Source organism: Ahaetulla prasina, chromosome 6, assembly GCF_028640845.1.
Source record: "Ahaetulla prasina isolate Xishuangbanna chromosome 6, ASM2864084v1, whole genome shotgun sequence".
Classification (NCBI taxonomy): Eukaryota; Metazoa; Chordata; class Lepidosauria; order Squamata; family Colubridae; genus Ahaetulla; species Ahaetulla prasina.
The window spans coordinates 1,357,581-1,479,476 of record NC_080544.1 but is presented as its reverse complement, the minus strand read 5'-3'; the positions used below and the strand labels follow the sequence as shown (position 1 = coordinate 1,479,476).

Here is a 121,896-nt window from a genome sequence, read left to right as displayed (position 1 = left end):
TATAAAATAGAGATGTAGCTTGGATTGCAAAGCCACAGCTTTCCCTTGACTTTTCGACCCACACTTGCATGGGTCCCCTTGAGGAGGATTCCTTCCAGAGCAGGGGTCTCCAACCTTGGCAGCTTTAAGACTTGTGGACTTCAACTCCCAGAATTCCTGAGCCAGCTTTGCTGGCTCAGGAATTCTGGGAGTTGAAATCCACAAGTCTTAAAGCTGCCAAGGTTGGAGACCCCCTGTTCCAGAGGACCTTTTTCTGGGAGGACAACCAGTACAGATTGTAGCCTTTATTGTAGCTCCAATGAAGTCTGCCAGTGAGAGACACCAACCCCCCAAAAACAGAAATAAAAGAAAAAAGTCTGGATAGCAAGTGTGGAGACAACAGAAGAGCAGAGAGAGAAAAAACTAGGAAAAAAAAAATCACAAAACACAAAGACTTGCAAAAAAAGAAGCGGAACAACTCTGGCAAGAGAAAATGAAAATAGTCCCAATCGTAATAAGTGCCTTGGGTGCAATCCAAGGGTGAAATCCAGCAGGTTCTGACAGGTTCTGGAGAACCGGTAGTGGAAATTTTGAGTACTGGCAAATACCACCCCTGGCTGGCCCCAGAGTGGGGTGGGAATGGAGATTTTGCAGTATCCTTCCCCCAGGAGTGGGGAGAGAATGGAGATTTTGCAGTATCCTTCCCCCAGGAGTGGGGTGGGAATGGAGATTTTGCAGTATCCTTCCCCCAGGAGTGGGGAGAGAATGGAGATTTTGCAGTATCCTTCCCCCAGGAGTGGGGAGAGAATGGAGATTTTGCAGTATCCTTCCCCCAGGAGTGGGGAGAGAATGGAGATTTTGCAGTATCCTTTCCCCAGGAGTGGGGTGGGAATGGAGATTTTGCAGTATCCGTCCCCCAGGAGTGTGGTGGGAATGGAGATTTTGCAGTATCCTTCCCCTGCCATGCCCACTAAGCCACGCCCACCAAGCCATGCCCACAGAACCAGTAGTAAAAAATTTGAATTTCACCTCTGTTGCAATCCCAAAACATCTGGAGCACCACTTGAACACCTTCAGCATTGACAAATTCACCATCAGTCAACTGCCAAAAGGCAGCTTTACTCGGAACAGGGTACCATAAATCCTGTGCGGAAACTTGAACACCATCAAAGAAAAACAACTGCCGATCCTGAATCCCTTGCCAAGGACTCAGTAGGTGGAGAAGAATGCCAAACCCAATCTAAACATCTGGCCGAATGTGTGAGAACCCATCATAATAATATTAATGGATGAATGAAAGCAAATATATACATGTCCCGGGATAAGATTGGAAGATCCAATCTGGGTCGGTCACCAGGTCATCTTCCAAACTTTTGGACTTGTGCTGGAGCCCAGAACTTCTCTCTCACCAGAATGATCTGTCCCACCACATTCCAGTTGAAAGAAATTCCCTGAGGATGGTCTCCACTCCAGTATAAGTCTGAATGCTCAGATGACCAAACCTCTGGTCCAAATGACCGACTCAGATTGGATCCTGCAATATTAATTCCCACAGCAATAACCGTAACTTGCAGCAACTCCCACATATAACTACTGTAATAAGCTCTTCCACAAAATCTAGGTTGGTCCAGTCCAGAGGTCTGCAAACTTGGCTCTTTTAAGACTTGTGGACTTCAACTCCCAACCCAAAGAGCAGCACGTTTATGCACTGCATTCCACTTAATTGCAGGCTCATTTCAAGATATACTTAGTACTGTTCAGGAAAAAAAAACCTCACTGGAATTAATTGCCCAGTTTTTATAAACACCTTTGGGGGGAAAAAATCCCCATTTTTACTTAACATTTTAACCTCAAGCAAAAGATACAGGCAGACTTAGTTTCATAAATTGGATTTATACTTCCATCTGCTGGTGAAGGAAATCATTACATCTCCTCTCTTTTACCAACAAAAAATATTCCTTGGTGGATTTTTTTAAAAATAATTTTATTAACAATTGATAAATCAAGTACATTTTCTCAAAATAATACATACGGTAGGGATGGGCCAATGTCTATGTACTTTTAAATCCATCTTACTGGTAGTTAAAATGAAATTCACACCAAATTCTCAGCTGAAGTTATGGATTAGGATATTTTTTGCCTATTTTTTCTGTCTATTGCTGTTTTAATCCCTACAGGTCCACGTTCACCTATATAATCACTTCAATGAGGACATTTAAATTTTTGAGACACTCTGATAGAATTTATTTGCATTATCTGTTAACCAAGATGAATTAGCGAATTCTGCAACATTATGTGTATGTGTAAGCTTCATCCACAAATAGTTGCCTATAGTTATTCTTGTTAGGGGATAGGTTTGCTTCATTTGTTCTATTGAATGGATTTTTATTGGTCAACCAATATGACTAATAAAGCAATGGCTGAAATAATAGTTTAATATAGAGTTTTGGATTTTCATTTTCTTCTACTGTATAATTTTTTTTATAAAGTAGGATATATATATATATATATCCTATATGCTCAACCAAGCCCCCACCCAAACAGGACACACACCCGGCCAATCAGAGCACAAAAAAAACCCCATCCAATCGGAGCACAGCCAAGCTCCCACCCAATCAGTTCAAACCCCCACTAGCAGTTAAAAGGAAGAAACAGCTGCGATCACACATTGCTCCCAGAAGCACGAAGCTGAAACCTGAAGATGACGAATGAGACTTTGTCGAAACGTCGCCAAGACACTTCCAATTTTACGCGGGAGAAAACCCGAATAACCAAAGACCTACATACAAACACCCGCGAAAACCTCAGAAAACAAATATATATATATATATATATATGTATGTATGTATGTATGTATGTATGTATGTATGTATGTATGCATGTATGTATGTATGTATGTATATGTATGTGTGTGTGTGTGTGTGTGTTTTCTGAGGTTTTCGCGGGTGTATATATATATGTATGTATGTATAAAATAGAATACTACTATACAAAAAATTAAATTAAATTTTACAAAAAATAAATTGTTTTAACATGAGCATGAAAAGCAAAAACTTCCATTATATAGTATTCATTTTAGATTCAGAGTGGAAATGACTAATTAAAACAGCATTGGAAAACAAGTAACATAGGAACAAATACAGGACAGAATTGGCTGGGATTTTTTTCTATTTCTTTTTTTCTATGTACCATACTTGACACTATTAGTAACAAATAACAAGGATGGAAACGAGCTAGACACTCTGGGGTTTTTATGAGGAGAGGTCAAAAAGATCAAGATGGTGTCCATAGCAGTGGTGGATTGCTCCTGTTCTGTCCCCCTCGCCTCAGTCCGAGTGATGACTTAATTAGCCGGCACTATCAGCTCTGGCAGCAAACTAGCGAGCGTCTGCCAAGTGTCTCTGTTATCTCTCTTGATGAGTCAACCAGGAACAAACAGTACTTCAGCTATAGTTAAGCAGTTGATTTGCTTGCTACGAAGAGGTATTGCAGCCTTTGCTGCTTTTATATCCTGTGGGGTGTGGCTCCATGACTCAGCACTTCCTAGGCCTGCCCCATCCCTGCTTCTGTTGTTCCCGCCTCTCCTGTCTACGAAACCTAGGGTCCAACCAGGCCTGATTGCCATCAGCCGGGTCTGGAGGCGTGGCCTGGGGGGGGAAGAGTCAGGGGATGGAGGCCTCGTTATCTCCTCCACCTGAGCTGAGCCAGGGAAGCCGGTGCTCCAGAGGTAAGTCCTGATGGCTCTTCCCCCTCACTTTCCGAGTCACTTTCTGGCAGGGGGCCCGGCACGGGGGGTGCAGACACAACAGCTCCCGGTTCTGTCCAGTTCTATAGAACTGGTAGTAAAACCATCGGGAGGCTCCCCCCACCCACCCAGATGTCATCGAGGGGCTTCTGCGCATGTGCAGAAGCACGCATGTGCACGTGCTCCCATTGAGAACCGGTAGTAAAGGTAAGTAGAACCCACCCCTGGTCCATAGCCATATATTTGAGGTGCCTTTCCCTTTTTTTTACATGCATTACAGGGACAATGCATGCAATGTGTGGGTTGTAGCTGTCATTTAGAGCAGGGTTCTCGAACCTTGGCAACTTGAAGCCTGGAGGACTTCAACTCCCAGAATGCCCCAGCCACCAGGCTTAAAGTTGCCAAGGTTGGAGTCCCCTGATCTAGAGTTTCCAGCTTTCACTAGCAGAGCGTTGCAGGAGGCCATCGCAGGCAAAGACGGAGCTCAGGAGCCCATTTTCCCTGACACAAGTGACATCGAGCTGGGCACGCCCACCCCGGCCACACCCAGCCCGGTCCCCCAAAGTCAAACACAACCCTGATACAGCCCTCAATGAAATTGAGTTTGACACCCCTGTCCTAGACTAAAGTTCAAAGCTGTGACTACTCTTTCTACCCTGCTTTTTAAAAAGTCCAGCATTCTTTTCCACAGAATATCCGAGGGAATACCACGGCTTATATTGTTCTGATCTTTTTAGGTACCGAAAAATCACAACATCTGAATATCTTCGTGTCTATCAAATGCAAGTCTGCGGTGCTTTTCTTACCTGCTTCTCCCTTTACTACTGATGGTTGATTCTGAAAGGCAGAAGCTATTGTGGGGGGAAAAATACCCCTCTGGGTTCAGTTTCAAGTGGGGAGAAAGACAGTGGAAGCACGGAGGCAGATTGGAAAGATGGTTTATTGATGGACAGGACCACATGGGTTTGAGGTCCTGGGCAGTTGAACACATGGAGTGGAGAGTGAGGGTTATTTAAACTCTCTCTTGGGCCTTGCCCTTGAGCTTCCTGTTCCTGTGGCAAGAGCATGTATTCTATTGGCTGTAGTCAGACTCCCATGTGGAGTCATGCTTGGGCTGATGTAATGTCCCCAGGTGATTTTGCCCTGCTGTTAGATGGGTAGAAGACTAATCCTATTATGTCCTGAGGGGTCATGTCTTAATCCCATCACCCTGGAGCTGGAAGGACTTTTGTCTTGTAGACAGGTTGGCCCAGTCTTAATGTGCATCAAATATCTGCTGGCGGCAAGGAGCTGCAGGGAGCTGTTCTTTGTCTTTAAAAACATGTTTCTCCTTTTCTCATCCAGGGAAATATAATATTCTACCTTTTTAATATTTCCTAGAATATTTCGTTCGTCTAGGGGAGGGAAGGATGCTAACTTTCTACACTAGCCATCACTTTAGTATCTTGTTAATTCTAAGGCCGGTGGTTTTGCCTATTGTCATGAGTTTGGTCTTCTTTATATTTAACATTATTCCCATTTTTCACTCTGCTCCATGAGTTTTATTACATAAAAGGAAGCATTTCTCCCCTCCCAGTCTCAGTAAAAGGTTTTGCTGATTGAATCATTCCAAATGAAAGCATCAGTATTGCAGAATTCCTATATTTGCAGAGTTATTCAGTCCCCTTTCGCCATAGTGTCATCTCTCTTCTTTTCATTGTTTAATTTGATGTCCAAGGCTCGGAGTTGGCTGAGGAATCCGGTGTTTGGACAGATGCCTCTGTGAGAGTCCACTGATTTCAAGGCTTCCACAAGTGTCAGGTTTTCGTGGATTATCAAATACGCCAACACTAAAGTGGCCGAACGGCTTAGCCCCATAGCACAGTGGACAAAGACCTTGCCTGGAAAGACATAACAAAAACAACTTCAGCAGTGATGGGATTCAAATAATTTAAGAACCGGTTCTCTGCCCTAATGACTGGGTGGGTGGGTGTGGCCATGGTGGGCGTGGCCAGGGGGTGTGACAGGCAGCCCTAGGCCTCCTGAACCCCACTGGGAGCAAAAATGGGCCGTTTTCTTCTTCTTAAGATGTAGGATGTTCCGAGTAGCGCAGTTTTTTGCAGTTCCGCTGGTGTTATTGCAGGAAACTGCAATTTCTTGATGCGTTTTGTAAAATTCTTGGACATGGTGCCAAGTGCCCCAGTGATGACAACAACAACAATAACAACAACAATAATAATAATAATAATAATGTCATCAATAATAAAGTCACAATAATAATAAAGTCAATAATAAAGAAAAGTCATGGGAGCACAAAGTGGAAAAAGTTACCAAAAATGAGACGGTGAAGATCAGTGGGACTTTCGAATACAGATGGATCGTCATTTGGAATAAAACACGTTAGATATCACGGTTGTTGAGGGCCAAAGCGTACAGTATTGATATCGCTGTACCAGGAGACGCCAGAGTCAAAGAAAAAGAACTGGGAAAAAATTACGGAATATCGACCTGGCCATCAAAACCTACACAGCTATGGATGAAACATGTAACAGTGATACCAGTGGTGAAATCCAATTTTTTTTATGACCGGTTCTGTGGACGTGGCTTGGTGGGCATGGTGTGGCTTGGTGGGCGTGGCAGGGGAAGGATACTGCGAAATCTCCATTCCCACCCCACTCTGGGGCCAGCCAGAGGTGGTATTTGCTGGTTTTCCAAACTACTCAAAATTTTTCTCTACTGGTTCTCCAAACTGCTCAAAATTTCTGCTACTGGTTCTCCAGAACCTGTCAGAACTTGCTGGATTTCACCCCTGAGTGATACCCATTGTCATCAGGGCACTTGGTACCATGTCCAAGAATTTTGCAAAACGCTTCAAGAAATTGCAACTTCCTGCAATAACACTGGCGGAACTGCAAAAAAATGTGCTACTTGGAACATCGTACATCTTAAGAAGGTACTTGGTTGATATCTAGGATGCTGGCAGCAACCTGTATCAGCGATTAGCACCAGTCTTTGTGCTAATTAGCACCTGTATTTGTGACACATTTTTAAATGTTCAGTTGTCTGACTTTTTTTTTAATTTTTTTATTTGAATTTATATCCCGCCCTTCTCCGAAGACTCAGGGCGGCTTACATTGTGTTAAGCAATAGTCTTCATCCAATTTGTATATTATATACAAGGTCAACTTTTATTGCCCCCAACAATCTGGGTCCTCATTTTATCTACCTTATAAAGGATGGAAGGCTGAGTCAACCTTGGGCCTGGTGGGACTTGAACTTGCAGTAATTGCAAGCAGCTGTGTTAATAACAGACTGATTTTAGTCTGTTGAGCCACCAGAGGCCTTTCAGGTTTAATGAATAAAACAGATGATGATGATGATGATGATGATGATGATGATGATGATTGATTTAATCTTCAGTTCGATTCACAATCTGGGACTAAAAAAAACTTAGCACTTCAAGTCCTAGCCAAGGACCTAAAAGGTGTTAAGGAAGCATCTGACTATATCTAATACAGACTAATGCTGAATTTCTGCCTGAATATCTCGGGATATTCAGGTCTAATAAGTTCCAAATTTCCATGTATCTAAGCAACCCTTTGGGTATTGCTCAAGGGCCCCTGTTACTATAGGTACAACCATTGATTTCTTCCTCCACAATCGCTCAACTTCAACTTACAGATCGCAATATTTTGTTATTTTTTCTAGTTGTTTCTCTTCAATTCGGGCATCACCTGGTATTTTATTATTATTATCTCTTTTATTCATTAAACATGAAACTTAGTCAACTGAACATTTAAAAATCATCATCATCATCATCATTATCACTAGATATCAAGATTTGAGAATCGAATTGCAGAGACTCTGGCATAAACCAGTGCAGGTGGTTCCAGTGGTACTCGGCATACTGGGAGCTGTGCCTAAAGACCTAGGCAAGCACTTAAAAACGATTGGCGCTGACAAGATCACCATTGGTCAGCTGCAGAAGGCCACCTTACTGGGATCTGCTCGCATAATTCGCCGATACATCACGCGGTCCTAAACGCTTGGGACGTGTTCGACTAGTGATCTGTGATACGAAATCCAGCATAGTTATCTCGTTTGCTATGTATACTGTCATTTTGTGTAAATAATAATAATAATTATTACTACTACTACTACTATTACTACTACTACTACTATTCAAAGCACTGTTGAAGAGGCTCTTGGGAAGATTTGGAAAATCATTTTGAACTAATTCTGCATTGCTACCGAGAGTCAGCATGATTGTCTCCATGAAGTTCAGAAGCTGAAGTTCAGAAGCTGAACTCAACTTTAGATCATCTTGCTTTCCCAAGCTTCCAAGACACCCTCTTTTTCTTATTTACTTGGTGTAGAAAACTCCCAGCTTTAAGCATGAAGAATTAAACAAATCTCCTTTTACTTTATAACCAGTGGTGGGATTCAAATAATTTAGCAACCAGTTCTCTGCCCTAATGACCGGCTGGGTGGGCATGGCCAGAGTGTATGACAGGCAGCACTTGGTCTCCTGCATCTCCCTGGGAGCAAAAACGGGCTGCGGGGGGATGCACCCACCCCCGCATCCCATTTTGGGCCTAGTAGGCCTCCCTGCACCCCCTCGGAACGAAAACAAGCTGCGCGGGTGTGTGTGTGTGTGTGTCACACACACCCATGAACCGTTTTGGGCCTAGGAGGCCTCCCTGCACTTAACTGGGAGCCAAAATGGAGCACATGGAAGGGGTGGGCAGGAAGGGCCGGGGCCAGCCAGCAATTTAACTACCAGTTCACCCGAACTGGCCCAAACCGGCTGAATCCCACCACTGTTTATAACAGTGGTGAAATGTAAAATTTGTTACTACTGGTTCTGTGGGCGTGGCTTGGTGGGGGGGTAATGTGACTGTATGGGTGTGGCCAACTTTTTTTTTTTACTTTTAAAAGCATTTTTTCTACAACCTCTTCGGCCGAAGAGGTTGTAAAAAAGGCTTTTCAAAGGCTCTGATGATCCCAGCTGAGATTCCTGATTGTCAGAGGCTTTTGTTTTCTTTTAAAAGCATTTTTTTTGCCTTTAAAACAAAAAAAAAGCCTCTGACGATCAGGCAACTCAGCTGGATCGTCAAAGCCTTTTAAAAGCATTTTTTACAACCTCTTCGGCTGAAGAGGTTGTAGAAAAAATGCTTTTAAAAGGCTCTGACGATCCCAGCTGAGCCATGCGATCATCAGAGGCCTTTTTTTTTATTTTTAAAAGCATTTTTTCAGCCGAAGAAAAAATGCTTTCAAAAGTAAAAAAAAAACCCCTCTGATGATCACGTGGTTCAGCTGGGCATGGGGGTGGCAGGGATTTTTGCTACCGGTTCTCCGAACCACCTGCCACTATCGCTACCGGATCGGGAGATCCGGTCCGAACCGGGAGCATTTCACCGCTGGTTTATAACCATTGGTAATTATGGGCCAGAAGAGTCACCTCTGTCCAGCGAAGCTTTCCTGACCCAAAATAAGCAATAACTTTCAGCTTCCATAGCTGACACTGACAGCCCAGCCCCTTTTTTTGGGATGCCATTCCTCATTTTTAAAAAAATCTCCACTTACCTCCTACAGAATTTAAGGCCTTGTGTATGAAATCGGCAGCCTTGTGGAAGAAGACGCTTATGTCAAATGAATTGTCATCGAAAGCTTGCACTCCGTAGTACTGAATCGGCAGGTCTCGGTAATAACGTGCTCCAGTGTTGATGTTGTAGGGCCCGTCGGCTGCATTAAGGATATGAGTGATGCCAATGCGCTGAAGAATGGATTTACTTCTTGCTGCCCATCTGTCAAAAGACAATCAAGGCTTGTCAAAAGACAATCAAAAGAAGAGGAAGAATGGAGAGCTATCTTCGCCTCATTACATCGTCCCATCCCGCCTGGTCAGGCAGGGAGGGTATGCTGCGGAAGCCATCAATTAAAGAACTTTGACTGGCAGGATTCAGGAAGAGAGCCTTCTCTATCAATTGTTTCCATCCTTTGAAACAGTCTCCCTCCTTTCTCCCCTGGGGGGTGAGGTGCCCCCCACGTTCTCCTGGCCTTTCACAAAAAACTGAAGACCTGGGTCTGCTGACTCATTTGGGGCCCACAGAAAGCATGCTGCCATACTTAGTTTAGTTATTCTGAATGTTAAATGTTACTTTACTTTGTATGCAGAGATTCATACAAGTTTTTATGTCTGAGAGCCATGGTGGCGCAGTGGTTAGAATGCAATAATCCAGGTTACTTCTGCTGCCTGCCGGCTGCCTGCCTGCCTACCTGCCTGCCTGCCTGCAATTTGGCAGTTTGACTCTCACCAGGCTCAAGGTTGACTCAGCCTTCCATCCAGAGGTGGTATTCAGTTGGTTCGGACTGGTCAGGCGAACTGGTAGCAGAAATCACAGGTGGGCCCATTCACCCGCCCTGACTCTATGCTGTCCTATTTAGGCGCATTTTGAGGCTGGGCGCATGCACGGAAGGCACGCAGATGAGCAAAGTGCATGCGCGGAAGGCCGGGCGCATGCATGCACTCACATTTTTGGTGCTGGGTGAACTGGTTGGTAAATTATGTGAATCCCACCTCTGCTTCCATCCTTCCGAAGTCGGTAGAATGAGGACCCAGATCGTCGGGGGCAAGACGCTGTCTCTGTAAACTGTTTAGGGAGGGCTGTAAAACACTGTGAAGCGGTATATAAGTCTATGTGCTATTGCTATTATTTGAACACCAGAGTCACCTTGTGAGGGAGGTGGCTTTTAAGTCTAATATATAAAAATAAAATCAATAAATCACTTCTTGGTCACCATTCTGTTAAGCTACTGAAGTTCGCAGATGACACAACAGTGATTGGTCTCATTCGAGACAATGACAAATCCGCATATAGATGAGAGGTCGAATGACTAGCCTTGTGGTGCAACCAAAACAATCTGGAACTGAACACACTCAAAACCGTAGAAATGATGGGAGAAACCCTTCCTTACTTCCACCTCTCACAATACTAGACAACACAATATCAACAGTTGAAACCTTTAAATTTCTAGGTTCTATCATATCGCAAGATCTAAAATGGACAACTAACATCAAAAACATCATCAAAAAAGGACAACAAAGAATGTTCTTTCTGCGCCAACTCAGTAAGCTCAAACTGCCCAAGGAGCTGCTGATTCAGTTCTACAGAGGAATTATTGAGTCTGTCATCTGCACCTCTATAACTGTCTGGTTCAGTTCTGCAACCCAACAAGAAAAACACAGACTTCAGAGGATAATTAGAACTGCAGAAAAAATAATTGCTACCAACCTGCCTTCCATTGAGGACCTGTATACTGCATGAATCAAGAAGAGAGCCGTGAAAATATTTACAGATCCCTCACATCCAGGACATAAACTGTTTCAACTCCTACTCTCAAAACAATGCTATAGAGCACTGCACACCAGAACAACTAGACACAAGAACAGTTTTCCCCCCGAAGGCCATCACTCTGCTAAACAAATAATTCCTTCAACACTATCAAACTATTTACTAAATCTGCACTACTATTAATCTTCTCATCGTTCCCATCACCAATCTCCTTCCACTTATGACTGTATGACTGTAACTTTGTTGCTGGCAATCCTTATGATTTATATTGATATATTGACCATCAATTGTGTTGTAAATGTTGTACCTTAATGAACGTATCTTTTCTTTTATGTACACTGAGAGCATATGCACCAAGACAAATTCCTTGTGTGTCCAATCACACGCCAATAAAAAATTCTATTCCATTCTATTCTATATCATGCTGAAGCCCACAGAGGCTCCTAGCAACTGAATTTCAGCTACCTGCAACCCACTCGGTCCAGGAGTAATAGATCCATCCCCTCCCACTTGGTCACCTCCTTCCTGGTTAGCTATTGAAGCAAAAAAGAAACAAGCAGAAATTGTTTTTCTTCCTTTTAATGCTGGGACAAGGGCCTCCAGGAATTCTCCTAGTTTGTACAGGGGCTGTGATGTTTGTAAGCCCTGGGCAACTCTCTTGATCAAAGTAAAAAATGTTCGGCTGTGATCATGAAATATGGGTTGATTGACAGTGTTCCTTTCACCAGCCCCTGGGCCTGGAATTCTCTTCCATCACTGGTTCACAGACCAGATGTTCTAGACATCATTGCTGGTGGTTTGATTGGAATGGTTTGACAAGAGTCACGACGGCTCTGATTTTTAATTATCCTCCAGTGAACGTTTGTCTAATGATCCTTCAGTATGGATGATGAAAACAATTAGCTGGGCATGCAGAATGTAAGAGACTGGTAATGTGTTTTCAGACTAACAACCATAATTAAATGGAGAAGCTTTCAGGAGCTCACAAGATCTTACCTCTATGCATTTATTAAAATGTGCTAGTGAGGAGATGTACTACCAGGCTTCCTCTGATTTTTGGCCACCAAATGTTAGCACACTTCCTGTTGTGGCCTGCCAGCAGTCAGCAGAGCTGGCGGCAGATTCAGACAGTGAGGAGGTTGGGAAGGAACTTGGGCCAGTCCTGGAGTCTGGGGGAAGGCTTGGACGGGGGCTCTGAGTTAGAGGCAGAGAGGGGGCCATAGTCATTTGCTGCCTCCGGAGTCTGACATTAGCAAGGCAGAAGATCAGCGTGAGCCTGTTCCCAGTGTGCGCATGTGCAGAGCTGCCAGGAGACAGGAAAAATTAAGGAAACAGGGTCGACTTGGGAGTAAGGCTTGGAGATGATTGACCCCTCTCATAAGACATAAAAGAGAAGCGAACAGGACGTGAGCTTTTGCAGGAAGCAATTAGTTCATATGGCCGATTCAAGAGTTGAAACTTCTGTTTGTGACTCTGTGCCAAACTGGCCTTGCCCTGTGTCTGGAAATTAGCTCTTTGGCAGCGTTCCATGTGAGATAGTTCCACGTTGATAACCTTCCCCTGAAAGACTGTTTATCAAGTCATGCGGACTGTAAATGAAAGTAATTCACAGCCATATGAATTAAAGAGGTTTGCTAGGACTACGTTTGTGCTGTTTAATTTCTAAGAAAGCCTACATCAGAACACTTCCCTACAATATGTAGTTCTTTACGCTCCACCCATTCCAGGGTCTGTGCAGTTTCATTGCATACAGATGGTGACTCAGCCATTCATTTATTTTCCATGGAATTGAAGACTTTCAAGATTTTGCTGGAAAAAATGAATTTGGAGATCCTGAGGGCAACTAACCATGTTCTTTTTTTTTCTTTTTTAAAAAAAAACTATCTCTGCATTACATCTTAGATCAGTGTCTCTCAACCTTGGACACCCAGAATTTTGGGAGTTGAAGTCCACACAGGTACAAGTGGCCAAGGTAATTTTAAAAAAGTGAAAATAACATGCTGATGGTGATGACATCATCCATTCAGTCATGTCCGACTCTTGGCAATTCTCTGGGCCAGGTCTCTCCACATCTTCTGACCTTGCACTGCTTCTCTGTGTTGTTCTATGCTCTGGCTGGTGTCAGCTTTGAAAGTGAATAAGATGCACAAGACTTCTTTGTCACCCTCCTTTGACTATTTCACAGAAAGTTTCACAATCCCTAGCTATTAGAAACACAAAATGAGTGGAGTTCCTTGGTCTTTTTGATTAAACAAGTTGGTCAGATTCGGATGGTTTATAAATGTTGTTAAATAAATACAGACCCAAGAGGAAAATAAGCCCTAGCATGATTTTTCAGGATGCTCGTAATATAAGCCCTACCCTCAAAATAAGCCTCAGTTAAGATTATTAGCCAGGGGACCGCATTTAGTACCATATTTTACCAAAAATAAAGACCTAACCGGAAAATAATCCCTAATGCGTCTTTTGGAGCAAAAATTAATATAAGACCTGGTCTTATTTTCATGGAAACATGGGGTAAGTGAATTTTGAGTGGGCAAAACTGCTCACTCTATTTCATTTTATTGGGCTCCCTATGTTGGGTCATTCCCAGCCCTCCATGGGTGTTGTGTCTTGCCCGCACTCAGAGCAGTCGGGGCCTTCTTACCTGCTCCCGAACACTGAGGAATGTATGCCTCCCGGCCCCAGTCCTGGCTCCATGCTCACACAAACTGCAGAAGAAGGAGCATCTCCCGGCCCCAGCCCTGACTCCATGCCCAGGCAAACGGAGCAGCTAGACCCCTCCCCCTCCTCCACAGCATGTGAGCCTGAGGAGGGTTTATTCCCAACAGCTGCTGATTGGTGTGACCCTCGCATCAGAAGGCTGGATAGGCGGAGGCAACAGAAGGAAGGGAGGGGCAGGCCTTAATGAGTGCTGAGTCATGGAGCCACACCCCATGGCCTATATAAAGGAGCTACTTTCTGGCAGTCTCTGAGTCAGGCAAAAGTCGAACTTATCTTGCTGAAGTCACTTTCTGGTCTCCTGCCTGCTCTGAGGACTTTGCTAGGACTTTGGGCAGAGCTGCAGAGGCAAGCCTGATTCGGATTTCCCTGACCCGGCCGTCAGCGGAGGAGTGGGACACGACATCGGGATTCTCAGTGGTAAGAATCTCCCTCTCAGAAGGGTAGATAAATTATGGCAGAAATCTTCAGAGGGATTGGTCCCAAAAGGTCGAGATGTGATGTACAGAAAAACCAGAGCCTTGATTGTGTTGTCCCCACCACCATCTTGGCTTTTGTGCCTTGTGGACTCTCCTATTGTGGGTGGAAATATACCAATGAGCCCTGTTGAATCACTGGAGGTGAAGGCACTTTTGGGACACTTTTGAAAAAGGGAGTGATCAGTAGATAATGCTTCTAAGCAACCATCCCAGTGGGGTTGCTCCCGGTTCGGTCCGGTTCTATAGAACCAGTAGTAAAACTGGCGGGAGGCTCTGCCCACCTGCCACGTCATCGTGGGTGATCTGGGCATGTGCAGAAGCGCATGCACGCTCCCGTTGCAAACCGGTAGTAAAGGTAAGTAGAACCCACCCCTGAACCATCCTACTTACGCATCTCCAAGGTAGAGGTTTGGCCATACTTGGTCCACATGATTATCAGATCCTCCTCTTGCCCATACCAGTCTCTGCAGTTCGGACAGTGTTGGGGTCTCATAATTGTTTTTCCTCTCTGGACTGGGATTGTGGGAAGAACGGGTGCTTAGATTGGTCATGGCTGCTCTATACTTTTATTCACACGATGATTCCCCACTGACCTGTCTGGAAACAAAGGTTTTCCATTAATTATGATATTGTGCATATAACTAGTATTCTAAACCAGGGGTCTCCAACCTTGGTCCCTTTAAGACTTGTGGATTCAACTTCCAGAGTTCCTCAGCCAGCTTTGCTGGCTGGGAGTTGAAGTCCACAAGTTTTAAAAGGACCAAGGTTGGAGACCCTTGTTCTAAACTGTCCATTGGGTTTTCATGGCAAAAATACTGGAGTGAGTTGCCATTTCCTTCTCCAGTGGATCACGTTTTGTCAGAACTCTCTGCTATGACCTGTCTGTCTTGGGTGCTCCTACACGACATAGCTCATAGCTGCACTGAGGTACACAAGCCCCTTCATCACGACAAGGCAGTGATTCATGAAAGGGATAGTCAAGGCTATGGTTTTCCCATTTGCAATGTATGGCTGTGAAAGTTGGACCATCAGAAAGGCTGAGCAATAAAGAATTGAGGCCTTTGAACTAAGGTGCTGGAGAAGACTCCTGCGAGTCCCTTGGACTCCAAGGCTATCAAACCGGTAAGTCCTAGAGGAGATCAACCCTGACTGCTCTTTAGAAGGCCAGATTCTGAAGAGGAAGCTCAAATACTTTGGCCACCTAATGAAAAGGAAGGACTCACTGGAGAAGAGCCTAATGCTGGGAAAGATTGAGGGCAAAAGAAGAATGGGACGACAGAGAACAAGGTGGCTGGATGGAGTCACTGAAGCAGTAGGCATGAGCTTAAATGGACTCCAGAGGATGATAGAGGACAGGAAGGCCTGGAGGAATGTTGTCCATGGGTCGTGATGGGTCAGATACAACTTCGCAATTAACAACAACAACAACAGTGTTCTAAATTGCTCTTTTCTCCTCCTCCAAGGCTTCTTTGTTGGCCATTGAGGGAAAAAAGCGTCTTCTTCTTCCAGTTCAGCATGGAAACATGTAGCAGAACAAGTTAGCTGAGAATAAACGGTTGAGGAATGATTGGGGACTGAATACAAAGTGAGGGTCCAGGGTAGAAAGTCTTCAAGGAGATCTGAGAGAGAATGAATACGGAGCAAACCAGAAAACAAATATATGAAGAAAAAGATCCATGGTGAAAAACCAAGACAATTGTGATTGGACTGAATTGATGAGATCTTCAAAGACAGGGAGATGAGAAGCTTATAGGACCCAAAAACAGTGCAGTAGCAATAGCAATAGCACTTAGATTTATATACCGCTTCATAGTTCTTTTACAGCCCTCTCTAAGCAGTTTACAGAGTCAGCCTCTTGCCCCCAACAATCTGGGTCCTCATTTTACCAACCTTGGAAGGATGGAAGGCTGAGTCAACCGTGAGCCAGGTGACATTCAATCTGCCAAACTGCTGGCAGCCGGTGATCAGCAGAAGTAGCCTGCAGTACTGCACTCTAACCACTGCGCCACCACAGCTCAAGAGTGCAGGAAGCTGTTTATGGAGATGGTGGAAGCAAGGACTGTTTGCAAAGGCAGAAAGATATGGAGAGTGAGCCGTGTTGACATAAACACACACTTTTTTCTTTCTTTCCTGAAATCTCCTGTTTTTAAATTCTTTGCCTTATGATTTCATCCTCCTGTTTTTACATACGCTTGTGGAAAGTTAGCACCCACCCTTTCTTAGAAGAATGAAATATTTTGAGAAATATTAAAAAGGCAGAAGTGGAGAAACATGCTCTTAAAAAGAGAGAAAGCAGACTCAGTTTCCCTGCCCCCAGCATATATTTTGTGCCCATTAAGAAAGACTGGGCCAGCCTATCTACAAAACAAAAGACCTTCAGCTCCAGGGTGATGGGATTAAGAACAAGACATGATCCTTCAGGACATAATAGGATTAACCCACTACTAATTGGCAGAAGACAAAGAGCTCCCTACATTGCACAATCTCCTAAGGGTATTTCAGTCCTTGCATCACCCTCAACCAAACTTAACTCAGGCAAACACCTAGGATTTGCACTTTGCCTATAGAGCCAGATATGACCCCTAAACAACCCCTACAGGGCCCCTACATGGAGTCTGACAACAGCCAATAGAATACATGTTCTTGAACAGGAACAGGAAACTCAAGTACAAAGCCTAAGAGAAGGTATAAAACTCCCCCACCAACTCCAATGTGGTCAGCTGCCCAGAGCCACAAACCCATGTGGTTCTGCTTCATCATTAAACCATCTTTCCAATCAGCCTCCATGTTTCCAGTGTCTTTCTCCCAACTTGGAACTGAACCAGATGGATATTTCTTCCAACACGCTGGAAATGATTGATGGGCTAATAGCAGATTCCCACCTCACTCCCTGCACACGTTGCTCCCCCCTTTCCCATCTTTTTGGCATAATTTATAATTTTACTGCTATGTGATATATAGCAATATGCATGTAAGTGTGTGCGTGCAAACACAGACATATTCATACATACATACATACATAGTTTTATTGTTTTTAACCTTGTAAGCCACCCAGAGTCACCTTGTGGTGAGAATGCAAACAAATAAATTTAACAAATAGGCAAACAAACATGGGTGCACAACATTGCTTACGTCCTTGATTGCTGAGAAGCATGATGTAGCCCCCTGTGGAGCACATTGCAATAACTAAGAGAGGATGTAACTGAGGCATGGATGACCGTTCTCAAATGCAACCAGCTCAGGAAGTGATGCAATTGGTGCACCGGTGCAACTGCGTGAAATTGTATGTCCCCGCAACCTCTACATCAGAGGTGAATTTTACCACCGATTCGCCGTGCACCGAAAATGTGAGCGTGCGCACACACTCACTTCACTTGTGTGTGTGCCTTCCGTGCATGCACTATGCTCGTGCACGCAGCTTAGAAAACGTGGTTAACTAGGATAGCATAGCACCAGGGTGGGCGGGCCCAGGTTGCCACTACCGGTTTACCCAAACCGGTCCAAACTGGCTGAATATCACCATTGCTCTACATGACCTGGCGATCCAGGGAATCCAGGTGAGGTTGAAGGAGCATATATCCAAGTTGCAGGCCTGCTCTTTCAGTTCCCCAGATCCGGTTTCCTCTCGGTCCGCACTAGTTGGCTAAGATTTCAGTTTGCTTGCCTTCATCCAACCTGTTACTGACTTCAGGCAATGTTCAGAGATGCTTCCTTGGCCCTGAGTAGTACATAAGGAGCAATAGCTGACATGGTGCAGATAAAAACTACTTCCCAGGGGTCAGATCCATGTATCTGCCATTCTTTAGGGAAAGGGGGGATTTTTAATTACTTTCTTTATTTATTACTTTCTTCTCTATGTATCCTGCATCCTGCAATTTATTGATTTATAACTTTTAACCTGGTGCCTAAGCACCCTGGCATTTTTTGCACCTTTTTGGGGAGTGTAAGGCCATGTGGGTTGCATCGCTCGAAAGCCAGTAGAGGATGACCCTGAGAAAGTTCCCTTATCAGATTCTCAGAGCGGCCGATACAGTAACATCTTTGCACCTGCGGATTGGCTGAATCCACATGGGACTGTTGGAAGGGTTTTTGTTGTGGTCCGTCAGCAGCCTACGGAGCTGGCAACGGAGTCGGACAGCGATGAGGCTGAGGTGAGGCCAGGGCCTTTGGGAAGTGAGGTGCAGACTCCAGAGCCTTCAGAGACTGATGGTAGTGAGGCAGAGGAACAGGAGGAGCCTGTTCCTAATGCATGCATGAGAAGAGCTGCCAGAAGGCAAGAGCAGTTCAAGCAGAGAGGACAACTCAGGAGTAGGGCCAAGAGATGACTGGCCCCTCCCATAAGGCTTAAAACAGACCAGCACCGGCGTTTGAGCTTTGCCGGAAAACAACATTGTAGCTGGGTCTTCTGCTTCATCTTCTGCTTTGTCTACATCTTTGTTTTTGTGGCTTCTGGACATTTGCCAGGAAGAGCCTTTGGCAGTTTGCCTAATTGGACCAAGGTTTGCAAGATAACTGAGGAATTTGTGTTGGGAGGCATTTGTTTTAGTTTGAGGTGAACAACAGTGGGAATGAAGTAATTTCCAGCTGTTCGAATAAAGTTTGTTTTTCCACAGGCTGCGTTTATTACTACCTACAGTTAGAGTAAAGGTATTAGAAACCTGTTGTGCCCCAGGCCTACTTGGGCCTGGGGCACAACAGGTTTCTAATACCTTTACTCTAACTGTACGGCCTGTGGGCCCTGAGACTCTGCTTTCTTTTCGCCCTGCTATCACCCCTGTTCAATAAAAGGTTCCTTTTGAAATGCCAAGTTACATAACATAACATCAGAGTTGGAAGGGACCTTGGAGGCCTTCTAGTCCAACCCCCTGCCCAGGCAGGAAACCCTACACCATCTCAGTCAGATGGTTATCCAACATTTTCTTAAAAATTTCCAGTGTTGGAGCATTCACAACTTCTGAAGGCAAGTCGTTCCACTTATTAATTGTTCTAACTGTCAGGAAATTTCTCCTTAGTTCTAAGTTGCTTCTTTCCTTGATCAGTTTCCACCCATTGCTTCTTGTTCTACCCTCAGGTGCTCTGGAGAACAGCCCAACTCCCACTTCTCTGTGGCAGCCCCTGAGATATTGGAACACTGCTATCATGTCTCCCCTAGTCCTTCTTTTTGTTAAACTAGACATACCCAGTTCCTGCAACCGTTCTTCATATGTTTTATCCTCCAGTCCCTAATCATCTTTGTTGCTCTTCTCTGCACTCTTTCTAGAGTCTCAACATCTTTTTACATCGTGGCGACCAAAACTGGATGCAATATTCCAAGTGTGGCCTTACCAAGGCATTATAAAGTGGTACTAGCACTTCACGTGATCTTGATTCTATCCTCTGTTTATGCAGCCCAGAACTGTGTTGGCTTTTTAACAGCTGCTGCACACTGCTGGCTCATATCTAGATGGTTATCCACTAGGACTCCAAGATCCCTCTCACAGGTACTACTATTGAGCAAGGTACCACATATACGGTACTGGTGCATTTTGTTTTTGGCCTAAATGTAGAACCTTACTTTTTCACTGTTGAATTTCATTTTGTTAGATAGCGCCCAATGTTCAAGTCTGTCAAGATCTTTCTGTAACTTGAGCCTATCTTCTGGAGTGTTGGCTATTCCTGCCAGCTTGGTGTCATCTGCAAATTTGATGAGTTCCCCATCTATCCCTCGTCCAAGTCATTGATGAAGATGTTGAAGAGTACTGGGCCTAAAACAGAGCCTTGGGGTACTCCACTGCATACTTCCTCCATGTGGATGTAGTTCCGTTGAGGACTACACGTTGAGTGCGGTTGGTCAGCCAGTTACGAATCCATCTGGTGGTGGTGCTGTCTAACCCACATTTTCTACTTTATCTAGTAGTAGGTTATGGTCTACTTTATCAAATGCTTTACTGAAGTCCAAGTAAATTATATCAACAGCATTCCTCTGGTCTACTAATTTTGTCATTTTGTCAAAGAATGCGATAAGATTAGTCTGGCATGATCTGTTTTTGACAAACCCATGTTGGCTTTTGGTTATTACTTTGTTTGCTTCTAGGTGTTCGGTGATTCGTTGCTTGATTATCTTTTCCAGAATCTTCCCCGGTATTGAGGTCAGACTGATAGGTCTGTAGTTTCCTGGATCTGTTTTTTTTCCTTTTTTGAAGATGGGAACTACATCAGCTCTTTTCCAGTCCTCTGGCAGCTCCCCTGTGCTCCAGGATCTTTGAAAGATATAGTTCAGTGGTTCTGAGATCACGTCTGCCAGTTCCTTCAGAACCTTGGGGTGTAATCCATCCGGTCCTGGTGATTTGAACTCGTCTAGGGTAGACAGGTGTTCACTTACCATTTTCTTCCCTATTCCCTAAGTTTCAAGAGTCTTTACTTTCTTGAATAAGGGGGAGAGGCCGGGCCTTACACCAGGATACGTTTAGCTTCACAAGCATCGCACTGACCGCTTGGAACTCAGTAATGTCTTCTCTTCCCTTCTTATTTTTTTTAATAGAAAAAAACTTGTACTTGGACTTGTAAGGATATAAAGGCCTTTTGGATAAAAATTTGGTGGATTTTACAAAATGTTTTGAAAAAGAAGATAAAGTTCCTGCCGCAATTTTTTCTGTTGGGAATTATTACGGACTGTACAGTAATTGAGACTAAATTGATTTTAAATCTAATAACAGCAGCAAGATTACTAATAGGACAATACTGGAAGAAAAAAGAAGTACCTACAATAGAAGAATGGATATTGAAAGTTGCCAATTTGACTGAGATGGTGAAGATATCAGCCTTTTTGAAAGACAATACGCAAGAAAGATACTTAAAGGAATGGAAAAAATGGATTGACTATATTCAAAGTAGATATCAGACTGAGAGTTATCAGACTGTTTTTGAATGATTATGATGTATTATTTTTGATTGTTTTTGGGGGAAGTTAGGAATTGATGATTGTGGGGGTATAATTAAGTTGGGACGAAAATTTTTTAGCATATGTTTGTTTTATTTTTAACTATACCTTGTGCTCGTTCCGGGAAGTCGGGGCGAGGGGTTGTGAAGGGAGGGGGAGGGAGGGGGAGGAAGGGGAATTTTCTGTAAAACTTTTTGAATAAAAAGAAAAAAAAGAAAAAAAAGAAAATAGGAAGAGTCACTTCATATCGAACATCTTCACAGTGAAGATGGGCATCTATGTCTGGAAGGCTTCAGTCTATCTGAGATAAATCTCTGCAGTGGCAAACAGCTAGTTTTGCCCGAGGCCATTATCCCTGCTTTAAATACATCTGTGTCTTCTGACATAAAGGAAAACATCCGTATTTTTATCCCCACTCTAATATTAGATCATACCTCCAATTTATGATGTGCCAAATCACATCATAAATTGGAGGTCCTTGTCTCTCCTAAACATTCAGGAGGTTTTACTGTTTAAAATAACATTGGACCTTGGGAGTCTCTGGATTTGATGCATGCAACTGAATTTTCTCCCTGCATGAATTCCTTCGAGCTTACCAAAAACCAGGTTTTTGGGGAGCTGTTTTTCATTGCCTGGGAGGAAAACACTGGGACTTGTACGCTTCCTTTCAGCCAGACCTGGGTGCCCTGAGGTTCCTAGGCGGCTCCAAAGATTTATTTTTAGCCATGAGACCAGGGGTGAAATCTGGCAGGTTCTGATAGGTTCTGGAGAGCTGGTAGCGGAAATTTTGAGTAGTTCAGAGAACCGGCAAATGCCACCTCTGGCTGGTCCCAGAGTTTTTATTTTATTTTATTTGTTTACATTTATATCCCGCCCTTCTCTGAAGACTCAGGACGGCTTACAGTGTATAAGGCAATAATCTCATTCTATTTGTATTTTGTATTTTACAAAGTCAACTTATTGCCCCCCCAACAATCTGGGTCCTCATTTTACCTACCTTATAAAGGATGGAAGGCTGAGTCAACCTCGGGCCGGGCTTGAACTGCAGTAATTGCTACAGGCTTCTAACAGCCTGAGCTATTACGGCCTACGAGTGGGGTGGGAATGGGGATTTTGCAGTATCCTTCCCCTGGAGTGGAGTAGGAATAGAGATTTGGCAGTATCCTTCCCCTGCCATGCCCAGCAAGCCACACCATGCCCAGCAAGCCACGCCCACAGAACTGGTAGTAAAAAAATTTGGATTTCACCACCGCATGAGACATTAAGGTAGTCCTTGAATTATGACCACAATTGAGCTCTCAACATTTCTGTCGCTAAGCAAGATAGTTGTCATGGGAGTTTTTGTCCCATTTTACCACCGTTCTTGCCATGGTTGTTAAGTGAATCAGTGCAGTGGTTAAGTAAGTAACAGGGTTGTTAAGTAAATCTGGTTTCCCCTTTGACTTTGCTGTCCGAAGGTCGCAAAAGGGGATCATGTGACCCTGGGACACTGCAACCTGTCATAAGTAAGAACCAGTTGCCAAGTGTCTGTATTTCGATCACATGACCCCGGGGATGTTGCAATGGTCGCTAAGTGTGAAAAACGGTCATAAGTTACTTTTTTAGAATAGAATAGAATAGAATTTTTATTGGTCAAGTGTGATTGGACACACAAGGAATTTGTCTTGGTGCAAATTTTTTGTCTTTGTTTTTTGCAGTGTAACTTCAAAATGTATTCAAAATGTATATTCAAAATGTAATTTTTGCAGTGTAACTTCAAACGGACACTAAAGGAATGGTTGTAAATCAAGAACTACCTGTATTTTAGTAGGATGAAGACCAGAAGAAGCTACATAAGAAAAGACGTTCTTCAAATTACGCTTATTGTTAGGGGAGACATGGGTTCCAATACTTGAGGGGCTGCCACAGAGAAGAGGGGGTCAAGCTATTTTCCAAGGCACCTGATGGCCAGACAAGGAATAATGGATGAAAACTGAACAAGAAGAGATTCAACCTAGAAATAAGGAGAAATTTTCTGACAGTGAGAACAATCAACCCATGGAACAGAAGTTGCCTTCAGAAATTGTGGGAGCTTCATCACTGGAAGCTTTAAAGAAGAGACTGACAACCATCTGTCAAAAATGGTGTAGGGTCTCCTGCTCAGGCAGGGGGTTGGACTAGATGACCTACAAGGTCCCTTCCACTCTAATATTAGATCATACCTCCAATTTATGATGTGCCAAATCACATCATAAATTGGAGGTCCTTGTCTCTCCTAAACATTCAGGAGGTTTTACTGTTTAAAATAACATTGGACCTTGGGAGTCTCTGGATTTGATGCATGCAACTGAATTTTCTCCCTGCATGAATTCCTTCGAGCTTACCAAAAACCAGGTTTTTGGGGAGCTGTTTTTCATTGCCTGGGAGGAAAACACTGGGACTTGTACGCTTCCTTTCAGCCAGACCTGGGTGCCCTGAGGTTCCTAGGCGGCTCCAAAGATTTATTTTTAGCCATGAGACCAGGGGTGAAATCTGGCAGGTTCTGATAGGTTCTGGAGAGCTGGTAGCGGAAATTTTGAGTAGTTCAGAGAACCGGCAAATGCCACCTCTGGCTGGTCCCAGAGTTTTTATTTTATTTTATTTGTTTACATTTATATCCCGCCCTTCTCTGAAGACTCAGGACGGCTTACAGTGTATAAGGCAATAATCTCATTCTATTTGTATTTTGTATTTTACAAAGTCAACTTATTGCCCCCCCAACAATCTGGGTCCTCATTTTACCTACCTTATAAAGGATGGAAGGCTGAGTCAACCTCGGGCCGGGCTTGAACTGCAGTAATTGCTACAGGCTTCTAACAGCCTGAGCTATTACGGCCTACGAGTGGGGTGGGAATGGGGATTTTGCAGTATCCTTCCCCTGGAGTGGAGTAGGAATAGAGATTTGGCAGTATCCTTCCCCTGCCATGCCCAGCAAGCCACACCATGCCCAGCAAGCCACGCCCACAGAACTGGTAGTAAAAAAATTTGGATTTCACCACCGCATGAGACATTAAGGTAGTCCTTGAATTATGACCACAATTGAGCTCTCAACATTTCTGTCGCTAAGCAAGATAGTTGTCATGGGAGTTTTTGTCCCATTTTACCACCGTTCTTGCCATGGTTGTTAAGTGAATCAGTGCAGTGGTTAAGTAAGTAACAGGGTTGTTAAGTAAATCTGGTTTCCCCTTTGACTTTGCTGTCCGAAGGTCGCAAAAGGGGATCATGTGACCCTGGGACACTGCAACCTGTCATAAGTAAGAACCAGTTGCCAAGTGTCTGTATTTCGATCACATGACCCCGGGGATGTTGCAATGGTCGCTAAGTGTGAAAAACGGTCATAAGTTACTTTTTTAGAATAGAATAGAATAGAATTTTTATTGGTCAAGTGTGATTGGACACACAAGGAATTTGTCTTGGTGCAAATTTTTTGTCTTTGTTTTTTGCAGTGTAACTTCAAAATGTATTCAAAATGTATATTCAAAATGTAATTTTTGCAGTGTAACTTCAAACGGACACTAAAGGAATGGTTGTAAATCAAGAACTACCTGTATTTTAGTAGGATGAAGACCAGAAGAAGCTACATAAGAAAAGACGTTCTTCAAATTACGCTTATTGTTAGGGGAGACATGGGTTCCAATACTTGAGGGGCTGCCACAGAGAAGAGGGGGTCAAGCTATTTTCCAAGGCACCTGATGGCCAGACAAGGAATAATGGATGAAAACTGAACAAGAAGAGATTCAACCTAGAAATAAGGAGAAATTTTCTGACAGTGAGAACAATCAACCCATGGAACAGAAGTTGCCTTCAGAAATTGTGGGAGCTTCATCACTGGAAGCTTTAAAGAAGAGACTGACAACCATCTGTCAAAAATGGTGTAGGGTCTCCTGCTCAGGCAGGGGGTTGGACTAGATGACCTACAAGGTCCCTTCCAAGTCTGTTAATCTGTTAATTAAATCTGTTAATTACAAACAGAAAGATTGGTACCTGGTTGCAGTTGGTTTTTTCTCTTGTTGTCTTCTGCACAATTCTTGCAGGCTCTTGCCTCTTTCATCCGCAAGTAATAAAGCCTATTGCTTAATCCTTCTGGCTGGTTTCTTTTTTTAGTCACCGATAGCCAACCCTCTGCTGGTGCTGGATCAACACTGTTTCGACATGGTGTGTTTATAGATTAAGTTTCTGATACTTTTGGCTTGCGCCTGGCTTCCAGCCTGCTTCTTGGCCCCTGCATCCTGTAATCAAGGGTAGAAATATGAGAAAACCACTTTACAAATGACGGCAGAAGTAGCTTAAGATTCTTAAAAAATAAAACCTGGGAAAGGATTACAGTTGAGAGAGGATTGCAGATTTATACTTTCAGTGGGATAGGCCAACCTTGCAATATATTTTCCTCGCAATAGCAAAAGGACTGTTCTAAATTTGTATCCTATCCCGGGGCTGCATAAAATTTAAATCCAGCTCTTGCCTCCCGGGCTCCGCTTTCACTGGCAGAGGGCTGCAGGAGACCAGCGTGGCTGGAAACATGAGTGACGTTGAGTTGGCCACACCCCCTGGCCACCCCCCCCCCCCAGGTCAAACTGATGCGGCCCTCAATGAAATTGAGTTTGACATCCCTGCTCTATACCATTCTGGACACAGTCTCTTCTTCAGCTGACTGCTAGCTGCAGTTCGGCAGTTCAAATCTCAGCAGGCTCAAGGTTGACTCAGCCTTCCATCCTTCCGAGGTGGGTAAAATGAGGACCCAGATTGCTGGGGGCAAGAGGCTGACTCTGTAAACCGCTTAGAGAGGGCTGTAAAAGCACTATGAACCGGTATATAAGTCTAAGTGCTATTGCTAAAGACTTCCAATATTGGAGCACCCACAACTTCTGAAGCCAAGCAGTTCCATTGGTTAATTGTTCCCAATGTCAGCAAATTTCTCCTTAGTTCGTTAAGTTTCCATCCATTATTTCTTGTCTTCCCTTCAGGTGCTTTGGAGAATAGGTTGACCTTCTCTTCTTTGTGGAAGCTCCTCAAATATTGGGACCCTGTTCTTGTGTCACCCATCCTCCTCCTCTTTGTTAGATACTAGCCTCCTTGTTTCTGGATATCAGAGTTTCTTTCATGGGTATCCCTCCTTTGTGTGAATGAAGATCGTTATGGAGAAAAGCTGCTCATGGAGTGCTGGGAAGTGAAGTCTCAAGATTGCAGAAAGACACAAGCACAGAATTTAAGGGAAAATTTTTATAAGATGTTTTATAGATGGCACTTAGATCTCAAAAAATTATCATGTATGTATCCTAATATCCAAGCGAAATGTTGGAGGTGTGATTGTGATGACGCTACATATTTTCATATTTGGTGGACTTGCAAGAAAATTAAGGTCTTTTGGATAAGAATTTGGTGGATTATTCAAAATGTACTGAAGAAGAAGATAAAGTTCCTGCCACAATTTTTCCTTTTGGGAATTATAACGGATTGTACAGGGATTGAGACTAAATTGATTCTGAATTTAATAACAGCAGCAAGACTTGTTGATTGGACAATACTGGAAGAAAGAAGAGGTACCTACAATAGAAGAATGGATACTGAAAGTCATTAATTTGGCTGAGATGGCTAAAATCTCAGCGTTTTTAAAAGACAATACGCAGGAAAGATATTTAATTGAATGGAAAAAATGGATTGATTATCTACAAAACAGATATCAGATTAAGAAATATCAGATTGCCTTTGAATAATTAGAAAGTTATTTTATGTAATGGGGAGAGGGTTGGGAGATGAAAAGCTTTGGATGTGGTTATTTGGATTGGAAGGGAAAATTTTATTCTATGTTTGGTTTATGTATAACAATACCTTGTGATTGACCCGGGAAGCCGGGGGGGGGAGGGGGGGGGTGTTGGGGGAGGGAGGGGGGAAAAAGGGGGGAAAGATGTTTTTGTTTTTTAAAACTCTTTCAATTAAAAAAAAAAAAAGATTGCAGAAAGAAACCTGACTCCATTGGTCTCTCTGTCTCAGCTCACTAAGAACAGAAATGGATGAAGCAATTTGTAAGATAGCTCTCCAGGAGCTACTGTAAGATGCTCAAGGAGTTCCCACCATGCTGCACCAGAAGCTGGTGGCACACGAAGGTTCACTGCTCAGCAATCTGGCCCAAGGGTTGCTAATTTAATGGTGAGGATAGAGGCACTGATAGGTGTAGTGTAGTGAAGGTCTGGCAGTGATAGGTAGAGGTAGAGATCAAATTTATTTGATATTTGATTTAGATCAAATATGAATGATCCATGGAGATACAAAATCCCACAAGGGAGGAGTATGGAAAGCATGCTAAAAAGTCAACAAGAATTGAAACATTAAAACAGGCAACAGGTAATGGATAGAAATAAAATACCTACTAATATGTGTTTTAGAATAAAGATAGAAATTAGAAAGGGGGAAAATATTATGATGCATATTCTTATATAATATTTCAAAATTAGTATGTAGATGAAAAAATCAGAAGTTGAAAGATGATTGTATTATGGATACTTAAACAATATTATTACGGTTATTAGTATTGTGTATTAAAACATTGAATAATTAAATGAAGGATTATATGCAAGGTGGAGCAAATACCAATGGTAAAAACTATAATTGTAAAATTTATAATGTTATAATAATGATGTGAGTATGATTACTGTAATTAATAATACCGACACTATCACTACTATTTGGTATCAAAACTAACGATACCTAGGTGCCAAACTGTCCATGTATTCAATACCTATGTATATTTAAAAATTAAAACAAAAAAAGTAAGAGCAGCAATGGATGAAGCCATTTGTAAGTGTCTCTCTCCAGCAAATACAGTAAGATGCTCAAGGAATTCCCACCATGCTGCACCAGAAGCTGTTGGCACACAAAGGCTCACTGCTCAGCAGTCTAGTCCAAGTCACTAATCTAGCCACTATCCATGTTTGGGTAATAATGCTGCCATAAATCTTCCTCTCATTTGCTCTGTCCTCCCTGTCAGCGTTCAAAATTATTCTTTAAATTCTCCATAGCCTTGTAATATACTGAATGACAATAGATTGCTATCAGATTTGCTCTTGCAAAAAGCCAGCTGAGAATTGAGCTCTACAAATCCATTTTCACAACATTTAGGGTTTATAGCTGAGCAACTGCCTAACGAATTCCCGGCTGGGGCGAGAACTAAACCAGACCCCTACCCAGGGTGTCTCAACTTTGGCAACTTGAAGATGTGTGAACTTCCACTCCCAGAATTCCCCAGCAAGCATGGTGGGAGTGGAAGTCCACACATCTTCAAGTTGACAAACACTGCCCTTACCAGTCACACAATCCTGGCTGAAGAAGCCAAGCTGTTCCAGTTGAGTCCTGATCTGAGCGTCTGCTCAGCCCCCCCTCACCCCCACATCCAGGGGTGCTATTCAGCAGGTTCTGACAGGTTCTGGAGAACCAGTAGCGGAATTTTTGAGTAGTTTGGAGAACTGCAAATACCACTGCTGGCTGGCCCCCAGGAGTGGGGTGGCAATGGGGATTTTGCAGTATTCTTAACCTGCCATGCCCACCAAGCCACGTCCATAGAACCGGTAGTAAAAAAATTTGAATCCCACCACTGCCCCCCCCATGTGGCTTTGCCAATGAACACAACCATTCTTGGGGAAAACTGCTTTGGAAATCACAGCTTCCTTTGGGTTACATATCATTGTAGCTGATTGTGCTGAAGAATTAAGTTTTTCCACTTTGCAGGCAGAAGGGAAAAGTTTGTGGCAAGGGGAGGTGGGGGCAACCTTTGCTGGTTTTCTCAAGCAGCTATAATTCAAACTGCTCTAGAGCATAAGAAGACTGGATTTGCTCTCTATCAATTACTTCCTCGGGTTGCAATGTGACAAAAGATCAAGTTTTCTTTGTCTGCAGGACAGGCTGTAAACAAGCTGTCAACGTTCCGACTGATGAACCCAACCAAAGCAAGCACCGCCGAGAAGATCCACTCTCTTAATGCAAAACTTTATTGAGTACATCTTTTTGGCACAGATGAGGGCAAAACCAGATCTAGCTAATTCCCGTGCAAACCCACATAATTAAAATATGGGTTCTCCCTCCACCCATTAGAACAGGTCACATTGTCCAATTGAGTCTCATTGTATTGTTATGAGAAAAAGGCTTTGGCTTTGGCAAACACCTGCCGGGGTGTCCTTAGCTCTCACGGCTGTCTTCTTAATGTCTGAAGTGTACATTCCTTGGCCCCCTTCCCTCCCCTCTGGTTTGGCAAGCTGAGAAGCAATAATGGTTGCAACTGCAAAAGCGCACTTCAAAACTTGACACAACCATTGTGGACTGCCCTCTTTGAACACTAGGTGTTGCTCTGGAACAACACACAAAACCTGTGGAAATAATACTTTCCTCTGCTCCAAGTTATATTCCAAATTATGAATGTACGACAAGCAGCAGTGGATGGAAACTAACCAAGGAGGCAAGCAACTTAGAACTATGGAGAAATTTCCTAACAGTGAGAACAATTAACTGGTGGAATGGCTTGCCTTCAAAAGTTGTGGGTGCTTCATCACTGGAGGCTTTTAAGAAGAGACTAGACAGCCATTTGTCTGTAATTGTATAGGGTTACAAGTAAGGGGTTGGACTAGAAGATCTCCAAGGTCCCTTCCAATTCTGATGATGTTCTATGTTCTGTTCTATAATCCAAATGGCTGACTTTAGTTAAGTTTCTGGTTGTAATGCCTCTGGTTGCCATATGTAAATAGGATAGGGTGACCTGTAAACATTCACATAACAGAACAGAGGAGAATGGCCAGATAAGATGTTTAACCTGCGACAGGAAAGCTTTTAACGTGTTTGCTCTGATTCCTATTGTTTGAAATATGACCAGATCTTCAACCGGATCGGAATGGGAAAACCCAGATGATTGCTAGATTGTGGGAAAAAGGATTAGCATCTCATGATGATCTGGATTTTTGCAACCTCTGGATATTTCTATGATAAATTACCCATTGATTGATTACCGAACTATCCGAACACATAGACCAGGGGTGTCAAACTCGATTTCATTGAGGGCCACATCAGGGCTGTGTTTGACCTTGGGGGAGCAGGATGGGAGTGGCCAGGGTGGGTGTGGCCAGCTCAATGTCACTCGTGTTAGGAGTGCCTGTGGTGGCCCGAGCGTTCTGCAGTGAAATGGAGCTTGGGAGGGTCGTATGCCCTCCCGAGCTCCGTTTCCGCTGGTAGAGGGTTACAGGAGCTGTCTCAGGTGAAAACGGAGCTCGGGAGGGCAGAGGTGTGTGGGAGGGGGGCGTGGCCAGCTCTACATCACTCGTGTTGGGGGCGCCTGTGGTGTCCCGAGCACTCCGCCAGAGAAAACAGGCTCCCAAGCTCCGTTTTCAGCTGCGATGGCCTCCTGCAACCCTCTGCCAGCGAAAACAGCAGCCAGTCCTTCACTGTTTCCAGGGTGGCCCCGCGGGCCAGATTTAAGCACTCTGTGGCCGGGCTCCGGCTCCTGGGCCTTGAGTTTGACACCCCTGACATAGACTGAATGGAACGAGGGGTAGGTCTATTTGCTGCATTCCCGGTGTGTCAATCCAAATACCACCTCTAAACACCTTCTGTGGGGTGCTCTTGGAATTGGCACATTTTATTTCTCCTTGGAGACTTCATATTTCCTGCTGCTTGTTCAAGCCCGAACCTCCTGCGTGTGTTTGAATGCGAAGGCACCGTGGCAAATATTATCTAAGTTACTCCCATCTCTCTGGGGCTTTTGACCGACTGTTTTTCAGGACTTTTGTTTCTGATTATTGCCTTCTGGGTCAAATGTTGCCTTTTGAGTCATCCCCACCCAATTTTTTCTGAGTTTTCAAATGAGTCAGACTTTGAATCGCATGGAAACTATGTTTGCTTCTGAGGTCATGGCAGAGCTGGTGCAGCATGGGTGTGGTGGGCAGAGAACATGGCAGCAGAAAAGCTACAGAAACCATGTAGCCCAAACCTTATACAGGCAAGAGAAAAACTTAGCAATAGCTAATCTTCAAAATGGCTCGAAGATTTGTTTTCTATTTTATTTTACGCACAATTTTGATGCAATTAGTTTTAATCGAGGAGAAAATTGCCCCTAATTTAAGCAGATTGGCAGGAAAATCAATGCATTGATTACAGTTCTTATAACAGGTCAGCTGAGGTGCTTTCTGATTGACAGCTGCAATCCTCTACCTATTAAAATAAGTGTTCAGATAATGGGGGAGCTTTTGTTAAAGTTCAGAGCGGAGGGTCGCCTTCTCTTCAAACTTCTACCACCCCCTCCCAACTCTGGAATGGTATAGAAAAGGAGAGATTGAGCAGAAGCAGACCATGGTTAATCTTTGGAAGAAGAGTGGGACTTCAATTTCCCATTCCCATTCCTGCCTGTTTTTAAATCCGGGTACACCAGGGGTGTTAAACTTGATTTCATTGAGGGCCGCTTCAGGTTGTGTTTGACCTTGGGGGGGTGGGGGAGTGGCCAGGGTGGGTGTGGCCAGCTCGACATCACTCATATTAGGGGTGCCTGTGGCGGCCTGAGGGCTCTGCCAGCAAAAATGGAACTCGGGTGGGTCGCTCCGTTTTCACTGGCAGAGTGTTGCAGGAGGCTGTCGCAGCCAAAAACGGAGCTCAGGTGGGCCATGCGCAGCCCTCCCGAGCTCCATTTTTGCTGGCAGAGGCACCATGGACCGGTCCATCACTTTTTCCAGGGCAGCTTCGTGGGCCAGATCGAAGCACCCTACGGGCCTTGAGTTTGACACCCCTGGTGTACACTATATTTTATAACTTATCTGTTAACTCTGACAGGTTCTTATCCCACTTCTCCGAGCTAAAGACTTTTAGGACAATGTGGGACGCCTGGGGAGTGACCACAAGCCTCAGCCTATGACCTTGCTCCAATACCAAAGGCAAATTTAGGAAGACGGTGTTGGCAGGGGGGCAGAGATCGACCGCGAGGCGCCTCATGTGTGGGGTGCCGCAGGGGTTGATTCTCTCACCTCTCCTGTTCAACATCTATATGAAGCCGCTGGGTGAGATCATCAGTGGTTTTGGGGTGAGTTACCAACTGTACACTGATGATACGCAGCTGTACTTTTCCACCCCAGGCCACCCCAACGAAGCTGTTGAAGTGCTGTCCCGGGGTCTGGAAGCCGTGCGGGCCTGGATGGGGAGAAACAGGCTCAAGCTCAACCCCTCCAAGACGGAGTGGCTGTGGATGCCGGCATCCCGGTACAGTCAGCTGCAACTGCGGCTGACTGTTGAGGGCGAGTCATTGGCCCCGACGGAAAGGGTACGCAACTTAGATGTTCTCCTGGATGAGTGGTTGTCTTTTGAAGATCATTTGACGACTGTCTCCAGGACAGCTTTTTATCAGGTACACCTGATCCGCCAGTTGCGCCCCTTTCTTGACCGGGATTCCTTATGCACAGTCACTCATGCTCTTGTTACCTCTCGCCTGGACTACTGCAATGCTCTCTACATGGGGCTCCCCTTGAAGAGCACTCCGAGGCTCCAGTTGGTCCAGAATGCAGCTGCGCGGGTGATAGAGGGAGCCGTTCGTAGCTCCCATATAACACCACTCCTGCGCAAGCTGCACTGGCTGCCTGTGGTCTTCCGGGTGCACTTCAAGGTCTTGGTTACCACCTTTAAAGCGCTCCATGGCTTAGGACCGGGTTATTTACGGGACCGCCTACTGCCACCGTTTGCCTCCCACCGACCCGTGCGTTCTCACAGGGAGGGACTCCTCAGGGTGCCGTCAGCCAAACAATGTCGGCTGGTGGCCCCCAGGGGAAGGGCCTTCTCTGTGGCGGCTCCTACCCTCTGAAACGAACTTCCCCCAGGACTTCGACAACTTCCTGACCTTCGGACCTTCCGCCGCGAGCTGAAGACATATTTATTCTTCCGCGCAGGACTGGCATAGGATGTTTTAGAATTTTATTATTGGGTTTTAAATTTTAATGGGTTTATGATTTTAAATGTAGTTTTAAATCAGGGCCAAATTGAATTAGTTTTTTAATTATTAATTTTAGTTGTATTGTATTTATGTACTGGTTGTTTTACTTGGCTGTGAACCGCCCTGAGTCCTTCAGGAGAAGGGCGGTATAAAAATTAAATTATTATTATTATTATTATTATTATTATTATTATTATTATTATTATTATTATTATTATTATTATTATTATTATTATTATTATTATTATTATTATTATTATTATTATTAAGACCTCATCCCTTCTCAACTCCTCTTCCAAGAGCTGCCAACATAACATAAGGCATTTGTGTCCTAAGTAGAGAGTTATGTGACTAAATGGCAGCACCAGCACAGTGAACGAACATGTGAAGTGTTAGTACCGATTTATGCTGCACTGGTAAGACCACACTTACCACTGCATCCAGTTTTGGTCACCAGGTTAACCCCCCCCCCAAAAAAAATGTCAAGACTTTGGAAAGAGTGCAAAGAAGACCACCGAAGATGATTAGGGGACCTGAAGCTAAAGAGAACGATGAAGGGTTGTGGGAACTGGGTATGTCTAGTCTAATGAAGAAAAGGACCAGGAGTGACATGAATTTTCTAATATTTGAGGATATTAGAAATATCTCTGTCACAGAGAAGAAGGGGTCGACCTGTTCTACATGTGAGGAGGGCAAGACAAGAAGTAACAGCTGGAAGTTTATCAAAGAGAGATCCATTAAAATTAAAGAGAAAATTCCCGACAATTAGTGAGAACAATTAATCAGTGGAATGACTTGCCTTCAGAAGTTGTGAGTGCTCCATCACTGAAGGCTTTTAAGAAGAGACTGGACAGCCATTCGTCTGGAATGGTATAGGACCGCGATGGCAAACCTATGATATGCGTGCTACAGGTGGCACGTAGCGCCCTCTCTGTGGGCATGCGAACTGTCACCCCAGTTTAGCTCCGCCGCGCATGCGCCTCCCACCAGTCAAATAGACATCGGGTCTCTGCCATGCATGCGCATGGGGCGGGGCGCGTGCAAGGGGCTGTGCGCACATGCATGGGGTGATGGGCCGCAAGGGAGGCCGCATGCGCAAGCATGGGGGTGGGGCGCAAGTGTGGGGCGGTGTGTAAGGGCCGGGCACCTTCGCGCGTGCGTGCTTTGGCCACTCGGTCCACAAAAGGTTAGCTAACACTGGTATAGGATCTCCTGCTTGAGCAGGGGGCTGGACTAGAAGACCTCCAAGGTCCCTTCCAACTCTGTCATTTGGCGTTCTGTAAAGACATTGGATGGCCTGGCACTTGGAAACCGTCTTGTTTCAGCCACTGTGACTAGCTGGAACTTAACATATCCGGTTAGAAGTTTTTTAGCCGGGAATTTCCAGCAAATTCTGTCAGGAATTGTGTCCTAGGATATCTTGGGCTATCAGTGGCTTTTGTCTCCCATTCTTTGCCCTTGGCCTACTTAAGTTAGCCTCGGGGGTTTTCTGTTTTTCATGATTTCTGCTCCTATGAATTAAATGCAGGCTGACATGTGGAATTTGCACGTTCCTGCCAAAATTGTCTGCTGTGGAGGAGGAGCAGCCAGCAAAGGACACTCAATATTTCAAGTGGTGCTTAGTAGGGGAAAAAGGAACTGGGTGGCTGGGTCATGGCAGCAGATTCTGCTGGATCCCACATGAAACCAGAGTCTTCAGACACAATATATGGGGATTTTTTAAATGGCAAAGCAATATATTTACTGGGTCTCCTCCTCCTCCTCCCCCCCTCTCCTCCTCCTCCTCCTTTTCTCCTCCTCTTTCTTCCTCTCCTCCTTCTCCTCCTCCTCTTCCTCTCTTTCTCCTCCTCCTCCTCCTCCTCTTTCCCTTTCTCCTTCTCCTTCTCCTCTTCCTCCTCCTCCTCTCTTTCTCCTCCTCCTCCTCCTCCCTCTCCTCCTCCTCTCTTTCTCCTTTTCCTTTTCCTCCTTCTTCTCCTCCTCCTCCATCTCCTCTTCCTCCTTTTCCTTCTCCTCCTCCTCTTCTACTGGCAGCATGCTTGCATGCTCTCATCAGCTATTTTCTCCACAGATACAATTTCACTTTGGTGAATTGGAGTGGCCCAAAGTCACCCAGGGGGCTTCTGTGCCTAAGGAGGACTAGAAAAACTCACCGTCTCCTGGCTTCTAATCCAGCACCCAACTAAACTTGCGCTGGAAGTGATCAAGGAAATCTCTGACTAACATACACTGAAAAAGACGCACAGAGAATTTTAGCTCTTTGGGGGTTGCCTGTCTGGTCCACTGGGTTTGTGGCTATGGGCCTGAAGGGAGCATATATACTGAAATACTAGAATTAGGATTAGTAGAAAACTTGCTAATGATATTTGATGTCTTGTATACCTGATTGGTCTCTTGTTTGTATAACACTGACATATATATACTGTGCCCTTTTGTGGTTAGAACATAAATATGCCATCATGGATGGTTATTGAGGTCACACTGACTAAATTCCTGAATTGTTATTGAAACCTCATCCCAATGAAACCTCATCCCAATGAGAGTCTCTGGAAATTGTCAGAGTCCATCATTTGATCTCTCCCCACCCCACTCTGGTTGAGAACGTGTATGTCATCCTCCAGGAAATCAAGTGGTAATTAAGAACACAAAAGGGGGAAAAGACGACACTGCCTAGAGTTAGATTACATTCACTGACTTTTACTATGGGAGATGCACAAACCAGATTCCAGAATAGGCAGATGCCAGAGTTGAGGATTTATGACTTTTTAGGTATAAGAGAACATTGCTTCTGTCATGAATTCGTAGTTTTTCCCTGCATGTATCTTGTATGTGTTTGGAACAGCTAACCATTTAAGCTTGATCAAGATTAAATGCTATTTTACTCAAGCCTCTGTTTAAGTCTCTTGATTGGCAGTTATGAGCTTAGACATATTAATAAATGAACTTTACAGGCCCATCTTCTCCCTCAAGGTCTGAACCCTTTGTCAATGGGGAAATTATCTCCAGAGAGATGGGGTTTTTTTCCTCTGGTGACTTCTAGAATAGAAATGAAGCAGAGGTGGGTTTCAGCAGGTTATGACCAGTTCTGGAGAACCGGTAGCAGAAATTTTGAGTAGTTTGGAGAACCCGTAGTAAAAATGCTGATTGGCCCCACCCCACCATCTATTCTCTGCCTCCCAAGTCCCAGCTGATTGGGAAGAAATGGGGATTTTGCTGCAACCTTCCCCTGGACTGGGGTGGGAATGGAGATTTTACAGTATCCTTCCCCTGCCACGCCCACCAAGCCATGCCACACGCCCACAGAGCCGGTAGTAAAAAAATTTGAAACTCACCACTGAAGTGAAGTTAGCACAAGTGGCCTTCACTTACCCTTGGCAATTGGGAATAGCGACTGTGCCACTGTGCCGTGCAACAAAGTGCATCGCACCACCATGCTGACCGACAACATTAGATCTGGCTGAGGTTGTTAAGTGAATCACCCGTGGTCATTAAGCACGACATCACCTGAACATGACTTCCCACTGGTTTCCTCACTGAATTTTCAAATGGTGATCACACGACTGTGGGAACTGCAGCTTTCAGAACTGGTTGTAAATCTTTTTTTTTTTTAGCACCGTCGTAACTTTGAACGGTCCCTCAACAAGCAGTCACTCAATGAGGACTAACTATAATGAGAGATTTAGGCAGTCTAAAACAGGGGTCACCAACCTTGGTCCCTTTAAGACTTGTAGACTTCAACTCCCAGAGTTCCTCAGCCAGCAAAGCAGCAAAGTTGGCTGAGGAACTCTGGGAGTTGAAGTCCACAAGTCTTAAAGGGACCAAGGTTGGAGACCCCTGCTCTAAAACACATGGATCCCCTCCCTGACTTTGCCAGGAGGGTTGTCCTTGGACAAGGAACAGCCAGCTCTTCCTTCCTGGTATTGTCATCCTTCTGGAACAATGCCTCCTTCATTTACAATAAGACTTTGTGTGTGTGTGTGTGTGTGTGTGTGTGTGTGTATACACACGCAGGCTTGGAGTGGTGGTGGGCCTCTGCCCATTTTGGGCTGTGAGATCACCAGTTGCTGGTAAGTATCCTACAAATGATCCAATGGTTGGATTATCAGGTGAAAATACTATGAATCCTGCAGCTGCTTTTACATTGTGTGTGAGTCAGTTGTATTGTGTTGTGTTGTGTGTGTGTAAAGTGTGAAAGTTGGTTTTTGAGCTTTTTGTGGCTGTGTGAGGTTCCTGCTTGTTGCAGGGGCCATTTTGGTTGAAGTGCAGCTGCTTTTACATTGTATGTGAGTCAGTTGTGTTGTGTTGTGTGTGTGCGAACTATGAAAGTTGGTTTTTGGTACCTCTTATTGTTCTGTATACTTCGTTTATTATTTTTATTATTTATTGTTATTGGCCATGCCCACCCAGTCACATGACCGCCAAGCCACACTCAGTGTCACATGACCATCAAGACACGCCCACAAAATAAGCCACGCCCACAGAACCGGTAGTAAAAAAAATTAGAACCCACCCCTGGAATCCAGAGGTCTATGGAGATTCTCGGTCATCCAGGTCATGTTCCAAATCCATATATACAGTATGTTGCCTGCTTACAGCTCTTTGGAGTAATATTCGTCATAATCATAATAACTGTATTCTCTAATGGTAGTTTCATAATAACAGTGCTTTTCCTCATAACATTAATACATATTAATTAGTAATACTAATCAAAATGAATCAAAATGAATAAGTTACTTTCTTTGGGGTTTTTTTTTCCCCCTTGAAAATGTTTTGCTTCTCATCCAAGGAGCTTCTTCAGTTCTCAGCTGTCAACAGAATTGAAGAAGCTTCTTGGACAAGAAGCGAAATGTCTTCAAGGAGGAAAAAAAAACCCAAGAAAGTCCAGTTGCCTTTTGAGAATAAAGCACCTTTGGGATATGAATCCAGATGACTGCAGATCTTGGTGTTGGCAAAGGCCGTTGTGCCTTCAGGGGAGGGAGTAAAGGGAAGAGAAGCAGACCTGCTGTTGTTGAGATCATCCCTCCTCACCTGAATTCTTTCCCTCCAAAAGGAGAGGCCTGAGGTTTGACAGGTTGAAGCAGGCACAATCTTTATTTTAATTTTGGCTAAAAATCAAGAATCCGGTCACAGCTTCTCCAACTAGCAGATGTAATTGGAAGGCATGAGCTGCAGCTCGCTGGATCAGTCAAGCTGCATTCAAGATATGGAGCCGTGACCCTCAAAATGTTGCTACCAAAACAACATGTTTACTTATTCTTGTCAAGTAAGAACGGCTGGCTTTTAACCTATGGTATTACTTTTCCGAAACCTGTGTGTGCACGTCTCCTGAATGACAATAAGGAGCTCTCCAGGAAGGAAAAGTGGAAAACAAACCTTTCCAGACAAGAATGTATTGTTGTGTATGCTCCGAGGAAAGAAGACTTAAGTGGCGATAACACAAACAAATTGTTTTCATCCGCTTTTTCTGCTTGCTCTCTCTGGGAGGTCTTAAAAAACTGTTGAAGAGTACAAATGAAGTGCTACACATCTGAAGACTCCATAAGTGGGATCGAATGTTTCTTTTTCTTCTTAATCTTGCTAGCTTTATATGCAGTTTCCCTAAAAGATAAAATCCAGGAATATTTAATTTCCAGTGTCATGTATTCTTGATTACAAAGGGCTCAGCGAGTGTTGTGTCTGCTGCAGCCGCCGAGCCGGGCCTCCTGGCTGAGAGTGACTCAGAGAGTGAGGGGGAAGAGCCGACAGGGCTTCCCTCTGCGGGACCTTCCTCTCTGGCTCCGCTCCAGGTCCCAGAGGCAGGCCAGGTGGAGGAGGAGGAGCTGACACGGCCTCTTTCCCCTGACCCCTCCTCCTCCTCCCTGGCAGAGCTCCAAGAGCCAGCTGAGGAGAATCAATCGTGGCTAGATGCAAGGCAGTGACGCCGAGTGAAGCGTGCACAGCAAAAGGAAGGAAGGGGCCAGCCCAGGGAGTGCTGAGTCACGGAGCCACACCCCAAGGGTATAAAAGGGGTGGAGCTGCCATTGGGCTTCGTGACGGACAAAAACAGACTTTTGGGAGCTTTGGCTGTACTATTTTGTGATTAAGACTTTGGCTTATGTTTATTTCTGAACTGTAATTATGCTGGTCTGAGGAGAACTTGGCAGGCAATCGCAGGTTCGTTGCCAAAACTGTTGTCTGTCGTTGGAGTAAATTGTTGGCAACGATAGTCAGCTCGCGTGTCTTTTTGGTTGTGGTTGGGAGGGGACAGAACAGAGAGGGTATTCAGCCAGTTTGGACTGGTTCAGGTGAATGGTAGTGGAAATCGTGGGGGGGGTCCGCCCACCTGCCCACCTGCCCGCCTGCCCACCTACCCCAGGCAAGTTTTTCAGGCCGGGCACATGCGTGGAAGGCCAGGCGCATGTGCGAAAGGCAGGCACGTGTGTGAACCAGGTGCGTGAAGCAAGCATGTGCCTGCATGGTGAATCGGTAGTAACAAAATGTGAAACTCACCAGTGAAAAGGATCTAGAAATCTAGTAAGTAGTACAGAATCATAGAATCTGAGGGCCAGGGAAGAGACTTTGAAGGTCTCATTCCAGACAAATGACTGTCCAATCTTTTTTAAAAAATTTATTTATATCTAAATATTTTGAAAACAGTGTACTGTCCAGGCACTTCATTTTACTGAAAAACAACAGATATACTAGTAGCAATAATAATAATATCCATAGTAATTATAACAATAATCACAGTTATAGTAGCTTATTTATAATCATATTAATTATACTAGCATGCTTATAAGTCATAAATAACGTTCATCTTTTACATATACATAACAATCTTTCTTCTAACATCTACCTCTTATATCTAACCATTGATAAAACCTATCCCACATTGAATCATACTCTCTATCTCCTTTATCTTTTATTTTTAATGTCAATCTATCCATCTCTGCACAGTCCAATATTTTCCAAATTATGTTTTTGTCTGGTGGGGAGTTCTCATTTTTCCAATATTGTGCAAATACAATTCTCAGTGCGGTCAATAGAAAAGAAAAGAATAGAATAGAATAGAATAGAATAGAATAGAATAGAATAGAATAGAATAGAATAGAATTTTATTGGCCAAGTGTGATTGGACACACAGGGAATTTGTCTTGACATGAAGATGTCAAGACAATACATGAAGCATTTATATAATCCCTTTATCATAGCTTTCTGGTATTATACCTATAAAATACCTATTTTTGTTAAATGACTGTCCAACCTTGAAGACCTCCAGTGATGGTGCACCCCAGTGGTGGTATTCACCCGGTTCTATCCAGTTCAGGCGAACTGGTAGCGGCAGCTGTGGGAGGCTCTGGCAGCCCGCTCGGACACCAACACAACCCGTTTTTGAAGCTCTGCGCATGTGCGTACACTCATATTTGTGAATCAGTAGCTAAGGTAAGTGAATGCCATCCCTGGTGCACCCACAACTCCTGTAGGCAAGCTGTTCCATTGATTAATTATTGTCACCTTTGGGAAGTTTCTCCTTAGTTCCAAGCTGGATCTCCCTCTGATGAACTTCCACCTATTGCTTCTTGTCCTGCCCTCAGGTGCTTTGGAGAATAAGTTGACCCCAGGGTGAAATCTAAAAATTTTCCCTACCGGTTCTGTGGGCATGGCTTAATTGGTGGGCGTGGCTCGGTGGTCAGGTGAGTGAATGGTCATGGCCAATAATAATAAATAATAAAAATAATAAAGTTTACAAAACTTTGAGCGCACCGGTCTATCTTCTTTAAAAATAGAGGCACCAGTCTACTAATTGCCTTTTTTTGAGAGCGCACTGGTCTACCTTCTTTAAAAATAGAGGCACCGGTCTACTAATTGCCTTTTTTCGGGAGCGCACTGCTCTATCTTCTTTAAAAATAGAGGCACCGGTCTACTAGCCGTCTACAGTGCTGATCAGCTGTAGTGTGGCCCTTTGAAGCGCCACGACAGTCATTTAAGGCCGTTTGTAGCTATATCACCACCAAGAGCTTCAGAGACAGAGAAGAGGAACAGCGAGGTGTGGGCGGTGGGGGGGGAGAGGGATTTTTGCTACCAGTTCTCTGAACTACCTGCCCCCATCGCTACTGGATCGCATGATCCGGTCTGAAGCGGGAGCATTTCGCCCCTGGTTGACCCCCTCTTCTTTGTGACAGAAACTCTATATTTTTTTTGACTCTTACTTGTAATTGCAATTGCAAAACAATTGAGAAGGTGTTGGTCTTCCTCCTGCTCTGGCTGGATGCTCTTCAGAGGTACCTGAGGAGCTGTGGATCAGAAAGGTGGATCAGAGAAAAGCATTGCCCAGAGTCTTCTTGGGCTTTTTGATTTCTTGAAATAGAAACTTTGTAAATTCTGCTCGTGAAAAAAGATATGAAATGGTGATAAGATTGTAAGGATCTTTTTTTAAAAAATCTTATCAAAAGTCCTGTAGGAAGTTAACACCCACCCCTCTCCTAGGAAAATGAGATATTTTAGGAAATATTAAAAGGGCAGAATATTTCCTCTAAAAGGGAGGTAGAAACTCAGCCCCCCACCTTTGTCAATGGGCCATTAAGGCCTGGGCCAGTCTATTCTACATAACAAAGATCTACCTCCTTCACACGTAGTAGGAATTGCCCAAAGCCCTTTCATTACATTATCACCCAGCAAGAGTCAACCAAACCTGGGATTCAAAAGACAACCTAAAAAGTTACCCCTGCATGGCCCCATGGGAGTCTGACAACCAATCAAAATACAAGCTCAAATTCAAAGCTGAACAGAGCAGGGGTCTCCAACCTTGGTCCCTTGAAGACTTGTGGACTTCAACTCTGGGAGTTGAAGCCCACAAGTCTTCAAGGGACTAAGGCTGGAGACCCCTGGAAAAGAGGGTCTCTCTCTCTCTCCTCTCTCTCTCTCTCTCTCTCTCCCTCTCTCGCTCCCTCTCCCATGTGCTTTTTGCCGGTCCACCATTAAAAACCATCTTTCCAATCAGCCACCAAGTTTCCAGTGTCTTTCTCCCAGAAGGATATTTCTTCCAACAGCCCCCATTTCATCCTTTTCCTTCACATCATAAAAGTCGACACAGGGTTTTCTTGCAACGCAGTTCCAGGTCTAGATCTTGAAGCTGTTTTAGAAACCCCCGGTTTGGGGAAATTGCCCGACGCTGCAGGAGCATTTCAAGAGCATCATCCAAAGACAAGTTCTGATAAATCATCAAGTAAGCTAGAACCAAAGTTGGGGATCTGCTTCTGCCTAGAATGCAATGAACCAAGATTTTTCCTGCACAGGGGGGAAAAGGAAGAGAGAAGAAGGCAATATTAAAAAGAGGTATTTTGGTTTTGCTTCAGAGTGGTGCTGTGGCCTAGAGGTAGAGCTCTCGCCTCACAGTCAGGAGGCTGTGAGTTCAATCCTAGGTAGAGGCCGATATTTCTCTCTCTGGGCACACTGAGAATGTGTCTGCTGAATAAAACTCCGCACTGGAAACAGGAAGGGCATCCGGCCATTAAAACACTCTGCTAGCTCCATTCTATTGCCCAGATGCCACCCCTCAAGGGATTATGTGGGGTCATTAAATGAAGATGATGATGATTTTGGGTTTGCTTAAAGATAGCCTTTCCTTGTTATAAAATATATACAAGATATTCCAAGATATAAAAAAAGATGTTGAGGTTCTAGAAAAAGTACAAAGAAGAGCAACAAAAATGATTAGGGGACTGGAGGCTGAAATATACGAAGAACAGTTGCAGGAACCAGGTATGCCTACTTTAATGAGAAGTAGGACTAGGGGTGACATGATAGCAGTCTTCCAATATTGGAGGGGCTGCCCCAGAGAAGAAGTCAACCTATTCTCTAAAGCATCAGTAGGCAAGACAAAAAGCAACGGATGGAATCTAATCAAGGAGAGACGCAACTTAGAAATAAAGAGAAATTTCCTGACCATGAAGACAATTAATCAGAGGAATGGCTTGCCTTCAGAAGTTGTGAGTGCTCCATCACTGGAGATTTTTAAGAAAACACTGGACAGCCATTTGTCTGAAATGGTATAAGGCAGGGGTGTCAAACTCAAGGCCTGGGGGCTGGATCTGGCCTGTAAGGTGCTTAGATCTGTGGGGCTGCCCTGGAAACAGCAAAGGACCTGCCCATGGTGCCTCTGCAAGTGAAAATGGAGCTCTGGAGGGCTGCAGGAGGTTGTTGCAGTCAAAAACAGAGCTCGAGAACCCGTTTTCTCTGGCAGAGTGCCACCACAGGTGCCCCTGACACGAGTGATGTTGAGTTGGCCATGCCCCCCTGCCGCCCCCCCCCCAACCCCCGAGGTCAAACACAAATGCAGCCCTCAATGAAATTGAGTTTGACATCCCTGGTATAAGGTCTCCTGCTTGAGCAGGGGGTTGGACTGGAAGACCTCCAAGGTCTCCTCTGTTATTTGGTTATTCTGTTATGTTAGACTTCATAAGATACCAACAATTCCATCTGACATGGCTAATAACACCATCTTTGAAACCTTTTTTTTTTTCAGAATCTCAGTCCGGTAATTCTAAGAATTTTAGTGCTGAGCTGGAACTTTATGTGGACAATAGGTTTCTGGAGTTACAGAGAAAACATGGTCAGGGGTGAAATGCCACCGGTTTGGACCAATTTGGTTGAACCGTTAGCAATGGCGGCAGGTGGTTTGGAACACCAGTAGCACCAGTAGCAACGGTAGCACGAGGCTCCACCTACCTGCCTGGTCGTCATTACTTCCTGGTTTTAACCAGGAAGTAACCTGTTTTTTACCCTTTGCACATGCGCAGGAGGTTTGCGCCTATGCAGAAGGTCTGCACGTGCATGTGATGCGCGCAGCGCATGCACTTCCAAATTGGTAGGGAAGGTAAGTAGATTTTACCCCTGAACATGGTGCATTATTGCTTTAAATTCTGGATGCAGCCTAAGATTTCTACATGAAATAGAATAGAATAGAATAGAATTTTTTATTGGCCAAGTGTGATTGGACACACAAGGAATTTGTCCTGGTGCATATGCTCTCAATGTACATAAAAGAAAAGATACGTTCATCAAGGTACAACATTTGCAACACAAATGATGGTCAATATATCAATATAAATCATAAGGATTGCTGATAATAATGACTTCAGTCTTGGCTGTTTCTGGAAAGCACTGTTTCTCAACCTTGCTATGCTGGCTGGGGAATTCTGGGAGTTCAGGTCTACACATCTTCAAGCTGCTAAGCTTGAGAAACGTTGCTGTAAAGACTGAGACTCACCTTTTGGGGCTCTGAGTGCTTGGTGGATGTATTTTGAGGCCGGATGAAAATAGACACTTAGATCAAAATCTATGGAGTCTTCTGCTCGTATGCCATAGTAAGAGATTTCTGATCCATAGAAGGTCTGGTTTCCTTTGCTTCCCCAAGCACCGTGCGCTGCGTTCAGTATGTAGGTGATGCCATGTCGACTCAGCTCCTCCTTGTTGTGTGCTGTGACCCTGCACAGACACAGGTGTGCAAATTGGGAGGACAACGTGAGAGAGGATTAGGGTGCGAATGCCAAGACATCACCCGTTATTCAGGTTGCTTTTATATTTATAATTTTTATATTTTCCTTGGGATATCCAATAGTCTTTTCACACAGCAACAGGGGCAAAATCTTGATTTTATACAGATCCATTTTTCCTTCTTTCGACAAATATTTGTTCTTTCCAAAGGACCAGATACTGTTGATAACCTCTGCCTTGTATTTTGCATGCCTTTAAATTTCTCCATCTGCTTCCCCAACTTCAGCAAATGTATTACTGTACAGGATTAATATATTCACTCTTTTGCTCTATGTTTATTTTTGCAATTTATGCAGTATAAAAAATTGCAATAATTCATTCAATTTTCTCTGTCAAACATAGATATTTTGGTGTTAAATATTCCAATTCACAAATGGGAACATTACAAATTATTCTTAATCACTTTCTGAACCATTTGCAAAGATGTCATGCTGCTTAACTTCAATCTTGTGTCCCTCGTTTGCATTCGGTGATCAACCTGCAAAACTGTATTTGCAGAAAACATTCCATAATTCACTTATCACATGCTTTCTCTACATCTCCTCCCCAAGAAACCCATGTTCATGTATTTCTCAATGACCTAGCAAAAAGCCAAAATCAGATTTGCGCCTTCCTTTAACTGAACTGGTAGCTTTTTTTTAAACTACCAAGTTTGCCCGAACCGGTAGTTTTTATCACTACCGGTTAGCCCAAACTGGAGCAAACCGGTAGCATTTCACCTGATATAGACTTACGTCTTCAAAACAGAAATGTCCTAAACAAATAATCATTAATCTATTTGATTTTGGATCTCTAAATCAGAGGTCTCCAACCTTGGCAACTTTCAGCCTTGCAGACTTCAACTCCCAAAATTCTGGGAGTTGAAGTCCTCCAGGCTTAAAATTGCCAAGGTTGGAGACCCCTGCTCTAAATAATCCAATCACTTTTTCCTGCTATCTCTCATCTCATTCCCATCCATTCTTTCATGTCCCACAGTAGAATAATGTTTTTCCTGGGTTGCATTCATTCAGAGTATTTTTTTTTCACTCAAAACCCATCCCTGTTCCTTCCATTATCAGTGTTCCCTAGAGTGAAATGCAAGTGTCACCAGCTATTAAATCCCTATTTTTGTATGACAATCCATGACATTAGAGATGGCTCAATTAATATTTTCTGACAGTCATTTTGGTAACTAAGAGTACAGCTTCTCTTTCCTGCCTTTGTGAGCCCTTCATGGAGACCTATTCCCTTTTTGAGTTTTACAAGCAAACAAGATACACATCCTTCTTTTTCATTCTTAATATTTTTTACAATTTAATCTTCTCACACTTGCAATTTTCCATACTTCCAGATGGACTCAGTAATTGAGTCCTGTAATTGGAAGTAGGACGAACCTTGAGGAACAAGACGTAAAAGGTGCAACAAGGCAATGTCAGATAAAAAGAAATCTGAGTCCAAAGCAGAAATTCAATTTAAGAACACATCACGGACAAGTATAACATACAGAGCACTCAACAGAAGGTATACATTCAATTGAGTCCCATGACCTATTTTAGAGACAGTTGCAGCTGATGGAACATTATTGTCTCTGCTGATTTCTTGTCTGTCTATTAGCATTAGTAGTCTAAAGAGAAAGATTTTTTATTTTATTTTATTTTAATTGAAAGCTAATTCCAACTTCCCAACCTTCTCAATGAGAGCTAAACAATGGTGTACATCTATCCTTCAACAACAGGTTTTCTTCAGGCACTTAATATTTTTGCATTGCAAAACAGTTTCCTCTGTAAATAGTGTTTAGCCCAGTTAATCAAAACTTCCCTTAAAGATAATACTTACATGTTACCTATATAAATTTTGGGCCATACTTCGTCTAGTGCATGTGACTCCAACCTACAGTTGTCTATACGACTTTCCAATTCTTTCACGGATGGTATGTTGGATCTGATGGTGTCCATTTGCAAAGGGTGACGGTTGACCTCAGAAGCAAGTAAGTTGGCTATCAAGTGATTTTGCACAGTTTGTTCATCTCCTATCACTGCAGGACCTTGCTGTGTTGTGTGCCAGTTACTTTTTGACATCTGACAGTGGGAGGCAGGTGCTCGTCTTAAAATGTCTCACTGATCTCCCTGCACATTTTATGTATTTCTTGTTTTCTTTTTCCCGCACAGGCTCTTTTTTCCTCTTTTTTTATTAAGTCTCCCATTAGTATGCATCAATTCCCTGTGATCAAATATACAAAAATACAACATTCTGCAAACATTGTGAATTTTACCAGGCAAAAAGTGATTATCTGCAACTAAGCTAAAAGAATAATTTTGGTATGTATTGCACCAAGTGACTGAATGCCTGCAAGATATGTGTCATCCTTTAAAAATGTATATATTCCATTTCTTTATTTGTTCAGTTTTTTTCTTAGCTGAAGGTCCAAATTTCTTAATTGTTTCAGGAAACCTCGATTAGGGAAGATCCAGCGATGTTCTTTTACTGTCTGTATCGCTTTAACCAATGAGAAATGATGGTAAATCATAAGGTATGCCAGCACCAAAGAGGAGGACCTGCTTATCCCAAAGGCACAGTGGACAAAGATTTTGCCTGGAAATAAAAGCAATAAATTAGATTAACAGAGTTGGAAGGGACCTTGTAGGTCATCTAGTCCAACCCCCCCCCAAGCAGACCCTACACCATTTCTGACAGATGGCAGTCCAATCTCTTCTTAAAAACCTCCAGTGATGAAGCACCCACAACTTCTGAAGGCAAGCTCTTCCATGGGTTGATCGTTGTCACTGTCAGAAAGTTCTACCTAATTTCTAGGTTGAATCTCTCCTTGCTCAGTTTCCATCCATTATTCCTTGTCTGGCCTTCAGGTGCTTTGGAAAATAGCTCGACCCTTTTCTCTCTGTGGCAGCCCCCCAAATATTGGAAGATGGTTATCGTGTCTCCCCTGGTCTTTCTCTCTCACTAGACCAGCCATGCCCAGTTCTTGTAACCGTTCATCATATGTTTTAGCCTCCAGTCCCTTAATCATCCTGGTTGCTCTTCTCTGCACTCGGTGTTGGGTTCCAGAAATTTTGGCTGATGCAAAATGCAGTGGTGCAAGCAGTTATGTGTGTTTTTGGTAGAGCAGCCATAAAGTTCTCAAATCCAATTCAAGGTGTTGGTATTCACCTTTAAAGCCTTACAATGCGCAGGATCAGTTATTTGAGGGACTCCCCACCCTTGTGGCCAAATATATAAATATATATATATTTATAAAATATATATATATATAAAATCTTGAACAAATGTCCAAGCGAATGCCGTCAGAGCTTAATAACAGCTGCCATGTTTTCCATACCTCCGGGTGTAGTCAAAGCCTTGTGTATAAACTCCGCAGAAGAGTAAAAATATAGGCTTATATCAAAACTGGGAAGATCGTGAGCTGGTACGCCATGGTATTCAATCGTAGTGCCATAAAAGTCATGTGACTCTTGGCAATATAGAGTGCCGTGGGCTGCATTTAAAATGTGACTAATCCCCATTTTCCATAAGTCAAATCTGCTATGCGCTGTTACGCTGGAGAAAAGACACAGAGATAGATACTGTCAGGAAAAAGTACAGGTGATCTTCCACTTACAACAGTACATTTAGTAACCGTTCAAAGTTACCACAGCCCCGAAAAAAGTAACTTATGACCATTTTCCACAGTTACGACCTTTGCAGCCTCCCCATGGTCACGTGATCAAAATTCAGATGCTCAGCAACTGTTTCATACTTATGACCATTGCTGTGTCCCAAGGTCATGGGACAAGATCCCCTTTTGCCACCTTATAAAAGCAAAGTCAACGGGGAATCCAGGTTCACTTAACAACTTATCAACTGCAGTGATTCACTTAACAACTGAGGCAGGAAAGGTCATAAAATGGGACCAAGCTGTCTCATTTAACAACATAAATTTTTGGGCTCAATTGTGATTGTTATTTATTTAGGTCTTGTACCACCTGTATTTAGGTCTTTCTCCCCGCCCCTCCATAACATTTAAATAAATTCACCTTTCATAAGGGAAATGTTTCACAGGGAATAAAAGTCAAATTCAACACAGAAAAAGTGTTGACAAATTCTGTTCAAAATTCAAGGTGGCAGGGTGAAGGTGCAATTGAGGCTTTGCTTGACTCAAAGCAGACTTATCGTGGATACTGGAAGAGGTTAGTGTCTTTTGGCAATTGCTAATCTAATTTATCTGTTCAAAACATGATTTCATAAAACATTAGACTCCAGTAACACCCACAGTCATGACTTTTCAGATGGGGTCATGGCTTTTCAGATGGTGACATAACTATGCATAGCTACTACAGCAGTTAACCACATGTCCACATTAAGTAATCTTTGGACACAATTTATTTGGTTGCCATAATTATGTAGGAAAGGGGCTGAAATGCTCTCCTACAGATATACTTACTGATCTCCTAAGAAAAGATTAGGCCACACTTCGTCAGTGTGGTGGCAGGAAGGGCTCCCAGTATTCAGCAGCTGCTCTAAATCTTGAACACTGGGACTGTCTTCAGTCGAGGGTCCGAGATCTTTAGGGCCCAGTGAAACGCACTGGTCAGCCATGGTCATTTAAAGTAGCAGCTTGACAATCTGACACCTGAGAATGCAACCCAGGCTCGCTCCAGAGCAGATCACTTGTTATTTTGAAAATGGAGCAATGCCAGGAGCTGGACATCAACAAAGCATGTGCTTAGGTCTGCAGTCGAATCATCCCTAAAACTGCCATTCAATGACAGCTGTGGCAGAAGCATAAAGTCTAAGAGCTGGAAGAATAATTGTAGAGTCACATCCCTTCCGGCAGGAAAAAACAAGTCCATGACCTGCATTTTCTTGCCATTCAGCCACCTCCACTGATCCATTACAATGCCCCTTTGGCTTTGATCTTCCAAGGAAAAACTGGACAGCGCTCAACCAGATCTAAAGCAACCATGGCAGGTGCCAATATTGGAAATACAACTGGGGGCTGGTTGATAATACTGTGACTGTGGGAATGTCCCACAAACTTTACATTATATTGTGACAGAACGCCCCCTCAGGAGGTTCCCTGGATCCCTGCAAGAACTATGTCATCTTGAAGGCAGTGCTGTCCAATGGCTAAATGATTTAGATATCCGGCCATTGTAGTAACTGCTCATACATAATTTAATTGTATTCATCATTCATACTTTTAAACTAATTCACTGTTCTGGTGTTTTATCTATTTTTACACACTTTATATGCTATTTTGTGAATTTTATGCATTAATGCTGTATTTTGTTACGCCATATAAAATAAATAAATAAAAGCCTTCAACTTGATGCTCTCCAGAAGAGTTGCAACAATTGTAGTCTTGGAGCATTGGGAGAGTGGAAAAAGCTACTTCATTTGATTAAGACTGCTATGGAATGGCTACAATCTGGAACCAAAGCATCCTTTGGCGGAAAGGAGACCCCATGGTGTAATAAGTATATTACTGTTATGTTTACAAACAGTAAGTTTGATTCCACAGCAGCGTTTCTCAACCTCAGCCATTTTTAAGATATGTGGGATAAATATGAATCAGGAAATGGGTCTTATTTTGAGTCCCAGGCTGAAGGAAATCAACAACTGGCAGATGACCTGAATGAGTTTTACTGCAGGTTTGAAAGGAAACTAGAGCCACCTATCTCCACAACCCCCATCTCAGACACACCAACAACAGCCAAGCCTCCTACAACTGACCCCATCCCATTGGGTTCACAACCCCTAGTGATCGCAGAAAAGGAAGTGCAGGACCTATTTCACAGACAAAAGCCAGGAAAAGCTCCAGGTCCAGACAAGATAATAGAATAGAATAGAATAGAATAAACTGTTTCACCTCCTACCCTCAAAACAACGCTATAGAGCACTGCACACCAGAACAACTAGACACAAGAACAGTTTTTCCCCGAAGGCCATCACACTGCTAAAAAAATAATTCCCTCAACACTGTCAAACTATTTACTAAATCTGCACTACTATGAATCTTCTCATCGTTCCCATCACCCAAATCCTTCCACTTATGACTATATGACTGTAACTTTGTTACTGGTAATCCTTATGATTTGTATTGATATTGATTGTTTCCTGATTGCTTATTTGTAGCCTATGACTATCATTAAGTGTTGTAAATGTTGTACCTTGATGAAGGTATCTTTTTTTTTATGTACACTGAGAGCCTATGCACCAAGACAAATTCCTTGTGTGCCCAATCACACTTGGCCAATAAAAATTCTATTCAATTCTATTCTGAAAAATCTGTTGAAATGGTTTGTGTTTTGTTGACTTTGGCAGGTGTTTCAGATTTCTTCAAAACTCAGAAAAGGTTTTAAATGCCATCATTTCTACCTTAGCTTCCCCATCTTTTCCTTCTACCTTCAAGTTCAGGCCAGAGCTCCCATAACTATGTGCGTGCCGAGTGGTTTTACATACTGGTGGTACCGCTGGTGCTTCTGGTCCTATTTTTGAAATGAGCCATGGATTCAGATTTAGAAAGAGGCAGCCAACTGGGTTTGGAGTACTATTTTGAGAGCAAATGGTTTATGGGAAATTATGAACAAGTTAGTAAAACACATGTAACAGCCGTCTGTATTCAATTCTTAAGAAAACCAATCACTGCAATTCTGTCAGCAAAAAGTTACTGCCATTCATGGATGGAAATACTTTATAACAGGGGTCTCCAACCTTGGTCCCTTTAAGATTTGTGGACTTCAACTCCCAGAGTTCCTCAGCCAGCTTTGCTGGCTGAGGGACTCTGGGAGTTGAAGTCCACAAGTCTGAAAAGAGCCAAGCTTGCAGACCCCCTGCACTAGGCGGAGGAGGACGAACGGCGGCGCCCCAACAAGGCACCCCTTTGCCGCTGCCAGCCCCGCCACCCGTCGGAGCTGCAGGCGGCCAAGAGGGAGGGCGTCTTCGGAGGCAGCCGTCACTCGACTCGGGCCGAAAGGCCCGTTTGGCTCCGCGATGAGGTGGGGGTGGGGGCAGGAGGTGGGGGGGGCGAGGGATGTCGCGGGGGGAGCCTGACCCCCCCTCGCCTTCCTCCTCTGTCCTCCCCCCACGCCCGGGACGGCCCGTTACGCCGGCTTTGCGGCCTCCTCCTCGGCGCCTCGCTCCCCGAAGGCCGCTGACAGGGACTGGAGCCGCCTTCGATGCCACCCCCCCCCACCCTCAACCGCGGCCTGCTCCGCGCGCGAAGCCTCGCGTCGCTTAGCAACCGGGGGACAAAACACCCCGCCCCTTCCGCTCCGCCGCCCCCGCCCCTTCCGCCACGTTAAGGGGCGGGGAGGTTTGCATTGCCTCGCCCGCCCCCACCCCCACCCCACCCCCCGCCCTCCCGGCCGGCTGAAGGGACCCGCCGCTGTCGCCTGCCGGTCTGTCTGCGTGGGATGGGCGGCGAGAGAGCAGGGCCCTCGGCGCGGGCTCCGTCCGTTCACGCGTAAGCGGGGTGAGCAGGGTAGAGCTTGGCGGGGAGCCTCCTTGGTCAGGGGCGCTCTACCTGAGGGGTGGCGGTCGGGGCGTCCTGCCCGGGAGGAGCGCCGCTAACCGGGCTTGGGCTGTGCGGGAGAGGCCAGGCTTGGGATATGGGGGTGCGGCCTCGTCATCTTCCCCCCCCGGTGACTTTTGAGGGACACCTTCCCCCCCCCCAAAAAAAGAGCAGAGGCGACCCCGGTTCTTTTTCTCACGGGGTGGGGGGAGTCTGGGTGTGCCGATTAGATGCCCTCTAGATGGCCCAGAGGAGACCCCCTCCTCCGTCCCTAAGCGAGACAACATCTGGAGACCTCGGGGTGCCCCACTGGCAGAAGCTGAGCAGGGCGTGGGGTGCAATATGGGTCAGGGAGTCTTTTTTCAACCTTTTACACATCCAGTAGGATCAGGTGAACCTATTCCTTGCACCTGCCCCGGTGGGCATCCTCCCATTGCCCCCCCCCCAAGCTGAGTGAAATCTCCCCCTTCTCCTTGAGAAATGGAGATGACCCCAGTTTGGTCCCATGGCGCCAAAAGAGAAATCATACTTTCACCTTGACTTGTTATCTTTTTTTTTTTCACTCTTAAGGTTCCGACACTTTTGCCCTTTTTGGAATTGCCGTAAGCTGCCCTTTGATCAATGGCAAGGCAAGGTATATAACAGATGTTCACTAATTCCTGGTGAGATCAGCTATCCGTAAAAATGTACAGCTAGGGATCCAAAGTGATCTGGAACTTGTGGAAGTATTGGACAATTCACACGTTTAAGGGCGGTGGTGGAGGGGGATGAAGCTTATGATACAGAGTGTTTCTGTACATGGGGAGATCAGTGCAAACAGGGAGAGCGGCACAAAATTAACCCAACATCCAGCTAAACTTGATGATCAGCCTATTGTTCCACACAGGTTGTCGCTTTATAAAGGCGACAAAAGGAATCGGATTGAACTTGTTGGGCCTTTTGAGTAGCAACAGGTTGCAAACTTGATAACCTTAAAAGAACATTTGTTGCTTTCCACTCATCTTTCCTGCTCTTTTAAGTGAAAAGCTGCTGCAACTTGGCGGTGTGTTTCTCCAACCCAAATCGGAATCTGAAAGTTATGTGGTTTTGTTTTGTTTTTTAATTATTATTTTGACATCTAAAATGTGCTTTGGTTGAAGGCTCTTTAAAAAAAAATAGAGGAGTTGTGGGTTTGTGCAACGTTAGGAAATTTCACCATTTTTTTTTTCAAAGTCTAAAAAGAGCCAAGTAGTTTGTTCCTTGATTGTAGCGACGGGTTTCAAAACACTAATTTTATTTAAATAATTGTTAGAAGACTGACTCAAGTACCAGGTAAGAGGAGTCAATTTGCCCTAGAGAACTTTTGGTGGGTTCAGAAAGGCAATTATTAAAGGAAGTTTTGCAACATACACATTTTCTCATCATGCCAGGACTGTGGCTTCTCTAATAATCTAGACTAGAGAAATTTGTGTTCAGTCACGGAGTTTCAATTTGGATCTAAGTGTTTTGTGGCAGAATAATTGCCTAAGAAATATTGCTTTAAATGCTACAAAAAAAAAATTGTGTGTAAGATCTCCCTTTACACTTGGGGAAAAATAAAAGCCTATATTTTTTTTAAACGTCCTCTGGGTTTTATCTACTTTTCTTGGCCTTTACATCTCTCTCTTCATAATCTGATTTGAGGTTTTGGCTAGTATCACACAAAGTGTTGGTGATTCGTATCTTCTACCATGGCTTAATGAGCTCTGTAGATCCTATATCGCTTTGATATACTGTACTTAATGTTGCTCAATAAATATTTAGCGGTGATAATCGTTTTGGAATTGGCCAGGCAGTAAACCTGTGATTACTTGAAAAATCAATACATATTTACCTGTTACCTGTTACCTGTTCAGTTCACTCTGAATTATTTGTTGTTTGTCCTCCAGGTTTGCTAAATTGCAGATTCCTTGCCAGATTGTTAACAACTGGGGGAGGAAAGGGGCAGCTCACTTAGTATGGGTTTTATAAGCTGCATGGGTGAAAGTCCCCCATATTTGTTCTTACCCTGCTGTTCGAAATCATGAGATGCTCCCCCAAGTCAGCTTTTGAGGTAGCGTTTCAGGCATATAGGCTGTGGATCTCTGCTCCCTGTTGCTAGTAAATAGCTTTGGAGGATTATCATTTATGTTTATGGCTTCATAAGACTTGTACTAGTTTGTTTGCTTTGACTGTTGTATGAATTCTGTTGATTTCCATATGGCACAGTTGGAAGACATGGTTGATGGGGAAGGTAACGTTTAAACCAGTGGTGCAAAATCTCCATTCCCACCCCACTCCAGGGGAAGGATAATGCAAAATCTCCATTCCCTCCCCACTCCTGGGGGAAGGATATTGCAAAATCTCCATTCCCACCCCACTCTGGGGTCAGCCAGAGGTGGTAATTGCCGGTTCTCCGAACTACTCAAAATTTCTGCTACCGTTTCTCCAGAACCTGTCAGAACTTGCTGGATTCCATCCCTGATTTAAATTGTCTTTGGAGATTCTCAGTCATCCAGGTCACATTGTCCCAAAGGTGCTTTTTCAAGAGGCAACTTGACTTTCTGGTTTTTCTTTTGAAGATGTCTCGCTTCTCATCCGAGAGCTTCTTCAGCTCTGAGCTGGAAAAAAACCCCAGAAAGTCCAGCTGCCTCTTGAAAAAGCACCTTTGGGACAATATTTAAACTCTTTTTCCTTGCTAGAAGGAGAGGGCAGCTGCTATGGGATATTGTCTTTATTAAAATCACATTGCATTAATGTTTTGGTTGCAGATACAAGTAATCCTCAGTTTAAGAATGTTCCACTTAAGTTGTCAGCCTAGATATGAACCGGCAAACTATTACTAAAAATGGTGGATGGTGTTAATCTTCCACAAACAGATGAAGCGTTGGAGTTGTGCAATGCTTTCAGGAACAACCATAAAAACATGCATCTTGAGTCTCCCAAAGGTACTTCTCCAAAAGACAACTGGACTTTCTTGGGGTTTTTTTTCTTTGAAAACATTTCGCTTCTTGTCAAAGAAGCTTCTTCCATTCAGTTCAGGAACTGAAGAAGTTTCTTGGATGAGAAAGGAAACATTTTCAAAGGGAGAAAGTCCACTTGCCTTTTGGAAAAAGCATCTTTGGGACAATCAAGGTGCATGTTTTTAATAGATAGCCTTTTTTCAATGGTTCTGGATGTCAGGGTTCCAAGTAACACCCCAATGAAAGAAGTCTGAGTCTTGAGTTTCCTCAAAGTTCCATTTTATTAGCAATAGCAATAGCACTTAGACTTATATACTGCTTCCCAGTGCTTCCCAGCCCTCTCTAAGCGGTTTACAGAGTCAGCACATTGCCCCCAACAATCTGGCTCTTCATTTTACTGACCTCGGAAGGATGGAAGGCTAAGTCAACCTTGAGCCTAGTGAGACTCGATTTGCCAAACTGCTGGCAGCTGGCGATCAGCAGAAATAGCCTGCAGTACTGCACTCTTAAGCACTGCGCCACTGTGACTTAGAGTTGTCATATTTGCACATCTGGAATCTGAAAGCTTCCAGGTTTTCCACACCCAAAGGAGAGTTCAAGTCCCTGCCCAACATGTCCATCACATGGTCCAATCAGAGCACTGTCCCAACTGGAGATGCCTCCCACTTCTAGCCATCCAGGTGCAGGACACGATGTCCTTGATTTTCTGAGAAAGGAAAGTTATTATGACTATATAAATAAGTGACTATATATATATATATATATATATATATATATATATATATATATATATATATATGACTATATATATATGATATATATATAAGTGACTATATATATATGACTATATAAGTGTAAGGCCACACTTGGAATATTCCATTCAGTTTTTGTCGCCACGGTGTAAAAAAGATGTTGAGACTCTAGAAAGAGTGCAGAGAAGAGCAACAAAGATGATTAGGGGACTTGAGGCTAAAACATATGAAGAACGGTTGGAGGAACTGGGTATGTCTAGTTTAATGAGAAGAAGGACTAGGGGAGACATGATAGCAGTCTTCCAATATCTCAGGGGTTGCCACAAAGAAGAGGGAGTCAAACTATTCTCCAAAGCACCTGAGGGTAGAACAAGAAGCAATGGGTGAAAACTAGTCAAGGAAAGAAGCAACTTAGAACTAAGGAGGAATTCCCTGACAGTTAGAACAATCAATAAGTGGAACAACTTGTCTGCAGAAGTTGTAAATGCTCCAACCCTGGAAATTTTTAAGAAAATATTGGATAGCCATTTGTCTGAAGTGGTGTAGGGTTTCCTGCCTCGGCAGGGGGGTTGGACTAGAAGACCTCCAAGGTCCCTTCCAACTCTGTTATTATGTTATGTTATGTTATATATCACCCATGCTCCGTACAATCCCCCCTCCCAGTTTCCTATAGTAGGAAATGTGGCAGGCCTGAAGGCCCAATGCAAAAGACACTGGAAAGCATTGGGCCGATTCAGTGGTTCATTGGTTTAAGGAAAGAAAACGCCATCCAGCATTTTTAGTAATGGACAGTCCATTTGTAAGTACAAGTTGTGACTTGTGTACAAATTCGGGGTAAAGACAGAATTAGAAACGGAATTTGTTCTTAATCCAGGGATGCCTACTATTAATTTCTGTTCCTGTCTTGGACAATGCAATCCTTAGTAGCTTAAATTTAGATTAATGTTACAAAACTAATCCTATGTGCCATGTGCATCTATTCCATACTGTACAACTGTAAGATTACATGATGTAACTTTCACTGCAAGAAATAACTCGGCTTTCCTTGTTTTAGTATGAACACTTAAGCCATACAAACATTTCTCTACATGTAATATTCGGCCAGGAAAAATCCCTTTCTGATTTCATTGCTAATTTTAATTGTGTACCAAGTACAGCTAGTTCTCGACTTAACAGCAGCTTGTTTAGTGACCGTTCAAAGTTACGACGGCACTGAAAAAAGCACTGTTTTTCACACAACCATTGCAACATCTCCATGGATATGTGATCAAAATTCAGATACTTGCCAACTGACTTATATTTATGATGGTTGCCGTGTCCCTGTGGTCATGTGATCGTTCATAACCTGACAAGCAAAGTCAATGTGGCGGCCAGATTCACTTAACAGCCGTGTCACTAACTTACCCACTGCAGCTATTCACTTAACAACTGTGGCAAGAAAAGTCATAAAATGGGGCCACATTCACTTAACAAACGTTTTGTTTAGCAGCAGAAATTTTGGACTCGGTTATGGCCATAAATCGAGGACTACCTGTATATACTGCCTTGATTTAAAGGTATCTTTTATGAAGGTTGTAGATGTGAACACAATTTTGTTACCGCAGGTTTTGTGTGAAAGATGCTTTGAACTGTCACAAAGAGTTGAATACTGTCCTATTCTCAGGTTTAGGGGTATTTATTTAGAACAGAACTTAGAATATTTAGAAAACATCGTCACTATCTATTTCCCCATTGTCAACATTTAAACGGTGAGGATTTTTTATACCTAACTGCGTGTGTGTGTGTGTTGCTGTTTTTATATACAAGTATGCACATCCGCACATCCGCACATAATCCTTGACATACAAACGATAACGAGTTTATTGCCCATTATGATCTGTGTTGTGATTGTCACAGAATGGGTTAACCACGTGACCAATTTGATTTTGTAAGCTTGATTGCTGCAGTTGTTAAGCAGGCCAGGGGTATAGTTTTTCTGGAAATCTGAAGTAAGAGCCACTTTTCTGCAAAAACTTTATAAAATGCAGTCATGTGATTATGGGATATTGCAAACATCCATAAATCAATCAATCAGAATAGAGCTGGAAGGGACCTTGGAGGTCTTCTAGTCCAATATCTGCTCCAGCAGCAGACCCTATACCATTTTAGACAGGTGGCTGTCCAGTCTTTTCTTAAAAACTTCCAGTGATGGAGCACCTACAACTTCTGGTGGCAAGCTGTTCCACTGGTTAATTGTTCTCACTATCAGGAAATTATCTACTTATTTCTGGGTTGGATTTCTCTCTGATAAGTTTCCATCCATTGCTTCTTGCCTTGCCTTCTGGTGCTATGGAAAATCAGCTGACCCCCTCTTCTTTGTAGGCAGCCCCTCAAATACTGGAATTCTGCTATCAATGTCACCTCTGGTCCTTCTTTTCTCTAGACTGGCCGTACCCAGTTCCTTCAACCGTTCTTCATATGTTTTAGTCTCCAGGCTTGTAATCATCCTAGTAGTTGCTCTTCTTTGCACTTTTTCCAAAGTCTCAACATTTTTTTTTTGTAATGTGACCAAAACTATTATTCCAGGTGTGGTAATGCAGCCATGTTGCTGAGTACCTGAAGTTCGGTCACGGGACTGCGGAGGAGGCCCAACCATCGGAACTTTGAATCCGGGTTGTTAAGACCTCTTTGTAAATATACACATGTATATATGCATATATATACCTCTTTTGAGTCTATTTGGATCTTTCACCATGGATGGGTCACTATTTTTTTTCTCTCCCTTGAAAGACACAAAAGATTGAACTACTCCACTGATGGGACAGAACTTCTAAAATAAGGGTATTGTTGTGTCTGCGCCCCCCGAGCTGGGCCCCCTGCCAGAAAGTGACTCAGAAAGTGAGGGAGAAGGGCCATCAGGACTTACCTCTGGAGCACCAGCTTCCCTGGCTCAGCTCCAGGAGCCAGAGGCAGGCCAGGTGGAGGAGATAACGAGGCTTCCGTCCCCTGACTCTTTCCCCCCCACAGGCCATGCCTCCAGACCCGGCTGATGGCAATCAGGCCTGGCTGGACCCTAGGTTTCGTAGGCAGGAGAGGCGGGAACAACAGAAGCAGGGGTGGGGCAGGCCTAGGAAGTGCTGAGTCATGGAGCCACACCCCACAGGATATAAAAGCAGCAGGGCTGCTATACCACTTCGTGGCAAGCAAATCAACTGCTTAACTAGAGCTGAAGTACTGTTTGTTCCTGGCTGACTCATTGGCATCAAGAGAGATAACAGAGACACTTGGCAGATGCTCGCTAGTTTGCTGCCAGAGCTGATATTTGCCGGCTAATTAAGTCATCGCTCGGACTGAGGCAAGAGGGACAGAACAGGTATAACGTACCACATTTTTTGGTATATAAGTGGGTGGAAATGTCTGTGCATCTTATAGAGTGAATGTTGCTGAAGCCCCGCCCACCTGCCGGCCCCCACCCTTTGGCCTCTGCCTCCCGGCAATTTGCCTCCTTGCAGCAAACAGCTTGGTCAGTTACAGCACAACCTGATTTAGCACAAGCAGCTGATTGGCGGTTGGACTGGCCTTCCGGAATACCATCTATCAGCTGTTCCAGGCTGTGGGGATCGCCACCACCCATCACCACCACCGTCTCTGCACGCCCCATTTTTGGCCTCCGCGCATCACATTTTTGCCTGTTCCAGGCAGCGTGGATAAGTGGTGCCGGTGCTGATGGGCGGTGGTGATCCCCTCAGCCTGGAACAGCTGACAGGCGGTATTCCAGGAAACATCCAACCGCCAATCAGCTGCTTGTGCTAAATCAGGCTGTGCTGAAGCTGACCAGGCTGTTTGCAGTTTGCTGCAAGGAGGCAAATTGCTGGGAGGCAGAGGCAGAGGTTTTTTGTTTTTTTTCCTCCCCAAAAGCTAGGTGCGTCTTATAGTCTGGAGTGTCTTATGGTCTGAAAAATATGGTACCTCTTAATTTTTAATGTCTTGCTTAAAGAAACTTCCTTCAGGAGGACTACCATATCATGACTGGAAGATCCAGCTTTTTGCAGCCCTGAGAAAAATTGACTTCAACACTTCGACATGACACTTTTTCCCAAAAGTCTTCAGTGATTTTTTTTTTTCAGTGGGGAGGGTGTGTGTGAGGAGAAGTTATTTTGTTGGTCTTGGGGAAAACTCTGTTCCTTGGTGATAGTTCCTTGACTTTACTGAGTGTTGATTAAAGAGAAAGACACCTCAAGTGGATTGCCGTTGGGGCATATTTCCTAATTACGAGTAGCTGCAAGGTACCTTCAGCTGCTCCGAAGGTAGGAAGGAACCAGGACGGTTGTCTATGACTTCTCCTGAGGTTTCAGTAGAAGCTTCAGCCATCAGGAGCACAGTTTGAAGAGTGAGAAACTCTTATTCAGCTTCCCATAACCTTTGTCCAATCTGAATTCAGTGTCCCTCCTGGCCCACCTTTTCTACCCATACCAACTTCTTACTTCTAATGTAATGTCAACATCAGGTATGGCTTCCATTTCTGAAACCCTATTTCCTGCTGGATCTCCTTATTGTGAGAAAGAGTGTTGTTGCAAGCCAGTTGATCTTCTCCTTGGTTTCGATTAGATCTCTCTACCCAGTGCAATTCCATAACTTCCAGCGGTATTCTTAAGCCATTCTCAAGGTTGCCAAGTCTTGGGAAACTATGTGTGTGATATTCTCTCTAAATTATCTGGACCATATTATAGATAAGATAGACAGATGGATGGATAGAGAGATTTTTTTTTATTTGCATTTATATCCCGCCCTTCTCCGAAGACTCAGGGCGGCTTACACTGGGTCAAGCAATAGTCTTCATCCATTTGTATATTATATACAAAGTCAACTTATTGCCCCCAACAATCTGGCTCCTCATTTTATCTACCTTATAAGGATGGAAGGCTGAGTCAACCTTGGGCCTAGTGGGGCTTGAACCTGCAGTAATTGCAGGCAGCTGCTGTTGATAACAGACTGTTTTACCAGTCTGAGCCACAGAGGCCACAGAGATGGAGGGAGAGAGAGGGGGGAGGGGAGAGAGAGAGGGTTGGGGTTAAAAAGCAATGCTAAGCCACTTTTGTAAAGCTGCCAAGAAAATGGCCTAGAACCCATTATTAAAATTCAAGATGGACCTGAGATTATATTTACATTTAAGATAATGACACAGTGGAGAATATAAAATGTGGTTTGTTCATTTGATTTCTTTTTTTTTTTTTACTGAATGGGAATGTGCAAACCCCATCTTTAAGAATCTGGCTTGCATCTTTCCAAATCAAAGTCAACCCAACCATATTACGGCTTAACACGAAACCCAACATAATGGTACCACTTTGCTGTATTTATATCTTTTATGAACCTCTCCAAGGCAGGTGAGGTGACTCCTATGCCATTCATTACCTTTCCTTGCTCTGTCTTTTATATGTGCTACCCCGTATAGTACACGGATGAGTGACTCAACCTGCTCTTCGCTATTATCTCGCAGATTTCTGGTTGCAGAACTTGATTTACATGCCAGTTGTTAAACAGGATTGCAAGAGTGGCACAAATTCTAGGGAGTTTTGGGGAAGGAAAAATCCTTCTGGGTTGAACTGGTAAACAGTTTATTAAAAAAATAATAATCAGGCGACTGATTGAAGAGTTTTGTTCCCGCACTCGCAATCGTCATAAGAAAAAAACAAAACAAAAAACCTCCCAGCTAGAAAAACTTCCGAAAAAAACCTACGTACAATTTGAAAAAGGAGCCAACTTGTATCGTTATGGGAGTCAACATTTGGGCTTGTATGTGTCTGTGATGAGGAAAAAAAAAATTAGAACTTTTCCAGGGAAGCCTGCTGATTATTGTGTAGGCGGTACAGTTTTAATTGCTGACAAAGATGACAGGCACCAGATGCTGACGAAGCGTGTTTTCATGTTGAGAAGGGATGATTTTATTGCAATTCAAGGCCGCCTTGGAAATGCTACGTTGGTTCTGAAATAACGTGGAAAATTCATATTGCGGAGATAGGAGAACCCGGTCATGCTTTTAAAAATGGCAAGCAGCTTGCATTTGTGAGTACAGCTAGCCCTCAACTTAACAACATTTAGTGACGGTTCAAAGTTACAACAGCACTGAAAAAAAGTGACTTAGGATCATTTTATTATTTTTTTTATTATTATTATTTATTAGATTTCTATACCGCCCTTCTCCCGAAGGACTCAGGGCGGTGTACAGCCAAAATAAAAACAAACAATACAATATACAATTAAAACAAGAATTAAAAAACTTATTACACAATTGGCCTAAGACTTTAAAAACGTTTAAAATTCTAAAAACCCATTAAAATTCATAATATAAATTTAAAAACCAACAAAATTTAAGCCAGCCCCGCGCGAATAAATAAATGTGTTTTCAGTTCGCGGCGGAAGGTCCGAAGGTCAGATATTTGGCGCAAACCAGGGGGAAGTTCGTTTCAGAGGGTAGGAGCCCCCACAGAGAAGGATCTTCCCCTGGGGGCCGCCAGCCGACATTGTTTGGCGGACGGCACCCTGAGAAGTCCCTCTCTGTGTGAGCGTACGGGTCGGTGGGAGGCATGAGGTAACAATTTCTCACACGACCTATGCGGCATCCCCGCGGTCACGCGATTTACATACAAATGCTTGACCACTGGTTCATATTTATGACGGTTTCGGCCTCCCCAGGGGGTCACGTGATCCCTTTTTGCAACCACCTGACCAGCAAAGTCAACGCGGAAGGCAGATTCACTTAATGGTGTTAACTGATTTAACATCTGCAACAATTCATTTAACAAAGGTGGCAAGAAACGTCGTAAAACGGGGCAAAATTCACTTAACAAATTTCTCACTTCGCAACCTCAGTTTTGGGCTCGATTGCGGCTGTAAGTTGAGGACTACCTGTATTTAAAATGTCTCTTGTCTTTCCCCTCTGTTTCAGTGTTATATTCTTTTAAGGACCAAAATTTCCTGAGTCATAAGAGGAAAATGTATGCCTCGAAATGGGAGGCTTACTTGTCTTCCTGTACAGGTAGTCCTCGACTTAACAGCCATTCATTTAGCGACTGTTCAACGTTACGACGACACTGAAAGAAATGACTTATGACTGGTTTTCACACATACGACCATTGCATTGCATTGTCACATGATCAAAATTCAGACGCTTGGCAACTGACTCGGATTTATGACCCTTGCCGCATGCCTGGGGGGTCAAGTGATCCCCTTTTGCCACTTTCTGACAGGCAAAGTCAAGCTGGGGAAGCCAGATTCACTTAACAACCATGTAACTAACTTAACAAATGCAATGATTCACTTAACAGTTGGCCCCCAAAAAAGTCATAAAATGGAGCAAAACTCAACTGTCTTGCTGAACAGCAGAAATTTTGGACTCAATTGTGGTCATAAGCCGAGGACTAGCTGTACAGTATTTAGAGCAGGGATCTCCAACCTTGGCAAGCTTTGCTGGCTGGGGGGTTCTGGGAGTTGAAGTCCTCCAGGGTTAAAAGTTGCCAAGGTTGGAGATCCCTGATTTAGAGAGCATGTTTGAACAATAGGATAATCCTGGCACAGTCTAGGCCAGAGGTGTCAAACTTTATTTCATTGAGGGCCGCATCAGGGTTGTGTTTGACCCTGGGGGGCTGGGGTGGGTGTGGCCAGCTTGATGTCACTCATGCCAGGGGTGTCTGTGGCGGCCGGAGCGCTCTGCCAGCAAAAACAGACTCCTGAGCTGTGATGGCCTCCTGCAACCCTCTGCCAATGAAAATGGAGCTCAGGAGGGCCGCCCATGACCCGCTTGAGGTCCATTTTTAGCTGCAACCATCTGCCAGTGAAAACGGAGCCCTCCTGAGCTCCGTTTTTGCTGGCAGAGGCACCACGGGCTGGTCCTTCGCTGGTTCCAAGGAGGCCCCACAGGCCAGATCTAAGCACCCCGTGGGCCGGCTCCAGCTTCCGGGCCTTGAGTTTGACACCCGTGATCTAGGCCAGGGGTCTCCAACCTTGGCAACTTTAAGCCTGGAGGACTTCAACTCCCAGAATTCCTCAGCCAGCAAAGCTTTCTGGGAGTTGAAGCCCTCCAGGCTTAAAGTTGCCAAGGTTGGAGACCCCTGGTCTAGGCTGTGCAATGCTTAGGATTCGGTTCGAACTGAGGAATGAAATTAGCACATATTTGTAACTCCTTAAGGCCTTTAATTCGTGGTGGCTCAGTGTCTAAGACTCTGAGCTTGTCAATCGAAAGGTCGGCAGTTCAGCGGTTCAAATCCCTAGTGCCGCGTAACGGGGTGAGCTCCCGTGACTTGTCCCAGCTTCTGCCAACCTAGCAGTTCGAAAGCACGTAAAAAATGCAAGTAGAAAAATAGGGACCACCTTTGGTGGGAAGTTAACAGCGTTCTGTGCACTTTTGGCATTGAGTCATGCCGGCCACATGACCACGGAGACGTCTTCGGACAGCGCTGGCTCTTCGGCTTTGAAATGGAGATGAGCACCGCCCCCTAGAGTTGGGAATGACTAGCGCATATGTGTGAGGGGAACTTTACCTTTTTAAACCAACCTGACATTAAGGGATCCCACTGAAAGATAAGGGTGCTTTAAAGAGTTGAGACAAGTGATTTGCTTTATAATGCGGTGACCTCCCCTTTCGATGTTTCAATTAAATTAACATGAATGAAGTCAGGTAGGCAGGGAGTCTGGACAGGGACCAAGGGTTTTTTTTGTGCTAGGCTGTGACCCAGGGTTCTCTGGAGCAAAAGGGGAGGGTGGGGGGGGGATTGAATAGCATAGATCAGCACGCTTGCTTGATCCCAGGAAACTAGGATTCCAAGGAATCTGCTCACCAGCCTATTAACAGCCTGGATAAAACCAAGAAATTGAACTCTCTAGCATGTCTTGTTGTAGGGTTATTAACGCCATTAAAGAGCCCTGTGGCTTTCCACAGAAGGGCTTTGGGGCACTTAATAATTTACCTGAAGTAGGTATACAGACAAGAGGAACATAAATTAAAGAAATATACTGTTCGTTTGATTTTTTTTAATCCTCTGGAAAAATCCACAAAACTTTCTTCTTCCTTCTCTTTCTCCTTTGATCCTTCCACCTCTCCATTCTTTGAATCTACTGTGGACTTTCTCCAAGTACGGAGGGCCACTAATGACCTTTGATGTCTTCGTCAGTGCTTGATTAGCAATATTGCCGCCCTTATTAACGTGTTGCATATTGTTCAAATATTTTTTTCCTCCTTTTCTGGCAGCAGTGGTTGTGCCGCCATTCCTTTGGAGAATTTCTAACTGAAGTTTTAATTGAATTTTCTGGGAATCAAATTGGTGAATTAACCCTTCAGCAAACTATTTATGAGGACTTCTGGAGGAGAATAATTCCTTGGTGTGTCTCTTGTTTTCTTGTTTATCGTTCTTTTGGCTGCAAATCGGTTGAGGCATACAAATCGTAGTGGTTGCTGCTTTGTTTGGTGTAATGGGAATCTGATTCAACTGGTGATGTTACATGGGCATTGCCTAGAACAGGGCTGTCCAAACTTGGGAACTTTTAAGACTCGTGGACTTCAACTCCCAGAATTCCTCAGCCAACACAGCTTGACAATTTTGTGCCGAAGTCAGTCCCAAATTACATTTGAAAATGGTTATCTCGGCTTCTTTAAGTAGAACTGATTAGGAAGTTTAGGAAGGAGGAAGAGATTCGTGATTTTATATAGGAAAGTGAGATTTTAGAAATTCTAGATGTATATAAATATGTCTTAGTTGACTACCCCAGCGGCCCTCAACCTTTTGGAGAGAGGTTTCTCCGTGGACCGGAGGGGACTTGGTTTCGTGTGCTGTCTGCATCCCCTGGATGGGTCTTCGCTTGTTTGTGTGGCCCAGCTCCTCCAAAATGTTGGAGGAGTTGCTGGCATGCTGGCATGCTGCGGCATGCTGCGGCTCAGTGTCAGTCCAGGGACCGGGAGTTGGGAACCCCTGGACTACCCTTATGCGTGTTCTTGTTATAATGTTTTTCACATTACTCTTTCCTGGCAGGAAGAGAAAATGGAAGGCAACAGCTCCCTTTGCATACAGCGTTGGTCTACCAGACATGTGGCCAAGTGGCTGAAGCAAGAAGGCTTTTGTGAGTATGTGGACATTTTGTGTGATAAACACCGGCTGGATGGCATCACGCTCTTGACTCTGACGGAATATGACTTGCGGTCCCCTCCCTTGGAGATCAAGGTTTTGGGGGACATCAAGCGGCTGATGCTGTCCATACGGAAACTGCAGAAGCATCACGTGGACATTTTGGAGGAGCTGGGCTACAGCAGTGAGACCCCCATCGGGTCCCTGTCCCCCGTGATCGGCTGCGTCCAAGGCAGGGAATGGTTTTGCAATGGCGAAGTGCAGCGGGACTGCGATGACTGTGAACCTGTGTCGGAGTTGAGCGCTGAGCAGTATCAGTACACCAATGGGAAAGGCAAGCACTCTCCGAGGACGCTGAACCCTGAATATTGGAAGACGGCCTTGAGCTGCATATATGTCTTCATTGTGTTTGGCTTCACCTCCTTCGTCATGGTCATTGTGCACGAGCGGGTACCCGATATGCAGACCTACCCACCGCTACCAGACATATTCCTGGACAGGTAAGGACGCTGCTAAGGGTTAATGGAGCCCTTTTGGAGTAGAATTGAATGGTGGCATTATTTGTCCTCTTTTTCCAGGAAGCTGGTTGTATGCACAGACTTTTCTGTAAGTGTAGACATTACGGTGAATGAGTTACTTGTGTTCTCTTAAATGCAGGGTCTTGCAATTGAGAAGCCCATCTGGGAAGCTCTAGGTCCGTGAGTCTAGATGAAAAAGTTGCTGAATCAATTTATTTATGCATGAATACATGCATGCAGGCAAAAGGAGCTATTCTTTTTGGAGTACAGCTATTTTTTTGGGGGGAGTATAGCATCAGGAATTCTGAGAACACATCTTAAACCAGTGCTTCTCAATTATTTTCTGTCATGCCCCCCTAGGAAGAAGAAAACATTTTTCGCGCCCCCCGCGCGACTGTAAATAGTATCATGTTTGTTATGTTAGTATGTTTGCCGAGGTCAAACGTGCCCCCCTTTACGGAGCCTCGCGCCCCCCCGGGGGGGCCCGCCCCACTATTTGAGAAGCACTGTCTTAAACTAAGATGATCAAACGCCTGGAGACTAAAACATATGAAGAACAGTTGCAGGATTTGGGTTTGGCTAGTCTAGAGAAAAGAAGGATTAGGGGGGACATGATAGCAGTATTTCCAGTATTTGAGGGGCTGCCACAAGAAGAGGGGGTCAACTTATTTTGCAAAACACCAGAAGGCAGGACAAGAAACAATCAGTGGAAACTAATCAAGAAGAGAAGCAAACTGGAATTAAGGAGAAATTTTCTAACAGTGAGGACAATTAACCAGTGGAACAGCTGGCCTTCAGAAATTGTGAGTGCTCCATCAGTGCAAGTTTTTAAGAAAAGACTGGACAGCCACCTGCCTGAAATGGAACAGGGTCTCCTGTTTGAGCAGGGGTTGGATTAGAAGACCTCCAGCTCTATTCTAATTGATTGATTAAAGTTGTCAAGATTGAGAAGCAACTGGCTTAGCCCCGCCACATCATAATATGTGGAATTGGCTATGTAATTTCTATAACAACTTGTATCATAGCTTGGTTGTGGGATCGTTGACGCTCCCTGAGCTGGGTTGTTGTCCTGCAGCCTTTTCATTACCCACCTAGGTAACATCATCAGTGCTAGGATGTCTTGGTTACTGTTGACATTGAATCAGAAATCTGACTGCTGGATGCTGTTTGCTGAAGTCAGTTTGGGACTGACTTCAGCACACAATTGTCAAGATATCAATTGACTGCATATTGGAGGCCAGGGGTCTCCAAATCTGACAATTTTAAGGCTTGTGGCAACTTTAAGGCTGTCTATGACCCAGGTCTCTCTGACAGTGAGATGGGCAGCATATACATTCAATTAATAAATACATTCTAGTGGTGTGAACTGGATGTGTGCGAAGTATGGATTCTGGGGAAATTCAAACTAGATTTTAATTTGCCTGGAGCGAGGCAGATAAATCTAAATCACATTTGTTCCAATTCTGAGCCTTCAGTTAAATTCCACCCCCAAACCAAACAAATGTTTGTTGCAGATATCCAATACCATGGCTGGATGGGAGGAGTGGGGCAACCAACTGGTTTTGATGTCTTCTTGACCTGCTCTCTGATCAGAAAATCCTGTGCAATCAGATCATTCTTGGACAAATGGCCTGATTGTGAGAACCAATCCAGTCTGAGGCAGACCAGTTATTTACCGAACAAACTACGGTACCTCCAACTTCAATGTTACATCATCGAAGCTCTTTGGTGAGCCTGCCCCAGTGGTAAAGAATTTCCAAGCCCAGTGGAGAATTTTAAAATTGGGTGAGAATTCACCCACCCTGAATTCACTCCGTAATTCATAAGCCATGCAAATCTATTGAATAATCCTAAACACTATACAAAATATTGTACTTACCATATTTTTCGGACTATAAGATGCACTTTTTTGTCTCCCAAAAGGGGCCGAAAATGCCTGTGCGTCTAATAGACTGAATATTGTCTAAGCCCCGCCCACCCACCAGCCATTTTATGGCCTCTGCACACTCTGTTTTCGGGCCTTCTTTTGGCCCATTTTCAAAGCTTTTTTCAGCCCGTCTTGAGGCTTTTTTAGCCTGTTTTGGGGGCTTTTTTCAGCCCGTTTTTTAGACTTTTTTCGGCCTGTTTTTTCAGAAAAAATGGGCTGGAAAAAGCCTCAAAAATGGGACAATAAAACCCTAAAAATAGGCCAAAAAGCCTCAGAAACAGCCCCCCAAAAGCCTCGAAAATGGGCCAAAAAAAGCCTTGAAAACGGGCAGAAAAAAGAAAAGGGCCTAAAAAAGGCCCCCCCAAAAGGGAGAGCAAAATTTTTTGTTGTTGTTGTTTTCCTTCTTCTAAATTTAGGTGTGTCTTATAGTCAGGTGCCTCTTATAGTCCGAAAAATACGGTATTTGTATTTAATTTGGAAACCACCCATCTCACTCACAGTGTGGTATAGCCATGCGATCATCAATCACCAGTGGCAGTAGAACTGTAATGCCCTCAATAAAATTGATGCTGCCTCTTAATATTTAATGTATCCCAGGGAAGCGGACATAAACCCCAAATTTATCAAATCTATTCCGTCACAAAACAATTCAATCAGAGTTCAGTTTATTTTTTTAAAACATGAATAGTCACGAAAATAACAATTGTAAAGTTTGGTTGATGCCTGTCTAACCTACTCATCATCGTTGCATCGTTATGATTTTTTTAAAAACGAAAATATAATTTTCTGGTTCGGTTTCATCTGAGAACCGATTGTTCTATAGCTCCGTGGACAAAGGGCCATTTCTTAGTGTGTCCTTGTTGCAAATGATCAGGGCATTTTGGCGGCAGGAGTTGGCGCTGGCCAGATCCTTTTCCCTGCCATTCTCTGCTTTCATTCAGTGTCACTGGACACTGGGTTCATTCATGCAGAAGCCCCTAACTGAGTCACTTGTCAGTCTGAGCTAAAAGCAAACAAAGAATTTGCTTTGTGCCTGAGTGTTATCTTTGACCCAGGTCGTTGAATTTAGGCATTGTTTTAATTTTTGCTTCGCATTTAAGAATAAGAGAAAGATGACTTCTTGAATGCCAGATGTTATTCTAGGTTAAATGTATGACCTTCTGCGAGACCCTAACCAGCAGACAAGGCAGGAAATTACAGCAACTGGCCGTCTGAATGCCCCAACTCTTATGCCCTTTAGTAACCGAAGGACATGTGATTGATTGTTTGTTTGAATTGCTTCCCATCAGCTAAGGCCATGGTGTCCGCCCCATGAGTGGTTTCCAGAGAATGATTGCAAAAGACATAGAAGACAAGGCTGAATATCTGTTGACCACAGAAGAATCTGTGGTCATGATAATGCTTGAATAGATGAAGTCAGATAATGATCTTGGTTTAAGCCTTAAGATCAAAAGGATTTATTCAATTCTCTAATGTGTTCATTCTTGGGAAGAGTCAACTTTTCTAGAAGACTAAATGTCCTGGGGGCTTTTTTTCCCCCCCTTCAAAGAAACCTATCTAAGAAATGAATATTTTGGAATGCTTATAGCTGCCCAGTAACAAATGTTTGGAAAATTGTTTTATATAATTTTATTAAAAGTTTTTAAAAGGAAGATAAACGCTAATACAAACCAATGTAAAGCAAAAGAAGAAGAAGAAAGGAATAAAAAAGAAAGCTAAGAGTACAAGAAAGGAAATAAAGTAAAAGAAGAAGAGAAAAGAAAGAAAAAGATATAAAAAGTGACTTCCCATCTTCTTTACAGCAGTTATAAATACAATTATAAATTTACCTCTTTCTCTAGTTATAAAATGTCTCTCTTGTTTCTATAATTTATCCTGTTTCAATACCATAAATCATAAGTTCATTTTTTTCTGTTTTATGCAAAAAAAGTCCATAAGAGGTGTCCAACAACATTCCATGATTTTTTTTCCAATTGTTTTTCCGTCAGTCCCGAAAGACCCCGATTCTCAACTATATATTAATCTTTAAAATCCTCTGAATTGTGTACATATTTGAATTTAAAATTTTCTAGCTTTTTTACACATCCACCAAACATGACAAAGAGCCCCTTCTTATTATACAAATTTGAAGCATCTTCATATATTCTAGACCTGTGATGGCGAACCTATGGCACATGTGCCAGAAGTGGCACGCAAAGCCATCTCTCTGGGCACTCGAGCCATCACCCATTGCCCTTCCAGGTTCTGGCATGCTGGCTAGCTGGTCTTCATCTGCGCGGGAATACTGGAAACTGTAAGAGTAGCCGCCCAGTGTGCATGTGCGCACGTCAAGCAGCTGCTCTTCTGGTTTCCAGCACCCACATGCATACCAGCCAGCTGGTCTTCTGCATGCGTGCACCAGAAACTGGAATATCATCTTCCCGGCATGTACATGCATACCAGCCAGCTGGTCTTTGCGCGCATGCGCATTGGCCAACGGGTCTTTGCACGCACATGCGTCCCAGAAACTGGAAGATCAGGTAGCCAGTGCACATGTGCGCACCGGAAACCAGAAGAGCAGCCGCACAGTGTGTGCATGCGCACTGGGCGGCTGCTCTTCTGGTTTCTGGCACACATACGCACGTGTGCACACACTCCCGTTTCTACACTCGGTTTGCCAACACTGTTGTAGACAATTTCTCTGGGGACATACAGTATACCAACAATCCATCATTTTATAAAAATTCTCTTTAATATTATAACATGGTGTAAATATCAATCTTTTCAAGCATATATTTCCCATTGTTCCATTTATATCATTATAGCCAAGATTATTAGCCCACTTTATCATACTTTATTTCATTTTGTTTCATTTTCATTTGTTTGGCTTCAAATTGTAATAAAGGTTTATGCAGTTTAGCAATTACATGTTGTTCATTTGTACACAATTCTATGACAAACACCTTCCTACAATGTTCAGAACCGTAAACTCTTTACTTTAAATCTTTCTAATATTATAAGAAAACCACTGGGAACTATATTCCTTTGCAACCAGTTCTTTTCTTGATTTGATTTTGCATTCCATGTGAAAAAAATCTAGTTTCTCATCATAACTATGTTTGCCTATTATTTCTCGTCCAGAAAACGCTTATTGTGCTGAGAGCAACAATGATATTTTCAGGCACAGGCTGGATCTATTCCATATTCTCAGCATGTACATGCAGCATAGCAATTTTCAAATTCCACATTAACCTTGACTTTGTCATACCACAAGTATCCATGCCACCCAAATCTCAGGACATGCCCTTCCACAAGTCTCTTGTTTCTCAGCAACACCTACTCTTTCATCCAAAGACAACAGCAAAGCTGTAAAATACAATTTCAGATCAGGTAAACCCAGCCATCCTCTTTCCTTTGCACCCTCTAACGCCTTATATTTAACATGTTTTCCTCTCAAACCCCCCCCCCCTCCCCAAATTTAGATATATCCTTTGTTGTCAAAACAAGTATTGTCTGAAACAAAAACAGCATTCTAGGCAGGGCATTCATTTTTATTTTACAAATTCTCCCCAGCAGTGACAATTGTAGTTCCTCCCATCTTAACATGTCTTTTAAACTTCATTCCATGTCTTAACATAATTATTTTGAAATAAAGTACCAGTGTATAAGATGCACCAAGATTTCAAAGAGGTAAGCAAGAAAAAAAAAGTTTTTGCCCTCCCCAGCCCCCAGGAGCAATCTGCAGGCCTCCCAAAGCCTCTATGCACCCTGTTTTTGCGAAAAACGGGCCCATTTTTCGCAAAAATGGGACCGGCGGGGCTTTGGGAGGCCAAAAATGTATTCGGTATATAAGACGCACCAACATTTCCACCCTCTTTGGGAAGGGGGAGAGTGCGTCTTATACTCCGAAAAGTATGGTACATCTTTGTTGTAGGGATACCCAGCTATTTTACTTTCTTCTGAATTTTAAAATCTATTTTCATCATTTTTATTGTTAACGTTTTTGTTTTCTCTTTGTTGCTCTTAAAACCCAATGCACCAAATTCTTTTAGTTTTCCCATTCATGTTTCAATTCCCTTTAAAGGATCTTCCAAACACCAACATCAAATCAGCTGCAAAAGTCCACACTTGAAAGTTTCTTTCGATCCTTACGCCCAGAATTCTCTAACCTTGTCTCATATCTCTAATCAATATTTCAAGAACCAAAATAAACGAAAGGAAAGAGTGTGCATCCCTCTCTTTTTCCTTTTCGTATCTCATGAGGCTTTATTAGATGCCCATTAACCGCAATGTGTGCTTTCTGTGAAATATAAATTCATCCTGCATGTTTTGACCTAGGCTTCCTGAGTAGTCCCGAGTAGTCCCAAAAACCTGTATTATTTTAACAGCTGTGAATTCTGTTCATTCACAAATGAGTCCCAAATAGTTGTAAAGAGTCCTTCGGGATAAGGTTGATAATCACCCACCTTTATTTCCCTTGACACGCTGCCAAAGACCTAATTGGCAAAGCCACACGGAGTCCAGAATCAAACAGAGCTTCAGACTTAAAACTGCACAGAATTAACAACGTTGCTTCCTGCAAAGGCTCACGTGCCTTTGCTCCTCTTTTAAGTCTTATGGGAGGGGCCAATCGTCTCCAAGCCCTACTCCCAAGTCATCCCTTTTGTTTTAACTGTTCTTGCCTTCTGGCAGCTCTGCGCATGCACAGACTGGAAACAGGCTCTCCCTGTTCCTCTGCCTTGCTGAGGCTCTGGAGGCGCCAGAGGCAGCACATACCTCCCCGATGGCCTCCAACGCAGAGCCCTCGTCCAAGCCTTCCCCAGACTCCAGGACTGGCCCATGTTCCTCCCCAGCCTCCTCACTGTCCGACTCTGCTGCCGGCTCTGCAGGCTGCTGGTGGACCACAACACCTACCCATTTTATAAAGTTCCCTCCAAGGTCCACATTTTTCAGAATGGTGCTTTATCATTCTCCCCTCAAAAAAATGTAAAATGGGGAAGTGTTCATTGCACATAGTCTGCCCATCACCACGTGTAGATTCTTCCAGAATTTACTGAGACAGGCAGACACAGCACTGCTATAGTCATCTCTAAAATAGGCTTAAAAATCTCTCTTTTTTTTTATAGCAAAAGGGAGCACAAGGAATGCAAAACTTTCATTCTACCAGCTGTTTCTCAATTCACTTTCTGTGTTAACACATCAAGGAGAGAAATCGTAGGAAGGGAGGAGGTGTTTCCATTTAAAAACGTGGCTCTTTTTTGTCATATTTAAAAATTGAACCCTTCTAAGTCAAGATCTGCCGCAGACTCCCACCATTCTCATACTTAGTTTTGTTGCCTCAAGTTTTAGGCTTCATTAGTAGCATTTTTAAAAGGTGACATTTAGCCCTTTTAAGATGGTAGTTCAGGTCTCTGCTCCATTTCTAAGAAAACCGTGTTTTTCTTTTAGCCAAGGTCATTTTTGGTATGCGAGAACTGGCCTTTTCAGCAAACACAGTAGAAAGTGTATTCTGAAGGTTCTTGAATACATTTGCAACTTCAAGAAAGTTGCAAACCCAGCTGGGAAAAAACATTTATGTAACCCATAAATTTGTCACTTGTGGAATGTTATCTTGAACCAAAGTTTTCTATTGTTCAAACTTCACACGCAATCATTTATTTTATTGTTTGGTCATTTGCTTACTGATCTATTTACATATACTGAAGGTCTGCATCCTTCGTTTCCGTGCCCTGGAAAAAGATTTGCTCTCTGCCCCTTAATAAATGCTTTGCCTGAATAACTTGATAATTCATATTTTCAGGAAGACAGTATATTCATATTTTTGCAAAGAAGCCCCTTTGCAAAGGTAAAAACCTCTTAAATTCAGGGTTCAAGTTCAGCTCCAGGCCAAACTTGGGTTGCCGGAATTTGGAGGGAACAGTTTGATAATTTTTAAGCTTTTAAAAATATATTTTACCAAAAAAACAGAAGTCAAAATTTTGGTTCAGAACTGTGATTTTAAGATTATTCGAGAGTTAAGATTTTCCTATCCTTGGAAAATTATTTCACAGGAGGCATTTGCTTTCAGTTTCTGCAATGTTAAAAGGATATAATTACTGTATATTCATATCCTACTTTCAGCTAGATTTCAAGGATATAGTATATTAGCATCATATTAATTAAGCCTTCAGCTGGATTCCAGCCTACTGTTGTTCTCTGTCATTAGTTTGATTTAATCTTTAGTTCTTAAAATTATATTTTTTTTGTATCTTTGGTCTCTCCCAGGTGATTAGGTACAGACTTAGTCAGAATTCATTTTTGGTAATGCCTGATTCTTGGTCAGTGAAAGGGGAGCTGGCAGGAAGAAGGATCTGGCTAAGGCAGGCTTAAAACTTCTTCATATTTTGTATTCATATTTCTCCTTCCTAGAAGAAACAATGACTTTTGTCTGAATTTTAAGAGCCAGGAACAAGCATCATCCCCGATTACATAAGATTCAAAATTTAAATAAGATAATTAACATTCATTGGCAGTGCAAACTGTGCATGGTCGAGTGGGGTGACTTCGGTAATCACCAGCCCAGTGAAGATAACCAGCCAGAGCAGGAGAATTTATATATGGACTTCTTACTACATGACTTCTGAGAAGACACGGCAAGACCTAAGTTCTGGGAGTTGGACAAAAATGGAGAGCTCACTTCATGGCCAAGGAAGAAATAATTTGGGTCGACTTCAATCCTTCCAGAAAATATAGAGGGGGAAAAAGGAATCGTTGCTTGAAAGAAAGAGAAAAAGCCAGTACAGGAGAGGACCATCTTCTTCCTCCTTCTACTGAACTTCTTTTGGCCCCGGGTGGTGGAATGACTGGAGACCACTTGGATGCATAGTTGTAAAAAGAGATGGGCGAATATGCGCTGTGAAATTTACAAGAACATAAGAGATAGGTTCATCCATCCCATTTTATTTATTTAGTGTTTGGCAAATACATGGACTTGTAGTGGTTCAAATGTTAATGTCCAGTCCACCCAGCCATTCAAGGATAGGGTGGTCTATGTTGACAAAAGCAGACATTGGCTCTTGATGGACATTCAGACAGAATATGATATTTTGTCAAGGAACACCACAGTTACACTGCGGGGTAGAGACAAGACCCCACTTAAGCAATGAGTTCTGGCAGACACCATGTTGGGTATGGATCCTGTTCAGAGTTGACTAATGCTGGCGAGGAAGTGGCACCTTTTGTGTAGGGTCATCTACATAAATGCCTGTATCTGGGTGTTCAGCAGCCCATTTGGCTTTCCACTGTGTGTTGACATTAAAGTTGTTAGACAGCTGTTGAGTGACTGCCAGAGAGGGCTTCCTGGATTTAAGCCTGCCAAGAGGAAGAGGAAGATCAGCGTTCATAGCAAGAGGTGGATTTCTCATAATTTTGTTGTACTCCTTCACTAAGGCATCCCGCCTTCATAGGGCTGATGGTGCAATGTGGCTAAAGACAAAAAAAGCACCCCATTTTGTTTACCTATTGCCATGAATTTAGAGAGCCAGGAGTTCTACAAAGATGTCTGGCTGCCAACTGTTGTTAACTGCCAGTTCTTCAATGTAGTCTGGCTGCCAATTGTTGCTAGTCATTTGGTTCACACTTCCGTGCACCATGAGGAGGCAAACAAGCATCACATCACATCCATCCCACATCTCCAAAAACAAAGAGGATGAAAGAAGCAATAAATAAAATAAAATCATCCCTTTCTCGGGGTTGTCATGATAGTGTATGTTCCTACCCGGAAGACTTTCTCCAGCATATTTTTCAGTCTCTTGATGATGATGATGATGATGAAGGAGCAGGAGAAGGAGAAGGAGAAGGAGAAGAAGGAGAAGAATGGGACTTAGGAACCCATCCTGAACCTCAAGTGCTGAACCTTGAAGATGAATATAATAAAATCAATTGTGGTGGCCGTAGCGCTCAGTGATTTCCTAATTTGTGTGTAGGAGGTCAACTCAATTTCCATGATATATGCTAATTGGAATAACAAGTTCAAAGCATTTCTTCTTCAATCTAATCTCAGCATTACGTGTAATAGTAGATGGAAATGACCTTAGAAGGCTAGACAAAGAGATGCTGACGAGAGCGGTCAAGTAACACAATCCAAAGCTGAATAGCAGAGACCCGCCCTAATTTCTTAGGACTTGGAGAAAAATTTACTTAACACACTTGGAAGATTATGTCAATGTAGCTTTACAATAAATATAATTAGTGCATCTGGTCATGGTTCCTTATCAGGTCTGCTCTGCAAGGCCAACATCAAATGGTGATCCCTTGGTGAGAACTCAGGTAGACATATTTATGCTTCTCTGGACAATGTCCTTCTCAAAGTGCCCTGAATGGAGATATCCAGTGAGCAGCCTCAACCTGATACTTAAGAGCCTCCTGAAGTAGTTCCATCATGAATTTTGCCAAGAGCCCACTTAGGTCTTCCAAGCAAATCCTGCATCTGGAGGTCCCTGTTGACACAAAAGAAAGGAAACTCTTCATGTCCCAGACATGTACCTAAGGCTTGGAAGGATGGAGAGAGAGAGAGAGACTCTTGTGTCTAGGAGGCTCACTTTCATGATGCTGGCAGGATTTTTTGTTGTTACTTGCGAAATCTGTCCAACCCATTGTGATCCCATTGACAACATTCCTCCAGGCCTTCCTGTCCTCTACCATCCTCTGGAGTCCATTTAAGCTCACACCTACTGCTTCGGTGACTCCATCCAGCCACCTCGTTCTCTGCCGTCCCCTTCTTCTTTTGCCCTCAACGGTTCCCAGCATTCGGCTCTTCTCCAGTGAGTCCTTCCTTCTCATTAGGTAGCCAAAGTATTTGAGTTTCATCTTCAGGATCTGGCCTTCTAAAGAGCAGTCGGGGTTGATCTCCTCAAGGGACTCGCAGGAGTCTTCCCCAGCACCATAGTTCAAAGGCCTCAATTCTTTGGAGCTCAGCCTTTCTTATGGTCCAACTTTCACAGCCATACATTGCAACTGGGAAAGCCATCGCCTTGACTAGACGCACTTTTGTTGGCAGGTGATATCTCTTTAGTATGCTATCTAGATTTGCCATAGCTTTCCTCCCCAGGAGCAAGCATCTTTTAATTTCTTGGCTGCAGGATTAGAAATTATTAAGTTCAGGGTTCTACACTCAGCTACCATGGGCCTGCTTCCACACTAGACCAATCCACCACCTATTCCTCCCACTCCAAGATCAGATGGCCAGCAGTTCCCATATGTGCCTCCTGATGCCAAACAATGAACCCAATCATTGCATTGGTGACTAATGCCAATCAAGTGGGATTTTGGAATCAGGCAACCATAACGGACAGTTTATCAGAGTAGGAAACCCGTTTCTAAAAATAGGCACAAGAGGAACATGATTACTCCCATGTGTCAATACTCACTGTCCTTCAGCTGGTGCATTACATAAGCAGACAGCTGCCTTAGCCTGTGTTCTAGAGAGACACAGGGTATTACTCTGTTTGCTGTTCCCCCGATCGATTTAATTCATAAATTCGTACTGTAGCTGTTCAAACCGATCCGATGGATCCCATTAGCTTCTCACAGGGTGGATCAAAATCGATGATTTTTTAAAAAATTTTAAATCGGAATTTTTTTTTATTTAAATCGGATTTTTTATAATCAAATTTATTTTAATAAAATGCTTTTGGAGTAAAAAATCTATCTAAAGGTAGTTTCCTATTTAAATTACATTAATAATTTAGTTTATTCGGCGTGAAAATGGAGCTTCGTTATGTAGCATGAGGCTGTATATTCTGCAATATTGGGACTGTCGGTGAGTCAATAGTGAGTCAGAGGAGGAGTCACTGTGGAACAGAGATGACAGTTGCTCTTTAAAAATTATGATTTAAATCGAGTTGATTTTATAATCAAGGCTTTTTACTAGTGATTTAAATTGTGATTTAAACCGACTTTATTTTAAATCAAATCCCACCCTAGCTTCTCACTTGGAATCTGGACTATGCGTTGCCTCTGAAGACAAGATAATGGGTTCCCTACTTCATGGCCAAAATCAATTCCAGGCCCCCCAATTGGGCTCCCCAATTTCTCCCCAAACTCTTCCTGCAAAACAACAACAACAACACTCCTTGTACAATATAACTCGCCTGTTTGGAACCCTCACCACATCTCTGACATCAATACAATTGAACGTGTCCAGAAATATTTTACAAGAAGAGTTCTCCATTCCTCTGAAAACAATAAAATACCTTATCCCACCAGACTTGAAATCCTAGGCTTAGAAAACTTGGAACTCGCCTTCGACAAGACCTAAGTTTAACTCACAGAATCATCTATTGTAATGTCCTTCCTGTTAAAGACTACTTCAGCTTTAATTGCAATAATACTAGAGCAATCAATAGATTTAAACTTAATGTCAACCGCTTTAATCTAGATTGCAGAAAATATGACTTCTGTAACAGAATCATCAGTGCTTGGAATACTTTACCTGATTCTGTGGTCTCTTCTCATAATCCTAAAAGCTTTAACCAAAAACTTTCTACTATTGACCTCACCCTATTCCTAAGGGGACCATAAGGGGCGTGCATAAGCGCACAAACGTGCCTACTGTTCCTGTCCTATTGTTTTTCTTTTCTTCTTCCTATATATATATATATGCTTATACCTCCTTATATTTACTCATATATATGTTTATACACTATATAATCTTTTTGTATGATACCTACATATATTGTTGTGACAAAATAAATAAATAAATACATACATACATACATACATACATACATACATACATACATACATGACAAGAAAAGGCTCCCTTGTATTATTTCTAGTATTTGCAGCCGAACAATAGAAGGAAGCCTGCTGGTTGCATTTCCCAAGTTATTCAACTGTCACTCAGCTTGTGTCATTTCCCTTTTCAGTTAATAAATCAAAGTATTATTTTAATTGAAGGCACACTTTTGTTTGTCTGCCACATAACTGGTTCGCTCCCCTGCATTACATATTGTGGCTGCGTTAGTTTAAGCAGAGAGTAATCTTGTGTGGCTTCCTGCTGGAATTTTTTTTTTAAGACTAGTAAATGACACTCTTTGCAAACTACAAATAACACTCTTTGCAAACTCTTTGCAAGCTTTGTTTGAACACCAACCATAATATTCTACTTGGGAAATGCAGCCAGCAGCACAAGGATCTGCAATACAATCGGATACATGCATAGTTTTTGAGCAGTTTTAAGTCTTCCATTTATGCTGAAGTCAAAGACTTTGACACGGTTCACATTGTTTATTTATTTATTAAATTTATTTTCCGCCCATCTCACTGTCAGGCAACTCTGCGGGGGCTTATAACCTCATGAAACCAAAAAAAACAGAAATAATATAACTGGGGGAAAAAATTAACACTTTAAATCATGGGTCTCCAACCTTGGTCCCTTTAAGACTTGTGGACTTCCAACTCCTGGAGTCCCTCAGCCAGCAAAGCTCTAGGAGTTGATGTCCACAAGTCTTAAAGGGACCAAGGTTGTAGACCCCTGATTTAAATTAACAGAATTTAATTAAGTTAGAAATCGGAACGCAACAGGGTGGGGGTGGGATTTTCTTGTTGTTCCGATCTAGGCTTCACGAAAGTACAAAGCAAACTCCTTGTCCCAACAAAACCCCTTTTTATTAAGCTAATGTGAATTCCTTTCATTCACATCCAGCAAAGTCCCAGCAAACAACAGTCTTTACAGGGTGAATTTAAAACCACAGACCTTATCAGGCTTGGAGAGCTGCCAGACCAATATCTTCTGAATGCAAGGCTGCACAAGAAACTCCTTGGCAAGGAGTCTGAGAGTCACAAACAGATATTCACACTAATGAAATGAATTAATTGTCTCCTGCAAACTCCCTTCCCCTTTCATTCCTCTTTATTCCCTATGGGAGGGGCCATTCACCATCCACCTGTGCCTTTACTCCTGAGTTGGCCCTTGTTCCTTAATTGTTCCCTTCTCCTGGCAGTTCTGTGCATGCGCACCTCTGGAACAGGCTCCAGCTGTTCTTCAGTCCCACTTATCTGCGACTCCAAAGGATAAGTGTCGGATGGTCCTGGCCCCATCTCTGCCTCTGACGCAAAGCACTCATCAGAGCCTTCCCCTGACTCCGGGACTGGACCATGTTCCTTCCCAACCTCCTCACTGTCTGAGGCTGCCATCAGCTCCACTGGCCACTGGCAGGCCACAACACTTGTCCATTAACCACCTGCAGCATAGAACATCAGAGTTGGAAGGGACCTTGGAGGTCTTCTAGTCCAACCCCCTGCACAAGCAGGGGACCCTTTGCTATCTCAAACAAATGCCTGTCCAGTCTCTTCTTGAAAGCCTCTGTCGAGGCCCCAGACCAATCAGCAGACCCAGGCTCTGAGGCTGTTTTTGAAGGCCAGATCTCACCTCGTTGGACACAGTATTCCAGAGGGTGGAAGCCACGCTAGAAAAGGTCCTTCTCTTGTTCTCCACCCTGTGGAATTCCATGACCAAGGACCACGATCCGCAGCTGTGCCTCTTCTGCCAAAACGAGCAGGGCGGGCCAATCCCATTGGGGTGAGAGGGTTCCTCAAGCAGCCTAGACTCATGCCAAACAATAATGCTTTTTTTCTCTTCCCTTCTCACAGTGTCCCTAGAATCCCATGGGCTTTTGCCATGACTGAAGTATGTGGAGTGATCCTCTGCTACATCTGGTTGCTGGTTCTCCTCCTTCACAGGCACAGGTAGAGCTCTGAAACAGTCTGCTACTTCGATACGAAAGACTTTGTGGGGTTTCCTCCTCTCCACCATAATTCCAGAAAAACAGGGAACAGAACCTATGTAATGGCCAAAATTGTGGAAACCTTTTGGGAAAAGTGTATTTTTGAGGTTTGATGGCTAAAAACACCACTTTTGGGGGTGGAGGGGAGTTTCAAGATAATCAGATTCCACTGCTGGAATAGCCTGGGAATAGCCCAGACTTTAACCTAATTGAAAATCAATGGAGCCGATTAAAGAAACTTGTTAGTCAGAAGTAACCCAGCAATAAAACTGGAATAGAAGCAATCCTTCAATCTTGGTTTCCATGATAACAGCTGCAGAACTAAAAGACTTGGTTCACTCCATGGGAAGACATTGTAAGGCCCTCATTGCAACTAAGTATTAACTGATATGGTGATCATTTTTGTATATATCGTTTTTTCTATGGTGATGATTTTTGTATATCTCATTTTTTCCTGTGTGTTTCACTTTTCTTCTTTATATTGTAACTGCTATTCTAATAGCAAATCCTTCATAAAGGTTATTGTGTTATATTCTTGATTAAATTATCTTTCCATTGATATATAATTTTATGGTACTACTCCCCAAAAAAGTGGTGTTATTAGCTAGTTTTAGAAAATAGACTTTTCCCAAAAGGTTTCTACAATTTTGGCCATTGTTGTATTTTACTATTAACTGTCAACGCTAACAATTGTTTCCCACAAAGAAATCATCCAAAGAATGAGCATTCACAGATGCCTTAAGGCAGGGGTTCTTTAAACTTGGCTCTTTTTAAGACTTGTGGACTTCAACTCCCAGAGTTCCTCAGCCAACTGGCTGAGGAACTCTGGGAGTTGAAGTCCACAAATCTTAAAAGAGCCAAGTTTAAAGAACCCCTGCCTTAAGCATCCTCACAAAATTGACCTTGTGGGAGTCCAAACATTATGGATTGCTTGTCGTGCCACTCAAATCCAGGTAATCCTTGACTTACAACCACAACTGAGCCAACATTTCTGTGGCTAAGGGAGAGATTTGTAAAGTGAGTTTTGCCCCATTTTTATGACCTTTCCTTGCCATGTTCGTTAAGTGAATCACTGCAGTTCTTAAGATAGTAAGATGGTTCTTAAGTGAATCTGGCTTCCCCACTGACTTTGCTTATCAGACGGTCACAAAAAGGGAATCGCATGACCCAGGGATACTGCAACCATCATAAATATGAATCAGTTGCCAAGCATCTGAATTTGACGCATCATATGACCATGGGGATGCTGATGCGGTCGTAAGTTAACATTTTCAGCGCTTTTATAGCCATAGCATGTGGATTTATATATCAGTTCACAGTGCTTTACTGCCCTCTCTAAGAGGTTTACAGAGTCAGTTTGTTGACCCCAACAATCTGGGCCCTCATTTAGCGACCTCGGAAGGATGGACGGCTAAGTCAACCTTGAACCTGGTGAGAATTGAACTGCCGAACTGTTGGCAGCTGGCAATCAGCAGAAATAGCCTGCAGTACTGCATTCTAACTACTGTGCCACCACGGCTCCAACAGTCACTAAAGGAATTGTTGTAAGTCGAGGACTACCTGTAGAATTTTATTTTGGTACAAAAGAAATATGGCTTGCTTGTGGCACATGCACATGCGACAGGTTGAAGGCTTAGTAAAGTTACTATGAGTTTTTCAGCCAGAAGGAGCATCCGTATCATTGAAGATTCAAATGCAATTGATGTTGTGGACATTCCAAAATATTGTACTTGGATGGTTAAGAGGGCAAGATATCATTTAGGGTTGGGAGGGGTGTTGTATTGATAGTATGTTTAAGCCCTATAGTAGATGTCTTAAAGGTGGCTCTTACGGTGAGAGCCTTGTATTTCTTGGATGATTGGATGAACTTCACATACAGCTCATCTTAAATTTAGTAAAAAGAAAGTTAAATAGGGATCCACAGTTTTTGGTAACCAAGTCTGATTGCAATCAATTGCCTTTTGCTATGTCTGTATCCTTGCTCTGTGTTTACCTGTGAGATCAAGGATAATCTCTGCTGTTCTTCTAAATTTGGACCTGGACAATGCTAGAGATTTGTTGCTGGGAGCAATCTTGATTAGTTTGTGGAGTCACTGTTTTCTGATTTACATATAATTTGTAGGCTGGGGCTTAACAATTCAAAAATGCAAGCTAAGTGTGTGTAAAGAAAAGGGGAAATACTCAAGATAATTGAGCATATAGGCCAATAGATTGTCATGGTTTTTTTTGTCTCAAGGAACTGGTGAAGTTTCAAAAAGCATAATAGCACTAGCACTTCTTAAACCCATATTCTGCTTCACAGTGCTTTACAGCCGACTCTAAGCAGTTTACAGAGTCAGCCTCTTGCCCCCAACAATCTGGGTCCTCATTTTACCCACCTCAGAAGGATGGAAGGCTGAGCCTAGTGAGATTCGAACTGCCAAATTGCAGTAAGCAGAAGTAGCCTGCGGTACTGCACTCTAACCACTGCGCCACCACAGCTCTTAACAGGGATTTTTCTCATGTTTGTAAATCAAGTAAGAGTCCTTAAACCAAATATTTATTTTCATGGGATCCCCTTGCCACAGCCGAGGGCAGCCGCAGAGTTCTGAGGGAAGATGTGGCTGCTTTAAAGAGCTGCCAGGCAGGGGCTGCATATGTGTGCATTTACAATAGGCCTAGCAGTCAATTCAGAGAAATTGTGCACGTGTTACGACCTAGGCTTCACCAAATCACAAAACAGATTTCTTGTCCTGAAAAAAACCCTTTTTATTTGGCTAATGTGAATTCCTAGCATTCACATCCAGCAAAGTCTCGGCAAAAAGTCTTTCAAGGGTGAATTGCAACAACAGACCTTATTAGTCCTTGGATAATTGCCAGGTTGATAGCTTCCAGGCGCAATGCTGTATATGAAATACTTGGCAAGGAGTCTCTGTGTGGTACAAATGCTGATAAGCAAATCTTCACACTAATAAATGAACTAATTGTCTCCTGCAAACACCACTACCCTTTTGCTCCTATTTATTTCCTATGGGACCCCTTGTGCCTTTGCTCCCGAGTCAACGTCTGTTCCCTTCTCCTGACACCTATGTGCATGTGCACATTGGGAACATGCTCCAGCTGTTGTTCTGCCTCACTTATCTCCAACTCTGACGGTAGCTGATAACTGTCTGACAGCCCCAGCCCCATCTCTGCCTCCAACACAGAGCACTCATCAGAGCTTTCCCCAGACTCCAGGACTGGCCCATGTTCCTCCCCAACCTCCTCACTGTCCGGGTCTGCCACCAGCTCCGTTGGCTGCTGGCGGGCCACAAGAGAACTCAAATCTTGAATCCAAAGATGAGTTGTTAAATATGTTTCTAGAAGAGACTTTTCAGGTCCCTGATACCTCCACACAGCCATTGCATCCTTCACAAAGCAGACTTAGAGGGGATCCCTCCAGAACAACAAGAGATGATGAAGTTGGGGAGAAAAACAGTCATTCCATGAGCTTCGTAATTGTTGAAAGCAGCTCTTGTTCCTAGATCTATCCTTTTGCGACGACTATGCAGCCTGATGGGAACTGTGTTCTTGTTACGTTGTGTAACCATGTTTGTGACCTCACTGTCGGTGCCCGGACAACATTTGCAGTGTTCTGGAAAGGTAAGTCAATGAGTCTCCAAGATCTTGGACAAAGACTTTTGATGTCATCAGCACTTTGAATTTTTTTAGAGATAATATATCAGATTTGAGTTAGCCACAGATTCAGTCCTAGTATCTTGAGGACAGATAATGATGAACTCTTATGTTTACTGGCACAATATGGAAGCTTTTGAGTATCGGCAAAGTATTGTAAAACATGAGAATGATAATTGAAATATTGACAGGTGTATCGTACCTGTATAATGTACGTTTGGGGACTGTAAACTCTTTAAAATGGGACATACCAGTAAAGTATAAAACTTGTTTATGCAAACAGGAGGGCAATTGAAAGTATGGAAATCTAGGTTAACTGTCATTATATCTTATGCCAATACCTGAATCCCAAATTCAAGTAGTCCTCGACTTACGACTGCACTTGAGCCCAAAATTTCTGTTGCTACGTGAGATAGCTGTTAAGTGAGTTTTGCCCCATTTTATGAACTTCCTTGCCACCGTTGATAAGTGAATCACTGCAGCTGTTAAGTGAGGAACACGGATGTTAACCAAGTCTTAGCTTCCCTATAGACTTTGCTTGTCAGAAGGTCACCAAAGATGATCACGTGACACACACATCCCTCTGGGATACTGCAGCCGTCATAAATATGAGTCAGTTGCCAAGCATCTGAATTTTGATCATGGTTGTGTGAAAAACAGTCACAAGCAGGGGTGAAATGCTACTGGTTCGCACCGGTTTGGGCGAACCGGTAGTAATAAAAGCTACTGGTTTGTCCAAACCGGCAGTTAAAAAAAGCTACCAGTTCATCCGAACCATTATTTCTGACAATCCCCTGTGCCACGCAATTTATATTCACTAGGTAAAGGTAAAGGTAAAGGTTCTCCTTGCACATACGTGCTAGTTGTTGCTGACTCTAGGGGGCGGTGCTCATCTCTGTTTCAAAGCCAAAGAGCCAGCGCTGTCTGAAGACGTCTCCATGGTCATGTGACCGGCATGACTCAAAGCCAAAGGCGCATGGAACGCTGTTACCTTCCCACCAAAGGTGGTCCCTATTTTTTCTACTTGCATTTTTATGTGCTTTCGAAACTGCTAGGTTGGCAGAAGCTGGGACAAGTAACAGTAGCTCACCCCGCTACACGGCAGCACTAGGGATTCAAACCGCTGAGCTGCCGATCTTTCGATCAACAAGCTCAACCTCCTAGCCCCTGAGCCACCTGCTTTCTAGTGAATCTAAATCATGCGGCATAGCTGTTCCCTTCCTCACTGTTCTACTTACCTTGTCAAGCCTCCTTTTTCCACGCACAGCGTGCGTTTGGCGTGCAATTGCATAGGCAGCAAACCAGTGGCCAACCGCGGAGGATTTCACCACTGGTCACAAGTCACTTCTTTCAGTGTCGTCGTATCTTTGACCGGTCACTAAATGAACTGCTGTAAGTCGAGGACTACCTGTACATAAAGTATAGTTTAGCATGATAGAGCGTTCATTCAGGAACCCAAGTCTGCAAATTATTTTTAAGAGGTAAATGCTTGGTTGCATGCATCCCCTGTGGAAGAGAAGCCAATGCAAGATACCATATTTACTTTATGGGGGGGGGAGGCAATTGCAGCCTTTATCTAAAGTCTCACGTGTTCTCGATGTGTTCCTTTTCAATGTTGTGCATGCTTCTAATTCTAGTTATATGGCAATGTGTGGGCAAAACTTCAGCGAGCCTTTGCTATTTGGAGTGGATTTGGCATGACGTTAACAGGAGTACACACCTGTGGAGACTATATGTTCAGTGGCCATACTGTTGTCCTGACTATGCTGAATTTTTTTGTTACTGAATGTAAGTAGAGAATTGGGGGTGGGGGGGGGGTGGGGGAAACAAAACTGGAACAAAATTATTATCCATCTAGCTTGCCACAACTTCCGTTCTTCCTTTCTGGTGTGTGGTGCAACATTCCTTGCTCAGCAGATCTTGCAGAGACACTTGCTCAATTTCAACTCCCGACGAGAAGTCCTGTCGGATGGAGCTGTTGGGAGTTGTAGCTTGGCAGCTTCTGGAGCCCACCCGTCTTGGCCGCCTAATTGTGAAATAAACTTTTCAGTCCATGGGGCAGAGAAAAAAGAGGTTTCAGTTGGAGAAACCAGAAAAATCTAGTAGAGGCCATTAGTATTCGTGGTTGACCAATCAACACCCCCCCCCCCGCGCGTTTGGGATGAACTTAATTGCAGAAGAACTATCGATTAGATTAGCTTTATGGATTAGTCCAGGGGTCTCCAACCTTGGTCCCTTTAAGACTTGTGGACTTCAACTCCCAGAGTTCCTCAGCCAGCTTTGCTGGCTGAGGGACTCTGGGAGTTGAAGTCCACAAGTCTTAAAGGGACCAAGGTTGGAGACCCCTGGATTAGTCTATAGGCCAGTGATGGTGAACCTTTTAGACACCAAGTGCCCAAACTGTGTGCGTGCATGCCCAAACTGAAAGGTGTGTGAGCGCGCATGAATGTACACACATGCCATGTGCGCTCTGCACGGGCGTGCGCAGGTGCGAACATGCACCCGCTCATCAGAGGTGGGTTTCAGCAAGTTCTGACCAGGTCTGGAGAACCGGTAGTGGAAAATTAGTGGTCCTTGAGTGGAACCGGTACTGGTCCTTGAGTGGCTCAGACTGCTAAGACAGTCTGTTATTAACAGCAGCTGCTTGCAATTACTGCAGGTTCAAGTCCCACCAGGTCCAAGGTTGACTCAGCCTTCCATCCTTTATAAGGTAGGTAAAATGAGGACCCAGATTGTTGGGGGCAATAAGTTGACTTTGTATATAATATACAAATGGATGAAGACTATTGCTTGACATAGTGTAAGCCGCCCTGAGTCTTCGGAGAAGGGCGGGATATAAATACAAATAAAAAAAAAATAGAGTAGTTCGGAGAACCGGTAGCAAAAATTCTAACTGGCCCTGCCACCATCTATTCTCTGCCTCCTGAGTCCCAGCTGATTGGGAGGAAATGGGGATTTTGCAGTAACCTTCCCCTGGAGTGGGGTGGGAATGGAGATTTTACAGTATCCTTTCACTGCCACGCCTACCAAGCCAAGCCACGCCCACCAAGCCATGCCACACCCACAGAACCAGTAGTAAAAAAATTTGAAACCCACCACTGCCACTCATGTGCGGAGATGCACATGGGTTTGCGTGTGCACATGCTGGCCGGTGGGAGGTGGGGCATCCCAACACCGGCAGCGCAGCAAGAGGTAAGATCTTTTTCTTTCGTGAACTTCTGTTTCGTCATTTGCTCACGAAAGAAACGCCACGGAGATCTGACCTGGGGCGACGGCGCGCGTGCCAACAGAGAGGGCTCTGCGTGCCACCTCTGGCACGTGTGTCATATGTTCGTCATCATGGCTATAAAGATAAAGGTTCCCCTCGCACATATGTGCTAGTTGTTCCCGACTCTAGGGAGGCGGTGCTCATCTCCGTTTCAAAGCCGAAGAGTCAGCGCTGTCCGAAGACGTCTCCGTGGTCATGTGGCCGGCGTGACTCAACGCCAAAGGCGCACGGAACGCTCTTACCTTCTCACCAAAGGTGGTCCCTATTTTTTCTACTTGCATTTTTTACGTGTTTTCAAAACTGCTAGGTTGGCAGAACCTGGGACTAGTAACGGGAGCTCACCCCGTTACACAGCAGCACTAGGGATTCGAACCGCCGAGCTGCCGACCTTTCAATCGACAAGCTCAGCTGTCTTAGCCCCTGAGCCACTGTATCCCTTGTCATCATGGCTACAGGCCATATCAAAATACAAGGTTCAAACGTGCATTACCGATAACATCCCGTACAAACAATTTAAAATAAGAATAGGGTAAAATACAATAATTATGGGATAAAATGCAATAATTTAATACATAAATATGTAAAATAGAACAAAATAACATAAAATCTGTGTCACCCCTACAATCTACCCTAATCAGGCCAAACATGCTGATGTCAGTCGGACCATTTTAGTCAGAAACTCTGCTGTATTAAATTTTTTTTCAGTCTGGCCACCCATGAGTTGTGTTGTTTTAATATGGACCTCCCACTGGGCCAGAACTATTAAATGCTGCCAGGGTGGATAAAAATCAGTGATTTTTTTAAAAATTAAATTTAAAAAAATTTAAAAAATATTTAAATCGGATTTTTTTTATTTAAATCGGGTTTTTTTTATTTTTATCAAATTTATTTTAATAAGATGGTTTTGGAGTAAAAAAATGTATCTAAAGATAGTTTTCTATTTAAGATACATTAATAATTTAGTCAGCATGAAACGGAGCTTAGTTATGCAGCATGTGGCTGCTTATTCTGCAATATTTACATTTTTGGTAAACTCATTCAATGAATCCAAGCTCTGCAAGCTGAGAGCACATGCACTGCATTGATGCATTCACACAATTTCACAGTAGCCACGAGATAAATCACAAAACAAAGTTCAGGAATATTCCTCTATCCCATTGTTTTGCAAATCTATGTACATTACAAACTATGATTGTTTGAAGAGGAAATGCATCTCTACCACCAGGCTCTTAAGTGTGAGGAGGAAGGGCAAGCAGTAAAAATGAAAGTGAAACCTTCTAAGCAGCTTATAAATACAATATTAAAGAGCACCAGTCATTTCAGATCCATCATGGCAGTACTTGTTAGTGGGCATCCACTCACCTGCTGCCTGCCATGTGCATCACCTTGCTGTGTCATTGCCGCATCACCAGCCGTCCCATTAAAGTGACTGGGACTATGGGTGAGTCAACAGCGGGTCAGAGGAGGAGCCACTGCAGGACACAGATGACAGCTTGCTCTTTAAAAATTACGATTTAAATCGAGTTGATTTAAATCTAAGCCTTTTTACTAGTGATTTAAATGCTGCATGTTCCCGTAATGTGTGTCATTTTGTTTTAGAAATACAAATGAAAAGGATTTATTTATAATTTTGAAACATTTTCCTGACCCCAGCATTTGTGATCCACGTACTAATTCTGTGTTTAACCAGTCCCTTGCTTATAAGACATTTAATACAAGCATCATTGCAAAGGAGTTACGCCTGTGTAGAGTTAACTACTTTTGATGTTCTGGAAATTAAATTATAAACTACAGGCAAGCAAGATTTCCAGTCCTCAGACTTACAGTCTAAAGGGCAAAAAGAGAGAATGGAAGATAAATATAGTGCAGACATAGTTATTTTCAGGAGACAAGTTATTGCAAGGCCAGAGTCCATGACTGTTGAGCAGCATATTATTATTATTAGGCACTTCAAACCACTGGGGTCTGTGTTGCTCTTCCCCTTGCTGTTATTCCTGCTAAGAGAACAAGTTCCAATAATTTTTTTTTTAAAAAAAATCTTTTATGACAGCAACTGTTCTTGTCTTCCAGAGCAATTTCTGGTGCTTACCCCAAGCCTTCCTGCTTGCTTCTAGTTCACTGTCTTGTCCAGAACATGTTTAGAATGCAATTTATGAAAAATTCCCAAGTTACAGATGGTTGACTGCTGTGTTCCTTTGTAGATACCCCAAGAAGCTGGAACTTTTTGCACACGTTGTCTTGGGTGCTGAATCTGTTCGGGATCTTCTTCATTTTGGCTGCTCACGAACACTACTCCATCGATGTCTTCATTGCCTTCTACATCACTACGAGACTCTTTCTGTACTATCACACACTGGCAAACACAAGAGCCTATCAGCAAAGCCGGAGAGCCAGGATCTGGTTTCCCATGTTCTCCTTTTTTGAATGCAATGTCAACGGTACAGTCCCAAATGAATATTGCTGGCCCTTTTCAAAGCCAACCATATTGAAAAGGTTAATCGGCTAAAAAACACCTAGCTTAAGTCACATCTTATGAAGTACCTGCAACTAACCTTCTTCAAGAAACGCTAGGCAGGAAGGCTTGTTTTCACCCACAGCTTCTCCTCTGGCCTTGTTCATCCTCTCCTAGCTTACAAGGTTCAGAGGAGACACATTGCCATTTTTTAAAACAACAACAACAACAACAACAATGTTCAGGCAAAGTTGTTAAGCTGTAACCAAGTTCTGCATGGATGTGGTGAGGTGAAACGGCCAATTTAGCAAATCTTATAGCTTTCTTATTGGGAGGATCTTAAATTGATCTTGGCTGCAGGAATAACTTCAGATCCAGGTACTACCTGAGCGGCTTTGGGGCCTGTTTGCACATCATGGGTAACCATAAATAGCTGAGTATTGACTTTCTGGTTTGCACCCTTGTAGATGGCCCTTGACTTTGGGGTTGATTCTGCTCATGACTTATTAAGCCATTTTGAATGGTAGACACACGTTCGAAGGCAAGACTTAGAGTCCAGATGGAACTAATAGTAACAGTCTAAGAGCCGCTTACGTCCTGCAGTTGAACAGTATGTTTCAACATGAAAAAATGGTGAACAAGCGAGCGATGGAACGGCCTTGGTCAGATTGCTTGTGGAAAGCAATAATGCGTGCAAGTATGGCTCTGGTAGGGTGCATTTGTGCTTAACTATGTAATGCTTAAATGTGATGTGCACGCACGTATGTCGTACCTTGAACAAATATTAATACTGACAAAAAAGGTCAGAGTCGTTCAGTAATTGGCTCTCAATATTTATTTTATCAAATAAATGAGTTGGGGAACATTCACCCAGGGACATAAGTTTTCCAAAGCCTCCAGTATGAAAAATATACTGTGTATTAATAAAAGGGGCAAACTTAGCATTTCTGGTGAACGATGCTAAAACTCTGAACAGGCTTAACTGACTTTTGATAAACGAATTAATGCCGTTGTGTCCTCCAGAGGTCCCGAGTGTTTACATTTCATTAAACCGGTAAGAAATACATGAGAAATGAGGTTGATTGAGATTTTGTGCCACAACTCTTTCAAGTGCAGTATTAAACACTTATTTAAATCAGTGCATGCTTTTTACACATTGACGTTTAGGGTAGTAATCCTGTTAAATTAGGAGACAAGCTAATAAGTTGAATAAAGGCATGGGGGCATCTAATTGGAGTTTTGCTTGAAGCACATGGGTGATGCACTGAACTCTGGTTTGGGATAGATGCCCATTTCCTTCCCCTTCACTGGTAGTCTTCAAAAATATTCAACGCTGAAAAAGTTGAAATTTAATTAGCTATTTGAGAAACTTCTGAGATGCTTCTTGGTGGAGGTTAAGCGATGGAAGTTTGGTGGTTTCAGTCACTGTCACTTTTTTTGATGAATGGACCGATGGCCGAAAGTAAGAAAACAAGCAAAACACTTGGCACTTGGAGCTCCTGGCAACCCTCCTTATTTTTTCTCTCTCTCTCTGAAACCTACCTTTCACAAAAGTTATTCAGATTTGTTCTTGATCTTTTAAACCATCCACTCAGTTTAAAGCTGAGAGTCCCAATAGCCTAAAAATGGGGATATTTTTTTTTTGGTATTATCTGGTTATTTTAAATCTGGAATGCAAGGTTTGTCTTTTCCGTTGTACAAATTAATATGTCACTGTTTGAAGTTGTCTGCAGCTGGATGTCCATATAGGTTATTTGTAATCCGTTTTTAATTTAGATTTTTAAACTTGACAGTTTTGAAAGTTGTGGTCAAGTCAGTTATATAGTCTTAGTAACTTCATAGAGGGCAGTGAATTTCACTGACCCAAAATAGTCCATCTGTTCTTTTGGTTTTGAATACTTTTTCAACTAACCAAAACTGAATTTTCTGGTGGAGTTCAGATGACTCAACATAGCCTAGTTGCAATCTTTACCCAGTGCTTCCTCCTGATAGCTAAATTAGTCCAGTTTCACAAACAGAGAACTTTTTCCAGAGTTGTAAATTGGCAGGTAAGAGACAGCAAATGCATTTTTGATTTTGTGCTCTGAGAGATTAATTTCAGAGATTAATATTGGTAGGCATAAAAATGCAGGGGTTCACTTCAAATTTCAAGAAATCTTATCAAAAAAATATACTGAAATAATGTTAAGAGCACCTAAAAGATTATTAATCTATACCTTAGAAGTATTTTCACCCCAGAACATTGTAAATATTTCTAGCAATATTTAATATTGCCCCACTAATACAGTATTCATGTAAAGGTCTTCTTTGGTGTCATTTCAAGATGAAGTGAAACCAAATCCTTGAAGAGAATAGATTGCTTTCTTTTTCACAAATTCCAGAATGTTCCAGAGAATGCTTGAAACCAGATTCTTTCTATAAAACGATTTTCATGCACATTGGTCTTTAATTTGCATAAATCCATTGCATAAAGGAATTAGGCAGGGAGGTCATCTCCCAATATATTGAAATATAGCATGAGGTGTTGTTTTTTAAATTTAGAAATACGAAGCAGTTGTTTCTATCAGCTGAAGTGGCAGGTGTCTACGGTTGCAGCCCATGGGGTGAACAATAAAATGGGATAGTTTGTTGCATTTTGAAGGCAACGATATTTCACCTCTGGTTTGGCCTGTCAGGAAAAATTAAAATGATTTTTTTCTTCGCCCTGTTCGCAGCGACGTGACTTTCAGTGTTTACCTCATCTTTCCTCAATAGCAAACATACAAAATGAGTCTTCTTCGAAGCACGCGTTTTGTCGGCTGCTTAAAACAAATCTCAGTAAAATGCAACTGGGAATGCCAGATAGAAGCAGCCAGTCCCTCAGTTTACAGATGCCCTTGTTGAGGGAGCAGGGCTTTGTCCGTCAAAAGTATTCTCAAGTTTACAGGCCCAGGTCTGCAGTATTATATGGCTGGTGTGCCTGGAAACGAGGCAACAGAAGCGTTGATTTGGGAGCACAACGTACAGGAGCAAAACTGAATGACCCTCTGTAGAAGGAGTTTTGATGACCCTTCTCTAGCTGGGCAGGGCCATTTCAATCTTCATCAGCACCTTCCTTGATGGGACACTTTCCCATTGAGAGAAAACCGTACAGAGCAGGGGTCTCCCAACTTTAAGACTTGTGGACTTCAACTCCCAGAATTCGACTCTGGGAGTTGAAGCCCACAAGTCTTAAAACTGCCAAGGTTGGAGACCCCTGGTACAGAGAATCCGGCCTCTTCAAGTCTTAACTAATTTGTTGCTCCTAACCTGACCAACGGGCAACTTTGAGATAATTTCTCATTTTCCTTATAATTGTATATGCACTTTGGATTCTTACTAAAAAAAAATCAGCCGTTCTAGGAATTCGTAGCATATTATAGTCTGGAAACATCTCGTCTTAAAATTAATCCCACCTTGGTTCATTTTTGAGGTTGTGTTTCAAACTTATTTCCTCAAGTTGTTCCAAATTTTAACACATTTGGATTTCTCCTGTTTGAAACATCAGATTTGATTGTTAACTTAAGAGGAACAATATTTGTGACGTTGCCATTGGTTTCTTTTAATTTTTCAAGCAGGAGTCTATTTGCCTTTTTGTTCATACTCGAGAGTAGAAAAGTAGTAAGGTAAGACTGACAATTTCAAAATCTGGCACATGTTATTTTGTAAATTGGGAGTACCTCATGCATTTTAAATCAGGGGTCTCCAACCTTGGCAACTTTAAGCCTGGAGGACTTCAACTCCCAGAATCCCCCAGCCAGCAAAGCTGGCTGGGGGATTCTGGGAGTTGAAGTCCTCCAGGCTTAAAGTTGCCAAGGTTGGAGACCCCTGATTTAAATGATGTCAGTGGGCAGTATCTTTCTATTAGTCTAAGGCCCTGGTTGAGTAGTTAAAGTTTTCCTGCTGTTCTCTCCATCAGTTAAGAACTGTCATAGGTTCTGCTATTGTCCCAGCACTTGACAGATATTTAATTACATTAATATTTGCATATTCCCACTATGCAGTCACCAGTTTCTGTGAATTTTGGAGTATCTGTGTAGCCATTCTGGGATTCCCTTTCTTTCCGCTTCTTACGAGTAACCGAAGTAATGGTGGACGTCTGTCCTCATTGCCCGCCAAAGCAAATTGAGCAGGGGTGTCTTGCCATGAGTTATGAGGAAGAAAATGAGAGCGTTAAGAACCTGAAATGTATTTCTCAGGAGGAAATTTGCAAGTTATCTTGGCCCTACTCTCTGATTTATATTTGCTCTGATTTGCTAAGTTTGGACTAGGTTCCAAGTCCAACACAGGGTTATCACTTGACTATCTGACTAAAACCAAGCTTTCTCAGATCCAAACATGTCACTTCCATCATGGTGGAGGGCTCTCTTTCAGCCTCAAGTGGCCTCACTTGGCTTCAGGTTATCTGACCATAAAACAAGGAACTGTATACTTCTGCAGCTCGTTTCCTTAGTTAGATGCTAACTTAGTTAGTTACTGTTTTGCTGAACAAAACCAGAGCTAGGAAATAGTAACCGGGCTAAAGTTGTTGACTTAGATATATGGCACAGACATTTTGATTTCGATTCCCCCCCTCTCCCTAAAACACGGTAATGTTTGAAGACTTGAATATTCCTTTTATGTAATGGTTTGAAGCACAGATGTTGTGTTAAGTAAAAATGGGATTAGTTCCAACGTGAACATGGATTTAATTTATATTGTTTTGTATGTCTTGTGTTAAACTATTGAAGCATTCAATAAAATCTGAAGGTTAACTATGCACTTTCATCTCGGTCACTGTCTAATAAAAGCAAATAAAGTCTCTCTTTGTTCATCTTTGTTCTATTAGTCGACTTCACGGGCTCTAGCATAGCCCTTTCCAAGCCCACCACAACACAACAGGTTAAACGCTGTGAATATGTTGCTGCCTCCCTCCACGTCAGCTGATCAAAAATCCAAAGCAAAATTCAGTCTTTGCTGGAGTTGAGAGATTCTGCTATATCGGAAGGATAAATTCATCCCAACGCTTTCTCCTAAAGAACCAGGGGTAGCACCTAGTCTCAGAAAAGCTACATGTCAGGGTTCCAACGGATGCCCTAATTGAATCATGAGCCTTGAGACAAGCTTCAAAAGAAATCCAGTTATTTATTAGGAGCTTCATGTTGGCACATTCCAAGTGAAGTCAACTCTGACCCAATGTAGTTTACGCCACAATCATGACCCTGTTTACTCCCTCCCTCCAGGGTGTGTCATCAATCATGTTTGCCAACGGAGCCATTTTGTGGGTTGTAGAGATCATTCCCCTCCAGCCGCTGTGGGTAACCCTGGGAGACAGCCTTGAGAGAGATATGTCTGGAATGTGCTTCTGTTTTTAGCTGCCATGCTGCTTCGTCTGTTTCCCATCCCCCTTGCCTATGGCAACTCGAGAGCAGGCCAGAGATGCTTTGCAAGTTGACACAACATCTACAGTGACACCTGGCACAGGAATACCATTAGCCACCAGACTGCAGTAACTTCAAATGTGACAGCGTTGAGATGTTGTGGGAGGATTAGCGAGACTAAATGTCAGGCCCAGAGACGAGACAGCTAGAGCTAACCAAATCCAATCCTTTAATTGCTTATAGCTAATGGACAGAATCTTGCCAAACGAAAGCTGGGACTAGATGTATCCCGAGAGAATCTAGGGCAGGGGTGTCAAGCTCGATTTCGTTGAGGGCCACATCAGGGTTGTGTTTGACCTCCGGGGACCAGGGTGGGTGTGGCAGGGTGGGCATGGCCACCTCAACATCACTTGTGTCGGGGGCACCTGTGGTGGCCTGAGCGCTCTGCCAGCTACGACGGCCTCCTGCCCCCCTCCTGAGCTCTGTTTTCGCTGGCAGAGGCAGCGCGGTCTGGTCCTTCACTGTTTCCCTGTGAGCCAGATCTAAGCATCACGCAGACCGCATCCAGCCTGCGCGCCTTGAGTTTGACACCCCTTTCCTAGGGGGGTGGTTACCCAAAACCTGTTTCTACCTCTCCCATCCAGCTCGGGACTGAGCGGTGTCTTAATCCGGGCATCCTCTTGGGAGAGCTGTGGGTTGCCAAGTGTTCCCCCTTTCCTCTTACACAGCCCATCACATTAAGTTCACATTTCATGCTTTGCAACATACAAAAGTGGATTCCCAGGACTTTGCTTTGGATCCTGTCATCAAGGAACTCCAACTGATGGGATCCAGGAGGAGGCACTTCTCTGCTGTTGCTCCTGCCCGGTGGAATATCCTCCCCCCCCCTGTGGTTTCCCCCCACCCTCCTATCTTTCCTCAAGGGCCTGGAGGCCTGGCTCTGCCCTTTGACTTGGGGAAAGTACCTTGCTGGAGGTAGTTGCTGGGCTAATTACCTGACACACACCCCACCCCCGCCTTCCCTCTGTTTCCTGCTCCACCCTCCACTCGTCTTTTTAATTCCACTTCCATTGTTTATTGTTTTATTCCTTTGCTATTGCTATGTTTACATTTTTTTAAAATAATTTTCCCCTCACCCTGTTTTATTGTTGTAAGCCGTCCATAGTAGCCCCACAGAAGTGGGTGGCAGATAAATTTAACAAATAAGTAATAAACAAATTGAAGGAGAATCATTAAGGTAGTCTTCAACGTACGTCTGCAATTGAGCCCAAAATGTCTGTTGCTAAGCAAGACGTTAAGTGACTTTTGTCCTCTTTTACGCCCTGTCTTGCCATAGTTCTTAAGCCAATCACTGCCGTTGTTAAGTTAGTAATACCGTTGTTAAGTGAATCTGGATTCCTCGTTGACTTTGCCTGTTAGGAGGTCGCAAAAGGGAATCACTTGTCCCCGGGACAACGCAACTGTCATAAAAATGAGCCAATAGCCAAGTGTCTGAATTTTAATTACATCACTGTGGGGATGCTGCAACAGTCAGAATAGAATAGAATAGAATAGAATAGAATAGAATAGAATAGAATAGAATAGAATAGAATAGAATAGAGTAGAGTAGAGTAGAGTAGAGTAGAATAGAATAGAATAGAATAGAATAGAATAGAATAGAATAGAATAGAATTTTTTATTGGCCAAGTGTGATTGGACACACAAGGAATTTGTCTTTGGTGCATAAGCTCTCAGTGTACATAAAAAGACAAGATACACTTGTCAAGAATCACAAGGCACAACACCCAATGACAGTCATACGGTACAATAAGCAAAAAATGCGTTTGGGAAAAAACTGTCCTTGGTCTAGTTGTTCTAGTGTGGAGTGTTCTATAGCGTTGTTTTGAGGGTAGGAGTTGAAACAGTTTATGTCCAGGATGCGAGGGATCTGCAAATATTTTCACGGCTCTCTTCTTGATTCGTGCAGTATACAGGTCCTCAATGGAAGGCAAGTTGGTAGCAATTATTTTTTCTGCAGTTCTAATTATCCTCTGAAGTCTGGGTTTTTCTTGTTGGGTTGCAGAACCGAATCAGACAGTTATAGAGGTGCAAATGACAGACTCAATAATTCCTCTGTAGAACTGAATCAGCAGCTCCTTGGGCAGTTCGAGCTTTCTGAGTTGGCGCAGATAGAACATTCTTTGTTGTGCTTTTTTGATGACGTTTTTGATGTTAGCTGTCCATTTGAGATCTTGCGATATGATAGAACCTAGAAATTTGAAGGTCTCTACTGTTGATACTGTGTTGTCCAGTATTGTGAGAGGTGGAAGTATGGGAGGGTTTCTCCTAATGTGAAAAAAATGTGAAAAAACAGTCATAAGTCATTTTTTCCAGTGCTGCTGTATCTTTATTTTATTTATTTATTTTGTCACAACAGTATATATAAGCATAAGCATGAAAGTAACTATATAATATATAAGCATAAATATAAGCATAAGCATGTAATAACTATATTAATTTGATATAATGAAAGGAAACAATAGGGCAGGAATGGTAGGCATGTTTGTGCTCTTATGCACGCCCCTTACAGTCCTCTTAGGAATGGGGTGAGGTCAACAGTAGACAGTTTTTGGTTAAAGCTTTGGGGATTTTGAGAAGAGACCACAGAGTCAGGTAGTGTGTTCCAAGCATTAACAACTCTGTTGCAGAACGGTCACTAAATGAACCATTGTAAGTTGAGGACTACCTGTCCATCTAGTGGTGTCATTTTTTTAACAGCCCAAAAGTAGTTTATAATTGCTTGCTTTCTCTCCTGTACCATCTTTTAATTTTTCACCAACTGCTTATTCAGCTCTGACTCAGCTTTGTCTTTTTGAGATCAGATGTCTGCTGCCCTCTGCTGATGAACTTGCTTAATTAAGCTTTCCGTCATTCTAAAAAACAGTATTTGTCTTTTAAGCATGCATTTGGATATCAACAGATTCCTTAGTCCCACAATTGCCTCTGAATGCTAGTTTGAACTTGTTCAGTAACTGCTATGCTGTATCTGATTTGGTTGCCAGAAATCATAAGAGATCACCCTATTAAATGAGGATGAATACAGTATTAAATTACTTCCTAAATGCTTAAGCCTCCAATAAGTAACATCACATCAATACTATGCTTATTTAAATGTAACTACGATACTAACTGGATTTAGATTCTCCAACAATGATCCCGCCTGTGATCTACTTGCAGCTAAGAAATCCACGTAAAGTATAAAATGAACAAGAGTAGTAACTGTGAGAGGGATCTTGGAGTCCTAGTGGACAGCCATTTAGATATGAGCCAGCAGTGTGCAGCAGCTGCCAAAAAAGCCAACACAGTTCTGGGCTGCATAAATAGAGGGATAGAATCAAGATCACGTGAAGTGTTAGTGCCACTTTATAATGCCTTGGTAAGGCCACACTTGGAATATTGCGTTCAGTTTTGGTTGCCACGATGTAAAAAAGATGTTGAGACTCTAGAAAGAGTGCAGAGCAGAGCAACAAAGATGATTAGAGGACTTGAGGCTAAAACATATGAAGAACGGTTGCAAGAACTCGGTATGCCTAGCTTAATGAAAAGAAGGACTAGGGGAGACATGATAGCAGTGTTCCAATATCTCAGGGGTTGCCACAAAGAAGAGGGAGTCAAACTATTCTCCAAAGCACCTGTGGGTAGAACAAGAAGCAATGGGTGGAAACTAATCAAGGAGAGATGCAACTTAGAACTAAGGAGAAATTTCCTGACAGTTAGAACAATTAATCAGTGGAACAACTTGCCTGCAGAAGTTGTAAATGCTCCAACACTGGAAATTTTTAAGAAAATGTTGGATAGCCATTTGTCTGAAATGGTGTAGGGTTTCCTGCCTGGGCAGGGGGTTGGGCTAGAAGACCTCCAAGGTCCCTTCCAACTCTGTTATTATTATTATAAGATCGAAAGGTTTGGTATTTCAGATATTAATTAAAACCAGTTGAGCATCACAATCTGTTCTGACTGCCTTAGTAATCTCACCATTCTCCAAATTCAGCTTTCTTGGATGAGCAGTTACGCTACACTGACTTTCTCTTTGGAGCAATATTAAAAGGTATATGGAGGGGACTAGCCCACAGGGGTTATTCTCACTTTTCTCTTAGATTTTGGGTGAACTTCAAGGACTGTTGGCCATACATTTGTCAATATATAAATAGGGGTATTTCTCTTTGGATTCATTGTCTCAGTAAGACAACGTATGGACGCACTGGAGTGGCTTAGAAGGAACCAGATTCAGCTGAATTGTGCAGGCTTTTTTTAAAAAAAATTTTTTTTCATTTTCCCCCAGTAGAAATTCAAAGACATCGTGGCTTGCCTCAGTTGTTTCGGTTTCCACCCCGCCCTTTGTTTCTCTGCATGACTTCACTGCCTTTTCTATCCTAAGGCATTTAAGAAGAAACTTCCTTTTACCGACTCTAAGCTATTATTAGGCTACCAAGCCATGGTTTGTTAAGGCCAGAATTATTGGGTTCACTCAGAAGTGCTAATATCCTTATTCCATCTCCTCTTCCTCCTCCTCCATCTCCTTCTCTCTGGCTCAGGGGCTAGGATGTTGAGCTTGTCGATCGAAAGGTCAGCAGCTCAGCGGTTCAAATCCCTAGTGCTGCCGTGTAATGGGGTGAGCTCCTGTTACTTGTCCCAGCTTCTGCCAACCTAGCAGTTCGAAAGCACATAAAAAATGCAAGTAGAAAAAATAGGGACCACCTTTGGTGGGAAGGTAACAGTGTTCCGTGTGCCTTTGGCGTTGAGTCATGCCAGCCACATGACCACGGAGACGTCTTCGGACAGCGCTGGCTTTTCGGCTTTGAAACGGAGATGAGCACCGCCCCCTAGAGTCGGCAACGACTAGCACATATGTGCAAGGGGAACCTTTACCTTTACCTGTAGTACATCACTGTCTTCGTAAGGTTTTGTGTTGTTGTTGTTTTTTGAGGTGGGGCACACCCAACAGATGTATTATTCTCAGAATCTTCACATGAATTAACTCACAGGGAATCGGATAATTAGATCTCTGGATCCAGCATGGATCTCTTGTGTGTTGAGACTTCAAGGACAGGAGAGACAATCACCACGTAAATCACTATGTCCTCCTTTTACTTTGGCAAGGAGTTTTCGTTTTTTCCGAAAGCAATTCCACGGATCTGACTCATCTTCCTTCAGCCAGAAATCACATGCGTAGTGAAGGCGAGTGGAAATTCCTGCCTGCTGGAGGAAACAAACAAAACTTTAATCCCAGCTCTGAATTGCATTTGCCTGCTTGGAAGCAAATTGCAGAGTTTTCTCCTGAAGGAACAGATAAATACTTCACGGAATTATCTTTTTGCCATTAATTCAGCAAATACCTATTATCAGCCACAACACTGTGCACCATTCCATCGATTTATTAATATCTGTATAACTAGTTGTTGATTTGCATTTTTAAAAAAACATTTTTTTAAAAAAAAAGAAACTTGTCTTCCTGTTAACGGCACATGTGCCCTTTAATAACATACTGTATTAGCAACAAAGGATGAGGCAAGAGGATTTTGCTAGCCTGAATTAGACCTATAGTAATAATAATAATAATAAAAAGAAAAGATAAAACTTGCAAAAAAAGCAGTTACTTTGTTGTGCTATACAAGTGCCAGGTCCAAAAACAAGAATGACATGTGGCAAGTCTTCCAAGCAGAATAACAATAACAGAATTGGAAGGGACCTGAGAGGTCTTCTAGTCCAACCCTCTGCTCAGGCAGGAGATCCTATACCAGTGATGGCGAACCTTTTCGGCACTGAGTATCCAAACCGCAACATGCATGCGTGCATCTGTGTGTGTGTGTGTGTGTGTTTGTGTGTGTGTGTGCTGGAAACCCAAAGACTGGCTGGCTGCGTGCCAGAAACCTGAAGCCCAGCTGGCCAGCAAGCACATGCCCGTGCTGGCCAGATGGGCTTCGGGTTTCTGGCACGCGCATGCACACCGACCAGCTGGACTTCGTACATGCCAGAGCACCAGAAACCCAAAGACCAGATGGCTAGCATGCACATGCCTAGTTTTTGGCTGTTTTGAGGGCTGTTTTCCAGGCCATTTTCTGGTTGTTTTTGGGCCAGAAACGGCCAGAAAATGGCCAGAAAAACGGCTTGTTTTTTGGCCGTTTTTCAGGCTGTTTTCTGGTGCTCCGGCGCCTGCGAAGACCAGCTTGCTGGTGCGCATGTGCGCACCGGAAACCAGAAGAGCAGCTGGCAATGACGCATGTGCCCACATAGAGGCCTGTGTGCCACCTCTGGCCCATGTGCCATAGGTTCACCATCATGGCCCTATACCACTTCAGACAAATGGTTATCCAATCTCTTCTGAAAAACTTCCAGTGTTGGAGCACCCACAACTTCTAAAGGCAAACCGTTCCACTGGCTAATTATTTTCACTGTCAGGGAATTTCTCCTTATTTCTGGCTCGTATTTAAATGATTGTCCACTAGGGCTCCAAGATCCCTCTCATAATTACTACTGTTGAACTGAGTGCTTAGTTGTTTCACACCTATAGAGAAAATCTTGCCAGACAGAGGACTCTATTAATAATAATAATAATAATAATAATAATAATAATAATAATAATAATAATAATAATAATAATAATAATAATAATAATAATAATAATGTTTTAATTTGTATACCGCCCTTCTCCCGAAGGACTCAGGGCGGTGAACAGGCAAATAAAATACAAACAAACATCCTCAATAATTAAAACAACCCTTAAAAAACTGATTCAAATATGCCAGAAAATTTAAAATGACATTACACCCCATAAAATTACAAAATTTAAAACCCATCAACAATTCAATTAAAATTTAAAATTAAAATCAGGCCAGTCCAGCCATATGAAATAAATAGGTTTTAAGTTCGCGGCGAAAGGTCCTAAAGTCAGGTAGTTGTCGAAGCCCGAGGGGAAGTTCGTTCCACAAGGTAGAAGCCCCCACAGAGAAGGCCCTCCCCCTGGGGGCCGCCAGTCGACACTGTTTGGCTGACGGCACCCTGAGGAGTCCCTCTCCGTGGGAACGCACCGGAGACTGGGAGATAGAGGCCGGCAGTAGACGGTCCCGTAGGTAGCCCGGTCCTAAGCCTATTGTCTGCATCTACTATGTACTTTGTGAACTGTTAGGGAGGGAATGACTTCACCTTCTTTCTCTCGCACATAATACCCGGATAGAATAGAATAGAATTTTTTATTGGCCAAGTGTGATTGAACACACAAGAAATTTGTCTTGGTGCATATGCTCTCAGTGTACATAAAAGATACGTTCATCAAGAATTCTAAGGTACAACACTTAATGGTAGTCATAGGGTACAAATAAGCAATCGGGAAACAATATCAATATAAATTGTAAGGATACAAGCAACAAAGTTACAGTCATACAGTTGTAAGTGGAAGGAGATGGGTGATGGGAACGATGAGACAATTAATAGTAGTCCAGATTTAGTAACTAGTTTGACAGTGTTGAAGGAATTATTTGTTTAGCAGAGAGATGGCGTTTGGGAAAAAACTGTCCTTGTGTCTAGTTGTTCTGGTATGCAATGCTCTGTAGCATCGTGTTGAGGGTAGGAGTTGAAACAGTTTATGTCCAGGATGTGAGAGGTCTGTAAATATTTTCGCAGCCCTCTTTTTGACTCGTGCAGTATACAGGTCTTCAATGGAAGGCAGGTTGGTAGCAATTGTTTTTTCTGCAGTTGAGTTGCCTTTTGTGCTCCTCTGCGAATGGGCTTCCAGAGCCACTGACTGAAAGTAACTCTTCAAGATGGCAGATGTGACTTTTGCTTAACTCTGGCTGGAGACTGTATGAAGAAAATCCCAGATTCAAAGCATGCACCTTCCCAGGTATATATCCTTATTCCTACCTGCATGAGAGTTCGGTCAACTCACAGTTTCTCATGCTCAGTATATTGCGTTTTTATCCTCTCCCTGCCTTCTACTCTCACTGTAACCCAAGGGAGTAGCCTTGACAAGTTCTCCAGAGCCTCACCTATAAATGATGTCATGCTTGAAAGAGAACCATAGCTTGTAAAGCCTTATTTAAACCTTTATGCATTATAGGGTGTGTGGTTTTCTTGTGTGTGTGGGAGGTTACAACTATAACTGACATTTGCAAGATGTTAGAGCAACGGATCGAGTATAGAGCTTGGCCTAGCCATTTGCTTTGTAAAGCCCAGGTTAGAACGATCTTTTTCTACATCATCGACAGATTATCATTTGCTCCAAATTATTCTAAATGTCAAGACTGGTCCTTCATCCAAATTGACAAGCTCCTGGTATTTGCTTTCAAGTAGGCCTCCTAGCAATGGTAGCCTGATGTGTTACATACTTACTTTCCAGTGATCCTTACTACCTGTAGCATTCATTTGGGATACTCTCAGCTATGTAAATTGAGAATTTCAGCCTGCGAATTATAAAGCCCATTTGAGGGTGACTGATAATCCTAAAGCAAAAGTTATAAATGTATAAAACCAAACCTTGTCTCTTGATTAAATACAAGTGACCAAATTTGCTTACTTTGAAGTAAGTCCTCTGGCATTCAACTGGTTTTACTTCCAAAAAGTGAATTTATTTATTTGATTTAGGTACTGTCCAAATCCCAAGTGATTCCGGATTGAGCAAATGTAACTCTAGTTATATTGCCTTAGAGCAGGGGTCTCCAACCTCAGCAACTTTAAGACTTGTGAACTCCAACACCCAGAATTCCTCACCCAGCAAAACTGGCTGAGGAATTCTGGGAGGTTTTTTTTTTATTTGCATTTATATCCCGCCCTTCTCCGAAGACTCAGGGCAGCTTACACTATGTTAGCAATAGTCTTCATCCTATTTGTATATTTATATACAAAGTCAACTTATTGCCCCCAACAATCTGGGTCCTCATTTTACCTACCTTATAAAGGATGGAAGGCCTAGTGGGACTAGAACCTACAGTAATTGCAAACAGCTGTGTTAATAACAGACTGTCTTACCAATCTGAGCCACAGAGGCCCACAGAGTTGGAGTCCACAAGTCTTAAAGTTGCCAAGGTTGGAGACCCCTGCCTTAGAGTTAAGATTACAGCTTCTTTATATAATTTCAGGGAGTTTAGGGACTATCTATGTTCCTGCCACTGATTTGTAAATTGCAGGAAAGGGTGGGGGCTCTTTAACCTTTAGTCCATTAATAGCAGCCTCTTAAATCCCTCTTTAAGACAAAGCATTTAAAGAATGTCTCCTTCGTTAGATAGAAGCAGCAAAAACAGCCTTTGACCTGCATACTATTGTTTATTGTTTTAGTAAAAGGAGTGACTTCTATCTTGTCAGCTGAGGTTTTAAAAAGTGCAAACTCCCCTGATGCTTATGGAGCCGAACATGGAAACAGAGGTAGAAAAGAAGAAAAAGAAGAAAAAGAAAGGAAGCAAACGCTCACACAAAAGCAAATACATATGTGAGTATCACCTTGGTTTCTTTTTAATAACAGAATATTTCCTTCTTATTTTTACTGTATGGGGTTGGTTTGAGAGGGAGTTGCTAAAACGTTGGTCTTGATGTTGGTTAGAATATTAAGATTCACTCTACATTCTTCTCCACTTGATGTGAACTGCTGTAGAAAATCAAATGTTGCACACAACAACCCTGGTCTTCCTGTTCAAAGGTTATTTATCAAAAGAGGTGGATTGTCTTCTTGAAATGGGTTGCTAATTCACTGAAATCCTTTCCCAATGTGTCTTAGAGTTTGCTTATGAACAACCCTCAGTAGGCTTTTTATACGAGTCCAATTAGATTTCTGTATATTTCAGAACACTGTTATTACACAGTTCAGAGGAATGGACAGAATAAACTGCACAACCAAGGCTGCTATCCTGAAACCATCATTCTTAATTTGGAGTGACTCAGCATATGCCATTACTATATAGCAGTGGTAGTCAACCTGGTCCCTACCGCCCACTAGTGGGCATTCCAGCTTTTATGGTGGGTGGCAGGGGTTTTGTCCGATACTGAAGCACTTTCCTTTTTTAAAATTTAGTTGACTTTTTTTTAAAAATTCATAGCATTATTTAAAAACATTTTCATTAGGTTTTCATAAAATTCCCCGTGACAGTTTAAATTTCTGAAATATACTATTTGTATCACCCGCGGATACGTTTAGTTCACATTACGTTAAGTGAAACTAAATGGTGCTATAGTGCGACCGCAAACAAAAGAGCCTCATCCCAGAATAGCTTGCGCATCTCCCTCCACACCACCCAGCTGTAACAGACAAGCAGAGCTGGTAGCCGGCACACACCCCCCAAACCCAATCCACGATGTGCGAGAGGCATGCACAGATGATGATACACTTTATAAATCACCATTACTGTGGAACCGGTGGGCGGTCAGAAAATTTTACTACTAACAGAGATATAAAAGTGGGCGATAGGTATAAAAAGGTTGACTACCCCTGCTATATAGACATGAGTAGGACGTAGCCGTGTTTCTCCAAAAATAAGACTGGGTCTTATATTTATTTTCACTCCAAAAGAACTCATTTGGGCTTATTTTCTGGTTAGGTCTTATTTTGGGGGAAATATGGTACTAAATGCATTTGGCTGGCTGACAAACTTAACTGGGGCTTATTTTTCAGATAGGGCTTATATTACAAGCATCATGAAAAATCATGCTAGGGTGTATTTTCCACGTAGGTCTTCTTTTCAGGGGTGGGGTGGGGGGAAACTGGGTAGATATATATCCAGGCGTTAAATGATTTCTGGCTGAGAGTTGCTGTAATTTAAATACTAAAAATTAGTCAAGACTAAGTGGTAGCCTAGCCATCATAAAACCAAAGAGTGTTTCAACTATAGGCAATTACCTGCCTCGTTTAGTAAGGTAGGCAACTAAGCAACTAGGATGATTAAGGGTCTGGAGAATAAAATATATGAAGAAGGTGTTCTGAGCTAGGCTTCCTTAGAAAGCATGAAGCAAAGTCTTAATTCTGGCCAAACCTCTTTTATTTCAATGACTGTGAATTACTATCATTCACAAGTCAACAAGGCTTTGGCAAACAGTCCTTCAGAGCAGGGGTCTCCAACCTTGGTCCCTTTAAGACTTGTGGACTTCAACTCCCAGCTTTGTTGGCTGAGGGACACTGGGAGTTGAAGTCCACAAATCTTAAAGGGACCAAGGTTGGAGACCCCTGCTTCAGAGGAATGTTTATCAACACCCACCGTATCTCACTTGGAATGCTGCCAGAGAACCAATTTCCAAACGCAGGGCAAGGCCAAACTTGGCACAGATTCTATTAGAATCACGTAGAGAACTTTCCAATCTTGAATCGACCAAATGAGCAAATTGTTTCCTGCAAAAGCCCACATCCTGTTCGCTCGCCTTTTATGTTCTATAGGAGGGGCCATCTCCAAGGTGTGGCCTTACTCCCGAGTCGACACTTTCTTAATTGTTCTTGTCTTCTGGCAGCTCTGCACAGGCTGTTCCTCTGCCTTGCTGCTGTATATCTCTCTCGCTGCCTCCGAGCTTTTCCCAGCCTCCAGGACTGGCCCAAGTTCCTCCCCAACCTCCTCACTGTCCAACTCTGCTGCCAGCTCCGTTGCAGGATTAGGGTTCGGCAAGTCTAGAGAAACCAGTGGAACGAATTGCCATCAGACATTGTGGGTGCTCTGTCATTGGAGGTTTTAAAGAAGAGACTAGACAGCCACTTGTCTGAAATGGTATAGGGTTTCCTGCTTGAGCAGAGGGTTGGATTAGAAGACCGCCAAGATTTATTCTGACTGATTGATTGATAACTATCCAAATTTTCCTTTCCCCATAATCATCTTCTCATTTTCCATTGTTCCTCCTTTTTCTTACATGATCTGTTCTTTGATATGTATATCCACTGAATCTTTTCCATACCTTCTAACCTGGTTAGAATCTATCCACCTTGCCAAGATACAGTCGTTCAAATCCCTCTTTTAACACATTTTAACACATGAAGGAAACACAAGTTGTTTCCTTCCAACCCAGCTAACAGTTCTACCACCTAACAGGAAAAGATGTTCCATAATAGATTGACTTGCAATTAGTCTTTGAATCAGAATAGAGCTGGAAGGAACCTTGGAGATCTTCTAGTCCAACCCCCAGCTCAAGCAAGTGATACTATTTCAGGCAAGTGACTGTCCAGTCTCTTCTTAAAAACCTCCAATGATGAAGCACCCACAGCATCTGAAAGCAACCCATTCCACTGGTTAATTGTTCTCCATTAGGATATTTCTTCTTAATTCCTGGTTACTACGTTCCTTGATTAGTTTCCATCCATTGTTTCTTGCCTTGCCTTTAGATGCTTTGGAAAATAGGTTGACCCCCGTTTTTGTGTGGCAGCCCCTCAAATAATATATCAACCCTAGTCCTTCTTTCACCTAAACTGGCCATACCCAATTCCTGCAACTGTTCTTCATATGTTTTAATCTCTAGGCTTTTAATCATCCTCGTTGCTCTTCTCTGTACTTTTTCCAAGGTCTTAACATTGCGGTGGCTCAGGGGCTAGGACGTTGAGCTTGTCGATCGAAAGGTCAGCAGCTCGGCGGTTCGAATCCCTAGTGCTGCCGTATAACAGGGTGAGCTCCCGTTACTTGTCCCAGCTTCTGCCAACCTAGCAATTTCGAAAGCATGTAAAAATGCAAGTAGAAAAAATAGGGACCACCTTTGGTGGGATGGTAACAGTGTTCCGTGCGCCTTTGGCGTTGAGTTCATGCTGGCCACATGACCATGGAGACGTCTTCGGACAGCGCTGGCTCTTCAGCTTTGAAATGGAGATGAGCACCACCCCCGAGAGTCGGCAATGACTAGCACATATGTGCGAGGGAAACTTTTACCTTTACCTTTAACATCTTTGAGTCTTGGTAGTGGTGTCATCTACATCAAGAGAAAAGGAGTCTGCTTGGACTTGGTGAGGCAGTCTCAGCTTCTTGTCCCTCTGAAGCATCACCCCACACTTTTAGCTGGAGACCCGATTACTTCTAAATGATGCAGCAACTTCTCCAAAGTAGCTTTCAGCCCTGCTACTCTAAGATTCCAACCTTTGTCATGATGCTGGTAAAGGTAAAGGTAAAGATTCCCCTCGCACATACGTGCTAGTTGTTGCCAACTCTAGGGGCGGTGCTCATCTCCGTTTCAAAGCCGAAAAGCCAGCGCTGTCCGAAGACGTCTCCGTGGTCATGTGGCCGGCATGACTCAACGCCAAAGGCGCACGGAACGCTGTTACCTTCCCACCAAAGGTGGTCCCTATTTTTTCTACTTGCATTTTTAAGTGCTTTTGAAACTGCTAGGTTGGCAGAAGCTGGGACAAGTAATGGGACCTCACCCCGTTACACTGCAGCACTAGGGATTCGAACCGCCGAGCTGCCGACCTTTCAATCGACAAGCTCAACGTCCTAGCCCCTGAGCCACCGAGTCCCTATGATGCTGGTGTTTTACACCAAAAGGAAACCAAAGCAAACATATGCTTTGTCCAGCAATTTTTTGATCTCAAATGTTCTCATTGCATTTCCGCATGATTTCACTTCCACCATTCTCTTGTCGTAACACATTAGCGCAATGTCTATGCATGTTTTCATAGTAAGGACTCTTCTACCATATTTTGTCTTACTTTAGCAGCATAAATATGCCTTACTTCTTCAAAAGGACACTTCTGTGGGGGGGAAAAACCCCTCTTCTTTGCCCATAAAAAATACCTGGTTTTTCTCTTCTCATAGTTTTCCATGTACACTACTTCATCGATCTCTTCATAAAGGAATGTTATCCTATATCCAGGAGTGTCTATTTGCATCCCCATATTTGTTACAGTGCAAATCCTCTATAACTGTTGTGGTCCACCAGTGACCTGTGGAGTTGGCAACAGAGTCGGACAGTGAGGAGGTTGGGGAGGAACATGGGCCAGTCCTGGAGTCTGGGGAAGGCTCAGATGAGGGCTCTGCATTGGAGGCAGAGAGGGGTCCAGGGCCAGCTGGTAGTTATGTGCTGCCTCCAGAATCTGACATCATCGAGGCACAAGAACAGTGTGAACCTGTTCCCAGTGCGCGCATGCTCAGAGTTACCAGAAAGCAAGAACAGTTAAGAAAAAAAAAGGGCAACTCAGGAGTAAAGCTTGGAGTTGATTGGCCCCTCCCATAAGACATAAAATAGAAGCAAATGGACGTGAGCCTTTGCAGGAAGTTCATATAGTTGGTTCAAGCTCTGAGAAGTCCCGTTTGTGCTGTGTTTGACTTTGCAAAACTAATTGGGAATTAGGTCTCTGGCAGTATTTCAAGGGAGATAAAGGTGGGTGCTTATCAACATTACCCTGAAAGACTTGTCAACTCGAGCAGACCTCTGTCGGAATCTGCACAGAAGGTGAATCATTATGGGCTGTGAATGACCATAATTCACAGCCATCTCAGTAAAAGAGGTTTTTTTGGGACTAAAATTGTGATTTATGCTTTCTCCGGAAGCCTAGGTCAGAACAATAGCAGTGTTTGTCAACCTCGGACACTTTAAGAGAGTAGACTTCAACTCCCAGAATTCTGGGAATAAAAAGTCCACTCGTCTTAAAGTGACCAAGGTTGAGAAGCATTGTAAATCTAAACCAGGGGTGTCAAACTCAAGGCCTGCAGGCTGGATCTAGTCTGTGGGGTGCTTAGATCTGGCCCATGGGGCCACCCTGGAAACAACAAAGGACCAGCCCATGATGTCTCTGCCAGCAAAAATGGAGCTCCGTTTTTGCTGGCAGGGGGCTTCAGAAGGCTGTTGTGGCCAAAACCAGGGCCCGGGAGGGTTGTGCCTGGCCCCCAGAACTCCATTTTTTCTAGCAGAGGGCTAGCAAAACAAACTAAAAACAAAAGGAGAAATGTTTCCCTTTTTGCATTTATTTGGGCATGCAAGAAGGGACAGGAAAGGAGAAAGGGAAAGACAAAGAAAAGAAGTGTTGTACCTTATGATTCTTGATGAATGTATCTTTTCTTTTATGTACTCCGAGAGCGTATGCACCAAAACAAATTCCTTGTGTGTCCAATCACACTTGGCCAATAAAGAATTCAATTCTGTTCTGTTCTGTTCTATTCTTCTAATGCAAAAATGAAGTTCAAAAAATTATTGAGCCTTATCTAGTTTATCTATCTTGAATTTTTTCTCCTGCCAGATCAGAATACCATTGGAACATGACATTCATTTAGTTGTGATGTCAGGAATTGATAAATTTCTTCTTTGGTCTCTCACTCGTCTCGGGATTTGTTTAAGGGTTATTATTTCCTTTTCTTTATATATTGATTCTTCCCTGATCTTTTTAAATATTTCGTCTTTTATAGGTTTTTTTGTATATGAATTTAACATGTACTTCTTTTGGCAGCTTGTGCCTGCGTGCATAATTTGTGTGTACGCTGTACACTTTGTCAATGTCTCTCCTTATGTCTTGTTTGTCTCTTTGTACTGCCTTTGCTAAGATTTCTGACATAATCTCCCCTAAGTCATAGTCTTTATTTTCTGTAATGTTTTGAAATCTCAGGTAAAAGGATGCTTTCTTCATCTCCAGAAATACTATTGATTCTTCTAAGTCTCTGCTAGTTGTCATATATTTTTGTTCCAATGTTTCTATTTTCTTACCCGTTTGTTCCATTTTTGACTCTACTGTTTGGATCCTTTGTTTTTGAAGATGTTTTGTTGAATTTTTCCTATTTCATCATCCATTTTTTAAATATCTTCTTTCATTTCTCCCATGTTAAATTTAAGGTCTCTTCGTGATTGTTTGCAATAGCTTCCTGTGTTTTAGTCATTGCCTCTTGTATCACCAGTAACGTGATCTGGATGCTTTGTATTTTTGATGTTGAGTCTGCTTTATTTGTTCCAAGCATTTCTATTGAACATTGATGTACTGGTGAAGATGTAGTAAATGTGGGGTTTGGGGCTATTTTGTTACTTATTTTGGTTACCGTTGTTGTGCTTGTCATTTTTCCTATCTAAAGTAATTTTTTCCAAAATATAATATGTTAGTTCTGGAGATATTAAACATATTAGCTATAAAGATGTTTCTTTTTTTCCCTTCAAATCTCCTCATTATATAGTTTTTAAGATTAATCCATACATTAGTATTAATTTCCTAAATATAGATATAAATATTACTGCGAGTATAGCTGTAGATCTGCAAGTCTAAAGAGTAAAAATTTTACTATATTTCTTAAATCCTTATTTTTTATATTCTAGTTACTTAAGACTATGTATACCTTTACTTATAAAGATGCAAAAGAAAAAAGAAATTTATACACATTACAATAATATAAATATAGATGTATGTCTAATTATAAATATATTATTATATGAATATATCTTACTGTGAGTGTAAACTTATTTTAAATAGATATATACATATATAAATACATTTATATTTCTTATCTTTTCATTGCTTATAGCTAATCTAGGTTACTCAGAATTAATTTTCAAATATCAACATTCAAGTATATATCAATAATTACTTAACCATGCAAAACTTTTTAGACTTATTATTTATTCCACAATTTTATCTTGTTTACTTTCAGTTGAACATTTATTTCATCTCTCACAATTGAATTTGTTTCTTGAAGTTTTTATATTCCATAAAGTGAAGTCTCTTGTATTTTTTTTTATTAAATCTGTGTAATATTCACTCAGTCTTGCATCATTCTTTGTAGGTTCCCCCCCCCTTTTTTTTTTATCCTGTCTGTCCTTTTGCCTCCTCTTCGGTTCTCTCCAACTGTAAAGTTTTTATCAGTCTCCAAAAATATCCAAAATATCCAATTTCAACAGTCTTAATTAGCAATCACCAATCCTGTTCTTTTCCGCTTCTATTCCTTCTAGACAGCCATTAAATCCACCACGAATCACTGCTCAAATTCCATAGTTAACTATATCAAACCTTTTCAATCCTTAAAGTCCTCTGTAAGTTTCACAGTACTATTAACAATAAAGAGATAGATGTATAGAGTTTATAGTCACCAATTCACTCAATCACAAAGATGTATCCAACTGGAGTTTCTTTCCTCTTTTATCTGTTACTTCTTTTTGTGCTGTCACTGCTTGTCAGTTTATTTCATTCGCTCAGTTGTTGCATTTACTTGGCAGTATTCCTGCCTCTAGTTTTAGAAACTCAGTATTTCAGCTCCACCATTCGACAATATAGTTGTACCTCTTTTTTGGGTTTTTCTCTCCTACCGATTGCAGTTATGTCGTTTTCTCGATCTTCACTTCCTACTCCTCAGCTGCCAGCGCTTCGGGCCAGCCAAAGTGGCTGGTTTCTTCCCTGTTGGAATCAAGAGATTTTTCCTGAATCTTCGGGGGAATTGCCTTTCCCCCTGAGGTCCTCGAAGATCCCCCTTTTTTCTATCAATCTCTCCAGGATTGATAGTGCCTATTTTAGGCTTCCTGGATGGGAAATTCAGGCTTCAGGAACGGAGCCCCATTCCCTCACTCCATTCACGCTGATGTCATTGCCGGAAGTCCCAAGGTAAATTGTTTCAACTTCTATCCTCGAAACGCTATAGGGCACACTGCACACCAGAACAACTAGACACAAGGACAGTGTTTTTCCCAAATGCCATCACTCTGCTAAACAACCAATTCCCACAATACTGTCAAACTAGTAAGGCTGTATTACTATTCTTCTCATCTTTCCTATTATCTATCTCCTCCCACTATGACTATAACCATGTTGCTTGTATCTTTACAATTTATATTGTTTTATTGTTTCCTAGTATGATTTGATTACTTATTAGTATCCTATATCGCTAAGTGTTGTATCTTATGATTCTTGATGAATACATTTTATTTTTTCTTTACGTACAATGAGAGCATATGCACCAAAGACAAATTCCCTGTGTGTCCAATCACACTTGGCCAATAAAGAATTCTATATGTATATATAAATGTATTGTCTGCTATGCCACCTCAGCTTTTTTTAAATTTGTATTTATATCCCGCCCTTCTCTGAATACTCAGGGCGGCTTACACTATGTCAAGCAATAGTCTTCATCCATTTGTATATTATATACAAAGTCAACTTATTGCCCCCAACAATCTGGGTCCTCATTTTACCTACCTTATAAAGGATGGAAGGCTGAGTCAACCTTGGGCCTAGTGGGGCTTGAACCTACAGGAATTGCAAGCAGCTGCTGTTAATAACAGACTGTCTTACCAGTCTGAGCCACAGAGGCCCCTTTGCTTTGATTACCCATTTTCCTATTTTTGCAATTATGCAATCCATTGTGGTATATATCTGCTTTTCGTTGTCAGTGAAGGGGATGAAGTACCGATTCCCAGCAGGCAGGGATCATTATCCTTATTGTACTATACAAACTGTTGTGCATCGGCTCCAAGAGACAGACTGACAGGCTCCGGCAGGTTTAGAATACAGGTATCCCATGGCGGGATTGCAGTTTCTTGTTGCTGTGGGATATGGTCATGAAACATGATGTCAATATTTAGCAGGGAAGGTAATAAGACAGGCATGACAAACTTGATTTCACTGAGGGCCTCATCAGGGTTGTATTTAACCTTGGGGGTGGGTAGGTGGGGGGGCATGGCCAGAGTGGGCGTGGCCAGCTCAACATCATGTGTATCGGGGTGCCTGTGGCCCGAGTGCTCTGCCAGTGAAAACAGACTCCCAAGCTCCATTTCCGCCTGTGACAGCCTCCTGCAACCCTCTGCTAGTGAAAATGGAGCTCAGTGGGCCCGCATGGACCCTCCCAAGCTCCGTTTTTACTGGCAGAAGCACCGTGGCCTGTTCCTTTGCTGTTTCCAGGGTGGCCCTGTGGGCCAAATCTAAGCATCCTGCGGGCTGGATCCGGCCCCCGGGCCTTGAGTTTGACACCCATTATAAGGGCAATCATGTGGCCAGAGGGCATTGCAACTGTGGTTAGCGTAAGCCAGCTGCCAAGCACCCAACCTCAGTGCCATCGTAACTCAATAGTTGCTGAACGACAACTTGCACTCCAAGCAGTGTAGTGACACACTGTTTATCTTCCCCTTGGTGTAGCGGGTGTGTTTCAGCCATATGATATACAAGGATATTTCCAACTCTACCACTAGGTTGGGGTTTGTAAGTTCCTTTGTTTCAGGCCCCAAACCAAGAATGACCCACGGCAATTCTTCCAAGTGGAGTTCTGTATTGTTTCGCAGCTACAGACTAAATTTTGCCATGCTGAGAACACCATTATCTGCATTGCCATACATTCTGTAAACTATTAGGTAGGGGTTGTCTTCCCCCTCTTTCTCTCACATAATATCTGGGCTGGGTTAATCCTATGGAATATAGCCCTTCTTCCCTGGGGTTCCACCTGGCTACATTCCATCACTCTTTTGAGAGCCTGTCAATGGTGGGACTCAGCCGGTTTAGGCGAACTGGTTGTTAAATTGCTGGCTGGCCCTGCCAGCACCCCGCCCCTTTCAGGAGACCCCATGCACCCCATTTTGGCTCCCAGGCAGTGGTGGGATTCAAGTAATTTAACAACCGGTTCTCTGCCCTAATGATTTCTTCCAAAAATCAGTTTACCAAACTGTTCAGAAAGTTAACAACCGGTTCTCCTGAAGTGGTGCGAACTGGCTGAATCCCATCATTGCTCCCAGGTTAAGTGCAGGGAGGCCTCCTAGGGCCAGAACGCCTCCCTCACAGCCCATTTTCATTCCTAGGAGGCTTCAGGAAGACCAACTAGGACAGGAGTCTCCAACCTTGGTCCCTTTAAGACTTGTGGACTTCAACTCCCAGAGTTCCTCAGCCAGCTTTGCTGGCTGAGGGACTCTGGGAGTTGAAGTCCACAAGTCTTAAAGGGACCAAGGTTGGAGATCCCTGAACTAAGACCAAAGCTACTGGGGAGGGCAGTACATTGTCTCACTCTGTGGCCCGTTTTTGGTCCCAGGGGGGGTGCAGGAGGCCGAGTGCTGCCTGTCACACCCCCTGGCCACACCCATCATGGCCACGCCCACCCACCCATTAGGGCAGAGAATCGATTGTTAAATTATTTGAATTCCACCACGGCTGTCATTGCATATGGATGAATGCAATGATTCCGCAAAATATTGCATTCCTGTGACACTCTTCACCCTGAAGTATAGGTTAAAGCCATTTGTGGCTGCTTTGCATAACCTAAGTTTCTCTGCAGATCTGCAGAAATGACGCCTATCTCTTGGGTTCTCTTGTTTTTAACACTGGGGGGGGGGCAGGGGTGAAATACTCCTGGTTTGGATTGGATCATGCGATCTGGTAGCGATGGGGGCAGGTAGTTCGGAGAACTGGTAGCAAAAATCCCTGCCCCACCACCCATGCCTCACTGTTCCTCTTCTCTGTCCCTGAAGCTCTCGGTGGTGATATAGCTGCAAACGGTCTTAAATGACTGCCACAGTGCTTCAAGGGGCCGCACTACAGCTGATCAGCGCTGTAGGCGGCTAGTAGACCGGTACCTCTATTTTTATAGAAGGTAGACTGGTGCCTCCCAACAAAAGGCAATTGGTAGACCGGTGCCTCTATTTTTAAAGAAGGTGGACTGGTGCGCTCCCAGGTTTTGTATACTTTATTATTTTTATTATTATTGGCCATGCCCAGTCAGTCACCTGACCACCAAGCCACGCCCACCAATTAAGCCACGCCCACAGAACCGGTAGGGAAAATTTTTAGATTTCACCCCTGCTGGGGGTTGGTAGAATACCTCACAGTTCCTTGTCCAATTCTTTCCACTTTGGTTTTACCAAGAACATTTTGCCTTTTGCTCGCTTCTCATGTCCGTGTCCCCTGTTGCTGTTCACGTGGCTTTTGGCCCAGGGTGCCTGTGAACCAGGCTGTTGCCCAGCATTCCCTTGCTGACCCCTGAGGGTGTGTCCAGCTTGCAAATATGCCAGTCTTTTCCCGTATACCTTTTGCACTGCAATGACTTCCTTCTGCAACGGTGTTCCTCCATTAGCTTGCCTTCCACAGACTCGAAGGCCGATCCAGATTCTTGGTCTTTCCTGGAGGCAACGGCATCCACAGGGAGTGGCAAAATCTGCAAATGCATGTGCATCATTGTTTGAAGCCACAGCCTGTTTGTACAAGCAAAAGCCTCCGATACATGTATAAAAACAGGAGGGAGGCTTTGTTTGCAAGACAATGCCTCTTATCTTGCAGATTTTGACACTCTCCAATACCTGATAGAAGGCATATCAGTCTCTAGTAGGGTATCTAACAGCTGCATGGCTAATTCGTTTCACTCTCATGCTTCTGGGGGACTTTGCATTTTTTCCAGCACTGAATGGACACACCTGCATTTTTTTGTGAATTTTTTTTTGTTTTTTGCAACCTCATCTCACGCAAGCCCTAAGGGCAATATTACAGGGCTCTGGCTGTATAAACCTGCCTTTTTAACCGTCCTTTCCTTTCGTGCATTTCACTGCAACTGCAAGAACAAATATTCAGAATCATTAAATAGAATAGAATAGAATAGAATTTTTATTGGCCAAGTGTGATTGGACACACAAGGAATTTGTCTTGGTGCATATGCTCTCAGTGTACATAAAAGAAAAGATACGTTCATCAAGGTTAAATAAATAACATAAATAACAGGATGCCTGCCGCGCAGTAATGAAATCCAGGCTCATTTAGGAAAAGAGGAAAAAACAAAAAACCAAACCCACACACGCCACAAAGCGTTTAGCAAATCGCACGACCCCGCACCACCTGTTCCCCCCTCGACCAGCGCATGCGCATCGGCTCCCGACTCGCCCAGGCCACTTTCTTTTCCCCCCCCTCCCTTCCCGCTTTCTTTCCTCAGAGCCCCGCCCTCTTCCTGGCTTCCCAGCCCGGGGCTGTCTAAACCAGCGCCTGTCTAAACGAGGCGGCTCCCTCCGCTCGCTTTCTGCCTTTCCCGCTCCGGCTGAGTGGCCTCTCGACTTCTTCCCCCTTTCAATAAGCTCACGTCTCCCCGGAAAGGGCGGCGAGGCAAACCGGGCGGCGCGGGAAGAGGGACGTTTTATCCGGCGGGACACGGGGCAGCCCCTTCCCGTCGTTTTTTTGCGGGAGGGTCTTGGCCTGCGGCTGGCGAGCGCGCGGCGTCTCCTTCACTTCGCCCTCCAGCGCGGCCTTCGAGTGGAAGCGGCAGCGGTGCGCGCGCGCCTGGCTGAGAGAGAGAGAGAGAGAGAGAGAGAGAGGCTCCCTCCTCGCCCTTTCCCTGCCCAGACAGGTGAGGAGGCCGGCAGGGACGCCGGGCCTCGCCGTTGCTACGGTAACGGCGCGGGGACGGAGAGGGGGGGCCTTCTCGCGGGGCTCGTGACATTTCGCGGCGCGGCGGCGGCGGCTCCCCCCCGAAGACTCTCCGGCCCCTCCTGAAAAAAAACAACAACAACAACAGCCCTGCGGAGTGGGCCAGGCCGCCCTCCCCCCGCCGTACTTCCACGCCCTGGGGTGGGTGGCGTGTGAGGGGCGGGTGGGGAACCGCCCGGAACTTGACACCCCTCCCCGGGATGGCCGGCTTCGAACGCCTCCGCCTGGCCGGAGGAGGCCGCCTCACAAAGCCCTGGGGGGTGGGAGGGAGTGGGAGACCGGGGGAGACCCTCCGAGAAACGAACCGCGTGGTCCTGGGGTGGGGGGTGGGGAAAGGGGGGAGGGTGAGGCGGTTCCTTCGGGCGTTGCCTTGCGGGGCTTCCTCGTGGCTCTCCCCCCCCCGCGGGTGTGTGGTGGGGGGACGGGGCTGGGGGGCTTCCGCCTCTATTTTGGGTGGGTGGGGAGCACGGCAGGCCATATCGCTGATCGTTTGGGATACTTGGCCGCCTCTATTCCCCTGCCCGGCTTGCCTGGGCTTCGCTATCAAACTCATCCTCTTTAGTATTAGTATATATATTTCTATATGTGTATATATAATATATACATCTCCCGTTTCCCCCCAAATAAGGCATCATCCCCTGATAATAAGCCCAATCGGCCTTTTGAGCGCATGGCAAGAAGGCCAAGCGCTTATTTCAGGGTTCAAAAAAAATATAAGACAGGGACACGTATAAGGACCGTGCATAAGAGCACCAACGTGCCTACCGTTCCTGTCCTAATCTTCCCTTGATTGTATCCAATTTCCTATAGTTATTACATACTTATGCTTATATATATATGCTTATATATTGTATAGTTATTTCATGCTTATGCTTATATATATGCCTGTTCACCGCCCTGAGTCCTTCGGGAGAAGGGCGGTATACAAATTAAATAATTATTATTATTATTATTATTATTATTATTATTATTATTATTATTATTATTATTATTATTATATATGCTGTTGTGACAAACAAACAAAAAGTATTTTCAGGAAATGTATGTGTATATATGTGTGTGTGTGTGTATGTGTGTGTATACACACACATATACATACATACATACATATATTAATATATATATATATCCATATACGTTACTAACCTATATATTTATATTTCTATGTACACACACACCAATATATATACTAATATTAATGAGGATGAGTTTAATTGCAAAGCCCAGGCACATATGTGTGTGTGTATGTGTATGTATATGTGTGTTTTTGGGGTTTTTTTTGCATTTATATCCCGCCCTTCTCCGAAGACTCAGGGCGGCTTACACTATGTCAAGCAATGTGTGTGTGTGTGTGTAATCTATTTATTTCTTTTAGAAAATTTACATTGCCGTCCTGCTCGCACAACAGAAGGCCTCAAGGAGGCCTTCAAGGATATAAAAAGCACAATATGAAAAAAATAGAAAAGAAAAGAAAAATAATAACCCTGCTGACAACACACATTCATGCTAGCCATTTTAATGGGCATCCCACTCCCTTATCTATTATCTATTATATTTATTTATATAGATATTTATATTTATTTATTATATATTATTATTTAAGGGTTGCCAGCCAACAAGTTGGGGAGGATTTTGCCCCCTCTTCGCCTAAGTGAATCATTGCAGTTGAGAAGCTAGTATGACAGTTGTTAAGGGAATCTGCCTTTCCCATTGATTTTGCTTGCCAAAAAGGTCACAAAAGAAGGTCACGTGACCTTGGGACACAGCAAGGGTCATAAGTAACCAGTTGCCATGCGTCTGAATTTTGATCACATGGCCATAGGGATGCTGCAAAAGTAAGTGTGAAAAAATGGTCATAAGTCACTTTTTTCAGTGCCGTTGTCACTTTGAACGGTCACTAAGTGAACTGTGATAAATCGAGGACTACTTGTATATACATGAAGCTAAGACAGCCTCTTGGTTTCTATACAGGGCTGAGGCAGTTTCCTCAAACAGAGGGGTGCTTGGTTTATGAAAAGAGTTACACAAATATTTTCAATTGTGACAATGAAAGTTTTTTTTTTAAAAAAAACAATGCAACTGTTGAAATGATCTGTAAGAGAGACTAACCTTAACTTTGATGTAATCTCCCCCTTCCCCATTTTGTAGATACTGTAAATTGGACTAAATAGCTATGAATTTTAACCAACCATGTCAGCGCCCACCAAGACGTAAGTAGGGAAAGAGTTATCTGAAGGATATTGAAGTAACCATTTTAACTAATCATTTTATAGCTATATTGAGGTTTGGAGGGAAGACTAATATCTAATAGAGGGATAATTCTTAATTCAATTTAGTTACTCAAAACAAATTAGACCCATCTTAAATGAGTAGTTTAAAGGAATTTTCTGTAATGTCTGTTCCTCAGTATGATCTATTTTAATATTTAAAGTTGTAGATGTTTGCAAACTTTTCTAACAATTCTTTATGAGCACTTTCAGATGAGGTGGAGATGTTAAAAAGAACTTTAGGGAAAGGTGGAACATAATTATGCAATTTAACTAATTTAAGTTTTGATTACATTTCCTAGCCTTTGGGCTTAGATTTGAGGTTTCTAAATGGGTTTTCTCTTAATATTCTGTTTCTAGAAGTAATACATATTCAAAATAGAGAAGTACAGCTGCTTCTCTAATTCCTTTGTAATTATTTAATTGGGCAGATTGTGCTTTTTTGCTTGCAAATATACATTTTTATAAACCAGTGAACAATTCTGAAACTTGAAAAATTTCAGGATGGTGATAGAAAGGCAAAGAGAAAAGAAAATACTTTTTCATTTGTGCTGGTCAGGAGTTACTCTTAAGGTTATTGAACCCATTGCTTAGTCTCTATCTCCTAAGAAACAAAAGTAGAATATGAAAATGCATTCCATTTAAATGCGGAAATAGAACCAATATTTTTATAGTACTTGCTAGAAAATATAAATATTGCTAGGTGGATGTTTAGGTTGAATTGTTATGTCACCAAATGTTTTGTACGGCTATATGTTGATTTGGAAATAGTTCAGAAAGATGCTTTGGAAAGTGCAGGAACATAAATATTATACCTGTCTGCCATTCATTAAAAGGTGTGTTTTTTCTGGGACTGAATGGCTGCTTTCCACTATTACACAATTCTTGAAGAAGATATGGCTACTTTAAAAAGTTGTGGGCAGGAGCTATATTCCCAGTCCAAGGTGCTTCAAAGCACTTTTGGAATTTAAACTGAAAGTCTTTGAATTTAGGTTGGTTTTAGGCCCTTGGAACTGGAGAACATTTCTTTTAAAACTATTTTATGTCCTTGGAATTTGGAGGATGATTTGTTCTAAACTTGTATCAGTAGGATTCTTGATGCTGTTTGAACTTGGTTGATTTCTTGTGCATTTCATTACCCAACTAGGTAACATAATCAGTGATAGCTCTCACTGATGATGTTACCTAGTTGGGTAATGAAATGGTCAAGAAATCAACCAAGCTGAGAGAGCACTAAGGACCCCATAGTTCAACCCTGAGCTGCAAATATTCTCTTCTATTGAAACATGCATGGGTCAAAACATTAATTGAATTTTAAACTCTTTGTTGAATGGAAAATATGCTGATTTGTGTGTAATCTTATTAATTGCTCAATAGAAAGTAATTGGTTTGATTTTAAGTTATTGTGCTTAAAAATAAATGATGTCCATAAAATCAAGTGGGGAAG

At 43.1% G+C, this 121,896-nt stretch overlaps 5 protein-coding genes and 1 long non-coding RNA gene across 16 annotated transcripts in view; 2 read left to right on the top strand and 4 right to left on the bottom strand.

The window, feature by feature from the left end:
* Nucleotides 1-2,843: 2,843 nt before the first annotated feature.
* Nucleotides 2,844-25,657, bottom strand: LOC131200993 (dual specificity protein phosphatase 13-like). 3 transcript variants are annotated; one of them, XM_058188466.1, is made up of 5 exons: nucleotides 25,567-25,657; nucleotides 25,180-25,424; nucleotides 14,649-14,851; nucleotides 9,290-9,510; nucleotides 2,844-5,604 (listed from the first exon to the last, which is right to left on the bottom strand). In XM_058188466.1, the coding sequence occupies exons 3-5, from the start codon at nucleotides 14,807-14,809 to the stop codon at nucleotides 5,381-5,383; spliced, it is 606 nt and encodes a 201-aa protein (XP_058044449.1). In that variant the 5' UTR covers nucleotides 14,810-14,851; nucleotides 25,180-25,424; nucleotides 25,567-25,657; the 3' UTR covers nucleotides 2,844-5,380. The 3 variants fall into 3 exon arrangements, with proteins under 3 accessions (XP_058044449.1, XP_058044447.1, XP_058044450.1); XM_058188464.1 differs by having other exon boundaries at nucleotides 14,649-14,855; nucleotides 25,567-25,656; XM_058188467.1 differs by lacking the exons at nucleotides 25,180-25,424; nucleotides 25,567-25,657 and adding an exon at nucleotides 10,238-10,356 and having other exon boundaries at nucleotides 14,649-14,815.
* Nucleotides 25,658-39,786: 14,129 nt separating this feature from the next.
* On the bottom strand, nucleotides 39,787-46,747 carry LOC131200989 (dual specificity protein phosphatase 13-like). 2 transcript variants are annotated; one of them, XM_058188458.1, is made up of 3 exons: nucleotides 46,490-46,747; nucleotides 44,388-44,605; nucleotides 39,787-42,406 (listed from the first exon to the last, which is right to left on the bottom strand). In XM_058188458.1, the coding sequence occupies exons 1-3, from the start codon at nucleotides 46,729-46,731 to the stop codon at nucleotides 42,195-42,197; spliced, it is 672 nt and encodes a 223-aa protein (XP_058044441.1). In that variant the 5' UTR covers nucleotides 46,732-46,747; the 3' UTR covers nucleotides 39,787-42,194. The 2 variants fall into 2 exon arrangements, with proteins under 2 accessions (XP_058044441.1, XP_058044442.1); XM_058188459.1 differs by having other exon boundaries at nucleotides 46,497-46,657.
* Nucleotides 46,748-47,032: 285 nt separating this feature from the next.
* Nucleotides 47,033-51,364, bottom strand: DUSP13A (dual specificity phosphatase 13A). The gene is made up of 3 exons (XM_058188457.1): nucleotides 49,089-51,364; nucleotides 47,988-48,205; nucleotides 47,033-47,245 (listed from the first exon to the last, which is right to left on the bottom strand). Exons 1-3 carry the CDS (start codon nucleotides 49,247-49,249, stop codon nucleotides 47,046-47,048), a joined length of 579 nt encoding a protein of 192 aa, XP_058044440.1. The 5' UTR covers nucleotides 49,250-51,364; the 3' UTR covers nucleotides 47,033-47,045.
* Nucleotides 51,365-51,985: 621 nt separating this feature from the next.
* Nucleotides 51,986-93,881, top strand: SAMD8 (sterile alpha motif domain containing 8). Of its 3 annotated transcripts, XM_058188386.1 has the most exons (7): nucleotides 52,043-52,112; nucleotides 52,731-52,794; nucleotides 65,877-66,469; nucleotides 81,027-81,122; nucleotides 84,664-84,781; nucleotides 86,452-86,602; nucleotides 90,284-93,881. In XM_058188386.1, the coding sequence occupies exons 1-7, from the start codon at nucleotides 52,063-52,065 to the stop codon at nucleotides 90,586-90,588; spliced, it is 1,377 nt and encodes a 458-aa protein (XP_058044369.1). In that variant the 5' UTR covers nucleotides 52,043-52,062; the 3' UTR covers nucleotides 90,589-93,881. The 3 variants fall into 3 exon arrangements, with proteins under 3 accessions (XP_058044370.1, XP_058044371.1, XP_058044369.1); XM_058188387.1 differs by lacking the exon at nucleotides 52,731-52,794 and having other exon boundaries at nucleotides 51,986-52,112; XM_058188388.1 differs by lacking the exon at nucleotides 52,731-52,794 and having other exon boundaries at nucleotides 51,993-52,121.
* A 22,564-nt stretch (nucleotides 93,882-116,445) lies between these two features.
* LOC131200656 (uncharacterized) lies at nucleotides 116,446-117,978 on the bottom strand. The gene is made up of 2 exons (XR_009155678.1): nucleotides 117,839-117,978; nucleotides 116,446-116,929 (listed from the first exon to the last, which is right to left on the bottom strand). It is a non-coding gene; the product is annotated as an uncharacterized LOC131200656 (long non-coding RNA).
* VDAC2 (voltage dependent anion channel 2) overlaps nucleotides 117,772-121,896 on the top strand; it is a 16,957-nt gene continuing 12,832 nt past the window's right edge. Inside the window, exons 1-2 of one of the 6 annotated variants that reach the window (XM_058187756.1) lie at nucleotides 117,772-118,102; nucleotides 120,331-120,392. In XM_058187756.1, coding sequence (XP_058043739.1) covers nucleotides 120,356-120,392 — 37 coding nt within the window. In that variant the 5' untranslated portion in view covers nucleotides 117,772-118,102; nucleotides 120,331-120,355. Of the gene's footprint in view, nucleotides 118,145-118,172; nucleotides 118,324-120,330; nucleotides 120,393-121,896 lie in introns of those variants that run through there. The other 5 variants (XM_058187758.1, XM_058187757.1, XM_058187759.1 and 2 more) reach the window with 5 other exon arrangements.

Coding starts and splice junctions, on each gene's coding strand:
- LOC131200989 (XM_058188458.1), bottom strand. CDS start 46,731: ATGTCAAAAAGTAACTGGCACACAACACAGCAAGGTCCTGCAGTGATA. Junction 44,606..46,489: donor AAAATTTATATAGGTAACAT/GTAAGTATTATC, acceptor GTGTCTGTGCAG/GGTCACAGCACACAACAAGG. Junction 42,407..44,387: donor AGCACTCAGAGCCCCAAAAG/GTGAGTCTCAGT, acceptor CCCCCTGTGCAG/GAAAAATCTTGGTTCATTGC.
- LOC131200993 (XM_058188466.1), bottom strand. CDS start 14,809: ATGACCAATCTAAGCACCCGTTCTTCCCACAATCCCAGTCCAGAGAGG. Junction 9,511..14,648: donor AACCTCTACCTTGGAGATGC/GTAAGTAGGATG, acceptor GTCTTTTGACAG/ATGGGCAGCAAGAAGTAAAT. Junction 5,605..9,289: donor GGCCTTAAATTCTGTAGGAG/GTAAGTGGAGAT, acceptor ATGTCTTTCCAG/GCAAGGTCTTTGTCCACTGT.
- DUSP13A (XM_058188457.1), bottom strand. CDS start 49,249: ATGACCATGGCTGACCAGTGCGTTTCACTGGGCCCTAAAGATCTCGGA. Junction 48,206..49,088: donor AATCTTTTCTTAGGAGATCA/GTAAGTATATCT, acceptor TCTTTTCTCCAG/CGTAACAGCGCATAGCAGAT. Junction 47,246..47,987: donor GGCTTTGACTACACCCGGAG/GTATGGAAAACA, acceptor TTTTATTTCCAG/GCAAAATCTTTGTCCACTGT.
- SAMD8 (XM_058188386.1), top strand. CDS start 52,063: ATGGGCGGCGAGAGAGCAGGGCCCTCGGCGCGGGCTCCGTCCGTTCAC. Junction 52,113..52,730: donor CGGGCTCCGTCCGTTCACGC/GTAAGCGGGGTG, acceptor TTCACTCTTAAG/GTTCCGACACTTTTGCCCTT. Junction 86,603..90,283: donor GAATTTTTTTGTTACTGAAT/GTAAGTAGAGAA, acceptor GTTCCTTTGTAG/ATACCCCAAGAAGCTGGAAC.